General features: G+C 37.8%; 3 protein-coding genes and 1 long non-coding RNA gene across 6 annotated transcripts in view; 3 read left to right on the plus strand and 1 right to left on the minus strand.

The window, feature by feature from the left end:
- The first annotated feature begins 354 nt into the window (after window positions 1-354).
- LOC139971336 (uncharacterized) lies at window positions 355-5,098 on the plus strand. Its single transcript, XM_071977688.1, has 3 exons — window positions 355-951; window positions 3,341-3,441; window positions 4,306-5,098. The coding sequence occupies exons 1-3, from the start codon at window positions 860-862 to the stop codon at window positions 4,506-4,508; spliced, it is 396 nt and encodes a 131-aa protein (XP_071833789.1). The 5' UTR covers window positions 355-859; the 3' UTR covers window positions 4,509-5,098.
- An 11,896-nt stretch (window positions 5,099-16,994) lies between these two features.
- LOC139970681 (uncharacterized) lies at window positions 16,995-114,016 on the minus strand. 3 transcript variants are annotated; one of them, XM_071976578.1, is made up of 18 exons: window positions 113,998-114,016; window positions 93,354-94,497; window positions 92,778-92,977; window positions 91,865-91,971; window positions 90,970-91,133; window positions 89,351-89,500; window positions 88,081-88,167; window positions 86,681-86,749; window positions 85,274-85,376; window positions 84,023-84,143; window positions 81,376-81,471; window positions 80,690-80,818; window positions 54,254-54,411; window positions 53,152-53,292; window positions 33,923-34,004; window positions 26,178-26,344; window positions 24,149-24,236; window positions 16,995-21,810 (listed from the first exon to the last, which is right to left on the minus strand). In XM_071976578.1, exons 2-18 carry the CDS (start codon window positions 94,381-94,383, stop codon window positions 21,658-21,660), a joined length of 3,045 nt encoding a protein of 1,014 aa, XP_071832679.1. In that variant the 5' UTR covers window positions 94,384-94,497; window positions 113,998-114,016; the 3' UTR covers window positions 16,995-21,657. The 3 variants fall into 3 exon arrangements, with proteins under 3 accessions (XP_071832679.1, XP_071832678.1, XP_071832680.1); XM_071976577.1 differs by lacking the exon at window positions 113,998-114,016 and adding an exon at window positions 101,474-101,572; XM_071976579.1 differs by lacking the exon at window positions 113,998-114,016 and adding an exon at window positions 101,474-101,572 and having other exon boundaries at window positions 21,668-22,182.
- Window positions 95,238-96,543, plus strand: LOC139971540 (putative nuclease HARBI1). The gene is made up of 3 exons (XM_071978104.1): window positions 95,238-95,417; window positions 95,594-95,757; window positions 96,258-96,543. Exons 1-3 carry the CDS (start codon window positions 95,238-95,240, stop codon window positions 96,541-96,543), a joined length of 630 nt encoding a protein of 209 aa, XP_071834205.1.
- Window positions 114,017-139,433: 25,417 nt separating the features above from the next.
- The window catches only part of LOC139970371 (uncharacterized), a 6,875-nt gene continuing 2,129 nt past the window's right edge, over window positions 139,434-144,179 (plus strand). Inside the window, exon 1 of the long non-coding RNA XR_011794131.1 lies at window positions 139,434-139,895. This is a non-coding gene — a long non-coding RNA (uncharacterized lncRNA). The remainder of the gene's footprint in view (window positions 139,896-144,179) is intronic.

Raw genomic sequence — 144,179 nt, forward strand, 5'->3', positions numbered from 1 at the left:
GCTTTGACTGATGTTACTCATCAAATGGAATAAAACATTTTGCAACTTTTACAGACATGATGTGCGGTATAGGATAATGTTTATTCATCCTTAATTAAGAACCATTGGTTTTGGTAACGAATAGAGCTTGCCATCACTAAATCCACACGCTAATGCTGGATTATTTATGCAGGCTTCTTGATAATAAACCAGCCCTAAGATTGAACCACACTCCGAGCCGATCATGCGGAGATTGTCTTTCCTGCATCCCGGAGTGGGTTTGACTAAACCATTTACGAATGACTGAGACCACACTGATTCTTTCTTTCTTTTTTTTTGTCTCGGTGAGAATTTCTAGTTCTCTTCTACGAGATTTAAAGGCGATATCGCTCGTAGACTTTTTTTTGAGGGCGCTGGCATTATCGAGGTTTCAGCGAGGTTTAATGGGACCCCTAAAACTCACGTGACCTCGGTGGCAAATTTAGATCAGTGAATAGCACAGGCAAGCGTATGCGTAACAAGCCCGTACCCATGCACACATAATGTTATAGCACAGCATTTCAGATTATTGTACTGTTTACCGCAAAGGATTTTCGTACGCGATAGTTTGTTGTTTGTGTGCCTTTTGAGTAAAGAATACTGTACGATTTTCGTACAAATACATTCGATTAGACTAGAGTATAGTGACAATCATGGAAAAGGGATCAGGGCAAGGAGAATCGGGCGAAAGAAAACGACCTTATCCTGGAACGAGCGTATAGGTTCAAGTGGAGGAAAGCCATTGTTGCATGGACCTGACAAAAACAGCAGTGCAAAGGAACAACAGCGACGAAGAGATGCCACGAAGATCTATCTTCTACGTTCCTACGTAAACTGGCAAATGGAGAAAGAACTCTACAAACATGTCCACGATTTGACTTCTGTTAGCAACGCAGATTTCGCAGAACATTTGCTTCAGGATCACACAAAAAGGTAATGATTTGCTAAGCTAGGCTAAAACTGTATAGGGTAATACTAGTACATAGTAGTACTACAGGGTATTGTCCTAGGTAACTGTCAGTATTGCGAAGTACAGAAAACTGCAAAGTTCGGACACCCCTAAGAAATACACGATTTCACCATGATAACCTACAAGCGAAAGCCAATATCACTAAAAACTAGGAAGCTACAGTTATTTCCTCTCCAAAATGACCCGTGCGCAAGTATGTACGTACATATCTGTCAATAAAATGAAGATAGTTTTTGGGGTATTTTTTAAGGCTTAGGTGTTCGAACTTCGCAGTGTCTATGCTATTGTATTTGTAACATACATGATTTGATGAGCCTAGGCTTTGTAACTAGGCCTATCATTCATTATTTTTCCAATGGACCTAGCGTATGCTAACCTTATCATACTTATCCTAGCACAAAATAGCAGTAAGTTGTATTACTGAGTCATCATCATCACTGTTTGTGAATGCTTGTCATGAGGATACTGTATAGGCCGTTTCTTACGACTAGTCGTAACAATTATAAACTATTCTTACGACAAAGGCAAATTCAAGTGCAGTAAATAAAGCAACTGCGCATGTAGTAGAGGTAACCCTAAACATAACCCTAACCCTAACCGGAAGTTATTGTTACTCATCGTCGTAAAATTAGTACTCCTAATCATAAAAATAGCAACTGCCCATGCGTAGTCGGAAATTATTCTTACGACTAGTTGTAAGAATAGCCACTTTGTACTGTATACAGTTAAAAATTAAAATATCCTTCCTAAAGAAGACTCACAGGGACTGGGGGTCTTTAGTTTCACTCCTCATATTTATGCCATGGAAAGCTGGGCCTTCTCATCACCAAAAAGTAAACTGTTTTTGCCTCAACAAATTGATGGAAATATATTTTCTAACCACTAGGCCTAGGTGATCTGTTCATCCCCACCCCCTCCAGGTTCTAAATTGTTATCAGCTGTCCTTGTTTGAAGAATAATTCTTGTGAATGAGCATTTGAAAGAAAAGCCTCACCTATGCCCAGTCATAATTAACTGGGCATATAACATAGGAGTAAGGCCTATAGTATTAGTAATAAGTAATCAGAATTTAGTGTTCATAGTAACTGTATTCCCTAATTTTGTAATATACACCAGTGAGGAACGCCTACTGTGCTGTACAAGTACAACCACATGGACCTGCAATTTTTCCTATAAAAATAATACATCTACATAAATAATTTAGAATCACTCCTAACTGATTCACATGTTTTCACACCGCTGCGTATGCAACTAGACCTTAGGTTTTTCTAAGGTCAGCCACAGCCAGCATATATGCAATCAAGTTTTAATGGTTCATTTGGGCAACAGGGTGTTATACTGTTATCTACTGACTGTCTGTCCAATATTCCAGCAATCATGTGTACATATCTGTGTTTGGGATTTTTGAAGGAACCCAACTGCTATGCAAGAAGTTAGGTAAATTAGCCTCACAAATTGAGGGACCATATTAGTACATATAGCTATACCTATATAAACCTTTATATAGCCATGCCTGGAGGTAAGAAAGTACCAGTTTTTTTTTTGCGTGTAGGCCTGATGCTCATACTTTATGATGCTGTGCTAAGTTATCATATTTTTTATATATAGTCAGTATATACTATGCTTGTTTTTGTTCAGCTTCTTGTGAATGATCTGATGTTTAGTGTTCAAAAATTATAATATCTATTAAATTTGGTGGCCGAAACTATCTCTTGTGGAGAGTAATCTAGCGTTAAATTAATGGTAGTCTGAAATCAAGCTATTCATGTGTAAACAGGAATTTTTCACAATGGTGGGCTTATGTCATGGTGTAAGCTACAGTAGCATCTCAATTCTCACTCATGAAACCAACTGCTCACATAAACAGGAAGTTTACACAGTAGGTAAATAATGAGTGTACATCAAACTCTCATCAAAAGACTGGACATCTTTTAGCGATATGAAACCAATCAGTTCACTAAGACAGGAAGTTTACATAGTAAATTTTACATTGACATGTGAGCTCAAGTTGTTGGGCAAGCAGTTGGGCAACACAAAATTATCCTTACAATTCTTGAAAGGTACCGCGGTTTATGGATATGTTGAAGAAGAGTATGAAAGAATATCTCATCCTTATCTGGGTTTAAATCAATGTGGGTTAACAATATGTTATTATTGAAATATGCCTAAGTGTTTGTTTGTTACTTTTCTCTTTCATATTTTTTCTTGGGTAGGTATGATAAAAACATGTATGTTTGTAATGATTTGGTCATTACCAGATTCATTATGCATACAATTAAGCTTGGGGTGTACAGTAAAATTACTATTTCAGTTATATGATTTACGGACAATTTTTTTGGTTTCATTGTATAGGTTTCAAATGCATCTTTTCCGGAAAGATGCTGAAAGTCAAACAGAGGCATTCTCAGCTGCTGTCACCACAGAAAGATCAGTTGACACTCAGAAAGGAGAAGGTAAATTTATATGTTTATCCTTGCATGAATTACAGACTGGAAGAGCAGTGCTAATCTTATCTGATCTGATGTGATCAGAAAAATAATACAATTTCATTCTCATTTAATTCCAAAAGAAAAGAAAAAAATGGTAGCATATTGCTCATCCACTAAAAAGCATACATGTGTATGAAAATTTATAAAAGTAAGTGGGCCTGATATTATAAGGATCTTCTTTAGAGGCAAACTGACTAGTAACAGTAAATTCAAGAGACACAATAGAGCCTGGAACAGAGAGGACATGGTGAACACAAAGAAAGAAGTTAATGGTGTATTGAACAAAAGGAGTCAGTGAAAGCAGAGGTATTTAGATAAACTGTGGAGTACAAAGCGAGGATTAAGTAAGGAGAGAGGGCGAATAAACTATAGCAGAATACAGAGATGGAGCAGGATAAAGTTAGTCATGTCCTTCCTGTATATTGAGCCTATTCAGTTGAATGGTGCTAGGGCATTCCGTCCGCTCACTTTATCTCTGCTGTGGTGTACTATGTCTGAGATGGTTAGTCTACGAATTCAGTTACCTGTTGGGACATGTCTTTAATGGTATGATTGGGCAGCTGAAAGTGTTCCCCTACTGGAGTCTCCATTTTCATGGTATTGACTTGTGACTAGAACTGCTTCTTGAGGGTGGTCTTGGTTTCACCAACATACTTGTAACTTCAATGTCCTCTAAACTCAATGACACCATTTAAATTGAAATATCAGTTTCCAGTGCTGCATAAGTGTGATAAGTTCTAAACAAAAGGTATATTTTTAGTCACAGCCATAGAAGCTATAGCAGGATACTTGCAATCTAGTAACTCTTGTTTTATGTAATCTCTACAGATACTCCTGATCCAGTTACTTCAACACCTCTCAAGAAGCCATCTGCCAATGTTCTGTCCAATGTTACCAGTAGGATTAGATATGGAGCAGCATGGGAGAAAAACCTCAGACTATACGAATACACATTGCCACATTTACATGATCCTGAACAAAAGAGATCATACATATGGCAGGGGCAAGCACTTTTCCCAGACTTTTGTTGACAGGTTGTGCGACATTCACAAATGTTGGATTAGCAGCTAATGATACATCTGCATCACCAGATTGAGATAAATTGCTTTCGTCCATTTTGTTCGATAGTAGCTATGACTGTGAATCAGGAGCTTGGCCACCCTCTAAGTCAAGGTGGGCAAGGTTGGGGAAATTCAATCAAGGAGTAACAATCAGAGAATGGCCAGCTTTATATTATTGTATATAGGCCTACACGCACAGCGTGTATAAATATCTGTATCGGTTTATTTATACTGGTGTTCATTTCCGTTGCCAGGAGGGGATATGATTTGAACGTGGGGGAGGGTGTGGGGGGGTGGGGAGGGGGTCCCATTTGAAGTGTCCAAATGATGCTAATCTTTACATCTATCTTCTTGAATCACATGTACCCCTATCGACACGATCAATCAGTCCTGTCTCTCACCTCCTCTCATGCACTGGTGTATTTATTTCCTGGCAAGATAACAGTTAGGCATAGTAAGGGTCAGAGGTCATCACAACTTAAAGAGTTGTGCGAGTCCCTGTGGTCTCTTACATCCTGGTAGCAGTAGAGAGAAGAAGCCTAATAGATCAGAAACCATAATCATCTTCTGTTGTGTCTTATTTTCCAGCATCCTTGAAACATTATATCCTTCCCCTTTGATTTCTTGATGTCATAAAGCTGTATTTATGTGGTGCATTATTTAATTCCAGTATTTAGATTGTATATTCTTCTTGTGTATTTGACAGTATCCCAGTGATCTCCATTTTTCTGCTCTTGGTTTTTTTCTCTCTGTACTTTCATATCATATCTATCTCTACCCCTAGCCTCCATCTCCACATTTTCTTTACTTTCTTCCTCCATCCCTTCATCTGTCTTTCACGCTTTCTTTCTTGACCTCTTTCCTCCCCTCTGTTTACCCTGTATGTTTTAGTTTGCGAATCCCCCCCCCCCCCGCATCTCACCCCCAAAAAAGTTCACAAGGTTGACAAGTCTCCCCGTGCTAGTCCCAAGCTATACACCCTTGTTGTGGTGACCGTTCAATATACTTGCGGATCAAATGGAAAGCCCCACCCCCCCCCACCCCTTACTTCCCAGTGTCATGAATCGGCAAATGGAAGATTATTCGGAGTTGTTCGTGATGGTTCAATGATCTTATAGTCAGGCATAGGCCTATACGGTTCTCTTTGTCCTTCATTGCCGTCGAAGTTTGAAATGAATTAATCGTGCTAGGAACTTCCGGGCAATGTTTAATTTTCTGTGGCAAGAAAAAAAGTTTCCCCCCAGTCTCTCCTGGTTGACTATATAGAGCCCGTTCGCCTATATGGTCACACAATAGTATAGATAAGTATGATCCATGCAGACATCTAGTATATATTTTTTTTAATTCAATCCAGTTTCAGTTAAAGTTACGAGTTGTAATTCGAGTCAGTCGTGATGAGGTGCCCCATGGTGGAGCTGGGTAACCCACCCCAACCCCGTTGCCGACTTTTTGGCATTTCGTTGGGAGCCGTTCGGAACAAGAAACAGGATAGTCAATTCTGGGAGTACAGTACGCTGGAAAGCAATACACTGACGTGATTTAGAAAAAAAAAAGTTTTTTGCTTTGACGGCCGATGCTCAGCGAGACACTTTTCAATGGAAATAACTATTAGTTTATTGTTCATGTACTTATTCCCTTTTTGCCAATCCTTTCTAAAGAGGGTGGAGCCGCCCCTTATGGCAACGTATTTTCCTTTCCTTTTCCGTTCAAGTTTCGTTATTTTTTAATTCGGGTCAAAGGGGTGCAAGGACAGGGTTTACGTGCACCGGTTAGGAGGACGGGGTGCAGCTAGGGCAAGTGCTCTGTGATCGCCTAAAGGGCCCGTTGCCAGGAGTCCAAAAATAATTAAATATACATATTTATCTGTATATGGTATATGACATAAAATGCTTTGTCTTTCCCTCCTGATGTATAACTAAAATTTATATATAAAATACAATGTAAGCTGTGACTCAGTCTATGTATAATTAATACCTAAATTGGCTGAAATACCAATTGTTCACACATGACGGACTTGACTTTACGTTTGATACCCAATAGTTTGTAATCACTTCAGTCAATTTTTTTCACTCATTCGCGTTTGTCTTTTTGTGACACCAGTCAGCGTGAATCAGACATAAAGTTCATAACTATTAGTTTCTTGAGCTGTTTCTTGACTTCGACTGCTCATCATGTAGGCCTAAAAGAGTAAAAGCAGGGAACTGCTAGAGTAGCAGCTCCCTGGTCGAACTATTACGCCTGATGCAAAGCTCGACCGTAACCTATACTGTACAGCCCATTAGTTGTGAAAAGTTCTGAACGTAAAACAAAGCACTGAGTTTTGTATCACACAACACACACGAAAACGCGGCGTAATACCGCATACTACTGACCAGGGAGTTGTTCCATAACAACTCCCTGTACTGCCACAGACAAGAAACTATGCAGGAATTTCGCCAAGGCCACCGTTCAAGTAACCGAACCCGTTTATTGCTTACTAGCCGTAAATACGGGATTGCTGAGAAATTACGAGACAACAGCGACGATCCGATAGAGGGTAGTATTGATATTATTTTTGAATCGGGTGGTGTGAAGGACAGAATTTACGAGGAAATTACGAGCGATCCCACCTTTAAATGCCGATGTTAAAAGCATTTTTTATGGGTTTTACAGGTACCTGCACTAATCAAATTTTCTTATTAGGCGTCGTATAATTTAACATGAAGTCTCTGGCAGGATATCGATTAAAGAAGCAGTGTCTTTACATCTGACACTGTTCGACTATCTAATTTAGCAATATTAAAGCATACGTACTTGTTCATAGATTTCTATAATGTTTCTATAATATTGGATACACCACCGTAATTGTTACTAAATCATACGTGATTCATATAGCTTTAACAAGTTTCTTTTCGGTCGCAGTTGGTGCACTTCCGTCTAGTAATGGAATAATCGAGTATAAACCGATGTTTAACTTCAGTAACTTGATATATTTGTCACTTTATTACCCACTTTGTGACAAATGACATATTTATGGATGCGGTAAACTTTAATATACGGTGCCTTCAGACATTCGCCACTGGTGACGTTACAAGCGTCATGTTGCCTGGCCTGAATGAGGAGAATCGGCGCGTACAGGTGAATTTAACGTCGTGAAAGGCTTTGGTTTACATGATTTAAATACACACCTGAGCAACTTAAGTGGCTAATAAATACTGCAATTTGCAGAAAAGGAAATTTTAAGACTTTAAGATTCTGTACCTTACGAGTGTGTCAAAACGCAATCCAATATATCAACGAGAACCAAGGCTCCAAGGTTCAGAAATTCTCTACTAATAGTACCCTGCTTCGTGAATGCGATACTTTATAGCGTTACATGTTAGAATACTCCATATACGATTTAAGAATAAACGTATATATATATTTATATATATATATATATATATATATATATATATATATATATATATATATATATATATATATATATATATATATATATGTTGATACTAGATGAGACTAGTGGAACACTAGTAGTTGTAACTCGGAGTTTTACGCGTTATAGCGATCTTCAGACAACTCTGTTGAGTTGTCTGAAGATCGCTATATATATATATATATATATATATATATAATATATAATATATAGAATAAATATGATATGATGATATTTGCGTCAGCATCAGTGCATGGATCATTTTCTGGACGACGTGTGGTGGATCATCGAAATATCTCGTTGTTTGCGAACCACAAAAATTGACCTCAGTTTTTACGTTGTTACATTGCAGGTGGTGTCCACCTGCAATGTGGGTTATATATATAATTATAGCTACCTTAGATCGCAACACACCTCGGCTTGACCAAATCATTTAACTGTGGTGTGAACTCAGTGCATTATTTTATTTCATTTGTAAAATTGACGTCTAAGTTGGTAGACTAAATATACAGATTGTTTACAGTTATAGTCTTTTTAACTCGGTGTCCAGTTTAAGGAATGACGAAATATCCCAAAATTATTTTCTCCAGACTTCAGCGCCATATAATAGGCACCATTGGTCGAAAATACTTGTACAGAGATATGAAAGGTACTGATAATAACGGTAATGTGAACAGGACATTTAGTGTTCATACTGGACTTAATGTACGATGTATGCATTACGCTATAATACTTCCAAGACTCAGGTCGTTGTGTATCGACTAGATTATATATATATAGGAAATACTGACGATGTAGGCCTATAGAGTTTACCAATGTCGTTAATTGTGAAGCCCAAGCAAAGGCGTACCTATATTTAATGACAATCATACTTGGAACTGTCTTTGCTTACTCTAGTTAGAGTACTGTTTCGTATGACAATTAGTCCCAAATCAATAGATGCAACCAAACCGTAGCGCAGCAGGTATGTAGCTAAATTTGGCGAGTAATTCGATTCTCGGGTGAAAACTACAGGGGGAGTTGAGTGCGGTCTATATACGTATGACTAATACACCTCACTCACACCTATTGCAACATTTCTGCAACATTCAAGCAGTACTACCGTCCCTTATACTTTTATAGCAATCATAGTCATTGGTATATATATATATATCTTATACACATGTCAGTTGGTCGAACGGAAGCCACAAAATGTACAAAGGAAACACCAGTCCACTTCAAATGGATTATAAATATGGCCGGGATATTTTTAGCTATTTTAGCCTTTTTCCCATTTTCGAGGAAACTTCGCGAATAAGAAGAACATACGGCCCCATAGGGTGCAGCCCAAGTCGCACTACAATTTACACAATTCAAAACAAGGGGGAACAAGAAGGATACGAACTTGAGACGCTACAAATACACAACTTTGTTTTATCAAGATCTTAAACGTCGCGATAATTATTAGGTGCACAGGACAAAGAACCAGTATGGAAAAAGTGAAATCATGGAGTTTATAAATTGTTGACTGGTGTTTTAATATAGCCTGAATACTAATATTTTAGTTTAACGAAATGTATTCTTTAATTAAATTAAATTAGTGCCTCTTGGCGTAGCCAGGATTTTTTCAGTGGGGGGGGGGGGCGTTGGGGGGCTTGAACATTATCTGGGGGGGCTTGACCATTTTCTTGTTACTATCTAAGCGGAGCGCCACCACGAGTTGGCGCGCAGCGTACGGGAATTTTTTAGCTAAAAAGGCCTCCTAGATCGTTGGAAATGACACTTCCCAGGCCTTCTAAGCTGCTCTAAAGTTTTCTCAACATCCTTTATTTTGAGATCCCATGTTTTGATATGGTCATCAAATAGTTTAGTGAAATAAAAAAAAAATAAAAAAATCTGGTAAGTTACTTTGAAATATCATGACATATCTTTTGTGAGTTTGACACCGGCATTGACATTTTTCGACAAATCTGCAAATTGCGCCTGGAAAATAAAGAAAGATTGACTGGGCTTTCAGCCAAGTAACATACTGAAATGACCGAACTATATGTCAAACTGACATCAAAGATTGCGTCTGAAATATCATTAGGGTGATAGACTGATTGGCCGGCAGTGGCGGAGCTAGGGGTATTGGTCAGGGGGCGAGAATGGCCTGTATGGGCGCTTTCGACACGATCTAAGCGGAGCGCCACCACAGGTTGGCGCGGAGCGTACAGAAATTTTTTGAGTAAAGATATTCCCTAGATCGCCGGAAATGACCCTTTCCGGGCCTTGCTAATTTGCAGATAAACGATCGAAGAATAAATATGTGTCATCGCCAATTGTGACAAGTCGGAAGTTTATATGGGTGATGAAAGTAAATGCGCTTCATCACAATCCATGTTGTATCTTTGTGAGTGCTCATGTTTTCGAAAAAATAGATCGAAAACCCCGTACAGTTCTTAGAAAGAGTTTCGTACAACGGAATTAAGTGCCGATAAATTAAATACCGCCGTACGTTAGAGCATTTTGTCAGTAAACTACACCAACAAAATGTGACAAATGTCGATAGGTAGATGAGAGTGCAATAAAAAAGTCAATAATCGCGAATAAGTAAAAAGTGCTAAAAAGCTGAAAAGAGCGCCAGCAGTCCATTTGAGTCCGTCAGGGGGGGGGGGGGGCATCCGCTCCCCTGACTGTTTGGACGCTCCGCCACTGTTGGCCGGCAGTTCTCAGCGAGAGTGTTGTCTCCTTTCTTGCAAATTTGTTTTTTTAGCGGTTTTAAGAGCATCAGGGTACGTCCCAGAGGTGAAAACCCGATTGAAAATGTAACAGGGTATCGAGGCAATGACGCGAGCAATGATGTGAGAAACATGTGTATGATGTCAGCATTTTTTACCTTTTAACATCTTCTTTGGCATTCAAGTACATGGAAACCACCTTTCTATAAGGGTATAGTATTGCTCACTAGCTTATTTGATCAGTTAATGCGCACTGGTTACAGGATACTGATTGGCTGTTTGTATTAGTATTTATTTGTATGTTAGGGATTATGGATATTTTAAAAGAGAGTGACAAAGGCAAAGTTTGCCTGAACAGTCGAACACACATGTGATTCAGTAGTAAACATTATGTGTGTTGTAGTCTTGTAGAGCAGGAATTATATTATTCGACGGTCGTTAACATGCGTTTTCAGTACAGTGCGACTACTGTAGACTTCTCGGCCTATGCGCTATGTCACGTCAGGTTTTTCAGCAACTATAGCCTACTGCCGGTCAGCGGTCGAAGGGTCGTTCATGAGTGGTCAACATGGAGATTCGAGACCATTCAGACCAATGATATATTTTTCGCACATGTAATTTTTTTTCGACACCCAAAATCCCAGTGGGGGCGACTGGGGGGACAAGCTTTCATGGGGGGGGGGGGGGGGGGGGCTGTCGCCCCCACGCCCCCCCCCCCCCGTAGCTACGCCACTGCCTCTTGGAATTCATTGAAGCTGCAACGTTTCATGAAATAGGCCTACATGATTTCGCTGCAATACAAAGGTAGACATTTTTCGTTTCATTAATGAATTAAGTGAATGTCAATTGCTCCTCCAACAAGTAATAGCATGTTCAGGCACTGGTTAATTATCATCATGGCCGCATGTATCCAACAATAAAAAACTATATACCTCAAAACGTCATGGCATGATTCGTTTGTTAACGTTTATGAAGAGTATACCATTGCCAACATAATATCCAATTTTCGCTTGAGTTTGATTCCGCTTTGAAAACGCAATGATAAAGTACCAACGTTGTGGATCACTATTCTGTTTGCCCATACAACTAATGGGGCACCTATGAGGGGTATATTGGTATATATAGGGACATCAACTGTTTTGTTCCGGTTGACGTAAAGCCACGGGAACGTGGCGGGTGTAATAGGAAATATTGGCCCGGTCTGTAGATAGTGTTCAGAGATGGAGCCATACCTTATATTCCAGGAAAATATGTTTGACTGGACAAAATATACTAACTGAGCTTTATTCATACAATTTCCGTAACGCTACCCGAAATCATACACATTCAGAAAGAAAAGTCAGAGGGGCATGCGTACTGCTTCGACTTTCAATAACCGGTTGTATGTATTAATCAGTTATCCCTAAAAATTCAACTCATTTGTAGGGTCGCTGGGGCTGGGGAAGTGGCGTAGAAAGGATCGTTTCAGCGATATCAATGGGCCTCCAAAAGAGAGGCCAAATTCACCGAAGCCCAGCCATGGTTTGGGAGAGCAATTTCATATATTTTGGTACCTCTTTGTTTGAATTCCCAATTAAAGGAGGGGGGCGTTGCCCGGTTGCATCGCCAGTGTGACGTCACTGTTACGTCACTGTCTGCAGTTTTTAGATCAGTACCGTCTCCATTTGGTTGATTTTGACAGCCAAAGTGGGGTTCAGGGGAGAAGCACATGGAAGATAAAGCATTTCCATATATTTCTTGCTTGTTTAACTACTTTGCTCCCCCCCCCCCTCTCTCGCCTTACGGACGCTCATGCCCCAAATTCCGCAAGGTGCCCAAACGATGACTCACCCATTTAACCCTATTATTTAGAATAAAACAAAACTGCGTTTTAAACTCGGCGAGTCCTTACGCAACATCCTTGTTACCTTCAGCAGCAAGGGATTATTACCCATTTTGGGGGTGGGGTAGCGAGGGCGAATTAGAAAGCTATTTTTTCTTTGTCCAAAGATGTAACATGATTTAGTACGAGTATAAATTCCTGTCAATTTTGTGTAGATTCAATACACGTATATGTATTCAATTAAACATGCATATATTCAACTAAATATGACCACTTAAGATGACCACATAAAACGCCCTGTGATTGGTTATGAATATATACGGAACGCGTACATATTCGAATAATCGTAAATATGGAATATTCTATTTTAATCCACGTGTATGGGTTACCATATAGATGTAGAATAGGGGAAAACAGAGTCGAATTTTTACAATCGTTTTTGTCATCATCCAATATGTACAGACAAGTACCGTTCTACATGACTCCAGTCATTCAACGGTCATACAAGCCGTAATGTCTAGGAATTGATCTAAAGGTTTATGCTTGTCTTTTCCAGCAGACTCTCTCGAGCCACTCATCTTTACACAGGAAACGAGGTTGCATTCAAGTGCGTGTCAGGAAATACAATTTTGAAATTTCGAACCTCACCAAATGAAACGCTCCAGTTATTAAACTATTAAACGTGAAAAACGAGACCATATTTATTTACGTATTGGCTGAGAAAAGGCAAAGCTAGAATAAACTTTTCCAAGTATGTGATGATTACCGCGAGGGTAACGTAAACCACCCAGGTAGGACAACAAAATGTCTTTAAAGTGAAACAATGTCACTCACAGAAAGTCAGTAGTTTATCATGAGTCGTCAAATGATGAAAAATAAGGTTTTACCTTACTTGATAGCTCTATATTTTCCTTTCCGAGTAGACTAATGTTGGTGTAAGGAACCCAACACAGAGCAGACACTGACCTCGGAAAGGGGAGTGTGAGCTTGCATGTTATTACCTCAAAGATACAAGACAAAAAAAAAAAGGTGGGGGGGGGGGTCCACAATGGAGAATCACTTTGTGCAAGTCTTTTACATCTAAAGCCTCCGTTGCAAAATTTTAGTATGAAAAGCAAACTTGTACTGACACTTAGGCGCCGGTGTACGTGCCACACTTTGATATGAGAAACAGCCTAAGAAGTTATGAGCTTTCTGTAATATGAAAGCTGTCCATGCAGAGGACAAAAACAAAATCATTATCCAGGGCTCCTCGGGATCCCTCATACATGGTAGCCCTTTGTGGTGTTGTCGAATATAGCGTCGGTCAGGGTACTGGTTGTTCTCCATTTCTAGAAAACAAAGCAATTTTTCAACGGTCAGTGGCCAGTGAAGGTGACGAAGTTTCCGAAAATGGTGCATTCGTAAGTAGTCGTTAAAAAGACCAAGACAGGAAGAGTGGATAAATGTGTATCTTTTTCCGTGAATTCAAAGTATTTCATTGTGTTTATACTGGAACTTTTCCCTCTTTCCAAACCCCACCCCACCCCACCTGTCCGCTACTCCAATGAATTTATATCATTGCTGTAGGCTATCATAGACATCTTAATTAAACATATTCAAGACACTGTTACGTAGATAATGGTCTGTTCCTATTGTTATACGTTTAGTACAGCGGTGATTCTGCCATGTCACGTTGAAGGTTTGTGCGAAAATGGTATACCGGTAGTAAATTTATAGTCCATCTCCACCTCGATAGTGGCACGCAACTGAAATTTGGTGAGGTGGTGTGCCTGAGTGATTGGTACAAACAGGCCTACGGACTAACGTACTACTTTAGTTACAGTGGCAGTACTACAGGGTAGCACAATAAATACGGTGAAGGATGTATATAGTTGAAAGGAAATGTCCATGTGAGTGAACAGGAAACTGTTACAAACTCCCCTAAAATCGTAAAGCGGATGAACTTGGTGGGTGTGCGTGTCTGGGATGGCGTGCCTCTGTGATTATGACGTCGTATGTAAAAATAAAGCACATCATGTTAGCCACTGCACCAGTGCAGCTGTTGCGGCCACCCAGACTTCTCATTAACTGTGCGTTCTTTACTTTTGTTTTATTGTTGTTCATGAAGATACCAATAAATCAATGAATGAATGTGCTATTTGATATAAGCGGCTTTATATTGCTTTTAATTCCCAATTTATACTCAAAATAGATCAATGATGACCAGTTGTTGTCACTTGAAAACAGCGTGTATTAAATAATGACCACAAGGAAGGTGCCAGGGATCATGACGCAACTGAAATCATTCATACCAAATATACCTTCATCGCCTAGAATCCATTTTGACGGTTTCATTGGTCTACAAATAGCATTCCACCCGGTTAACAGAAACATAATTATTTCACCTTCTTGGATCTCGCCCAGTGGCGGCGGGAGGGTTGTTAATGTGGAGGGGCACAAACATCAATGGGTCATGTGACTATGAAGTGACGGGGCAAACCACAAACTTAACTCTAAACGTCCCGAGAAATTTAATCCTTTGTTCATCCTCACCACAAAAGCCCTGTACTTGAATGTAGTTTTCCAAACAAAACGAAAGGATACCGTAATTTTCATTAACAAAAGGTGGCACTTTATGAAAGGAGCACTTATCAGGCTTTACATAAAAGATCCGACAGGGGTACGTACCACAGCTCCAGGTCTCTTGGGTTTAGAGTAATTATTGTGATCGACAACTGGCATCACCACGCGTATGGCAAGCCATGTGGGACAAACACCGCATAATATATCCGCGTATTAATTCGAATATATACGCGTATTAATTCGAATATACATGTGTTGTACATGTGTAAAATTTCGCTTTTTGAAGCGATCTCGCGAGCCAGCCAAAACATTTATCGTTGGTATATGTACACAGCAAGAGCGGAAATGTTTTTTCGTGTATATTCTAATTAATCCGTGCATATATTGGATTTAATCTCCATATGTATTTTATTTAATACGTGTATATATTCGAATTAATACGTGTATATATTCGAATTAATACGTGGATATATTCGAATTAATACGCGGATATATTTAAGCCATATGATTGGCTCATAATATATACGCGTATATATTCGAATTAATACCCGTATAAATTCCAATTAATACGCGGATATATTATGCAGTGTTTGTCCCATATGGCTTGCCATACACGCGGGTGTCTCGGATGGGGCCTCGACGGTTTAAAGTGTGATTCTACTCGATAACTTGCATATTATATTATTACGTATGCAGATTTGTGCACGTGAAAACATAAGCTACTGTGTTGCTACTATGCATAAACACGGCTTATAAATGTTAGTCTTCAAGAACGCTAAATTTGGTAGAAGGGTATTGATTAAGAATGTTCGTTAAATGCATTTCAACCGTTGTCATACCTAGTTAACTTGTTAGGAGATATATACATATTGGAACATTTTGCTTGTAACAAAAAAAGACGAAAATATGCTATTTTCAAGGCAAACGTAAAGAGAAACTCCTTTTCTCCTTGCAATTAACCTAGTGTGAAGAACTGCTCGACTGGTACAATCACGACAAGTGAGATATCTTTAATATTAACTGGGTCAAAATTGCATAAAATAGATATTGAATAGTCGATGGTGAAAACATAACCGATGTTTACAGCAGCAGAGAAATCTATCGTAAGCATTTGAGGCATTCCGAACCAAGCAAGTTAAGGAATGTTTCTAGCTATTAGTAATTTATGACTGATGGGGGTCATTTGTATAATGTTAAGCAAACAGTGTTATTATGATCTTAATAAACGGGTCGCGGTGGTGTCGATTTAAACCACGATCGGCAATAAATCAGACAAGTTTAGTTTCAACAGACGGGTTATGTTAACTATCCGAGGTAATCCTTTCATGTGTGGCTACAACAGGTGGCGAAGAAGATTTCAATAACAAATCCAAATCATATTTAATGAGACGACAGAAATATGCCAGCTATTCCAGCACTCTTATACTGCCCCTCTATACGTCGGGTTCCTTGATGGATACTTTCATTAAGTTAAGTCTGCTTACTTCCTTTTTACATTTCAACATTTTCAAGATAAATACTACTGCTAAATCACATGGTCTAATAGTTTTAATTAATAATAATAATTGGTAAAAACATTTATTACATTTATAAAATCCATTTGAGGTGCTTCCGGTTGTGGACAATGAGACACTACTGTCGCCATGTGCAATTACAAATTAACAAATGTTCGCAGTTTATGATCGCGTAGCGCACAGTCAAGAGCAGATATTTGATGCTGATCCTCATATTTGCATATCAAGTTAAGATTTCTTTTTAATAGGTGTATAAATACACCATTGCAGTGTTCATGCTTTGTTAAGTTAACTGTCCTTTTTGGTACAGAACTCTACAATCAAGGAAAGCAGTGGAATCTGATCTGATCATAAGGTCGTCAAAGAAAGACTTGAAAACTGATGGGAAAGGACCATGAAAAACAATCTTTTAGTTTTAAAAACATGGAACTCAAGAAACAGTGAAAGAGTTTACTCTTGTTTAATATGAATATTATAACAATTATTAAATCAATTATGCAAGCAAACAACTGAGATGTTATGGATATGACTCGGCTGTTTGAGAGAGGATTTTATCAGTGTCATAAAATGTTGTTGGTAAGGTTATGGAGATAGGTATTTGGATTTTTAAGTGTTCATTCGGTCAAATTTGATTTCAGGATAGTAACACAACGAATGTTTCTGAAGAAAGTCAGAATAACAAAAATATAACCACTAAACACATCAGTTGCCAATTACAACTAGGCTGACTAAATATTTGATATTTGTACACTTTACTCCTTATCCTCAGAGACATTAGTGAGGAACAGCTGGTATTATTTACTGTGTGACCTCTCCTGCCAGCATATACACTTGAACACAAAACATATTGTTTATTTATTGCGTTAATGTCACAACAAATGTTCAAAATGTCAACAATAATCTGTTACATTTCAAAATGGGCCCAGGCCTGCAATACATACACAGCTGATGTAGTCAGGCTGTATCCTACTACATTTGGGGTGTTAATTGTCAGTTTCATGAACCAGTGATGCTTCTTAACAGTAAACTGTATCAATTTGTGTAAGAAGAGAATCAAGCCATATAAAACTTAACGAATCTGATGGAAGATAATGGATCATTTATTTAAATCTTGCTTTCAAAACTACTTACAAGGTTCACCAAGAGTAGGATCTAGAATCAATCACATACATTCAACACACAGCTTTGAGTTGTCATCAATTTATGCCTAAGTCACTTAACGTACTCACTTAACGTAGTAGAGAATCAGTTTGTAAAGTAAACAGCTTTGAAACATTTTGAGAGTAATACAGAAACGAAGTTGTTTCAGAAGAAATCTACTTTAAACCAATACAAACAATATAAACATTATATCATTAACTTTAGATTCAAATTAAACAAAAGGTAAATATAGTACACTGAAAACGATGATATGTCCAATAAGGATATTATTGGATCAAGTACTACTATCTGCCTGGCAAGCAATCAGTTTTCTATCAAGGTGTTTAATATATAAGGTACTACAACTATGTTAATCACAGTAAGCAATCAGTTTTCTATCAAGGTGTTTAATATATAAGGTACTACAACTATGTTAATCACAGTAAGCAATCAGTTTTCTATCAAGGTGTTTAATATATAAGGTACTACAACTATGTTAATGACAGCAAGCAATCAGTTTTCTATCAAGGTGTTTAATATATAAGGTACTACAACTATGTTAATCACAGTAAGCAATCAGTTTTCTATCAAGGTGTTTAATATATAAGGTACTACAACTATGTTAATCACAGTAAGCAATCAGTTTTCTATCAAGGTGTTTAATATATAAGGTACTACAACTATGTTAATCACAGTAAGCAATCAGTTTTCTATCAAGGTGTTTAATATATAAGGTACTACAACTATGTTAATCACAGTAAGCAATCAGTTTTCTATCAAGGTGTTTAATATAAGGTACTACAAATATGTTAATTACAGTAAGCAATCAGTTTTCTATCAAGGTGTTTAATATAAGGTACTACAAATATGTTAATCACAGTAATATTTGTAAAAGAGATTTTCATGACACTACATAGCCTTTATAATTCTGGATACTGTTTCTATTGTACTCAGCATGTGTCTTTCAGCTCACAGTCCCAGATGGGCCAACATGTCTTTCACATAAAGCACGAAATAAAATATTTCCATACCAAAAAGTGGAAGATTTGAATAGGTAGAATTGTGCAAAATCCAGCAAAAGCAAGAGCCCAATGAATATTAAATATGGAATATTAAAGCGTTGTATGTCATCACCCAATAGTATAGTTGATATAATGAATGCATAGTATCTACTTCACACAAATGGGCAGGTACCAAACTGTCACTCCATGTAGTCAAGTTATCGCTATATCCAACTTGAGCTGGCAGAATGTTGGCTGAAAACTATTTGGTCCGCGAGTAAGTCATCGTTTCCACAGTACACATTTGAGGATAAAACATTTCCTGACTTTTCCATGACTTTAAGGATCTAACTGTAAAATTCCAAGACCTTTCACTGTTAATGCATGTTGCTTTGAATATTAATTTTCCTTGCAAGTTAGATCAACCTATATTTCCATTAGTATGCATCAGTTAAGTAGGATGATAGGCTACATGTATTGTTATTATTAGTATTTGGCCTATCCTAGGCATACCCATGAAGCATACCCGGATGTAAAGAAACCACACACGATGCGTACATGCTGGCTTATGGTTCTTATGTTGCAGGCCCCTGAACTCTACGAAGTCAAGTTGATTTGTTTGTGTGTATGTGTGTGTGTATGAATGAGTGATATCATACTTAGTAGATGTAGTAGATGATCAGACAAACTTTTAGGCCAAAATGACATAAACTATTAGGCCCAGATGTACCAGCTATTAACCAACAACTGTATTTCAAGTTTGGATACAATTAGATTTAAGGTGATCGAGTTATTGCAATTTTGAAATTTTTGCCCCTCCCCAAAACACTGTGACCGATAAAGTTTTACGCCTAAATGGTCCCAAAACAATTGGCCCAAACAAACTGCCTCAAAATGTATTCCCCCCTCCCCCGGACTCTTGAACCCCCAAAAATATGGATCTAAATGGTCCAAAAACATTTGGCTCCACAAATTCATGGCCAGAATGTGTCCCAAAGTACATTTTAGGTGGAAATGAAATTTGGAATCGCCTGTCCCCAAAATTTACCTGGCAATTTAGGCCTACATGTACTAGCTATTAAGCAACAACTGTATACAATCCAACTTAAGGTTGCAGAGTCATTGCAATGTAAAGACTTTTAGGTTTGATCCCATAACCTCCTTAATATTCAGGTCAGTGCCAAAAACAAAAGTGCCTACCTTCTCTCTATAGTACATCTACACAGAAAGTATGACAAACATCCATCACTCTGTTCTACAGTAATCGCAGACCCAAGCAAGTGTCACAGACATACACACTCACACAAGCCTACCTTACTGCAGACGTTCCATTTCTTCCAACAAGGAACCAAATAGTAACATGGCAATTACGTTTAGCTCTACATGTCACCCTTGCAAAGCTATATGCTACCTTAAAGTAATAATCACACTAACATTAGTGCTCCAGAACACAATGGCATGTAAATCATTTTTATACAATTATTTCCTGTAAAACTGATTTGATTTTCTTCACTTTGATCACAGTGGCGAGTGAAAACATATGCACGGCCCATTTCTAATCGCCATATAGAAAAATACAATTAATTGGGTTAAATCAAATTTTGTTGGAAGATTAGCATATAAAATTGGGAGATTTTGTAAGTGCCTTAAAAACCAGGAGGCTCGCCAAGACACTTTAATTATTTCATTAGTAGCACTAATCATAGGCATATGCATGCACAAACAAACAGTATTTCAAATACAAATCAAATACCTTCAAAATCAGGCAGCAAAAGCTACAATGTTGCATTGTGTGGAAATCTTCATATTCAAAACAAAATGCTGCCATAAGACTAACACAAATGGATGAGTCACATTGAACTAATGTATATTAAGGCACAACTTTTCATTGTAATAAGCCAATGAGTCAAAACACATATTTAAAAACAAAAAACAATTGTAACATTCCAGTTTAGAAGGGATCAGTTTTGCCAAAATCTTATGACAGAGGCTGGCGTCCAGGGCACATTGCAAATTCGGAAAAATGTGAATGCTAACATTAATTCTAACCTTGAGAATTTAAAACAGCTGTTTTATTGTTTTTGTGAGCAATCATACCAACACAACGCTCCTTGTGATGATTCTTTGCAGCTCCAGCAACTGCAAATTCTGTTCTCCTATAGTATATACATTTAACATCATTGAATCATTGGTCAAAAGAAGGAAGAAGTATAGGAAGAATGCATGAAAAATAACAGTCTTAAGCTACAAACTAGAAAATTTTATCTTGGAACACTTCCTCAAAACAAATCTCTAATGCTAACCAGACAAACATTACAAACAATGAAGAAATGCTAAACATGAAATGACATTCCAATGTCAGTAAATGTTAAGAGTTCAGCAAAATATTTGTGAAGGTTGTTGAGAGAGGGAGATAAGACAGGTACAAAAATTGATCACATCACTGTCATTCTCTTCTCCCTGATGGAAACAAGCTGCATTACATCATTCTCATGCACTAACTCAATATACTGATAATGATCATAATCATCAAATATATATCCTTGCATCCTTCAAAACCAAATCCTTTCAAATGCAGCTTAACTCTTATTTTGAAATAATACAAGTGAAGTGTAGAAACCTGTTTCTCGTTTTCATGACTTCCCATCCATGTAACACCACAAAGTCTGTTACAGAACAATTTCTATTTCCAATTCAACCTAGAAATAAACTAATATGAGGTTGAAAAGTGATGTTTGCAGAAATGACTGACATTATATTGGTCTTCTCAATTGAACTAGTTATGTTTGAATGCAAAATGGTAACCTATAGAAGTAATACATATTTGCACTTCAGTCTACATAGGACAAACTTGCAGAATACAATAACCAATTATCCATTAACCTTTATCACCTCAGTTCATTGGCACTAAGTTATAGCTTAATTTGAAAGAATGTTTGAAGTAGTGAGGCTCCAGTGCTATTTCAATTTCTCAAAGAATCTCTTCTCTGGTGGATGGTAGTTGTGGCTATGGTATCCTTATCAGCCTTATCACCAACTCTAAGAGGAGGTGGCATCAGATCCCAGATACGAACATTACCGTCATCACTACAGCTTACAATCCTATCAGAAGAAGACTGTACACAACATAAAGATAGTTAATATGAATCCAACAATTAAACATGATACAAACATTACCATCATCAGCTCACAATCCTATCAGAAAAAGACTGTACACAACATAAAGATAGTTAATATGAATCAAACAATTTAACATGATACAAACATTACCATCATCAGCTCACAATCCTATCAGAAAAAGACTGTACACAACATAAAGATAGTTAATATGAATCAAACAATTAAACATGATACAAACATAACCATCATCAGCTCACAATCCTATCAGAAAAAGACTGTACACAACATAAAGATAGTTAATATGAATCCAACAATTAAACATGATACAAACATTACCATCATCAGCTCACAATCCTATCAGAAGAAGACTGTACACAACATAAAGATAGTTAATATGAATCAAACAATTTAACATGTATAAACAAAGCTTTCACAACTTTGTAGCGGCATTGAAAACAACCATAATGTGATGAGAAGCTGAACATGTTGATTTGTAAAATATTGAGATATGACAGGATGCAACAAACATATATATTGTATATATACTGTGCACGAAAAGTCTGGTGTACTAATTTATGAAGTTTGACATATATGGCCAACAACAAACCATTGTACTATGTGACAAAATAGGAATGTTCGCAACTTACAATGTTCATACCATATATACCATTGTATGATGTGACAAAATAGGAATGTTCCTAACTTACAATGTTCATACCATATAAACCATTGCATGATGTGACAGAATAGGAATGTTCCTAACTTACAATGTTCATCCTTATAAACCATTGTACTATGTGACTAAATAGGAATGTTCCTAACTTACAATGTTCATCCCATATAAACCATTGTACTATGCGACTAAATAGGAATGTTTGTAACTTACAATGTTCATCCCATATAAACCATTGTACTATGCGACTAAATAGGAATGTTTGTAACTTACAATGTTCATCCCATATAAACCATTGTACTATGTGACTAAATAGGAATGTTTGTAACTTACAATGTTCATACCATATAAACCATTGTACTATGCGACTAAATAGGAATGTTCCTAACTTACAATGTTCATCCCATATAAACCATTGTACTATGTGACTAAATAGGAATGTTTGTAACTTACAATGTTCATCCCATATAAACCATTGTATGATGTGACTAAATATGAATGTTAGTCACTTGCAATGTTCATGAGTGTAACTGTAGGACCAACTGGAGAACAAATCTTTGACCTGTCCTGACAGAATTTACATAAAAGATCAATTACCAGAAAAGGAAGAACAGGAACATGAGGAAAATCTTTAGCTTGGCCTATATATTCATTTGAGAAAAAGAATTCAGCAAGTTTATTCACATAGTATTTATTACTCAGGCCTGAAGATATGTCACATCCATCAGTTGTCTGCACTTATGCTGTTTACAATTTGGTTACCTAGGACGGACATACACACACAATACAATTTTTTCAAGTTTTCAAGTTTTTTGGCGGTTATTGACTTTAAGTGATCAGCAAGGTTCTTACATTAATATCATGTTTACCAGGTTTTTAAACTTTGACTTCTGTTGAACTTAAGTGATATTGACCTCTAAATAAAACTATAGGGTCCTCATTAAGGTGGATCTGTATTGCGAGTTTACACTGCCATCCAAATAAGATCTCTTATACAATATTATTACACTTTGACACATGTTGACATCAAATGACCTTTGCACTCCACAAAGATGATAGAATTCTTGTGTGTACTAAGATGAGGTATGATCTCTAACCTAATTTGCCTTTGGAATTATTGTGTTTACATGGTATTGGGACATTGACCTATAGCGTTGTCAGGTGACCTTTGACCTCCAGCAAACACATGATTATTGCACTAGCTTAGATGGATGTACATACCAAGTGTAGTTCATTTGAGCTTTACTTTTGATGCTAGCATGTTTAAAAGGTTTCCAGACATTGAGCTCAACGGATATCAACTGACTAATTACCTACACACAAAAAAAGGGCTTATTGTACTCTTTAAGATGGATCTTCTGACCAAACATGGAGTTCATTTAAGCTTTAATTTGAGTAACCCTTCCAAGTACATCCAACCACTATGCTTGGAGTTATTTTTTTTCAACATTTCAGATTTGAGATCAACTGACCTTCAACTTCCACAGAAACAGTACTACTTTGCACTCACTAAGGTGGATCTACCTATCCTGTATTAGGTTTATCCATGTTAATGTACAGTCATACAACCAAGCCGTAACACTATGATTAATTTATCATAGAAATAACCTATGTATAAAGGCAATAACTGTTCCAAATGAAAAGACACCCTGGTACCTTACCTGTACATCTCTGACTGCACCTTTATGACCATAAAGAGCTCTAAGACATGTCATGGTAACTAGGTCCCATTCTTGAATAGACCCATCCCTATAAGTGAAAATCAAAGTGCATACAATCAACAGATAATGACATAGCTAGTATCTTCCTTACAAGATATATGTCCCACATATGTACATATATATATTAGTGTTTGCACGGGTTATCTGGGTACCCGGGTACCCGCCCGACGTGATACTACCCGGTTCCTCATTTATTACCCGAATCCTAAGCAAAGTGTGATTTAAAAAAAAAAAAAAAAATGGCAAACCGACGGTTAGGCAGATTTCCCATTGACTTAGTGTGGTGTTAGGCTACCATGTGTTCGAAGATAACAGCAATAACGAAAGCTTTCCATAGATATCTTATAACTGCGTCACAATTTCACCTAATAAACAGATGGCTAGGCTAGACTACTCCCATTGACTTAGTGTGGTGTTAGGCAACCATGTGGTCGAACGTAACAGCAATAACGAAAGTATTCCATGGATGTCTTATATAACTGCGTCACATCTCCAGAAAATAAGCAGATGGTTAGGCTTAGCTAGATTTCTCACTGACTTAGTGTGGTGTTAGGCTACCATGTGGAAGAAATTATTATTTATTCATTCGTTTATTTCAAAGAAGGAAAGGCTGACAAGGAATTTTACGCGATGTTTATGGATTATAGATGGGATAACTAAAAAATAGTAATCGCAAGTGGCTTTTTACTAATCGTTTATTCCAAATGCGATCAAATTGCGCGAATCGCGCAATCTCGCGGCTAATGAGAACCATGGGCCTGCATAATAGATAGTAGTAGTATTAAAAACTGTTTAAGAGCTAAATTGGATATTTATATGGTTTGATCCAATAAACGTGCACGAGCTAGCATAAGCAGCGGCGGCAGTGCGATGTTAGTAGTAATGCTAATTATAATTAAATAAGTTATTTATTAACAAGTTAATGAAAGAAACAGAAGCAAATAAAAATTATTGAGGGAGGTTTAATACCTTATCTTACACCTACGTATTTGAACATGAAAACATTGTCAGTAGAGAATATAATGCATTTATTACAGCATCCAATATGTAATTTCTTGAAAATCGTGATACACGAGGGTAAACAAAATTTTTCCGGGTACCCGGATACCCGACGGGTAACGGCCCTCGGGTACCCGGTTCCCGATTTTTGGACCCGTGTAAACACTAATATATATATACATTAAGTTATACATTAAGTGAGACTTTCAACCAAAGTGATCGAAAATTGATACCAATGGTATGTACAATCGGGATTGGAATTACCATTGAGATTCAAACACCCCGTCTTGTACTATGTACTATGATCAGCATTTGCAAACTTCACTGCAATCAGCACACAAGGCTACAGGCCTATAATGTCTAGTCTTGGTACCTATAATAGCGCAGTACCAATTATGACACACTTTTATGGAAAATTTCATAATTTACCAAAGCAACCAACCATAAGCCCAACTGCACTTGTGCTAGCAGATTTCTCAACTTGTAGTTCGTTAGTTTTATATTGCAAATTAGGTTCAAATCACCACTATGCAGTAATTATCCTTTGCTCGCTTACTTATAATAGCTAAACTGTTTTTGACCAGTGTAAAGAAGGAGGCAAAATGACATTTTTTTTTACCAAAGACATGACTTCAGAAACATGATACCTGATGATATAGAATATTACTTAATTCCAAACCAATATCTTACGTCAGACTTTCATTCTCCTTTAATGCTTAATTGATCCCTTTTAAGTAGCTTTTCAAAGTTTATAAACTTCACAATGCTATTCAGTTTTAATGCTGCCATAACAACGCAGGTCATTAGCATTAGTTAATCTTCAAATAACTTGGGAAAAGCCTGAAAAGTTAAGGATTGACACAAAACATTACTTCCGGTTTAACCTTCACATGGTGAATTTTTATTTTGTGTAAAAGCAGTTTGGTAAAATTGTTCATCAAATGCAAAGTGAAGCTTTAGTTAAACTTACCCAAGACCAATCAGGAATCTAGCACCAAAGCTGGTGTCTGGGGTGAACAAAATCCTGTAAATGGGTGAAGTGGAAAGCTGAAGACCTGCAACTGCATCACATTTATCTTCACTCCAGCAGAACAGTTGCCCGGTTGTTGTGGCAGCCAGAATTAAATTACCCCTCACCTTTGGGTGAAATACAAATAGGTTGTACAATACATATAATGATAAAGTGAGGGAAAAAAATATGAATACATGTGAATTCTAAACAGAGTATATAAGCACTGGAAAGAGATCTATCTTACCACAACTAGAGTCCATCAAAATGTAACATCTGCAGATCCTTTATAGGCTGCTTCAAACTACCAATAAAGCAAATCTTGTTTTCAAATGTGAATGATGAACAATACTTGAACATTGTCTCTGAACATAGAAATGTATTAATCAAATGTTGATCTGATGTATCAGGATATGTTGCATTCCAGCGTATGTGCCCTGATATTTCCAGGAACTTTTGGAAATAGTTGGACCTATAGTTGAGAAGAAGACAACCACGATGAGATCCCCCATACCTTCTGGAGTGGGCCTGGCCCTCACCTTGAGGGTGTGGTATCCCTCAGAATCCCGTTGAATTTCATTCTCTCTATACCGCTCCACAATTCCTTCCTATTGTTCAACCTCCAGGACAAGGGCAGCCCTCCTTCAATACAACAATAAATTATACATAGGCTGTCTGCGATGTGTTATGCATACAAACAGCAAAAGTTAAACACGTGGAGCCGTGTGTAGAAATGAGCTCCTTTGTAGCCCTCATCGCAAGCAGAACGCTGATTGGTAAAGGCTGCAAATTTGCCTATACTCCAGTGTGTTAGCGACAGCGACCTCACGAGACCAACTATCGCACACTTGGCGATCGGTCTTGCGACCACCCTGTGACCACTTGCGGAAGTTGCGAAAGTTTTGAACACGTTTAAAACTTTGCGACTAAATGCGATCTTGTCTGCGGACAGCGATCACCTGCAACCACCTTGCGACCGATCCTCGCACACTTGGTGACTTCAGATGGATCGCAAGAACTTGCAAGAGCATGGCAAGCACTGCGACCGTGATCGCAAGCTCGAGGTCGCATAGTGGGCGCCATGCTTTACTCCTTTGCTTTTTATTGTAAACAATTTCAGAGACCTGTGTGAGACTTAAATGATTCTAAAATCAAAATATCATAAACATTCATGAGATGCAGATGCAGCTGAGCAGAAACTTCCTCAGCTAGGGAAGGAGAACAAGCTTAAAATGACCTTGTTAAAATGACTTTGTTACCTTAATAAAAGCTGGCAACAACCTAGGGGTGTCACTATGGAGAAGGGATGGGGATTTGGCACCACCCAGAAGCTATTTACGGTGGGCCAGAGCCGTTGTCTGGAAAATCTTGTAGTTTGTAAGAAAAACTATGCTTTTAGGGAACATTAGCTGTCAGGAACATCAGGGCAATGATCCATCTGAGCTGTGGGTACATTAATGAAGTACACGTGCCTGAGTATATGATACAGTTACAAAATAAATGTACAATTTATTTTTCATTTAAAATGAGTAAATCTTAAGCCTATACATATAATTTTTGCTATCTCATATCATCATTTTTGACAGAGTCAATATTTACAGTTCTAACTCTTATTGAACAACCTAAACCACAGCTTGACCATGTTTGATAGAGCAACTATAAAATTGGCAGTAAAAAGTCTCTTTATCTGAACTGGTTGGTACCACCATTAATATATGTATGAAAGAAATTGATATTGATTGTTTTTTCAAGCCAGTTCTACAGCAGCTTTTGGTGACACCCAGCCATATAGGTCCTGTTCAGTTGTGCACATGGTATATGCTCAAAAAATGATCATTGACTCACTCATTCTGGTTTCTTGATATCAAAAATGCTTTTTATGTAGCCATGGGATTTAGTGATGTTGAAGCTTCCAAACAATGGGGTTGAAAGCCAGCAGTGCACTTATTGTTGCAGATGCTATGGTAGCCATCTCAATGTTTGTTGTTGCAGTTTAATAAGTTTGCATTATGCTGATATTTCAACATTTTATCTGGAAATATTGCTGTTTTGTCTCAGAACTTCAACATTTTATATCAAAAATTCATAATTTATTTTGAAATGTTGTCTCTAAGTTTCCATATTTATGAAGGCTACAACCAACCCAAAGATCTTAGACACCCCCAAAAAGGAGAGGAAGTCAGGAAATGGTCCCAAAAGTGGTTAAAAGGTACCACCTGGTTGGTGGTAAAGCTTTCGATATTTTATCTCCACATTGCAATGTTTTTTGTCTCCAAATTTTGAAACTTTATCTTGTCTCAATACGTGTTTGCTGATGAATTTCGAAAAACAAACTTTTGAAGCAAATTCAATTTTTCTTATTCTAAATGCACTCTGACCAGGTGGGTTTAATGGAGAAAAGCTGTTGCAATCCAAAGAAAGAAATTTATTTTGTAACCGCCCATATCAGCATGTCTTTAACACAAATGTAACCTATATATACTTGTATTGTCCACTTTTTTTACCCAATTCCACAGAGGAAATGTCTGAAAACACCTGTTTATTCATTGCAATGGAAGGAAATGACAAAATTTTGCAAGCTGCATCAGTAAGACCGAAAGAAAGATACTATTCAAGAGAAGGGACCTGACACAAGCTAGCCACGAAAGTTAAAGTCCTAGGCCGAACAGTTGTAAACAAAACAGAGGAATTTGATTGGCGTATGATCTGTTGGGTGGGGCTTGCAAATTTTGATTGAAGTTTGTAGAATCAACAGAAAATAAAGAATATTGATATGGAAATTGCGTAGAACTGTGTCATTTTCACTGAGCTTTTGGTGCAGTAAGCTGGAAATGTTGAAGTTTAAATTTAGCTAACACGTACTGAGACTTTAAATTGTTTATGTCTTACCTCAGAGTCTTCAACATTTTTTGATATTTTCAAGGCCTTTCTGACAGTCTAGGAACTATTGGAATTGTACAATGCCATTGGTACAAGATTTCACAATGTGATTAGTTAAGTCAGTAGTCAAACCTTAGCCAGCTGGCAACAGTTGTTTCTGGAGTGTCAAAGTAGCTAATAATCAGATTGATTTCTGTCATTTTGCAATAATGTAAGAATGTTGACTTTCATGTGAAGATGTCAAAGAAGAAACATAAAATTTTCATGTTGAACTGGTGCTTTGGCCGAGTGGATAAAGGCAGTGGCTTTGAAGCAGTGAGGCTTAGAAATCGGGAGGTTCGGGTTCGATACCCGGCCGGGTCATAATAAGGTGGGTTTTTCAGCCAAGAGCAATCTACGTTTTCCCATCTGAAATGACTTTCTAAATTGAAAAGATTTCAAATTTGAGTTAAAATGTTGAATTGGAAGCCACCCGACGTGTGAGTTGTAATCGAGAAGCCTTGCGGGCTTCTCCCACATTTGTGGTCGCTTAAGTGTCGTAAAAATAACTGCTGATTAGATTAGATTAGAATATTCTGCTGGCAATACAACATTAGAATGACAGACCTTTTAATAACATGAGCTATCTAAGATATTATAACAGAAGATTCACATCAGTTTTCATCAGTTTTCCTGCAGCTGGCTGATAAGGGTAGAGATGGGAGGAGCAGATGATCATTTCAACCATGCATGTTTACCACATAATACAAAATTCATGTTTCTGTGTATAGTGTATTTTATGTTTGAACCCACAACATGCTAATCATGTGCCTGCTAACATTTGTCAAAATTGTAGAAATATCTTCTGCATAATATCCAATGTTCTCTATTCTCGTTACTATCAATCAGCAACAGTTCATAAAGCAAATTTATGGTTTGATCAACTTTTCTTTGTGTGTTTATGAAGCATGCAAGAGTTTGTCTAAATACAATATTAAGTTCAGGCTTCCAATTTATACATAGTTGTTGTAAGGTTGTAATCATAAATGCAGTATTAAGTTCAGACTTGCCATTTATAACCTTTGGGTGTAGCAGCAGCATCCCCTTTTCCCAGATGTTATTAAAGAAATTGATACCTTAATCATAGAGTACTCCAATGGGTATATCTTCATGATTACAGTGCACACAATTCTTGTCCTCCACATTTGAAAATTAGAAAGTATTGGTTATTTGAAAAGCAGCCAATATTCAAACCTGTTTCCAGTTATAAAATAATGACAACAGGTAGTGCTTGAACTACAGGTCCTTCTTTCTGAACTAGCTGTGCACCTGTCCACCCTATCACAGCAAAAGTGATTTAAGTAAAGTTTAGTACAAAAAGACAATCAACGTTACACCAATGGGTCTTAATTCTGCAAAGAGAATTCATGTTAATTGGTTAGGGAAACAAATTTCTTTACTTTTAGTAGCTGTAAAGAGTATTCAACGTTATTTGGCAAGGAGGTGTTGCAGGTGATGATGAAGGCAGGAAATTGTTTTATGTTACCCAAAAGAATATCCAAAGAAATTTTGCACCGTGAGAATCTGCTGTTAGCATTTACAGGTTCCCCCACCTATATCTGCAAGGCAACTAGTTAGTTTACATGTTGAAAGGGTAAATATGGTAAAGAAATAATATTCTGCATTGAATTCTAATCAATGCATGTATCCTAGGTTTGAAAGTCATTTCCAGTAAGTAGATGAAGCCTTTGAGAACAAAACCTTCTTTCAATGAGTAGTGTCAAAAGACCTACAGATAATTATAAACTGATAGATAGTAACAAGATTGCATTTTACCAAAACAAATATGGTTTGTCTGGCACCCTCACTGAATTGACTAAAATGCTTACAATACTCTTCATCAACAACAATCATTTTAACTAGAGCAAATGAGATGACTAGTCTGACCTGAAAGGACAATATTGACCCCCCCCCCAAGAGAGTACAATCAACTAACTCTCATGTCCATCAATTGAATCTACAGTTGTATAAATCAACTTTGATTTCCTTTTTTGATGAGGAAATGTGGAACCAATATTGTTAGATTGACCTTTCTTACTCTCTATTTCAAATACTCAAAATGGTTTTAAAGGTTGGCTATCAATTTAGTAAATTTACTGCAATACTAAATGCGGATATTATTTCAAGGTGCTTCCGCTCACAAATAATCCTCCTCTGCTACAAGTCTTGCTAGAGATGACAGAACAAAAAACAAGTTCAAAGTATAGCCTATATGTATACCTAATAACAATTTGAGAGAAGCAATCGCTATTGCAATCACATATTTAGTGCTTTCAATAGTTCAAGCAACTCTCACTGCACAAAAGTACAAAAAAGTATAAACTTCTGGAAGAAGTAGCTTTTGCTTCAGAAGGCCAAACTCTATCTGATTCCAAATATGGGCTAGTTGCTCCATGAATTCAAGTTACTTGGACATATTCAAAGACTGGGCTGAAAGTAATAGAGTTTGCATTTTTCCACCTACATTTTATGAAACAACAACAAAGAAAGTAACAATCAAACCAAATGAAATATTGAAATATCTGACTATTACTGAGGGATGTTCACAATGGCATAATTTCTCTTGCAGTGCACCATACACAAAATTAACACAATAACCAAGCCTCCAAACTGTTCACAAGAATCAATGCACCCAAAACTTCTAGAACTTGCCTACTTTTGTTAACTTGCCTTTTCATATACACTACCATTAAGTATTTACATTGTGGAAAATATTGTGGCCACTCCTTGTTCAATTTCACCATGAAGCTGGGATTGCCATTCGCTTAAGGTTGTATCACATTGAATCCAGAACTCACATCTCAATCCAACAAGCCAGGTTATTGTTCACATCACAAATGCCAGTCAAGTAAGTTAGTCAGACAGAGTTTGTGGGTATTGCATTATGACTTTGTGTCAAGAGCTGTTTAGATGAAGCAAGGGTAAAGGGGTCCAGCTTGCAAACTTGAACCTGGCCTCCTAAACCTTGGTCTATGCCACTGACCACTGCCTCTCAACTGAATGATCACCAATCCCCAAGACTCTCCTATCTCAGTTTATGTGGGCTTGAGCTGTAATATGGATTGAGGTAGGTGGTAGACAGTCCAAGGTAAGGAATAAGGAAGGGACTGATGTGGTATGATGCTATGTTATTGAGGAGTTAGGAAGGTGAGGGCCAAGATAAGGACTGACGTGGTATGATGCTATGTTATTGAGGAGTTAGGAAGGTGAAGGCCAAGATAAGGACTGATGTGGTATGATGCTATATTATTGAGGAGTTAGGAAGGTGAAGGCCAAGATAAGGACTGATGTGGTATGATGCTATATTATTGAGGAGTTAGGAAGGTGAAGGCCAAGATAAGGACTGATGTGGTATGATGCTATATTATTGAGGAGTTAGGAAGGTGAAGGCCAAGATAAGGACTGATGTGGTATGATGCTATGTTATTGAGGAGTTAGGAAGGTGAAGGCCAAGATAAGGACTGATGTGGTATGATGCTATGTTATTGAGGAGTTAGGAAGGTGAAGGCCAAGATAAGGACTGATGTGGTATGATGCTATATTATTGAGGAGTTAGGAAGGTGAAGGCCAAGATAAGGACTGATGTGGTATGATGCTATGTTATTGAGGAGTTAGGAAGGTGAAGGCCAAGATAAGGACTGATGTGGTATGATGCTATGTTATTGAGGAGTTAGGAAGGTGAAGGCCAAGATAAGGACTGGTGTGGTATGATGCTATGTTATTGAGGAGTTAGGAAGGTGAAGGCCAAGATAAGGACTGGTGTGGTATGATGCTATGTTATTGAGGAGTTAGGAAGGTGAAGGCCAAGATAAGGACTGGTGTGGTATGATGCTATGTTATTGAGGAGTTAGGAAGGTGAAGGCCAAGATAAGGACTGATGTGGTATGATGCTATGTTATTGCGGAGTTAGGAAGGTGAAGGCCAAGATAAGGACTGGTGTGGTATGATGCTATGTTATTGAGGAGTTAGGAAGGTGAAGGCCAAGATAAGGACTGATGTGGTATGATGCTATGTTATTGAGGAGTTAGGAAGGTGAAGGCCAAGATAAGGACTGATGTGGAATGATGCTATGCTATTGAGGAGTTAGGAAGGTGAAGGCCAAGATAAGGACTGATGTGGAATGATGCTATGCTATTGAGGAGTTAGGAAGGTGAAGGCCAAGATAAGGACTGATGTGGTATGATGCTATGTTATTGAGGAGTTAGGAAGGTGAAGGCCAAGATAAGGACTGATGTGGTATGATGCTATGTTATTGAGGAGTTAGGAAGGTGAAGGCCAAGATAAGGACTGATGTGGTATGATGCTATGTTATTGAGGAGTTAGGAAGGTGAAGGCCAAGATAAGGACTGATGTGGTATGATGCTATGTTATTGAGGAGTTAGGAAGGTGAAGGCCAAGATAAGGACTGATGTGGTATGATGCTATGTTATTGAGGAGTTAGGAAGGTGAAGGCCAAGATAAGGATTGAGGTGGCATGGGACAGTTTGTATGGCTTTCACAGTTGAAAGTTAGTAGCTTGATGTTGATTTGGCTGGGACTTTGGCAACTCAAATAAAAGATAGCTTTCTCACATCGATGCCCCATAAAGTCCTGTGAATTGTTTATGCAACAACTCAAGTCATTTTCATCTGATGATTCCAGACACTTTTAATACTTTTCAATTGGTGTTGACATATCAGCAGAAGCCATTAAAATTACTGATTAATTTATGAGATAAGGTAATGCTTCTGTATTCTATCAATATAAACTACATACATCATACAATGACAACTTGTTGAATGACTTACATGCACAGCAGAGATGGGATCAGTAGCATCACAGAGAGACATTACACATATCCCTGTTTCAATGTCACATATTTTAACTGTCCTGTAAAGGAAGAGATAAATGTAATTACCAGTTAAACCACAAAAAAATGAATTTTGACACAAGTACAGTAATTATGGATTCCCACCCACCCATACAATGGTTGTTCCCTCTCTACTGCTAAAATGTATACAGTACAGCTATATAGTTAGAGGCCTACAATGCTTGGCAAGAGGTACCTTAATATGGACGAATGTTCCATGACCAAATAGTTGCAACATTACCATTGTTCTATATTCACTTTGTAAATGTCTATACACACATAGTGCAAAACATACCATCTCCTTCATCAAAATGAGTGCATAACAGTTTAACAGGACTTCAATTTTCTTTGAATCCTGAGCAAAGGAAGACTTTATGCACAAAATTAATTTTAATATGTTGGAGACTGAAAATACACTACTATCTGTCAAGGTTGCTTTTCTATGTGCCTCTTGTTTTTCGTTTTTTGGAAAAATGACTCTTTAGGCACGGTCTGAGGCTCATCCTTTAAGGTGGCTTAATTAATCCTTTAGTTTAACACACAGACCATAGGGTCAGTTCATCTGAAGCACACAAGACCCAATAGGAAAACAGAAGACTTTTATGGATCCTTTAGTTAAACACATAGACTATAGGGTCAGTTCATCTGAAGCACACAAGACCCAATAGGAAAACAGAAGACTTTTATGGATCCTTTAGTTAAACACATAGACTATAGGGTCAGTTCATCTGAAGCACACAAGACCCAATAGGAAAACAGAAGACTTTTATGGATCCTTTAGTTTAACACAGACTATAGGGTCAGTTCATCTGAAGCAATACAAGACCCAATAGGAAAACAGAAGACTTTTATGGATCCTTTAGTTAAACACATAGACTGTAGGGTCAGTTCATCTGAAGCATACAAGACCCAGTAGGAAAACAGAAGACTTTTATGGATCCTTTAGTTTAACACACAGACCATAGGGTCAGTTCATCTGAAGCAATACAAGACCCAATAGGAAAACAGAAGACTTTTATGGATCCTTTAGTTAAACACATAGACTGTAGGGTCAGTTCATCTGAAGCATACAAGACCCAATAGGAAAACAGAAGACTTTTATGGATCCTTTAGTTAAACACACAGACCATAGGGTCAGTTCATCTGAAGCATACAAGACCCAATAGGAAAACAGAAGACTTTTATGGATCCTTTAGTTAAACACATAGACCATAATGTCAGTTCATCTGAAGCATACAAGACCCAATAGGAAAACAGAAGACTTTTATGGCCACATACATAACATGTTTACATTGCATTTCAAATTTGTCAACGACAAATGGCGATGAATGTCATCTAATAGGTTCTCTGTTGATCTTATGAAGTTTAAAGAACTTGTTAAGCTTGAGTTGTTAGAATTTATAATTTTTTTTCTTCTCCAGAAACAGGGATTTGAAGTCCGTCTAGCCTCCAAATTGCTACAGAACCAGAGCCAACCTTTGAAGCCAACTGCAACTCACCACCATCGCCACCACTCATCGCCTCCTCAACCCCCTAACATGCTACCTTCCTGTCACCGTCCAGTCACATGTCTCTCCGACCCGGCCCACAAAGTTCAAATTTAAAAATAACTCTTAAATTTCCGATCGCTCAATTTTGGAGTCTTTTATTTACCGGTCAGTGGCTTTCGCCCCTGGCTCGCTGAAGATCCTTTCGACGGAAACAGCTAATTACGAGACAATCTATGCAATGAATTTATAAAACAATGGATCAACATTTACATTTATGCCTGCATTTATGCCTATGTGATTGTCAATTTAGCATTAAAGGAGTATTACTGCAGATATTTATCTATCATATTGTGAATACCTTGAAAACAGAATACAATCATTGGGCCTCTGCTCTCCTCACATTTAGTTGAACCTAAACCAATCAAGGTTAATCGTTAGTTAATCGTTAGTTGATAGTTCCATTTAGAAATGGCATATCTGCCCTGCTCTAACAGATGCCATGGATTGTATGGCTCACTCTTGTTCAGGGAATAAAAAAAACATCCTCAGCTTAGCCTATATCAGCCCAATGGTCAAATGTGAAATATTATTCTGAATCAAGACAATCTTTTGAGTTACATGCCTTAAGTTTGATTGCAAAAAGCCTGCTGGGGACTGTACAGACAGGCTCAGCTGTACTTGAAAAAGGACCAAAGTAATGAGTACAGCTGAATACAATATATCGCATTTGAATGTATAGGTCTTTTATGGCACTGCTAGTGTGATTAACTTAAACAGCCTACACCTAATAACTATAAATAACAGCTTCAACATTCAATAAAAACAACCACAAGAGGTTCATATCTTTTGCACATAATTGGTTTGCATTGAAAATGAAATCTTTGCTTGAAAAACATGTAAGATTACGCTATGATTAATCAATTTCTTGTGGAAATGTTGGTTCAGGAATTTTGTAGAACACTTCATGCCCTCCAACTAGCAGCAAAGAAATTGTGATCATATTAAAACACATCTATTTTACTATGCAACAGCTTACTAGTACTGCAAACAGTAGTACAGCCAACTAGCTGTGTTGTTTGGTATACTCAGGACGGGGAAACAGAACTTTCTGAAATACTTCTGTGTTTGCAACAACCGTGCAGTTGTGATGTAGTTAAAGCACACATCCTGTTCCATTTGTGTAGCATGTGATCATAAAACAACTATAAGTTTGGGTGAAAGATGCCTTCTTTCTTCTGCAGGAATTTTTCCTAGAATTTAGCATGTTATCATAAAATAAATCATTCAAGTTCATTTCTAAATATGTCATGAAAATTACTCTCTAGTAGTTTATCCGGAGAAATTTGTTGCAAATGACATTTACCAATACATACAAATGTGGGCGTATTTTGGTGGCTTGGACGGACAGATCACACAGAGGAGGGGACTCTGTGCCAACAATACCATTGTAAGACACTTAAATCACATAAAACTAAAAAGGAAATCTTGTTTTGATGTGGGGCATCCACTTGCCAGTTTAGGTGACACTTTTGCAAAGTTGATATGGAATCTGAAATGCTTAGTTCTATGAAGGGATGATGGTAACAGTAACACTTTGAGGTTATCAAAAAACGTGTATTTCTGTCTACCTCGACCATGCTACCAATCTCTGACTGTTGGGAACTTCAAAGTTCTGAATTTCATTTACATCAGGAATAACCTCTGAACTTGCCACCTGCTTGCCTTAGTCAACTGCCAGAATTGCAAAGGTGTCACAGCTCTGAAACAACCTTCCCAAGAGGGAGGCACTGTGAAATACCCACATGCATAAACAAATTTATCTCTGTTTGGGGAATACTCCTACCTAATAAAAGTTCATTGACAATAAATGTGAAAAGAGAAATTGCATTCTAATATGCAGGGCTACATTGAGGTGACAAAATTAGTTTGAAACTGATGTATTTTGGATAATCTACAGGGAATGGAATTGGGCTGAGATGAAATGAAACAGAAAACAGTCTTCATAGTCTCAATAGGAAAGTTGTTCTAGCAAATTGTTCATGATGAAATTATTTACTTTAGACAGCATGATGAGTTTAGCAAACTTTTCCAAGAATCTGATGGCTTTCTTCAAAATTAGAATATATAATTTGAGAAGATAGATGGTTTGGTCCTATTTCTTGAAGACAAAGACCTATTAACCTGAAAAATTCTATCAACTTGCTTGTGCAGATACATTCAGTAGGACCGAATCCAATCACCCGAAGCCAAACTGCCTCAATTATAACGATGGACATAAGCAATGAACCAATTCCAAACCCAGCATTGCTAATTACCTTTAAATGGAGGTGCAAATTAATTATGGTTTACCAGAGTGAAAAATCAATCCATATAGTATTGCCTTTAACAGTGACCCAGCCCTGTTCAGATCAGATATCTGACATATCAAATCAATCAGGACTTTGTGTATCCTTCTTAATTATGTGGTCTGCTGTTGTGCCTTATATTAATGAATTAAACTGGTCTCTAACGAAGTAATCTATTTGCAGTAGCTATTGAAGTATCTGTAAATGATTTATATTCCAACTAACTGGGAGTGTAGGTTGGCTATGTTACTGATTCTTTGTTAACATTGCATAATATGGTATAACACATGGATTCATGAGTGGACAGTGTCCTAAAAGTGGATAAGTGTGTATTATTGAGTGCACATATTACTAATTGTTACCAGTTGCTTCTTGCCAATTGTTTGATTCTTATAACTTTTTTAAAATACTCTAAATATTTATAAAGTGGATGACTTAATACATATTGTGATCACAATTCACAACAATATCTTGCAAAAAGTCTGCAGCAAAATAGTTGTACTTGATAGCATAAGAAACACATAAGAATTACTTCCCTAGGAAGAAAGACATTTGTTTTCAACAGAAAGTCCACAGGCTGAGTGATTCCTTGCCATATTTTACAGTCTATGAGAACATTTAGTGGAAACTGTTTAGAGACAGTTCTTTGGCCTCCGGTAATAAGGTGGATCCAAATACCAAATATGAAGTTTATCCAAGTTTTACTTAGGAACAATGTGATATAAATACAATGGTTTCACACTTTGACATTAGCTGAGCTCAAATGACCTTTGACCTCCACAGAAAACAATGATATTATTGAACTTGCTAATGTGGATCCACATATCACATATAAAGTTCATCCAAGTTTTACTTTTGGAGTTATCATGTTTACAAAGTATTCTGAAATTGACCTCAAATGACCCTTGACCTCTGTAGAAAACAAATGGGAATCTTGTACTCAATAAAGTGCATCCACAAACCAAAGATGAATTTCACTCACCATTCAGATTTTAAGTTATGATGTCTATAAATTAAGATATTACTAATACAGATACACGCTGACACATTGCCATCACCATGCAGGGGATGTTGTAGGGGATAAAAAAAACTTCTTGCTGAATTGTAGGAGTTTCAGTTGATATTGTAAAACTATTGGTGGATGTTTCTAAACTGAGTTGTTTATTTCTGTTCATTAGTTTTGCATACCCAAACAGCTTCCTTATATGAGCAAGAGAAGGGAAGGAAAAAAGTAAATGGGTATCCATCCACACACCTGCCAGGAACCCTGATAGGTTTAAGATTGTATTGGCCAGGAGTCAGACCAATGTTCAGGGGTGATGAAATGGCAGCCTGTTGCTTCACCACATCCACAAGAAAGTCATTTCTGTGAAAAGTATTGCTCTTTCCCTACCATTCCAGGTGTCAGCAGTCCCATCTTCAAAACAACTGATGCTAAAGATGATCTACCATTGTTCCACATTGTATGATGACAAATCAATTTGATGCTACTCTCGAAACCAGCATATTTGTAAGGTGGCAAAATACATCTGCACTTAAATGCAACAAATGCCTACCTTGAAGTCACTTGAACTGTTCAACTTGTACCTCATTGTCTGCAGTTCCTCTGGTACCTTCCCTGACAAATTGTCAGTTCAATTTAGCATCACATTAAGCAGCAATAATGGTGAAATGGAAAGGAATGGTGCCTCATTTCTACTGTTTTCTTATGGAAGTGTTTTTGTTGATGGTAGTAATGAAATAATCACACCCAAAGTGCACTAGCCCATGGAAGTAGGTGAGGTGTTCACCCTATGACTGGCATATAATTTAAACCGCACATACTTTAGCTGAGGATTTAGTTTAGAACATAAATAGTAGACTTCACACAATATTTCAAGGTTTGACTATTGTTAACAGCAAGATACTTGCATGCATGTGGGCCTACATATCAACTATGAAATTCATCACAAATTTCTTTGTGAACTATGGTGTTCACAGGTTTCAAAACTTTGATCTCTATTGACCTTACATGACCTGTGATCCAACGAAGCAACCAATAGGATTTTTGAACCCATTATTAAATAAACCAACATACCAAGTATGGAGTTGATCAAAGCTTTACATTTGGAATTATATTGCTTTAGACGGTTTTCAGACTACCATTGACTGCTGTAACGACATTTCGTAATATAACACAGTAAAGGAAAACCAAAACAGCGGCATCTGTTCTTTTAGTTCATTAGCGCTCGTTCGTTTCACGTGAACGTTCGTTTTGATTTTGTGCGAATGTCCTTTTCCTTATGTTACATCTTCGTTTTTATGGTGGCGCTTGTTCTTTTTGTTCTGAGCAATCGTTCGTTTCACGTGAAGGTTCGTTTTGATTTCAAGTGAATGTCTTTTTGCTTACGTTACATCTTCGTTTTTATGGTGGCGCTTATTCTTTTTGTTCTGACAAGTGTATCAATTTGGACTCCCCAGTGTTCCTTGTTTATCCTTCTTTTGTATGTGTTTAAAAAATTACATAATTGTGTGTTTTTAATCAGTTCTATGTTACCAATGTTTTGCGACTGACTGTAACGTAGCATATGACTGTTTTCGATATGATTCCTTGGTGTATGTACACTGTTAAGTTTTCAGATTCCTTCTATTCAGTTTGTTGCAATTGATTCTTTAAAATTGATTGATTTTTTAAACATAAACCTTTACCACCACTGAAGTTCCTTTCACCTACAGTACTTAAGGAATCCAAAAGGGGGAAAAGGTGGATAAATAAATACAAATGTGAGAAATTTCAAAAACAAATTACACAAGCAGAACAGAGTTAAGAAAAAAAACACTATTTGAATGTTTCTGGTTGAGTGATTACTCAACATGATTGTTTGTGAACTGATATGTTGATAAGAAAACTACTGCTGTCTTTTGCCATCAAAATATGTTCAACTGACCCACCCACTAAAGAAACATGTTCAGCAATTGTTAACTGGGATGGCCAAACAAAATTACTTCAATTCTCATAGCAAGTCTCTCCATATATCCATCTATCCAGTTAGATTCTAACTGACCTTGACAGATAGGGGAGGAATTTGATATGAGTGCTACAGTCAGTCACAACCAATACACAGCTTGCAATATTGTAATCTCACTTAATGAATGTGAAAACTTTGAAACAGAAAGAAAATCAAGTTTGTGACACATCCTGCCACAACCGTAGTTCGAAAAGAAACTCAGTAGCTGATTAAAGAGGCACATGCTGACCATATTTACTTTTCTAATTTGACAGAAGTCAAAGCTAAAAGCACATTTACCTTCAATTTATGGAGGTAAAATGGATCTCCAGCTTTGGGGAGGCCAAGCTGTCACATACTTTCTATTATGTTCTTATTTCAGTTTAGCAATTCCAGGCCAATAACTATCTTGACAACAGTCACAGTTCAGAGGTCACACATAACAGCCTGTCTATAAATTTGTTCAAGAAAGCCCCACAGGATGATATCAGAATTAAAGGTCTAGTAATTCCTTTGTCTACTTCACAAAATTAAACAAAATTGCAGTGGAACTCTACCCAGAGGCAAAAGATATCACTGACATTTCATTAAGGTAAAAACATATTTTGACAGAATCAATGCAGTATGGTATATCTGAGTGAGTTAACAACAATGAACAGGAGTCTGTTCTTTCTGAAATGTGGATTAGATGACATGGCAAAATTGCAACAGGAGGACTTGATATGAAAAATAAAGATAGTGAAAACTGACAAACAAATTTAGAGAATAAGATGGCTGAATTCCGATTAACCCGGCCCACTGTAAACCACAATAGTTTGCTATTTCTGCAGATTATACTCTGTTCTTTGCAATTCCTTTGTACAATTATGGTCACTTGATTTAACTGTCCTATTCAATGACTCAAGTACAAATGGAATGCTGGGGGGCCACCTTTGACAGAAATGCTTACTATACCCAACGTACCAGAAAATAAGTATTTATGCCGGCAAGGAACTTCACAACAGGTTATGTAGCTATAGCTATTTGTTATCTACATTAAGATGTATGGACTTTGTTGTACCTAGAGCATGCTACTTTTCTTCACAATATACTCTACTTCTGGCCCAGCTCAAATCATGAATTGTTGTTTTCAAAATATTGCTACAAATACTCAAAACAAAATGTGACTGATTCTTTACATTGGTTCTATAACTGCAGATAAAGATCTGTGGCTAATACAATGTAGTTCAAAATAAGGTATACAGTCAACCCAATTGATGACATGTCATGAATTATATATTATAATAAAATTAGCTCATTGACTAATAACAACAACTTTCCTCTTTCACTGATCTGTACAGAATAAACAGCTTTACAATTCTACTTCAAAGCTATATTACTTTTTTTTTATATTGTTTTTGACAAAACTGAATGGAAGCTAGATTTGCAGATTAAGATAACTGCTTAAGAAAACTGATTATATTAAGAATAATTATGATTTCAGCAAAATTTACAAGATTTCTTGCTCCTTTAATGTTGCTTGGCCTTTTTTTTTTCTGATTAACAATTAAATGAATACATTCATCCTATAAATGAGTTAAAAAATCACCATTTTAAATTAGAGGCTAACAGCATGTCAGACGTAGTTCCATTGATCAACATTCTCAATCGTTATTGCTGCTAAATTAAGAACAAGTAATACTATAAAACCAACTGCAAATCTACTTACTAAGATTGTCTAGGTAAATCTGTAATGATATTGCAAGTCCCTTAAAGATATATATAGTACACATTAACACAGACAAGACAAATGTGACTTATGATTTATAGACTGTTTCTTGTACTCCATGAAAGAAAGGAGAACAAAGTGTGTACAGTTTCTTTGATATATATTTTTTCATCTGGCTCAATATCAATGAAGTCAGGTAGTCTGAGGTATTCCATCAGTGCACTGTTAATGGAAGTGCAACATATATGATCTCTCCACTGTATCAACTTCACTTAAGGTTTTGCTTTGTCCAATGCTTTGCAATTGTTTATTTGGTGTCTAGAGGAAAGGATGCAATAAATGTATTGTTGTAGTGAAGGGGGTGGGGTCAGGGGTTAGGGAGTCATTCAGCATATGGAGTATCTCCTTGCATCTACACAACTGTCTAATGTAATGCTATAGTACTCCCACACCATTTCTAAATCACACTCTGTTCTCCAGTCTTTTGTCTGTGTAGTATTTCAGGACCACAGGCCTGTTACACTTTTATGGCACATTTTGTTAGATGAATACACAAAATGTTGAAATTGGAGTGGAAAAAAAAGGCTTCAAATTGCTGAGATCATCCAGCCATATAACAGTCAATCCCTGCCAATAATTCATAGTCTACTTGTCAAACAAAATTAAACAAACACTTCTTCCCTTAACTGACAGAGGCTCATCAAACCATCCATTTGTGGTGAATTATTCAAACGTTTATCTGCCTTGGTGATATTTCATATTTATTCTTGAAACAAGCCCTTTGAAGTAGGCTACAAGCATATATTTTAAGTGCAATTTATTCACATCAAGTGGACTCAGGTCAGGTCATGACAATAAACTGTTCATATGTTTACTAGTAACCTTATCTAAAGATGATGTTTTATAAAACAAAGTTGGCTACCCAGGTGTGACTCCATAGTGTGCTCTACATTTGATAACTCTGCTCAAATCGGTGCAAGAAATTTTGAATGGGAAAGTGTACAAGGAAAAAGACTTGACCAACACACTCTGAAGTAGTATCATCAGAGTTGAAATGTCCCAATATGTCTTTTCCATGTTCCATATTCCCATGAGATATTGATATGCATATAATGATCTGTCTGACAGCTAGGGCTGGTTTATCCACCAGTCTTACAGGCTCTATCAAACACCTCCATTCTATGACAATTTTGTTTTCTAGAAAAGTCTCTTAATTTCTTCATTTATTAACTTCAGTTGATGGTGTGTTTACCTGGTACCAGAGAAAGTACTGCATTCATGAATGGTAATTGACAAAATCTGTTAGTAACACACAGCCTCACAAAACAAGTTCTAGACATACAGAGAGATACACTTAAGGATTCACATAGGCAACTACATGTGACAAACCTTGCCAGATTATGGATGTTGAGAGACTGGTAGTAGAATGTTTCAAAACAATTGTGAATGGTAAGAAGTTTAGAACTACCAAAGTCTCCTTGAATGCATTCATCAAGCACCACCCACCAGCACAGAAATGATAAGCTAGGTAATTGGGACTGAAAGGTAATCATAGACAGCTCAGGTGGATAGTAGTCTTGAGACATACCAGACCCACACCTGTGGTTTATTTTGAGGTTACCTCAAGTTAACAAACATCCAAACAAAACTACTGTGGTTTCAAGTTACAAATCTGTTGCAAACTGTAGCTTAGGGTATATGCCAATAAATTCCATAGTGCAATAAACTTCAAAGAAGAATTCCAAATGATTATTTCTGCCCCTACTTAAATGGACATTAAGATCAATCCCATGTCTACAGTCCTCATCCATCAGTGATTTTCCTAGAGGTCAAGATGTTACATCAGGTGAACTGACAAATGAGGTCTTTAAAGTGAAGGCGCACACACAGTCAACCAGAGATATGTTTCTTCAAAAAGGAAAGGAATCCATTTACACAAACACTGAACAATAGCAATTTCTCTTTTTAATGTTATTTTTAAAGGAGTATCATAACACTAAAAGACTGGGTATCATGATATGAACTAAAATTACCATGATAAACACTTACTATACATTCTCTTTAAAATGTTTGTACTTTGAGGGTGTTTAGGAGTTTCCCCCAGCTTTAGATCTATCTAATTTATAAAGTAATCATTTACCAAAATACAGCAAAACTGTATTCCCCCTCATATACTCCTGCACAATGTTAATTTTCCAAGCTTAGCTAGGTTAGTAGTTGTAACTAACTTCATATTTATTAATTACATGAACACTATTAATCTCTACGAGAGCCAACAACAGCAGGGATATTTGTGATGGTTTCATGTTTGAAGATGAAGGTACATACATTGTACTATCCTGCAAAGCAACCTGTTCTCCACAAGCTGATTTATGACTGTGATTGATTTGGTAGGGAAACAGAATTGTCAGCCAATGTTAACTTGTTGTCCACAAAATTACACTGATCAAGTTCGTCTGTTTCACTAACAATTTACAGTTAGAGTAAAGTGAGTTTTCAAAGAGTTTTATTTAATGTTAGCTGACAAGGAAGTACAAAGAATTTCCTGTCAAACCTTTTGCCTTCCTTTTATTTGAGTGGTATGAAGTTGGAAACAATTGAACAATCAAAAGGTTTCTAAGCCAACTGCAGCTGCAACCAACGAAGCCTGAGCAAGTGTCTACTTATACCGACACCCTCATGAAAAGCACGCTATGGAACATGACTATGTTTCATCAACAACTCTGTAACCTGTGTAAAAGGTTCAATTCACTGTAGGCCCATACCTACCTTGTCCACTCTCAGACCCCCCCCCTCTCAACCCCCCACCTAAATGCTTAAATAGTATATTTACCTCATAATACCAAAATCAAGCGACATGGAATTCAAACTGAACACATTTACAAATAGTAGGCTGTATCTCTTGGGAATGACTGCAAGCACCAAACTGTAATGGTGTGGAAAGTTCAACAATCTGTGGCAAATGGTCTTCACATACTTGGAAATTCAAAACAAAAAACCATCTTGGTGAGCATTAAAGTTTGGTGATTTTTTTGCACTTTGAAACTCCCTGAGAGTGACCACCAAGAAAATTTCAGGAGACATGTTATGACAGGCGACAGACCTAAGAGAATAAGTTTTCATAAACCCTGGCTTCCTTGCAGAGCTTGTTACTTTGCCAACTGTCAAAAACCTATCAATGTTGTTAATATACACTCCATGATGTCAGTTCAAGAGAAAATCAAAAATGTTTTTGCCAAGAAAAGTTCTTTCACTTGACCATATATGAACTTTCACGTAACATTATTTTTCACTCATGAAAATTGTTATTAACTGGCTACTGCCACATTGTACTACCATAACTGGTGTGAAGCACTTATTTGGAGCCGCTTAGAAGTTGGCTACAAACACACGGCTATAATAAATTGTGTGTCATAACTGTTCACTCTGATGTATACAACTTAATGTTTAAAAAGAAAACTGCACTTTTCTGTCTTCCCAGACACACAGTAGCCTCTTTAAGAAAAAAACATATCAGGATTAGCTCCACAGGAGGGCTCATAAATTGCTGCTTTTAAGCACAGCAGATCAATTAAAGGCACAAATAATATCCTTAACAACCTTCAACCTTCACAGGAGTAGTTGCAGTTCAAAGGCAACATTTTTGAAGTTTTCTGTCAGAAAACAGGCCAGGATCGAAGCTCATCAAATTTACCATAAAAGGAAAGGCAGAATGTTTATGATTGACGACTCCCACACCTAATTACTTGGCAAATACCATTTACAATTCAGTTTCATTAGGTCATAAAATCTGCTTTGAGTATAATTCATTTCACACCTGGATAAATCCTTCAGGAGGAAACATCACTGCTGGTATCTCCCCCAGCATGGTCTGTGAAAACAGGAGAACAGCTGAACTAAGATAGTGTTAGAGTCTTCTTATGATATTGCTCTAATAGGTTGCCAAGTTCATCTTAAGCTGTAGACCCTAAAATCTAGAAACAATGATTTGCCTACCTTTGCCTATTATTAATTCCTTGGGTATTCTAACATGTTACAGGAATATGAGCACATGCAAAGGTCCTAAACTGATACTTTTACTCCTGATAGCTGGCAGCATGAAAACTGCTCTTTATTTTAACTTTGGAACCAATGAAATGCATTGTTTAAAGCTCAACGAAAAATTTGCATTAAATTGTCTGAAAATTTAGCAGACTGTTTCAGCCAGGCTTAGCCATCAGTCTCAATATTTATCAACAATTTGATGCATGCAATGGAGGGTGTGGTGTTTGGGAGGGGGGGGGGGACATGTATGATTAGTTTATCTTGAGTGAATTCTTTCAGAAAAGATTTGGTCTACATTGAAAGGTGTGGGCCTAAAAGCTCATTGGAGAAATATCCCGGAAGCTCCATAAAGTTTCTACATGCTGTGCTACAAATATTCATCAATCAGAAGTTAACTCTTGGGGAACAGGTCAAAGGTTACATGTATGTTATGTGGCTCCTTGATAATATGCTTTGGTACTTTTCACAAAAAGTATGGGCCCAATCACAGCATATGTCAGAAAGCTCCCTGGAGTTACTGCTTATCTAGAGACCAGATTTCACATGAACATGCCAGTCAAGATCTGCTGCTGGAAATATTTTATTTGTGCATTAAATCAGATCTCCCATACAACAGGTGTTCTCACTTTAGTTCTTATTATATTCTGCTGTGAACTGGTAGTGTCTTATTGTGAAAGGAACCACTGTGGTTGCCCTAATTGTTTAGCTTGTCACTAACATACACAGGTGAGTAGTATCAACATATTCCTGCTCCATTAACACTGTCATCAGTGTCATCACTACTCTTATGGTTAAAATCATATCAGGAATTTGGCCCACAAATTATTACCATCACTATGGATTCAGTTAAACAAACTCTATATTTAACTTATACACATTTTCTCTTTTGTGGAGATGGCAACCATGTGGGTACAGCTGGATCTGAAGATTCCCTGGTTAGTACAAGAACCATACTGCGTATGAAGGTCAAATGTCACCATACATCAATAGAGGTCAGGAACCAAAAATCCATGTGAACACTAGCTCCTAATACAAGCATGACTTGAATATTCACTGAGTTAGACAGAAAAGCTGTAGTATTTCGGTAGAGGTCAAATTTAAACTTTGGTCTGAAAACCTTGTAAACACAACTCCACATTGAGGCTTGCTTGAACATCATAATTGGTATACACAAGAAACATTTTGCTTTTCATAGTAGTCAAAGGTCAGATGAGGTCATTACTTAACAAAATAAGGGGAAAAAAGCACACACAGAATCTCATTATTTTTGTGGAGTTATAATCTTGTGAGGTCAACAGAGGTGACATCATACAACTAATTATCTTCAATACTATATGATCCCGTTGTGCATTCAAGAAAGGTGTTTCATGCAAAGGTCAACAGAGGTCAAGATCTCAAACATCTCAACAGCTAGTATCTCAGTAACACTTTGAAAGTGAACTGTTGGTGACCTTTGTAAACAGAGATAAAGTTTGTCTAAATATGAATGTTTTATTAGCTCAGTTTTGGAAAGATGCCAATATTTTGGAGGGAAAAGAAACTCATGCTGATCATGCTGCATATTAATGCAAAAATAGATGCCGTCCTCTCATATCATGCTTCAAGGCACATGTACTGACAGTATGAATAGTTCCTTAATCTCATACTCCTCATACTGTCAGTATGAGTGCTTTGAAGCATGACATGAAAGTTAAGTATACAAAAACATTGTCCCAGCTGAGTGATTTGTGCTTAAAACTAAATTACACAGTCTAATCATCTCAATGGAATGCCAAAATAGCAATAAGATCCAATGATAAAATGCTTTAATTTATTCAGTAAACATAAATAGAATTAAACTACATGCATGTTATGTAACTCTCTGTACTTAGTATCCTCAAGTTTTAAACTAAAATCATGAGAGTTTGACCCCACAAGTAACATCTAACCCATACCCCATCTCATGATAACTTTGCACAATGACTAGTAATGAGTGCTATTTTCAAGGCTAGTGCTTCCAGCAGTAAACTTGTCTAATTATCTGCAGAACAGGATGTACTACTTCAGGTCGGCCATGCCTGTCTGTAGACCATTACATTCCAGACTAGGGTACTGAAGAGGGTATCAGAGACTTTGGGCCTTTGAAATACAGCCAAGCCTTCCCAAGGTATTTTGGGTGCATTTACCACCAAACTCCTTTGGTGTTAAAAAGAAGAGAGTTTTCCCTTTCATCCAAGGAGGTTGAACTCATGGATCTTCAACCTGTCAAGCCATTGAGAGATGAACCATCCCCAGAGGACTTGTTGGCAGGCAGCAGTTGTCAGTGTATATCTTATCCTCATACCAAAGTGACTGCTAATGGTCTACCAAATTATGAACTCCACAAAGCCACAAGCAGGGAAGTCCTTTCCAGGGCATACATGGTGACCCAATTGGTGATCTCAGAAGCAAACTGACAAATGATTGTGTCAATTCAAAGATATCTCAAAGAAGACAAATGACAACAGTTGCAGCCATAAAATTCTAAAATAGCCTTAAAATGCTTCTTCAAATTAAATTATCTATGACGGATAGAAAAGCATTCTCATTCCACAGTACTCTGTGGAGATGGTATGAATCAGTTTAATTACAGTAGAGCACACCATTTACAGCTGAGTTTGTAGGTGGTATTTAATAAATCATTTAGCTAATGACAAGAAAAGAGTTGTTTAATGAAACTGTTGCATTACAAAAGTACTCATATCTTTATACAAAAGTACTCATATACAATATACCATGCAATAAAATAGGTCAATACTCTTACCTAATCACCAGAGTCTCTTAACGACTTCCTTGACAATGATCATTTCCTAATTACTGTTAACATGTTTGTGTCATTTAATGATGAGGCTCTCTATTAAAGCAGCATTTTGCGTCCGCGACTATGATATTTCTCAAACTCACTGACTCCACTATGCCATAACGACATACATAACTAGCTATCTATTTATATTTTACTTCAAATGGTGGCATAAAAGTCGAAAAAATTGCAACTTTCAACTTTGTTGTTCTCCAAGATATTTTCCGTTGGGATCCCAATAAACCGCGCCCATAATATGAATACTTAAACACTACGAAAGTCATTGACAGATACGTAATACAACACCATGCTTGATTTGTGTACAGTCTATATGGCAGTTGTACCAGGGAGTTGCATAACAACTCCCAACGCAAAGTCTTGAATCTATTTTTAGCAACGGCTCATAACTAAACCTGCATCTCTGATTGGTTGAATTCAAACTAGTGGGTTTGGGAACTGAATGCGATTTAATTTTGTATGTGGAATACTCACCAATTAACGTTTTTGGCAGGGAAAAACTTGGCTAATATCTTAATTTGCTGTTTTGTGATTTGATGTATGTAAAAAACTCGATGGACATGTCAAAAAAAAGTAGAAAACGGCGACCAAACGCAAAATGCTCATGAATAAACATACTATTCACTGATTGGTAGAATTCAAACTAGTGGATTTGGAGATATGAAAACTTTGTCGAGGACACTTTTACTCGTTATCGATATAAATCGTTATTTACTCGCTAATTAACGCTCTTGGTAGGGTGAAACTTGGATGGTATCTTAGTTTGCTGTTTAATGATTGATACATGTAAAAAAATCGATGCACATGTTAAAAAGGTGGAAAAAAAGGGACCCAACGCAAAATGCTGCTTTAAATGAGAAGTTAGACCTATACAGGCGAATGCTAACATGTATCTTACAATTCAACTAAACTGACACATTAGTTTTACCCGTTGTAACCTAACAATTAAAAACCATGCAGGACATTTAAACTAACTCACTCAGAGGTTACCTACCATTTTGCATGAAATGTAATATTTGAACCAGTCCATACCATTTTTTCAGAACGATGAGCAGAAGTAAGTGTTTTAATTTTAATTCCAAATTCTCAAATTTATAAGATCCATATGAAATAATTTTCAACATTGAGCATCAGGTAGATACCTAATGCAGGGGCGTATCCAGGATTTTCTAACCCGGGGGGCGCGAATTACTATCTAAGCGGAGCGCCGCCATCGGTTGGCGCGTTTAAGCGGAGTGCCGCCATCGGTTGGCGCGCAGCGTACAAGAAAAATTCTGGTTTTAATACGCCCCAGATCACCGGAAATGGCACTTCTCGGGCTTGAAAATGACCAACTAGATGTACACTTTTGCCTGAGAACCAAGTATTTCCCATAGTTTTTTTTTCCATCCATAAACTTTTGAAGATTTTCTTCAGTAACAAATCAGGTTCGACCTCATCGCATGTCCTGTGGATCATTGCTTTTGTAGGTGATTCTACGTCGCGGCCCACAAAACTCGACAGCACCACTTTTCAAGGTTTTTAGCCCATTATTTGTTCAGAATTTGCAAATTCACTTCAAAACATACCCATAATGTTGCAAAAAATGTCATCTATCGACAACCAATATAGAAAACACTCCTTGAACCCCTAACAGACCGGTCAAAATTACACGAGTAGAGGGAAGTATGATGAAGAATGTTGGTAAGGAAATTTTCGAAAATTCAGACACAGTTAATTTATTGGTGTAGAAATATTAAACCCTCTTATAACGGCTATTATAAAACTTGGTTGAAGGAAATGAAATAATACCAGATATTTCCGAAACCGAACACTACACACATAGGCGTAGGAGGCGGGGGGGGGGGGGTTCCTACTGAAAGAAAAATAAATTGCAATGATGTATAGCTATTAAAAGGAAATGAAAAAATATCTCCTTCATAATTAAAATAAAGTTCTAAGCTTGGTCGACTAATTCGCCATTACTAATGTAAAAGAGAATTTGACATAATTGGACCTCCATGCTTTTTCTCCATCTACATAAGACATTTCGTTGTTTACATTAGCATCCCGCAGTATACTGCGCAATTTCCACGGGCCGTACGACACACGATGGTATGTGATGTAATAACCGATGCTTGCTTATATGATATTGACGTTAACTTGTTGAACGCGCGGAGCGCGCGAAAAAATTAGGTTATATTTATCGGGCAAGTCGTTACAGCCCCCCAAATCAAATTGGGTTCCTATGACTACACACATCGACAGTTTTGAGGCTGTTCATCCTGGAACCGCCATTTTCATGCTCACTGATATGATGTGATATCTGCTGTTTGCTTTACAAATTCGAACAGGTGCGCAGCGAATAATTTGCCAAGGGAGGGGCGAAGCCTGTAGGCAAACTATCTAAGCGTAGCGCAACCACGAGTTGGCGCAAAGCGTACAAGAAAATTTTGGCCGAAAATGCCTCCCAGATTGCTGGAAACGACACTTCCCATGTCTTGTAAGTTGCATCTAAGCATTTTCTATTTTGAAATAACTAGCGATATCATAAAAAAAATATGCTCGGGGGGGGGGCGGTTGCCCCCTTCCCGAAATGCGTCATGTTCCCCGACGACTTGGTCGAGTTCGAGACCAGCCACAGTTGATTTCATAGCACAATTGTTTAAGGCGTCCATACACACACACGCGTTATGATAGACCATATATAGTATTTATATAGATACATTAGTGAGAGAGGAAAAATGGAAACGTCAATAATGGAGTTGTCGGTGTAAGGGGTAGGGTGAGGCGCACGCCCCTTCCGAAGTCCTCGATCCGTCACTGGCTACCCGGCCATGTGTATATAATAGGGATCAGCGCTGTAATGATGTCACTGTTTCTCTTTCGCCCAGTGTCTTGGCAGTTTTCTTTTACTCCCTCCTTTTCACCGTTTTCTCTCTTTCTTCTTTTTCTTTTCCCTTCCTTCCTCTCCTCCTCCTTTTTCCCCCCCTCTTTTTTCCCTTTTTCTTCTCTTTTTTTTCTCTCCTCTTTTCCTTACCCGGGGGGCGCGCCCCCAACGCCCCCCCCTGGATACGCGCCTGTAATGAACATTGCCAAACAGGAGGAAACAATACATCTGGAGGATACCGGAGAAAACCGGAATAGTTATAGAAACATTAATAACACTCAATTTGTTTTTACCAAAGAATACCCACTTGACAACAGCACCAGTGGACAACTCTCAGTCTATGATACTCGGCGACAGTTTCTTATTGTAATGGTTAAGCTGTGTTCAATGTAATTGCTACAATTAAGAACGTCCATAACCAAACTTATGAGTACTACTCTACAAAATCATCAGCCCAACTTCAAAATAGAGTTGTTGTAGTCAAAGTCAAAGAAACTCTGCATTCTGATGGAATTTGGGGCTGGAGAAAGTTCACAATTTTACATGAAACCTTTCATTTTAGTTGTATGTATGTTTGTTATATGCTATGATTATTCTACATCATAATCACCAAACAAACAAAGCCAGGATAAGATTGACGTTAGAATGTTCAGATACACTTGACATTTTAAACAAAGGATGTTAGGAGATTTGGAACTAGAGAAGCTAGATACAGAATTAGGCTAGACATTCCTGTAAGATATTGTAAGACAGATACTGATGGTTCCACATCCAAACCTCAGTTAATACTTATGTTAGAATATCAGACATCATTAGAGCTTAACTATGTGAGTGGGAGGAGAGATGAATGAAACATAAGTTGAGTGGGTACTGATAAAAAGAACTTACCTGTCCGTAGATCCGCTTACAACAAATTGGTTATGAAATACCAGGCAGGTGACAGCACCCTGGTGATGCTTGTAAGTGCTCCTACACTTGAAATCTGTCATAGACCACACCCTAACAGATTTGTCATGTGATCCTGACACCCTGTTGACACAACCAAAACGGTATTAAAATTACAAAAAATATTACTCACATCTCACCATTTTTTTCGAACATTGGTCATAAAGAATGTAGAACAACTTTTCAGAGCTGAGATACCCATACTTCAGTTAATATACTACATTCTTTTCTTCAGTTGTGAGGTAACAAGTTAATAACATTCAAGAAAAAGGGAAGTGTTAGTTTTTAGGTACAACAAGCAGAATTGGTTTTTGGAAGTGCAGCAATGGCGACAACCATATTCCTTCCTTTGTAAAGTACTTCCTACAGTAATTAATCTAACTTGCTCTTTAGCATGATACATTGCCTAGGGTACCTTTGCAAAGCACAGCAAATTTGTTTTGAGTAACTCAACCATTTGGAGGCATGGTTTCCTCACTCACCCCCATACCCCAACCCCCACCTCCCTCATGGTAATTCCACTACTCAGTATAACACAAAGTAAAGATGTATAGTGGATGTAGGTTTAAGGAGTACACACCATCAAAGTACACTGAAAATTTATTTAAAAAATATAAAAAAGGCATATTTATCACTTCTAACCACATTCATTGAAAGCGCAGAATGCCAAGATCAAGTCTATACACTTAGCTAAAACATTAACATGTTATTCAGTGTGTTGTGTTCAGTGTGCCGCCCAGAGCCAGGTCAGGCCTGGGGAACAATTATGTCACCAGACCTCCAATTTGAAGTCTTCATTTTCCTTTTAAGTACATTATGAAAATGAAACTACATTATTGTTTATCCCATATTTCCCTGAGCCCCCTAATTTTCCTGGCATGGTAGCCCTGTAAACTTCCCCCTCATCTGACCTGCTAATATATCTGGCTAAAGTGATTTCACTGATTGGAATGGTCCTACTACATAATACAGTAACTTCATTGATAGGTACGCCCTCACATATAACCTAATTCCCTTATTGATAGCATTATAAAATGTTCCTTACAAGTAATTTTTATTGAACTGTAAGCATGACACAACACCAGAGTGACCAGATAGTAGTGCAACCTGCGTAAACTTGACTATATCCCACACTCTGATGGACATATCCCAAGATCCAGAAACAATGTACTGCTCATTGAATTGAAGACATCTGATGCCACCCTGTTGAAAACAAAATAGAAAAGCTACAAAGGCTGACTTGTGACAATATAATTCTGTTTCACCATGCAATAACACACTGAAGGAGTAAAGGTGTGAGGAAGGAGTAAGAATATTATGCAGAGGATTTAAACTGCCCATTCCACATAAAATACATTGCCTGTCAAGGCTTTCAGGAGACATAAATATGTTGATATCAAAGTTATGTTGTTTGGTATTGAAATTTGCCAGACTACCATAAAGATTAAAATAACTATGCCACTTGTTACACAACTGTTTACACAATATAGGAAGATTTTCAAATTCAAAACAAGGCAGAGTAGTCAGTCCAGTATATGTATAAAGGTTTTGCATTATTTGACCCAAGGGGCACATAAGAGCTAGTCCATCAGAATAACTGGAAGAGGGCAGTAGAAGGATGAAACATTGATCAGGACATTCACAGTTGTTTGCAAGTCAAAACATCATGTTTGCAAATCATCTGCCTAGTTGGTTTGCATTTCATGTGAATCAAAACTCACAATATGTTTTATAATAAAATCCCCACTTGCATAATAGACATACCCCCCCCACCCCTTGCATTTGAAAAATTGACAGCAACAAGTCACAAGTTTTCTTGAAAGTGTTAGTGGCTGGTTAATTTGTAGGATTGGGCGATACATAGAACATTTGCATCCATATTCTGTAGGTGTCATGACTGTGAGTAGGTTACATGTGAAAATGATGACTGAAGGAACTTAGTTCAGTTGGCTTACGCTTTTCAAATTATGTTCCATCTGCCCAGTACAATGGTTGCCGGGAAAACATTTTTGGGTTTACCAGGAATACCATAACGTTTTTTGGGGAAGTAGGAAAAATGTAACATCTCATCAGGGAGATAATCCACCCAGGCTGTCAGGTAGATTGAGTCAGTTTGTTGCAAAGGAATCAGTTTTGTTTGAGCACAGTGAGGATACAATAACAACATTTTTGTTACACTCTTGTTGAATAACCTAACAATTTCTTATTTACCACCTTTCGAGTGATCATGTTTCATATCTGCAGTAAATCTGAATACGTCCGGGCCACAGGTAGTTTAGAAATTTGCTTATTGAGCATTCTCATTCATTTTGTCACACTCCATCACAATAGTTGTGTTGTACGTAGTGTATATTCAAATAGCGTTATTTAATGTTGGGTTCTTGATTGGCAGGCAAGAGTAAATTTTCATGTAACCATAAGAATAAATTAGAGGCGTAGAAAGCATTAAAAACATGAAAGGCTGAAAGCAGGCATTGGGCCATTTCACAGAAGAATTTTTGTAGATCTATGCTACTGTGGCCATCTTGGCAGTTAAACCCAAATCTTGCAGTTTCAATCCAAATTATCATATTTTATCCATAAATTGCAACATTTCATCTCAGTTCATAAGTTTGATGTTTAATTTCCATCAAGTGATTTTTTTGTACAAAAATCTTTCGTTTCACGTAGAAATTGTAACATGTAATGTCTAAAACATTGTTCTTTTAACCTAAAAAAAGTAACTTCCACAACCAAATGTGACACATTCACATAAAATTGCAAAGCTTCATAAGTCAAAATTTCCATGTTTAAGTTATATCTACAACTATTAACGTTTTAGCTTCAAATTATTGTGTAATTCCTAAATTGTATTTTTTCCCTCAAAAGTTTTGTCATTTTATCTCATAATTTCTCACTTGTGACCTATCTTCTCACATTCCACCTCAAAACTATGACAAATTACTTTTAAATGCAATGATTTAGATTTTACAACATTTAAGCTCACAATTTTGAAGTTAAATCTAGTAATTATCATTTTTTTTAAATGTTAATTTTTATCTCCAAATTTTATGGTTTATCTCAGAATTTTGACATTTAATCTCATTTTTTCTCAAAATGTTGACCTATTACCTAAACATATCTACATTCTATCTTGAAAATGTGACATTTATCATTAAATTGTGATTTTTTCATGTCAATTTTATCATGACATTCCTCTAAGTAGTCTCGAAATTTTCAACCTACATTTAAAGTCCTTTAATGTTGATGTAACAAAATTGAAATGTTGATATATTATGAGAGTAAAAATGTATCACTTCAATGTTCAAGTGTTCATAGAGTGGTGTCATCATCTATACACTGTGACAAACAGATAGTGTTGTTGGGCAAAAGTGCCAAAACTGCCCCCCTCCCCTCCCCCCTCCCAATTCATTGCACCTTAGTGACAGGTTAACTGTTTTAGCCTTTTCAAATATACATATCCTAGTGTTACTTCAGAAAACCCATCTTATGCATCAAGCATTCATGAATTTAAGCACTAATTCTTTGTTCATTAATTGTTTTGCTTTCTTTTAGTGTCTTTCTCTCCTGCGCCTTGAGCACCCTTCCGGTTGGATATGCGGGCATTATAAATCACCATTATTATTATTATTACAGTGATCAGCAACATTTATGCCAAGAAACAGAACAAATACAACATTTATTCAGGTAAGCACTCTCACACTTTGTATGGATATGTTAAAATAAACACCAAATGTACCATACATGCTGTACTGATCTTCACATGCTTTTCAAGTTTTTAATTTTTCAGTCAGAATAAAGTGAGTTCGGTCAAACAGCTGGATGTGAAATTGAACTGACCTAAAACGTGGTCAGCTCAGCATGAGTCAAACCCTTTTGACATCAAATACAATTTCTGAAGACCATGTTGAAAATATCAACAATTGAACAAAATGTAACCTGTTTGTAAAAGTAAGAAGGATACAAAGCAGGACAAGGTGTAACAGTATTGTGCACATAGCAATTATAAATAGCATTAATTAATTATACAAATACAGATATGACTAACATGATATTCATAGTCCACGAGTGATGAGAATAAACATGATAAAGATTGGACTAAAGGCTGCTGCCTTGTTTCAGGTCCCATGTGTTCATTGTCTCTTACTAAACTGTCAACTTTTCACCTAGTCCCATCTTTCCTTTCCAAAGTAAAATGAAGATTAGACGTGCCCAGCCAGAACATCCCTTTACAGTATTCCTTTGCAAGAATCCTACTAACTTCCACACCAGGTTAAATGGCAGTGGATCACACTACACAGATGGCCATATTTTGTTTCTTCTATTAACTCCATTACTTTGTGCTACCTTCACAAATTGTTGCTAGTAGAATGGCTATGCACAACTGTGTGCCCTATGGCTATGCACAATTGTGTGCCTCACGGCTATGCACAATTCTGGTGGCACTCTTTCCTTTTGTTGCTGTTTCTCTGTAATGGCATCTATATATATATATATATATATAGATATATATATATATATATCTATATATATATATATATATATATATATATATATATATATATATATTTTTTTTTTGGAAAAGGTTACAGGGCGAATAGTGAAAGATAATAAATGTGTAACATCAACATGACTGGTTTAAGTTAATAAACTCAAATCTTTTAAGTGTGAAAATTCATGTAATCAATATGACAAAGGCATTCTGTTGACAAGTTCCATGTTATATTTCTATAATCGGAAATGAGAAACTGTAATGGAAAAGATTTGTGTTTTGACCTGATTGTTGACAAATATGATTGGACTATAAAGTTAAACACATCAAAATGGTCAATTTACCCACAATATCAACTTTTTGGGTTTCATAAATTTAGCACAAAGACACACAAAAACAACTTTCACAGCAACTCATGAATATTTTACAAGATAGAAGTTAGAATAGCAACTTGGTTTTAATGAGGGTTGATTTCCCCCAATCATAAAATAATGGCCATCAAACCAAAGATGCAAAAACAAAGAAAATAAATACAGAATTCTGGTACCAGAACTCCTTGATGTGAAGGTAAAAGGTCTTCTGATTTCACCAGTATATAGCCTGACCTAATTTTGGATTTTTCATTGTACAGATAGGACATTTCAAAACGCTGAAAAAATATTACACCATGCGAGATTTATCTCATTCACTGTGTCACAAGAAGATACCTTTACTGCAGTCACTTGAATATAATTCAACATGTATGGTTCAGGTAAATCAAATCCTGTTTCTTATTTTTAGCTAAAAGAGCCTCAGTACTTTGACAATCTGTTTACACCTTTCATCATAGCATATTTGATTCATTGCTTAAATCAGCATGTGACAATCAATTGTTGGTTTGAAAGCAAAGATCAGCATTTGTTGATTTATCATGGACCGTGACTGATTGTTTAAAAGAAAAACCCATCACACTCAAAACATGTTTGGAGTAAAACAGAAAATACTGCCTTGCATGCTCCAAAAAGTTCTCAGAGGTTGCCAGTTTCTGTATAGTTGAAAATGATACAATAAACATTCATGTACACAATGTTGACAGAAATGGCCACCTTTGGTCTTGAAACAGAAATTTGCATATATACTATGAGAATGAAACTTGAAAAATAGTGTTTTGTGTGTGGTCTCTGTGCTGTTTTCTTTGTTTCAAGCACTGTTCAGAGGAATGAATAAGATCCAAGAATATACTTTCCCCTTTGACCAACAAATTTATTCACAACACATCGGCATCTCTCCTCAATTTGCTACTTCATTATACTATTGAGAATTTTGCTAAAACAAAAGTTGTGAAAAATTAATGCAACGTTGATGTTAAAGTTCATGGGTTTGCCTACTTTAAGCATTAATTTTAAACATAGCTGGGTAGACCTATCATATATAATTAATGTACAATATCAACTACTGAGTATATCTACGTACTCAGGTGCGTATCCAGGGGGGGGCGTTGGGGGCGCGCGCCCCCCGGGTAAGGAAAAGAGGAGAGAAAAAAAAGAGAAGAAAAAAGGGAAAAGGAGGGGAAAAAAGAAAAGGAGGAGAGGAAGGAAGGGAAAAGAAAAAGAAAATAGAGAGAAAAAGGAGAAAAGGAGGGAGTAGAAGATAGCCAAGACCTTGGGAAGAGAAAGATCCCTATTATATACACAGGGTAGCCAGTGACAGATCAAGGATTACGGAGGGGGTGTGCGCCTCACCCTACCCCTTACCCCGACAACTCCATTTTTGACGTTTCCGTTTTTCCTCTCTCACTAATGTACTTGAACTCGACCGAGTCGTCGGGGAACATAACGCATTTCGGGAAGGGGGCGACCGCCCCCCCCCGAGCAAATTTTCTTTATGACATCGCTAGTAATTTCAAAATAGACAATGCTTAGATGCAACTTACAAGGCCTGGGAAGTGTCATTTCCAGCGATCTGGGGGCATTTTCGGCCAAAATTTTTCTTGTACGCTTCGCGCCAACTCATGGTGGCGCTTCGCTTAGATAGTTTGCCTACAGGCTTCGCCCTCCCTTGGCAATTACTCGCTACACGCCTGTTCGAATTTGTAAAGCAAAGAGCAGATATAACATCATATCAATGAGCATTGAAATGCATGTTCCACGATGAACAGCCTCAAAAACTGTCAATGTGTGTAGTCAAAGGCGTAGGAGCCAGATTGGATTTGGGGGCTGTAATGATTTGCCCGAAAAAAAAGCCAAAATTTTTCGCGCGCTAAGCGCGCATTCAACATGTCAATGCCAATATCATATAGGCAAGATCGGTCATTACATTGTATGGCATCGTGTACCGCACGGTCCGTGAAAGTTGCACAGTATACCGCCGGATGCTAATGTAAACAACCAAATGTCTTATGTAGATGGAGAAAAAGCATACAGATCCATTTATGTCAAAACTCTATTTTACAGTAGTAATGTCGGCCAAGCTTACAACTTTATTTCAATTACCAAGGAGATCATTTTAAGCTATTCATTGCTATTTATTTTTCTTTCAGTAGGTGCCCGAAAAAAATGGGAAAACAATTGGGGGGGGGGGGCTGCAGCCCCCGCCTCCTACGGGACCTACCCCTATGAGTGAAGTGTTCGGTTTCGATATACCTGATATCGGAAATATCTGCTATTTTTCTGTTCCTTCAACCAAGTTTTGTAAAAGCCATTATAAGAGGTTGCAATATTTCTACACCAATAAATTAACTGTGTCGGAATTTTCCAAAATTTCCTCACCAACAGTCTTCATCATACTTTCCTCTACTCGTTCAATTTTGACCTGTCTGTTAGGGGTTCAAGGAGGTTTTCTATATTGGTTGTCTATAGATTGAATTTTGTGCAACATTATGGGTATGTTTTCAAGTGATTTTATTCACGAGAAAAGTGAATTTTCAAATTCTCAACAAGTAATGGGCTTAAAACCTTCAAAAGTGGGGCTTTCGGATATTGTGGGCCGTGACGTAGAATAACCTACAAAAGCAATGATCCATAGGACATGCAATCAGGTCGAACATGATGTGTGACTGGTGACAATCTTCAAAAAGGTTATGGATGGAAAAAACTTTTGGGAAATATTTGGTTCTCAGGCAAAAGTGTACATCTGGTTGCTCATTTTCAAGCCCGAGAAGTGCCATTTCCGGTGATCTGGGGGGTATCAAAACCAGAAATTTTCTTGTACGCTCCGCGCCAACCGATGGTGGCGCTCCGCTTAGATAGTAATTCGCGCCCCCCGGGTTCGAAAATCCTGGATACGCGCCTGGTACTATAGCGTTGTTAGGAGTTGTCATCAACCATTCACTCCCTAAGGCAATAATCAAAACACCCATCTGGAAACCCACATTAACTTAAATAGTTAGTATCAATGGGACACAAACTAAAGGTTTATTTGGCCACACTGAAGTGTGTTTGCAATGATATCTATCAATCAAAATATCTTCAGTTGTCAGAAAGTCTAGTAAAATCTTTGATGTAACATTTTTGTTAATTTAGCCAATGACCAGCTCTAATGATTGTTGTTGATCTATCCTTCAAACATGAACTCTACAAATGGGTATTAAGTTTAGAACGCCATGTAAAATCACAGATCTTTTTCCATTGATGATAGTGTTGACATTAACTGTAGTATAGTGATGAACTCTGCTCTGTGTATTAACACTAGTGTTGTTTAAGTACAGAGGCTATTTGAAGCTAGATGCAGTCATGGCAACCTTTTAAATCGATAATGACAAAGATGTTACATTATAATTGAGCAAAATGTGGAACCATGTTAATCTTTAAAATTACTGTTGCAAGATTATAAATTAAGCCAGTGTTTCTTAACCTGGGGTGCACACACCCCATCCTGGAATCCTGCCTCGCACCCAACAGCTATATCTAGGTATAAACAACAGATTTTCTGAAGAGTAAGCTCCTGCATCACACACCAAATATGGGAAGTATGTATCCCCAGCTGGTAAAGGGGTAAAAGGTTTTTTTTTTAATTGCTAAGTGGTAGGAATAGTGAAAAAGGTTAAGAGATGCCACATTCAGACTTCAAGATAACTTTTTATCAAAATCTGAAGTTCTTTGAGAGAGACTCTTTGCATTAATTCTGGTGCACTGTGGATAGTATGCAATGCTAAACTCTCTTTGATTCAGAGCATTTAGCAGACAGACTTATTACACCTCAACTTTTTGAGAGGAAATAAATTTTATTGTGGATCTCTGAATTTCTCTTGGCATGTAACTTAAGGAAACTGTCTGTATGACAATTTTATACTAAAATAGAACATTTAGAAAAGCTAGAAGCATGTCTTAGAATGACCAATACATATTTTTTTTAGGTAATGTATGCACATTGAAAACTCCACAAATCTTGCTTTACCATGTTGTAAAGATTAGTAAGCTGTTAGAACAGGATCTGAAATTGTGATCAATTTAAGTTTTAATGATATATCATTGCTTTAATCAGAACCATTGCAAATAAGAGTGAACTGAATTATCATAGTTGGGACACAAGAATATTTCTAACAATTTGAACATGATACTTGTACTATTTAATAGGAAAAAAACATAAAGAAAACTACAAAGCCTATTGACGGCAAACTTCAGAACAAAAATATTAGTATTTTGACCATTAAGACTGCAGCACTTAACAGAAAAAAAATACCCTGCACACATTCTTACAATCAACTGTCCTTTTTTGATATTCAGACAGCAAGCAAACTGTGTGAATGAATTGTCACAATTGATTTTCTCTATATGCATGGTAGAATGGAAGTTATTCTATACAAGTCTTAATATGTAAATGATATGAATAAAGGAAACTTCAACTGACAAACAGAAATCAGAGGCCCATAAGAATTGATCTGAAATCTGTGTGGGGTGTAGATCAAAGTAACTTGACAAGTGACATTAACTTTTGTCAACTTTTCAAGGATGACAATTTCTTATGATTATTCATACTAACAAAAACTTGAGAGCAAAGTTTTCAATGTGTACATCCCACAGAGAACACAGTTGTTACTTACACAATTTTAATTAAGATTCCATTCTTCAAGATTTTGAAAGGACCCATGGAGTTCCCTTCAAAATTTCTCATGGCTGTCGACCACAAAGTACTCCAACCTATGTCTGCCACTATTTAATGATGGGCGATGACTTAATGAGGTGACCCATGAACTTCAAGCAAATATCACAGGTACAGACCAGCATGGTGTTAGCAGAAACCACATCTGGCTTACAGATGTTCAAGAGAATCAAGGCGCAACAAAGAAATCTACTTTGCACAAATGTCTCAGGCCATCTCTAAAACTAACTTACTTCTTTTTTTAATTACACTAGAACTAAGACACTGTATTAGAATTCAAATAATGCTCTGAAAGAAACAACTTCCAATTTATATGAAGAGCCCAAATCACATGTTTACAACTAATTATATGTAAGGAACACTACAAAGAGAGGGAGAGAGAAAAAGCAGAGAGTGATGTGCCTTAAATGAAAGTGGAAGTGACATTCTTTGTGCATCATTTCTTGCTGAAGATAATCCACTATTACCTCACTTCCTTCACAACAGTTTAATATATAACAGGTATGTCATTACAAATAAAATATTGCAAGAATTGAGAAACTTCTCATTGATTATGAAAGCATGTGTTTGAGGAATGGTATTAATTACTTATGTCAAGTTTGTTAGCCAACCCCACCCACAGATCTATAGTTACTCAAATCTTATCTGGGCAAAGACCTTACTTGTGAAAGGAAATGAATACAAACATGGGAATCTACTTACTTCCAAGATACCAGTCTTTTCATGCAACCACCCACTGGTTGGCTTCATGCCCTGGAGGAATGCAATTAGTCAATCTCAACTGTGTTAACTTTCTTAGTAACAACTGATACTGCTCAAAGTAAATGCTATTTTCACTTGCAAGCCTTCAACACAGTGTAATTGTACTCTCTTGAAAAGCATCATCGCTAAGTTATGTGACATGTTGTCAAACATTTCAGGAGTTAGCAAGTCTTACCAGCTAGCAGTCTGATATATCACAGTAGTATTCATTACCAACCAATTTCCTCATGTCTTAATTTTTTGAAGTGTGTTTTGTACATGACAGGGAGACCAACAGTATGTTAGGGCCACACAAGAGCGGAGATTAAAGAGACTATGAGACCACAGAAATTCAGCAGATTCAGAATTAGAATTTGACAAAGGTCATCTGTTCCCTAGGTACATATGTTTACCCTTTGACCTGTTGGGTCTGTGCATAAAAGTATTACATCAAATGAAATACTTTTCAATGTATGTAAGCAGCAGCTTGACACAATGTAAGCACCCATGGGATGATAATATCTAAATTGTACTTTAGAAGTTTGAAAACCTTATATTAATTTGTGGACATGAGCCCTGCAGTAGTAGATAAATTAGTTGTACATTTGAGCAGTTAATGCTCTGCTCGGAATCACTTCCTCAAGGAATTGGACACCACAGCCTCAAGAGGCATGAATTTAAGCTGGTAACACTGCCAACTCAATCAGGTCTTTATAAACAAACTTGGCATGACAATAATGGAAAGCAATGAAACTATTCTAGGAATTAGAACAGAATTTCAAACACAACACATCAAGAAAGTAAATTTGAGAGCCACATTAATGCAAATTACCAGAATGCACACAATAATCACAACAGCTATTATTTTAAAGTAGGAGGACACTGGCCAAACTTTAGGCTCTATAATAAACAACAAAATCTGGATAGTAAACTGGTTTTCAGTTTATAAACATTTCAATTCAAAAGACCTACAAAGATCAACAAGTTACTTACAAAATTTGTCAGCTGAAGACAGTTATACAGTGTAGGTCAGATATGATCCAAACCAGGTTGATCAACTGATACTTTACAAAATGAACTCTGAAGATCTTTTGGGACTGGTTTATCAGCTATATATATGTTGCAGAGGCGCAAAAGCAACTTTCTGACGTCCGTTTCTACGAACTACTGGACAACGATCCCACCTCTCAATACCACAGACACCTAATTTCTTTGGTAAATTCGTTTAACGTTAAGGTAAGAGAAGAGGTTGTAAAGCTCATACCCTCCGCCCCCACACCCGCACCCTTCTACACACTCCCCAAAATACATAAACTTAAAGGCCTTGTCAGCAATCAATATAAGAATGCTGATAAACTGTCAGACCACGAGGTGTTCGAAATCGCTCGTAAACAACATATATTCGCCCCTGGTAGGCCTATTGTGTCTGGTATTGGTACCCTTACAGAATACATTTCAGCCTACGTTGACCATTTTTTACAACCTCTTCTCCCCAACATACCCAGCTATATTCAAGATAGCACCCATTTTCTTAACAGACTTAGGGAAGTCCCGCCCCTCATTGAAGGCACCATTCTGGTAACCATGGATGTTTCTGCCCTGTACACCAATATCCCCCATAGCGAAGGTGTCCTGGCTTGCAATAAAATGATGGCGTCTAATGATGTCACCCAACATGATGAGATCTCGCAGCTCATTAAGTTTATACTGGAGCATAATAATTTTACCTTCAATGGTCGTCATTATCTGCAAACCAAAGGCACAGCCATGGGTACCCGAATGGCCCCCTCATATGCTAATATTTTTATGTACTACCTAGAACAAGAATTACTTTCTTCATCCTCTTACAAACCATGTCTCTATGTACGATATATTGATGATATTTTCATGTTATGGGATAAGGGCGAACAAGAACTTGACAACTTTTTCACGTTTGCCAATGATTTTCACGATTCCATAAAGTTTACCACCGAACGGTCCACTAAGCAAATCCCCTTCCTCGACGTACTCGTCATGATCGATGATCGCAAAATAGAGACATCGGTGTATGCCAAACCAACTGATAGGCACTCTTATCTCCACTTTAATAGTTTTCATCCCCGCCACACCAAAAATTCCATTGTCTACAGCCAGTTACTCAGATACCGGCGTATCTGCTCACATGACCAAACTTTTCTCAATAAGGCCATTGAACTGTTTGAGTTTTTCCTTCAAAGGGGATACCCATACTGTATACTTAACTTCCACCTCAAACGGGTTCTGTCTCTACAACGTTCTAGTCTCCTAACCTATCGTAAAAAATCTGTTTCAGATAGACTACCCCTCGTTGTCACCTACCACCCCTCCCTTCGCCCCCTTTTCAATAAAATCAAACAATCTTGGGGCACTCTAGGTTCGGACCCCACAATAGCTGAACTCTTCAAAGCCCCCCCAGTCATAGCATATAGACAACCCCGCAACATCCGCTCAGTGCTGGTTCGCACTAATCTCGCCCCACCCAGTAATGAACCTGACAGTGGTAACATCCCCTGTAACAAACCTAGATGCTTGGTGTGCACACACCTCGACCCCTCCCCCGCTTTCCTCCACCGGGCCTCAGGCACCACTCTGAGACCTGGTAGATTTGGTTGCGACTCAGCCAATGTCATCTACCTGCTGTATTGTTGCAAGTGCCCCCAGGTCACCTATATTGGCGAAACCAGCACAAAGTTCAGACTCCGCTTCAATAATCACAAACTAAGTATCCGCAATAATAACCCAGGTTTCCCTGTTGCCGAACATTTTAATCTCCCCAATCACAACTTATCTGACCTCAAATTTGTCATTCTATACGGCTTCTTCAAAACCGCTCACGAAAGAAGCAACCGGGAACTAAAAACCATCTTACGCCTCAATACACACAACAATGGGCTCAACAGGGATCTCTCTTTTATGAGCATACATGCTAAGTTTAATACCAATAAGGTCTAGTTTCTTCCATTTCATTAGCACAACTGAAGAAGGGCCGTGTAAACGCTCGAAATATTTTGTTACCTATTTACGTTCTAAGTAATAAAGTTGGAAATGAAAGTATCATTTTTTTCCATTTTTTTCTTGTGGATATTCTTAACTTTCCAACACACGCCATCAGACATGTCTATATATATGTATATATATATATATATATATATAGATATATATATAGATATATATATAGATAGATATATATATAGATATATATATATATATATATATATATATATATATATATATATATATATATATATATACTGTCTACACATCACTTCATTCCACTGACCATGCAGCTTTACATAATTGTCTCTCTAAAATGTATCTACTGTTTATTCTTGAAGTAGATCATTTACCAACATAAGACTACTTCTATTAATGGTAGTACAGCTAATTGCCATTGGTGTGTGCTAAGGGTTGCTAAGGCAGAGGATATGTCACCTCTCATCATCAGTCGAGGGTATGGTTCAGTTGGTGGATTTTTTGCATTCTGCTGGGGAAGAATAAGACCACAGCTGTAAGTGTACATCCCCTCCCCTTTTTGTTCAGCCTCTCATGAAAGCATTTATTGGCACAGCCTTATATTTAGGGCTATTTATATACCATATTCATTCTACTAGTAGCACACTATGAAAGGGCAAACACAAAACCATGCTAATTTATTAGGGTTACTGTTTTGCAAAACAGGTACATGTACAATATTATGCTTTAGGCCACAGGCTACTTTCCAAACTGATGAGGTGCTTTAGTATCATGTTTTTTCACTATCCCAGGGCTCAATAAAATTAGACTGGCACGAAAGCACCAGAAACTACTCTGACTGCGCCAGAAAAAGGGAAAAGTAGGGGTTTGTTTGTAGCTGAAAATATTGTCTAAATATTACTCAGAATGCACCACTTGGTATGGTATGTTCCCTATGGTAACTATAGTGCAGGTTTCAACCACATTGTTCTTCCTTATGGTATGTTCCATATTGTAACTATAGTGCAGGTTTCAACCACATTGTTCTTCCTTATGGTATGTTCCCTATGGTAACTATAGTGCATGTTTCAACCACATTGTTCTTCCTTATGGTATGTTCCATATTGTAACTATAGTGCAGGTTTCAACCACATTGTTCTTCCTTATGGTATGTTCCCTATGGTAACTATAGTGCATGTTTCAACCACATTGTTCTTCCTTATGGTATGTTCCCTATGGTAACTATAGTGCAGGTTTCAACCACATTGTTCTTCCTTATGGTATGTTCCCTATGGTAACTATAGTGCATGTTTCAACCACATTGTTCTTCCTTATGGTATGTTCCCTATGGTAACTATAGTGCATGTTTCAACCACATTGTTCTTCCTTATGGTATGTTCCCTATGGTAACTATAGTGCATGTTTCAACCACATTGTTCTTCCTTATGGTATGTTCCATATTGTAACTATAGTGCAGGTTTCAACCACATTGTTCTTCCTTATGGTATGTTCCCTATGGTAACTATAGTGCAGGTTTCAACCACATTGTTCTTCCTTATGGTATGTTCCCTATGGTAACTATAGTGCAGGTTTCAACCACATTGTTCTTCCTTATGGTATGTTCCCTATGGTAACTATAGTGCAGGTTTCAACCACATTGTTCTTCCTTATGGTATGTTCCATATTGTAACTATAGTGCATGTTTCAACCACATTGTTCTTCCTTATGGTATGTTCCCTATGGTAACTATAGTGCATGTTTCAACCACATTGTTCTTCCTTATGGTATGTTCCCTATGGTAACTATAGTGCATGTTTCAACCACATTGTTCTTCCTTATGGTATGTTCCCTATGGTAACTATAGTGCATGTTTCAACCACATTGTTCTTCCTTATGGTATGTTCCCTATGGTAACTATAGTGCAGGTTTCAACCACATTGTTCTTCCTTATGGTATGTTCCCTATGGTAACTATAGTGCATGTTTCAACCACATTGTTCTTCCTTATGGTATGTTCCCTATGGTAACTATAGTGCATGTTTCAACCACATTGTTCTTCCTTATGGTATGTTCCCTATGGTAACTATAGTGCAGGTTTCAACCACATTGTTCTTCCTTATGGTATGTTCCCTATGGTAACTATAGTGCATGTTTCAACCACATTGTTCTTCCTTATGGTATGTTCCCTATGGTAACTATAGTGCAGGTTTCAACCACATTGTTCTTCCTTATGGTATGTTCCCTATGGTAACTATAGTGCAGGTTTCAACCACATTGTTCTTCCTTATGGTATGTTCCCTATGGTAACTATAGTGCAGGTTTCAACCACATTGTTCTTCCTTATGGTATGTTCCATATTGTAACTATAGTGCATGTTTCAACCACATTGTTCTTCCTTATGGTATGTTCCCTATGGTAACTATAGTGCATGTTTCAACCACATTGTTCTTCCTTATGGTATGTTCCATATTGTAACTATAGTGCAGGTTTCAACCACATTGTTCTTCCTTATGGTATGTTCCCTATGGTAACTATAGTGCATGTTTCAACCACATTGTTCTTCCTTATGGTATGTTCCATATTGTAACTATAGTGCAGGTTTCAACCACATTGTTCTTCCTTATGGTATGTTCCCTATGGTAACTATAGTGCATGTTTCAACCACATTGTTCTTCCTTATGGTATGTTCCCTATGGTAACTATAGTGCAGGTTTCAACCACACTGTTCTTCCTTATGGTATGTTCCCTATGGTAACTATAGTGCATGTTTCAACCACATTGTTCTTCCTTATGGTATGTTCCATATTGTAACTATAGTGCAGGTTTCAACCACATTGTTCTTCCTTATGGTATGTTCCCTATGGTAACTATAGTGCATGTTTCAACCACATTGTTCTTCCTTATGGTATGTTCCCTATGGTAACTATAGTGCATGTTTCAACCACATTGTTCTTCCTTATGGTATGTTCCCTATTGTAACTATAGTGCATGTTTCAACCACATTGTTCTTCCTTATGGTATGTTCCATATTGTAACTATAGTGCAGGTTTCAACCACATTGTTCTTCCTTATGGTATGTTCCATATGGTAACTATAGTGCAGGTTTCAACCACATTGTTCTTCCTTATGGTATGTTCCCTATTGTAACTATAGTGCAGGTTTCAACTGCATTGTTCTTCCTTATGGTATGTTCCCTATGGTAACTATTTTATAGTGCAGGTTTCAACCGCATTGTTCCTTCCCTATGGTATGTTCCCTATGGTAACTATTTTATAGTGCAGGTTTCAACTGCATTGTTTCTTCCTTATGGTATGTTCCCTATGGTAACTATTTTATACAGCAGGTTTCAACTGCAATGTTCCTTCCCTATGGTATGTTCCCTATGGTAACTATTTTATAGTGCAGGTTTCAACCGCAATGTTCCTTCCCTATGGTATGTTCCCTATGGTAACTATTTTATAGTGCAGGTTTCAACCGCCATGTTCCTTCCCTATGATATGTTCCCTATGGTAACTATTTTATAGAGCAGGTTTCAACTGCAATGTTCCTTCCCTATGGTATGTTCCCTATGGTAACTATTTTATAGTGCAGGTTTCAACCGCATTGTTCCTTCCCTATGGCATGTTCCCTATGGTAACTATTTTATAGTGCAGGTTTCAACCGCATTGTTCCTTCCCTATGGTATGTTCCCTATGGTAACTATTTTATAGTGCAGGTTTCAACTGCAATGTTCCTTCCCTATGGTATGTTCCCTATGGTAACTATTTTATAGTGCAGGTTTCAACCGCATTGTTCCTTCCCTATGGTATGTTCCCTATGGTAACTATTTAATAGTGCAGGTTTCAACTGCATTGTTCCTTCGCTATGGTATGTTCCCTATGGTAACTATAGTGCAAGTTTCAACCACATTGTTCCTTCCCTAGGCTATGTTCCCTATGGTAACTGTTTTATAGTGCAGGTTTCAACTGCATTGTTCTTCTTTATGGTATGTTCCCTATGGTAACTATAGTGCATGTTTCAACTACATTGTTCTTCCTTATGGTATGTTCCCTATTGTAACTATAGTGCAGGTTTCAACCACATTGTTCTTCCTTATGGTATGTTCCCTATTGTAACTATAGTGCAGGTTTCAACCACATTGTTCTTCCTTATGGTATGTTCCCTATGGTAACTATTTTATAGTGCAGGTTTCAAACGCATTGTTCCTTCCCTATGGTATGTTCCATATGGTAACTATTTAATAGTGCAGGTTTCAACTGAATTGTTCCTTCGCTATGGTATGTTCCCTATGGTAACTATAGTGCAAGTTTCAACCACATTGTTCCTTCCCTAGGCTATGTTCCCTATGGTAACTGTTTTATAGTGCAGGTTTCAACTGCATTGTTCTTCCTTATGGTATGTTCCCTATGGTAACTATAGTGCATGTTTCAACCACATTGTTCTTCCTTATGGTATGTTCCCTATTGTAACTATAGTGCAGGTTTCAACCACATTGTTCTTCCTTATGGTATGTTCCCTATTGTAACTATAGTGCAGGTTTCAACCACATTGTTCTTCCCTATGGTATGTTCCCTATGGTAACTATTTTATAGTGCAGGTTTCAACCGCATTGTTCCTTCCCTATGGTATGTTCCCTATGGTAACTATTTTATAGTGCAGGTTTCAACTGCATTGTTTCTTCCCTATGGTATGTTCCCTATGGTAACTTTAGTGCAGGTTTCAACCACATTGTTCTTCCCTATGGTATGTTCCCTATGGTAACTATTTTATAGTGCAGGTTTCAACCACATTGTTCCTTCCCTATGGTATGTTCCCTATGGTAACTATTTTATAGTGCAGGTTTCAACTGCATTGTTCCTTCCCTATGGTATGTTCCCTATTGTAACTATAGTGCAGGTTTCAACCACATTGTTCTTCCTTATGGTATGTTCCCTCGTAACTATTTTATAGTGCAGGTTTCAACCGCATTGTTCCTTCCCTATGGTATGTTCCCTATGGTAACTATTTTATAGAGCAGGTTTCAACTGCAATGTTCCTTCCCTATGGTATGTTCCCTATGGTAAATATAATGCAAGTTTCAACCACATTGTTCCTTCCCTATGGTATGTTCCCTATGGTAACTATTTTATAGAGCAGGTTTCAACTGCATTGTTTCTTCCCTATTGTATGTTCCCTATGGTAACTATAATGCAAGTTTCAACCACATTGTTCCTTCCCTATGGTATGTTCCCTATGGTAACTATTTTATAGAGCAGGTTTCAACTGCAATGTTCCTTCCCTATGGTATGTTCCCTATGGTAAATATAATGCAAGTTTCAACCACATTGTTCCTTCCCTATGGTATGTTCCCTATGGTAACTATTTTATAGAGCAGGTTTCAACTGCATTGTTTCTTCCCTATTGTATGTTCCCTATGGTAACTTAAGTGCAGGTTTCAACCACATTGTTCCTTCCCTATGGTATGCGCCCTATCGTCACTATTTTATAGAGCAGGTTTCAACTGCACTGTTCCTTCGCTATGGTATGTTCCCTATGGTAACTATTTTATAGAGCAGGTTTCAACTGCATTGTTCCTTCACTATGGTATGTCCCCTATGGTAACTATAGTGCAAGTTTCAACCACATTGTTCCTTCCCTAGGGTATGTTCCCTATGGTATGTTCTAATTTGGTAACTATTTTATAGTGCAGGTTTCAACTGCATTGTTTCTTCCCTATGGTATGTTCCCTATGGTAACTATAATGCAAGTTTCAACCACATTGTTCCTTCCCTATGGTATGTTCTAATTTGGTAACTATTTTATAGTGCAGGTTTCAACTGCATTGTTCCTTCCCTATGGTATGTTCCCTATGGTAACTTAAGTGCAGGTTTCAACCACATTGTTCTTCCTTATGGTATGTTCCCTATGGTAACTATTTTATAGTGCAGGTGTAAACTGCAATGTTCCTTCCCTATGGTATGTTCCCTAGATGGTAACTATTTTATAGAGCAGGTTTCAACTGCATTGTTTCTTCCCTATGGTATGTTCCCTAGGGTAACTATTTTATAGTGCAGGTTTCAACTGCATTGTTCCTTCCCTATGGTAACTATAATGCAACTTTCAACCACATTGTTCCTTCCCTATGGTATGTTCCCTATGGTAACTATTTTATAGAGCAGGTTTCAACTGCACTGTTCCTTCCCTATGGTATGTTCCCTATGGTAACTATTTTATAGAGCAGGTTTCAACTGCATTGTTCCTTCCCTATTGTATGTTCCCTATGGTAACTATTTAATAGGGCAGGTTTCAACCGCATTGTTCCTTCACTATGGTATGTCCCCTATGGTAACTATAGTGCAAGTTTCAACCACATTGTTCCTTCCCTAGGGTATGTTCCCTATGGTATGTTCTAATTTGGTAACTATTTTATAGTGCAGGTTTCAACTGCATTGTTTCTTCCCTATGGTATGTTCCCTATGGTAACTATAATGCAAGTTTCAACCACATTGTTCCTTCCCTATGGTATGTTCCCTATGGTAACTATTTTATAGAGCAGGTTTCAACTGCATTGTTTCTTCCCTATGGTATGTTCCCTAGGGTAACTATTTTATAGTGCAGGTTTCAACTGCATTGTTCCTTCCCTATGGTAACTATAATGCAACTTTCAACCACATTGTTCCTTCCCTATGGTATGTTCCCTATGGTAACTATTTTATAGAGCAGGTTTCAACTGCACTGTTCCTTCCCTATGGTATGTTCCCTATGGTAACTATTTTATAGAGCAGGTTTCAACTGCATTGTTCCTTCCCTATTGTATGTTCCCTATGGTAACTATTTAATAGTGCAGGTTTCAACCGCATTGTTCCTTCACTATGGTATGTCCCCTATGGTAACTATAGTGCAAGTTTCAACCACATTGTTCCTTCCCTAGGGTATGTTCCCTATGGTATGTTCTAATTTGGTAACTATTTTATAGTGCAGGTTTCAACTGCATTGTTCCTTCCCTATGGTATGTTCCCTATGGTAACTTAAGTGCAGGTTTCAACCACATTGTTCTTCCTTATGGTATGTTCCCTATGGTAACTATTTTATAGTGCAGGTGTAAACTGCAATGTTCCTTCCCTATGGTATGTTCCCTAGATGGTAACTATTTTATAGAGCAGGTTTCAACTGCATTGTTTCTTCCCTATGGTATGTTCCCTAGGGTAACTATTTTATAGTGCAGGTTTCAACTGCATTGTTTCTTCCCTATGGTAACTATAATGCAAGTTTCAACCACATTGTTCCTTCCCTATGGTATGTTCCCTATGGTAACTGTTTTATAGAGCAGGTTTCAACTGCATTGTTCCTTCGCTATGGTATGTTCCCTATGGTAACTATAGTGCAAGTTTCAACCACATTGTTCCTTCCCTAGGCTATGTTCCCTATGGTAACTGTTTTATAGAGCCGGTTTCAACTGCATTGTTCCTTCCCTATGGTATGTTCCCTATGGTAACTTAAGTGCAGGTTTCAACCACATTGTTGCTTCCCTATGGAATGTGCCCTATCGTCACTATTTTATAGAGCAGGTTTCAACTGCATTGTTCCTTCCCTATGGTATGTTCCCTATGGTAGCTATTTTATAGTGCAGGTTTTAACTGCATTGTTCCTTCCCTATGGTATGTTCCCTATGGTAACTTAAGTGCAGGTTTCAACTGCATTGTTCCTTCCCTATGGAATGTGCCCTATCGTCACTATTTTATAGAGCAGGTTTCAACTGCATTGTTCCTTCCCTATGGTATGTTCCCTATGGTAGCTATGTTATAGTGCAGGTTTCAACTGCATTGTTCCTTCCCTATGGTATGTTCCCTATGGTAACTATAGTGCAAGTTTCAACCACATTGTTCCTTCCCTAGGCTATGTTCCCTATGGTAACTGTTTTATAGTGCAGGTTTCAACTGCAATGTTCCTTCCCTATGGTATGTTCCCTATGGTAAATATAATGCAAGTTTCAACCACATTGTTCCTTCCCTATGGTATGTTCCCTATGGTAACTATTTTATAGTGCAGGTTTCAACTGCATTGTTTCTTCCCTATGGTATGTTCCCTATGGTAACTATTTTATAGTGCAGGTTTCATCTGCATTGTTCTTCCCTATGGTATGTTCCCTATGGTAACTTAAGTGCAGGTTTCAACCACATTGTTCTTCCCTATGGTATGTTCCCTATGGTAACTATTTAATAGTGCAGGTTTCAACTGCATTGTTTCTTCCCTATGGTATGTTCCCTATGGTAACTATTTTATAGTGCAGGTTTCATCTGCATTGTTCTTCCCTATGGTATGTTCCCTATGGTAACTTAAGTGCAGGTTTCAACCACATTGTTCCTTCCCTATGGTAAGTTCCCTATGGTAACTATTTAATAGTGCAGGTTTCAACTGCATTGTTTCTTCCCTATGGTATGTTCCCTATGGTAACTATTTGATAGTGCAGGTTTCATCTGCATTGTTCTTCCCTATGGTATGTTCCCTATGGTAACTTAAGTGCAGGTTTCAACCACATTGTTCTTCCCTATGGTATGTTCCCTATGGTAACTATTTTATAGTGCAGGTTTCAACTGCATTGTTTCTTCCCTATGGTATGTTCCCTATGGTAACTATTTTATAGTGCAGGTTTCATCTGCATTGTTCTTCCCTATGGTATGTTCCCTATGGTAACTTAAGTGCAGGTTTCAACCACATTGTTCTTCCCTATGGTATGTTCCCTATGGTAACTATTTTATAGAGCAGGTTTCAACTGCATTGTTCCTTCCCTATGGTATGTTCCCTATGGTAACTATTTTATAGTGCAGGTTTCATCTGCATTGTTCTTCCCTATGGTATGTTCCCTATGGTAACTTAAGTGCAGGTTTCAACCACATTGTTCTTCCCTATGGTATGTTCCCTATGGTAACTATTTAATAGTGCAGGTTTCAACTGCATTGTTTCTTCCCTATGGTATGTTCCCTATGGTAACTCTTTTATAGTGCAGGTTTCATCTGCATTGTTCTTCCCTATGGTATGTTCCCTATGGTAACTTAAGTGCAGGTTTCAACCACATTGTTCTTCCCTATGGTATGTTCCCTATGGTAACTATTTTATAGTGCAGGTTTCAACTGCATTGTTTCTTCCCTATGGTATGTTCCCTATGGTAACTATTTTATAGTGCAGGTTTCATCTGCATTGTTCTTCCCTATGGTATGTTCCCTATGGTAACTTAAGTGCAGGTTTCAACCACATTGTTCTTCCCTATGGTATGTTCCCTATGGTAACTATTTTATAGAGCAGGTTTCAACTGCATTGTTCCTTCCCTATGGTATGTTCCCTATGGTAACTATTTTATTGTGCAGGTTTCAACTGCATTGTTCCTTCCCTATCGAATGTTCCCTATGGTAACTATTTGATAGTGCAGGTTTCATCTGCATTGTTCTTCCCTATGGTATGTTCCCTATGGTAACTTAAGTGCAGGTTTCAACCACATTGTTCTTCCCTATGGTATGTTCCCTATGGTAACTATTTTATAGTGCAGGTTTCAACTGCATTGTTTCTTCCCTATGGTATGTTCCCTATGGTAACTATTTTATAGTGCAGGTTTCATCTGCATTGTTCTTCCCTATGGTATGTTCCCTATGGTAACTTAAGTGCAGGTTTCAACCACATTGTTCTTCCCTATGGTATGTTCCCTATGGTAACTATTTTATAGAGCAGGTTTCAACTGCATTGTTCCTTCCCTATGGTATGTTCCCTATGGTAACTATTTTATAGTGCAGGTTTCATCTGCATTGTTCTTCCCTATGGTATGTTCCCTATGGTAACTTAAGTGCAGGTTTCAACCACATTGTTCTTCCCTATGGTATGTTCCCTATGGTAACTATTTAATAGTGCAGGTTTCAACTGCATTGTTTCTTCCCTATGGTATGTTCCCTATGGTAACTCTTTTATAGTGCAGGTTTCATCTGCATTGTTCTTCCCTATGGTATGTTCCCTATGGTAACTTAAGTGCAGGTTTCAACCACATTGTTCTTCCCTATGGTATGTTCCCTATGGTAACTATTTTATAGTGCAGGTTTCAACTGCATTGTTTCTTCCCTATGGTATGTTCCCTATGGTAACTATTTTATATTGCAGGTTTCATCTGCATTGTTCTTCCCTATGGTATGTTCCCTATGGTAACTTAAGTGCAGGTTTCAACCACATTGTTCTTCCCTATGGTATGTTCCCTATGGTAACTATTTTATAGAGCAGGTTTCAACTGCATTGTTCCTTCCCTATGGTATGTTCCCTATGGTAACTATTTTATTGTGCAGGTTTCAACTGCATTGTTCCTTCCCTATCGAATGTTCCCTATGGTAACTATTCTACAGTGCAGGTTTCAACGGCATTGCTCCTCCCCTTCAATAGTGACTATTGATTTCCTGAAATGGATTTGGAGAGAAAAAGAGGTTATCTGTCAGAAAATCTAACAGAGATTCTAATTGGTTGAAATTTGATGTTGGCAAATCAGGAGTTCGTTTAGATTGCTTCAAGTGAATCATTTCAAATCACTCATTGTAGCAGATTCATAACACTATAACAATGCAGTGTGTGTACGACTCCAAAGGTTTTACACTCAGCAGCTATGACTCATAGATCAAACTGATAACTTGAATGATTCAGTAAACCCCATAGCAAACAATAGGTACCTTCTAAATACTAACAAATTTTTGGAATTCTCATAGTTATAAGGTTTTCAGGCTTTCACCTATGTTCACCTTTGACCTCTACAAAAACCTGAAGGAATTTTGTACTCACTAAGGTGGAAAGACATACAAAATTCAAGCTTTTGCAGTTCCGGTATTTACAAGGTTTTCAGCCTTTCATCTCTGTTGACTGATATTAAATGACTTTTGACCTCCACAAAAACAATAAGGTTCTCGATGTCACTAAAGTGGATCCAGGATTAAGTGTGAACTTGATCCAAGCTTAACTAAGTCCTGGAGTGATCATGTTTACAAGGCCTTTTAAACTTTAATATCTGGTGACCTGAATGATCTTGGTACTGCCACAGACATACAACAAACTCTGTACTTACTAAAGTGTTATGTTAGGAATTTACATGGTTGGTAGATTTTCAGGTTTTGACCTCTGTTGACCTCAAATGAACCTTGACATCCACTCATTCAATGGGATTGTTGCATTCACATAGGAGAATCTATATTTACAATGAAGGGAGTTTTAGCTATACTTGAGCTTGATGGACTGTTTCATGCTCATTCAAGTTATCATTAAACATATCATGCTATTGTGTTTACAAACCACAGTATTACACGCATGCACACTTACTACACCATCACATAGATTCCTTACCCATTCTGCAAAGATTTTGACGACTATCTGAGCGGAGCGCCACCATCGGTTGGCGCGGAGCGTACAAGAAAATTTTTGGTTTTACAAACCCCCCAGATGGCCGGAAACGGTCCTTCCCGAGTGTTTATTCTGGTTCCCTGGCCTCATACTAACTTGAGACACCTCATTCAATATCACTTTTAAAACCAAAAACAAACAAGTTAAAATAGTACACAAGTAATGCAATACTACATAATGTATTTAAAATTTGCAAGGTATGTGTACAGAGTAGTCTTACTTTCAACTTCTGATACTTGTAGATACAAAGAGAGGCCAGAATTGTCTTCGATACGACTGTAACTAGTAAATGTTTAAGTTAGCCTAATAAGAGAAGGCGAGAGCTATCCGACGATTGCCATCTAATGCAAATTTCTTCAGCACAGCATCAACGTCAATTGCAAAGTCTCTGTGGATGTCAGTGGCGTAGCCAGGATTTTTTAAGTAAGTGCGCTGGGGGGGGGGGCTTGACCATTTCCTGGGAGGGGCGTCTTGTTACTATCTAAGCGGAGCGCCACCATCTGTTGGCGCGCAGCGTACCTCAATTTTTTTAGCTAAAAGGCCTCCTAGATCGTCGGAAATGACACTTCCCAAGCCTTGTAAGCAGGTGCGTCAATCCGATTTGAAACGTGGGGGAGTGGGGACGTAATTGATTCGAGTATTCCGGCCGCAAGTACTATCTAAGCGGAGCGCCACCATCGGTCGGCGCGCAGCGTACCAAGAAAATTTCAGATTTCAACATCTGCCAGATCGCTGGAGATGGTACTTGCCAGGCTGGATAGCAGCCATCTAGATGCGTGATTTCGGGAGAAAATTACAAATTCGTCACTCAGGAAATCTGCAATAAAAGTTCATGAGGCCTTAATTTTTGGTGGATTATTTCTGGTATTAGCGATTCCAATGGACATCAACATTAGAACCCAGTGCAAGTTGACAAATGATGTGGCGAACGGGAAACCCCAGCCCCATTTTGCCCTATGTTTCAGGATAGAAAACCCTAACTTGTTCAAACCCATGACAACTAACAATCTGTGAATAAATTTACTTCGAAATGGGCACATTATATTGCACCAAGTCGGTCAATGAATGACCCCAGGGCCTCAGATATAGCCTAGCCTATAGGAACCATGCCACAAAATGTCCCCGGACATACTATAGGAGAAAGGAAGCTATCCGCCGCCGACTGCATGTGCGACTGCGGTCGAAGGGTTGTTCATGAGTGGTCATCAAGGAGATTCGAGACCATTCAGACCAATGATATATTTTCCGCACATGTAATTTTTTTTCGACACCCAAAATCCCAGTGGGAGTGCAACCACGACTAGGGGCTACAAGCTTTCATGGGGCTGTTGCCCCCACGCCCCCCCCCCCTTGCCTACGCCACTGGTGGATTTGCATGAGTGCCAAACCGCTGAGTCTCTCTTCATTCATTGTAGAACGCATGTAGTTTTATATTCTGTGCATTGAAAGACCTTTCAGCAGTTGCCGAAGCTATTGGCATGGTTAATCATGGTTAGTCTTAACTAGATGTTAAGAAACTGGCAAGATCGGATTCTAGTCTTTTTGGTGGGTAGAGTGTTGAATGAAACGGCACGCGATAGAAATGACAGCCTAGATGACAGAAGAATAGGTCACCTAATTTAGCCATATTCTTGCTACATTCATTTCAATAGTTTTTCCTGTCTAGACTCTTAAACTCGTCCAGCAAGCTTATGGATTTGAATTATGGGTGTTTTAAAAAAAATATAACTTAGCCCAAAAAATTGTAGGTCTGGGCCTACAGTGCTACATACTGGCTAGGCCCTGTAGGCCCGGGCCTTCAGTGCTACATACTGGCTACGCCCCTGGGAGTATCAGGTTCCATGGAAACTGTCATAATTCCAATGTTACTAGCTTTCAACCTGGCAATCTCCCTTACATAAAAGAAACACTAATACGGTGCCTCATTATACAAAATTCTGCAGACACATTAATCACTGAAGTAATGAAATAGATTGATGACAAAGTGTGGATAAACTTTGGTCCTAACTTCTTCAAACCATTTTGCTGAAGCATCTGATCAACTGCATGAAAGGAACAACTGCTCAAGTTCATTCAGTTCAAATCAATGCTGATGTTAATAACAAACCTTAAATAATGTCAAAGTTGGATAGAGAGGGGAACATTGAGAACCTTTTACATATATTAGCTATGAATAGTATTACTTATTATTATTTATTATACAAAATTATACAAAAATTTACTTGAGCTTTACTTTCAAACTCCTCTACAAACAAATATTATACCTTCTTTTATCCAACAGAGAAACACCTGCCACACAGAGAAACACCTGCCACACAGAGAAACACCTGCCACAAGGGTTAGTTTAGCCAAAATGCAAGTATTAAAGAAATATTATGACAAAAAGCACATGGATATCATTGATTTCAAAATAAATTTATTCATGAACATCCAGTTTTCCTGCAAAATTCTCCCTTTGTGGAAGTCACTTGATTGTTATATTCAAAAGTGTTATATGACAACCCGACACAATGGCTTCCTCTACTTGATTTCAGGAACTGAAGCAAAGAATAATGTAAGACTACTTCATATGTTATCAATTTCAAGACTGGTTTGCCAGTCATATTTAAAAAGAATGAATTCTTGAAACAAGGATTTTAGATTGACATGTCTATTTTGAAAGTCATACCAACATTCTTGCTGAACCGAATTCTTTTTGGAAATAAACACTTGACCCATTTTCACAATATAACTAATTTATGGTTTAAAAACAATTTTATAATATGTAAAGATCTTACTATAAAATGAAGAATAGGATAGTTACCAGATGACCATATATCTTCTTAATACTCCTGCCACTGCGTATATCCCATACCCTGATGCTATGATCCATTGATCCAGTGATGATCCTTCTCCGATCAAACATCAAGGTACAAACTGCATCCATATGCCCCTATAATGCAAAGCATGGTGACAGCCAAGTTTAAGAATTACTTTAAGTTACAAAGAAAGGTAGAAAATTTCCTTTTGTGCAGTTGCATCTTTGTTAGTAAACATGTAAGACTTTGAAATGTTTACCCTGTAAAGCGCTTTCTTTGCATGGTAAAAGACAAAGGAACAACCTGGCATGGGCATAAATAATAACATATTTTGAATTCAGTTTATGTTACATAAATTAAATTGAGATGTTTGTTTAACTTGTGAAGTTGTTAGTACTGCTGCTAGGAACAGAGTTCATCAAGATGACAATGATTATTATTAACAATGAAAAACACTTATTGTCATGCATTAGATTTTATATAAATAATTGCATAGTTTTACTGGAATAAATTAAATGAAACCAAAACAATATTAGAATATTGCAGAACTGACAAGATGCTAAGCTGTATCAAAAAGAAAACTTATCTGTGAAATGTTCTAAGTACTCCAAACCCATGCTTTGGTTTGTCCCTTACCCTGCACAGGACAACAAATATGTGACTACTTACAAATAAATAGCGGAACCGTTACCTGTAATCGGCGTACCCTCTTTATTGGCTTAATACCGTCAATTCTTTTTGGTAAAGTAACTGAAGCCTCCTGCACCCTTCTCGATGAGCCTGCACTCTGGTTAAGAAAAAGATTATAGTGATGATGCAATCTCGATCCCAGACAATTGATAACAGAAGGTTTGCACCAATCTTAGATGCACCCATATATGTAAAACAGAGTAGTAGCACCTGAATTATTTCATAAGTTTAGTAAAATAACAAACAACAGCAACTGAAGTGTCCCCCACAATGCCAAAAAGATTTTATGAAAACTTTTAATGGATATTTGTGTCAACCAACTGTATAGTAAGAAATTGTCAGAGAAAACACAAGGTTGGCAAAAACTCATGAACACTGGCAATTGTAGTTAAAATGATGCAAATATTAGCACCATTTTGCATCTAATCCCTGTTACCAAAACAAAACTTTCTCAAAGATGGTTAACCGTCAAACTTTGTGATTCCTCCTGCATTATAATTAAAATTGGTAACAGAGAGTAGAGCCTATATGGTGACATGAAAAGTCATATTAATGTAAGTGTTAATTAGATGTAAATTCTCAAACTCCTTAAATGGGTGAAAGTTTGGCCTTGCCCCTCACACCACGGGGGCTGGCTATATGCCTGCTACCATAAAACAGTGAATTCAAAGAGTTGTGGAATCAGTTATATGCTTTAAATGACCAAGGAGTAAACAGTTTGAGTCTTATTCAGGTTTATTTAAGCTACAAACTTCAAATCGGTAAAATGATTGTCTCTCATAATTGCATCGTTAAACCAGAGTGAAGACCCCCCTAGTGGTTACTTGCCTCAACAGATTATGCAGAACAAGCTTTCAACTAGTTTACTTATTCTGGTATGTCTTTGTAGCATGTTACATCACAGGAATTGGTGCTAACTGGTGCAAATTGATAAACTGAATTCAGCTTACTGTCGGTATTTAATGGTCAGAAGGAAATCACCTTTCAATGGTACTTTGCAGATAATCTTTGACTACTGGTCATCATTTTCTGGTCATCTATAGATGTAGTTCCGGAAATTGTCACAACATTTTTTTACTGGTAGAAATGGGATGTCCATTCTGGTGGCAGACTTCATGTGTTAACAAATTCTGACAAAATTGACAGAGCTGCTATGATCTCGAGGGAGTGAACTGGTACTTCTCTAGAACAATTGGGTCCATTATAATGATCTTGTTGAATGTTTTGTGTTTATACACCTTCGCCTAAATATGATTTTGAAGAATTTTTGAAGAATTAGTTCCCAAGTAGCAATTCCTGTGATGTAACAAACTGAATTCAGCTTACTGTCGGTATTTAATGGTCAGAAGGAAATCACCTTTCAATGGTACTTTGCAGATAATCTTTGACTACTTGGCTAGCTGAAATTAGCTATGATATATTACAGCTCGTATGTACCGTATATGGTATGGTGAGAGGGAAATACTACTGAAAGTATGGTTTGGAATACTATTGAAAGTTGATATTTGCAAATAGATTGCAAGTCTAGATTCCATATGCATGTTATTTAGTATTTACTACACACTGTGTCCTTTCACATACAGGTGCCCTGCAACCAAGACTGATCTTATCATTACATTTAAGGATGTTGCTAAGTCAGAAGAAAGTTTGAGTCATTTTTAGGCTACTTTGAATGATCTTCTATGCATATTTTGCCCACTGCCAAGTGATAAAATTTGCCAACACTGACATTAAGTGCAGCACACATGATGAGGATGAATTTCCAAATATTTTAAAAATATTAAACACTGTGAACCCTTATAACCTTGGTGTAAAATATTCCCTTTTTGAGGTTTCATGTTCACAATGTTTTCAGGTTCTCATCTCTGTTGACTGCAAATGACATTTGACCTGCATAAAAATATGAGACAATATGTTGTCCATCAAAAGAGTAATTTTCCGTACACATATAAAAATTGAACAAATTTTGGTCTTTGAGAGATACATATAGTTTTCACATTTTGGCAACTGCTGACCTTAAATAACCTTTGACCTTCACCAAAGTGCTCATCATAGGGAAGCCATACGTCAAATATGAGATCTTGTGAAGTTTTCTATCTTGAGATATTGTGCCTACAAGGTTTTCAGGGTTTGACCTCTAATGACCTTAAATGACCTTGAGGTACACCAAATTGTGTAAAATTCTTACACTATATTAGCCAATCTTACTTTGAATATATGAGCTTCTTTGTTGTTCAGGTTCTGGTGATACAGCATTTTTGAGATTTTCACATTTTGCCATCTGCTGACCCCAAATGACCTCTGCTCAAAACAATTCTTGTACTAATTATGGAGAAGCCACATGCCAAATATGAGGGCTGCAGATGTTACCTACCTTGAGATATTGTGTTTACCAGCTAGGACATCACATACACACACGCACGTGTACACACGCCAACTAGACTGTATAAACTGCGTAGGCAGGCAAGTAACCTAAAACAAGGAACTATGTGGCTATTAATTGAATAAGGCTTTGTTTACAAGAAACAGGCTTAGATTAAAAATAAAACAAACCTTGAAATCAATGCTTAACACCACAGAATAACACTGACAAGTGCAATTAAAGTTGCCTGAAAAATATGGAAAGTCTTATCCTTGCAATCACCTACCAAGAGATCATGGGCTTGCCCAGGGTCTGGTCTAACATCAAGGGCAAAATCAGCTCTTTTGCTCATGTCCTGCCTTCTCCTTGCTCTTCTACCCAGCGCTCCCCATCCTTCTTCTTTAGAGCTGAGGAAAGAGAACATCAAAACATACATTAGCATCAGCAGAGTCAATTGTAATTGTCAAACTCACAAGCTTTGCACACTGTTCTACTTTGGACCAATTAATGATAGACTTTTAGCTACTTATTAAAGTGATACAATCATAGAATAATTAGATGTTTGCAAAACGAGTATGAAATTTGATTATTTCAGTTGCAGTAAAGGTTTGGACAAACCAAAGCATACCAGCTTACATGCTAAAACATTACTTGGAAGTTCCTGTATTTACAATAAATTGGTTGAAAGAATGAACTGCTTTATATTTCAGACAGTTGTAACTCCAAAAATGAGAGATAAATATAAATAGGAGAGGGTGGGGGTGGGGGGGGGAGAGTGGTATTGTTTTACGAAAGAATACATTTACAACTTTGCATAATGCAATTGAAAATGCTCCATTTATACTCCTACTACTATTGCAAAGTATGGTAAAGGGTGCACCATCCACTGCTGACCATTTTACAGATACATATTTTTTTATTAGGATTCTCTGTACAAAGTTAAACCAAAACGAAAATTCTTGTGATTGCAAATTTTGAGAATTTCTTTTGAGTTCCTAGTGAGAAATATTCATGAGGAGCATGAAAATTGGTCCAATTAACTGCTGAAACAACATATAATGCATAACACATAATACCATGAATACATAACAACCACTACTTTTTCAAAGGAAGTAACATCTTGTACTTCAAAGGTATAAGATTATGGTCACTACTCCAAATATGTCACATGTACTGTTCATCAAGTTGATCAGAACTGATCATATAAACGAAGATGTTATAACACTTCAATCAATGCATGACAGAGTATTACATGCATATAAAAGTCAATTCTCTTTATCACAAAACTGGTTATATTTCATTAAATCTCAACCATTGAAATATGCAATTTAGTCTTTTTAGCTTTTTAGCTAAATTAAACATGAACAAACTATGACAACTATGGTTGTTTTAACAGCATTCAGTCCATTTGAACAATTAGGATATTTTAATCAATACTTGTGATTTGATTCATTATGAAAAATTGAGGGGAGAGGGCTTGGGAAAAGGGAGAGGGGATGGAGAGGAGGTAACAGGTCTTTCTTATCTGATAATATACCCTTCATCTTGAGGAGTCCCTGCCTCATTTTCATCTTCACCTTTACCAGTGATAGCATCTATCTGACTCTGTGTGGTTGCCATGAAAGTAACTGGGAGCTCAACTAATGAATGAAAAAATGCACTTAACTCTATTAGACTATATCATTATTACTAAAATTATGTCATATTTTACTAGCTTTAAACTATGCTAAAGTCTGGCTACATGTTAATTTTTCGGGAACTTATTCAATTGCTGAATACTTAGTTGGTTAATTCTTGACAGCTTGAAAATCTATGATTAAACAAATCACCTGAACTTTCAATACTCAACCACTGAAGTCATAAGTTAAATTTTAAGATGACTCTGACATTATAATTACTTTTAAACTTTATCCATATGAGTTAAAAGCTTGATTAACTTGTGGCATGAAGGCCAAGCACTACTTCTACTAATATTTACAATGTTTCCAAGTCTCCACACATGACAGGTCAGAGCTTCTGCTAATCAGACCACATGGTTAACATAGCCCTTGTTACATTTAAGAATGTTGTTCCCTATACACATACAACGGCAAAATAGATAATGTCCCCAGCTGCCAACAGATGGCAACTAAAAGTTGGTAGGAAGTTTAGAAGAAGGATGCCAGTCAAATAAATTATACTTGTTGGGAGGAAGCGAGAAGCATTCTATGGCAATCACACAAGATAAATATAGATGAAAGACTAATTGATATTCCTAAAATTCAACTTTAGGGTAAGCATAATATGCTTTGGCACAAGTAGCACATTTATCGTTGTGAAATCTATAAACATAAAGAGATCTAATAACCCACCCATAATCTGCTTTGGCACAGATAGCACATTTATAGTTCTAAATCTATAAACATAAAGAGATCTAATAACCCACCCATAATCTGCTTTGGCACAGGTAGCTCATTTATAGTTCTAAATCTATAAACATAAAGAGATCTAATAACCCACCCATAATCTGCTTTGGCACAGGTAGCACATTTATAGTTCTAAATCTATAAACATAAAGAGATCTAATAACCCTCCCATAATCTGCTTTGGCATAGATAGCACATTTATAGTTCTAAATCTATAAACATAAAGAGATCTAATAACCCACCCATAATCTGCTTTGGCACAGGTAGCACATTTATAGTTCTAAATCTATAAACATAAAGAGATCTAATAACCCTCCCATAATCTGCTTTGGCATAGATAGCACATTTATAGTTCTAAATCTATAAACATAAAGAGATCTAATAACCCACCCATAATCTGCTTTGGCACAGGTAGCACATTTATAGTTCTAAATCTATAAACATAAAGAGATCTAATAACCCACCCATAATCTGCTTTGGCACAGATAGCACATTTATAGTTGTGAAATCTATAAACATAAAGAGATCTAATAACCCACCAACACCACTGGCTGTTCTCTCTGCTTTCTGTTCATCTTGAGGTGGAGGACTGTCTGAACTAGATGAGTCTGGGGTGAAAGCAAAGTACATAAACTAAAGCTTGGATCAAATTTTACAGAATGTCTCAGTTATTAATTTTTGGAAAAACAGCCGGCTATATTACTTGATAATGCTTCATATGAACTGTTAGTCCAAAGTCAAAATGCTTACAGTACCATTATTGGAACTTTTGCAGAGCAGATAACAACTGAACTATTCCAGGATAAGAATTTTAGAAACAAGCAGGGACAAATCTGGCAAGTATTTAATGTTCACATTCATAGACACTTTACTAAAGTAATATAGAAGCTCTAGAATACAGACAGGTTAATGAGCATTAATGACCATGCTTAATAACCTGTCTGTATTCTGTGTGTGTTTTTGTCATTTCTGTTACTGTTACTTGTCATTCAGTCTTTGAAGAAGATCCTGCTAGGATCGAACATCAGGCCAACTTACTTTTACACATTCTATTTGAACCATTCAGTGATTTCTCGACTCAACCAACAACCCACTGTAAAAGCATGGCAATCATGTTGCAGTGGAAACCCATACTTTGGAAGTGTGGCTCAATTCCCTATTAGCTGCTAATATTTTCAAAAGGAAGAAGCTGGACTAAGTGCTACTTAAAACAAATAGTATTTGAGTGTTCTTAAAAGGCTTGACAAGGTTTAAACCTCTAAATAAGGATGAGAAAAGTTCAGAGGGGAATTTATTAAGTAAAGGAACTCTTTATGTTAACATCCTGGTGAAAGTTTCATTCAATTCCCACTTTCCATTATCAAGAGAGAATTATAAGTTTGTTTTGTATCAAGAGTGAACTTTCCAAAGCAGGTGTGATGTCATAGATCGCATATTGACAAAATGTGTTTTGTTTCTCTTCCTATTTTTCACTCATTGCTTTGAGCTTGGGTTGGGTACCATTCCAACCTTCTCTGTACAGAGGTTGTATAGCTTACGTATATTAATACCCAATCAGCAAGAGCGTATTCATATTCTGAAGCATCCACAATTAAAGGTACACAGCTGAGTTAGAAATCTGATTTAATAAAATATTGTAGTCGTGCATCTTACATGATATCACACTACATAAAATACAAACTAAAAAGGAAAATATCTTGAAAATGACAAGTAGGAATTGAATGAAACATTCACCAGTATCCTTAGATTACAATCCTTTTTGTCTAAAATAAACATGCCTCTTCACAATCCTTTTAAAACTGAAACTCAAGTATCTCATAAGTTACAAGTTATAAAAAAGTATGACAAATTTTCTGACACAAACTGGAACTGTTGATTTCTCTACACTTTCAATACATCAATCATCTCAAATAAATTTCACATGTTTAATATGACTTACCTTCATCTACATCCAAACTCCTGGGTCTTATTCTTTCCAGAAACTCTTTGACTCGATGTTCACAATAATTTCTCAATTCATCTTTAACTATAAGAAAAACAAAACATGAGGTGCATATTTTATGCACTCTTGCATGAAATATTGTCAGTACAGGTGTTGGTTCAAACTATGATGAACTGAAAGATTTGCATTTCCATGCCTCATGGATGAGCAAAAAAATTGCTAATGTGGCACAAAGCCCAAACACTTGAACTTTCAATAAATTTCCATTTCCATGTATTTTCATGAATTGGATAATTCACCACCAATTACCTTGAAGACAGGCCAGAGCTTGTCATTGGTCCACTCACTTTAGACAAATCTAACTCACAATGTTCTGGTCTTTAATAATCTTTGAGAGTCAGTTAAAACATATTCATCAAATCTATCACATGAGTCTAATATGTAATGTGAACATTTTTTGAAGCCAGGGTATTTATTTATATCTGTGGACTGAAGTAACAATTACTTTTAAGATGTTAATCAATGCAATAAGTTCAAACAAGGTTGAGGGTTGCATATTCTTCTAATCCCATCAAGGTTGCTCAGAATGTAATACATCAACAGTAAGACACACATTAAATTAAGTTGCATTATTTCGTCTGTGTTGCATATATAAACACTTATTGAAAGGTCTATGGATATCAATGAACAATATTTTCCTAATCACTCTAATAGGAATATAAAATCATGAAATTAGCTGCAACTCCCATCAAAATACATCAAAGATTGACCATTTGACCAGTCTTCTCTTAATTCTATTTTTATTTTTGAATAAACATTAGATAATTATGCACTTTAATGATGTAACAGGAGTGACTGCCTAATTTTCTGTTCTGTTATCCCTTGTCACTACAACCATTGTTTCAAGGACACTGAACACAGGTTTGTGGCCTAAGGTGATTTTTTGAAATATGTTGTCTTCTTTGAAAAGAGGAAGATCACAATATTCAAAAGATATAAGTGAGCTCGCAATTAAAGGTTAACTTATAAGGGCTAAAATATGAAAATTTCTTGGGTGTAGCACTCCACCTCATATTTTGCACATATTAAATGAGTTTCCAGATTAATTAAAACTTTCATATGTGTATATATTCTGGGAAGAAAAGAGCTTTCAGAAAATGTCAACAGTTTTTGTATTAGATTATCACACACATCAAATGTACTGAATATAGGACAAATTGACTAGGTGTCCATAGTACTTTAAGCAGTAATGGTTATTACAACTAACCTTGTGGCACCTTCTGGTGGGGTACTTTCACTTCCTTAGCATTGGTGATTACTGTAAGCATCTCACAATAGGCTGCTCTCCAGTCAATAGAATTATTTTTCATGCAATCAAGTAGCATATCATCTAAGTCGAGAATTCCCTCCACCAATCCTACAAAAGAGTAAAAACCAATGGCTTAGTGGTGCTATGCCATAATAACATGATAATTGAGATATACAGATGGTAAAAAGAGGCAAAGTAGACAAATCAATGGTATTAATTTATAATATTATTGTGTTACAAATACGAATGTGAGCCACTATGGCAAACTATAGGCCAAATATTAAAAGGCAGTTTGATTGTATTTCATAACGATCCAAATATGATGTATTTCATTTCTGTGTCTCACAACCTAGTTCATAGTACTAGTAAACATTTCTGGCCGTCATTCTAATGCAATGAATAAGAGTGGTTCAGGATTACCCTTAGAGCAAAGGCATTAACCCCCTTATTTTTAACTCTCAGTGGGAGTTAACAGTGTCAAGTTTTTGTTCTTTTGCACATGTTATACATATGAAGTTTCCATGTGCGAACTGATTTAATATATAGCACTAGTTTTCAAGAAAAAGCAAAACATTTGAACATTTTCTATAGCCTGTACAGGATATTTTATAATTATTCAAACTTAATCATTATGCAATCTTTGGGTATTTGATGTTAGTTAAAATGTTACGTCCATTTATCACTGTCCAATTAAAAGGTTTGTAAATCTTCTATGTAGTTTCTCAGCTCTCTATCAGGAGTGTTTCCTTTCATACTCTGAACAACAGGAAACTAACAGGAGACAATATGTTGAAGACAATGCTGTTGCCATCCAAAGGTCACAGGTTTATCTCACAAGAAGGTAAAAAGGGCGGTTCACATTTATTACCGAAAGCAACAGTGTACTACAAAACATTTCTCTCTAAAGCAACTTTACACAAACTAGACTGCAGACACACCTTTTTAAAAAACAAATTTTGAGAATTCAGCATGTTTAGTATTTATTTCATATAAGCAATCAATCTACTTATGGCACTGCAATTAATGTTGATACTAACAGTATCCTTGTGGCCTGTAGCCAAATGTAAGTATAGCAGATGATGAAGGGCATTTTGTAGTTAGTGTAAGCTGCTTTTAGGGTACTGTTGAGGGCTAACCAATGAAGCAACAAATTGCTTCAGAGAGAATCTCTTTCGTTAGATATTCAAATCACTGACACTTCCCTGACTTAATGTAACCTATTTTGTCAGGCTAAACCCTCTCTTACTCCAGGAAGTGGATCACAGTATATGATCTATGATGTCATCACCGTAGATGATTAATCTTTACTTTCTTATTACAATCTTCATGCTGATCCATCCCTGAAATGAGACACACTTGAGATGTTTCAATAGCTGTCAAAGTTCTCTGTATTCTGCTGTAGGCACAAGCAATCTTCAGTTTTTAAAATTCCCATTTTCCTCATTCAAAATGTTATACAGGTTTTTTTTTTCAATTTACAAATGTGAAAATTCTAACAACTGTTTCAAGCAATCCACTTCAGCCACCAGATTATCTCCAACAAAAGTCTTATGTAGCATAAGATACCAGAAACAAACCTAATTCATACACTTTCTCTCTCCATAATTCATCATGTGAAGCAATATAATTCCATCTCTTGCAAACTAGTCTAGCAGACATCAAATCATCAACTGAGAGAGATGAGAGCACATAGAGTAACAGCTTGTCTGAGAGACTATTAATGTTGTTACATTCTTCTAACCTGTAATGAAAAAAGGAGATGATAGCACAAAAGAGTAACAGGATGTCTTAGAAAAAATATTTATGTTGCTACATTCTTCTAATCTGTCATGAAAATATGTCACTTCATGTAATGAAACACAATGCAACTGCATCAACTTTTCTGTACAAGTCAGTCCAAAACAGAAACATTTTTACAAGAAATGTAGACAAATTTGGTAAAACATGTAACTGACATATCAGACAACAAAAAAGCAAGCCTCTCACAAGCAAGTAAAGATCACTACATGGGGTCTTTCATGATCTATGACCTACCTGAATAAATCATGTAAAAAGATTGGCACTTGATAATCAAACTTCCCTTGGGAAAGTTTTGGTGCCATTTACAAAGGTCTGATGTTCCAATGATAAATCCAAAGTACTAATTCCTCCCAAGCAGCAGACATGAACGTTGTTCCTTTTGAAAACCAGTGACCTCATGAATACCAGTCCAGTGCTCTATCAACACAGTGGGTGTGTATGTGTTCTTAATAAACACATAAGTGGTACAGAGTATGAAGTTAATTGTGAGGTGCACTTTTGGGGATATCACATTTATAATGTTTTAGACTTTGACCTCTATCAACCTCCATGACCTTTACTATGATAACAAAATTTGTGGCAGAAGTATGGTAGGATTCAATTTTTACTTCCTACTTTTTAATTCACCATAAATACTATTATAATCAGGTTTTGTTAGTTTCCAAGTCTTACCTCTTGGTCAAACATTTTGAAAAGAACTTCAAAAGGTCCTGATCACATAGCTTCAATAATCCAACCAAAAATTCAGTCTTCTCATGGTCTTCAATTGTATTCATCCACTGTAAACAACATAAAGCCAACAGGCTTGGTGACTACAGAATGCAATATTTATAGGAGAACCTTCAAAATTGTACACAAGATTTCAAATGGTCATCATTGTTGACAGCAAGGTTCTTGCAACAATGTGGACCGACACTTAACTGTTTACCTCAAAGGACCTTTGACCTCTGTAAAAAGCCACACGTTTCTGATAATCACTATTTAAGGTTGACAAATCTAAATGTGAAGTTCATCCAAGCTTCTGCAGTTGTTTTTGGCGCAAATGACTATTGACCTCCACACAAACCCATAGGGTTCTTGTAATTCATAAGGTTGATCTACATACAACATATATAAAGATCATTTATGCATTACATTGTTTGCTATTGTTTTCAAGGTTTGGAGCTCTGCCAACCTCAAATGAACCATGAAAACCACAAAAAGTAGATTCTGGTGCAAACTATGGCCAACTATCAAGTTTTACTATCACATGCTTTCAGAGTTACGAAGTTTACAAGCAAGGCATCGTAAACACGTACACAAACATGTTTTCACAAAGTCACCATCGCATAGATTCATTTTGGCTTTGACAAGGAATAAAGAACTATTTAGCATTGGAAATTACTAATGAGGGATACAGCAGTGAGTAAACAAAACTGCATAATCACTCACATGACAGGTTCAGAGAAAAATAAAAACATGGTGATGATATGAAACTCTGTTTTGTAATTCTTCTCAGTAAAATGCATTGCAACAACATGGTTTGCAAATCACAGCTCAGATTACCTGCAGTGTGAGGGTGTATCTTTATGAGCATTACAAATACCTGCCATACAGTTGCTAGCTGGTCCTTAAAATGCTGCTTCAAAGTCACGCTATTTGCTGGGAAAAGGGTGGGCTTCATGGCTCTACTCTCTCTGCTCCACATTCTAGATGGTTTATAGATATCTTGCACTGCAACTGGAATCCCTCCAATCTGACAGAGATCCTGCACCTTGCCTGTACGTAATGCCCTGTGATATGGACCTGAAAACAAGAGATTAAATAATCATCATTCGCTATATATAAAGTTGAAGACTTCTTTGATTATGAAATGCATATGATTTCCTATTTTCTCAAATGATTTCGGCGGCGTACTCCAATTAGAGTCAATATCATTATGCCCGTTTATTCTCCCTCAGGAAATGAGTATTATGCATAATTAAGGAAAAATGTGGAAAGAACCCATTTTTGACTTGAATGTAAAACTTACTCAAATACAGTTTACTTCACCTATGATATCCCACTCACACTGTACAATTTCCCCACACTAATACAGTAGTGTAATGCAAAAAGTTCAATTGGATCAACCAAATACTGTCAAGGATTTTTTTAAGCTAACAACTTAAGACAGCAAGCATACCTAGTTTTTCCAACTTTTCTGCAGAAAAGAAATCTTGGGTAGATGCTGTCAATGAGCTGCCTCTGGTTCTGTGTTTGTGACTGCTAACTTCACTCTTGGCTGACGATGACTTTGATGTAGCACATGACACATCCATTTGATGATTAAGACACCATGTAAATGTAGCGATTCTCCTGGACGACAGCTGCTGCAACAATGCATTTGCAGGGGGCCTATCAATACTACTAACTGTAGAGAATTTTGCTATATCAGAATTATTGTCAGGAGGAAAGGTGCCACACCTTTCATGGAATGAATGCCTTTCTGAAATTTGCTTTCTTTGGACAGAGCTTTTTCCACTTTTGTTGTCGTCACTTGTTAGTTCTGAATTTGAACTGATCTCCATTAATGGAGGTAAAACTGCTCTTGGTTGAGTACCAAGCAAGATAGTGTTGTCTAGATTATTTCTTACATATGAATTTTGGGAAGATATATCTGGTAATTTATTCTCTATTGCTATAGATGAACAAGAGAATGTATGGACTGCTTCACTGTGAACGCGATGATCTACAGTTCTTAAAGATGGTGTATTAATATCTTCAAATTCTTCTCCCTTTTTGAAGCCTTCATTTGACCTGAAAGTGCATTGTGAACTGATACTTGTACTTGCCATTTTCTGAAGAACTGATTGAATTACACCTTCAATGTATGTGTGAACAAACTTGTTCATTCCAGATTCACTCAATTTATCATCTGTATCTTCTAATGATGCAGGAAGAGTATGTTTAACTTCATTGCCCAGAAATCCTGAGTTCCTTTTGAAAATAAGTCTTGTCGGATACTGACCACAAAGAGATGTTGCAAAGTCTCGATGAAAGACAGGTTCTAAGGCTGTTGCTAAATATTCCAACTGTGTCCGGCAGCAACGTTCAGTAGCACCACAAAGTAAATGTTGTCTTTGCCATGGCATCCAAGACTCAAACCAACCACAGATACTTTTATACATTTGCCTGTGATAAAGGGAGTCATTTTTAGAATAGTGTGACATCATGTTTCATGAAAGCTGCAGAATAATTATGTTATCTCAGATTCCTTCCCTCACAGGTAAGTTAGTCATTTCTCTGCAAGCTTCTTATCCCTTGAATCAAACTGACCTGTTAGACAACTGAAATAGATTAAAAAAAACACACAATTATGTTTTCATCTGAGAACAATATTTTTTTCTCCTTACATTGAAACACAAAACACGAATCAACAAGGATTCCTGTAGTTATGCCAACTACTCAAGTTTAGTTTGGAATGATTACATGCACCAGTGCATCTAGACCACATGTTACCCATTCTTGTAACAAGCCTAAGTCACTGACTTGTTCTCGAGCCACACATTCTATTGACTTCACTTGATTGAATTGATAACCCAAATGATTGATTTCACTTGAGTCAAAACCTGAAATGACTTGACTAGGACTTGAGCATCACTTCACTCAAGTCAGACAAAGATTCTAGTCAAAGCAAGTCCATAGAAAGGTATGGAGTCTTCTTTGAAGGAAACCAGGGGCCTGTTTCACAAAGCACTAACTCGCGTCTTAGTGGTCTTAAGACGCATCTTAGTGAATAGGACTTGGTGCCGGTTTCACAAAGATCACTAAGTCTTGTACAAGACTTAGTCCACTCCTCACTAAGTAGCTTAACGGGACTTAGGGACTGATCTTAGTGTTTTTCTAGTCATGTGATCGAATTGGCGCCAATTTTAAGCTGCTAAGTCTGCACAAATTACACTATACACGAACGATATCAACCACAAGAATGGCTGCACTTCAAATGATCTTAGGCAAAAGAGTTGCTGCTGGACTACGCATTTTCCGAGAATGAAATTATCCTCTTGACAACTTCAATGATGAAGACATGTACGAGCGATATCGTTTCACGAGAAGAGGGTTGATGAGGTTGATGGACTTGCTCTCTGCGGGATTGAATCATCCAACCAAGAGAAGTCTTGCAATTGATGGACACTTACAGATATGCATCGCTTTACGCTTTTATGTGACCGGAACTGTACACACTGGTCACGGGGATCATCACGGAGTGAGTAAGGCGACTGCGTGTCGGATAGTTCGGAGAGTCAGCTCTCATCTGATCAGGATGAAGGGCGACGTCATTAGGTTCCCCACCACGCCACAAGAAGTCATGGCAACACAACGGGGGTTCAGCGATGTTGCAGGATTCTCTCACATTGTGAGTACAGTGACATTCTCCTCAAGGGTTCGCAACTTGGGGAGGATGCCTACGTTTATATAAACCGAAAGCGCGTCAAGTCCATCAACGTGCAGCTCATGTGTAACAGTCGTTACAAAATTACTAATGTTGTTGCCCGATGGCCGGGCTCTGCGCACGACAGCAGAATCCTGCAACATAGCAGCATTGGGCAAGAATTGAGGCCAGCAACAAACAAGGTATCCTGATTGGAGAGTGGATACCCACTGAAGCCTTGGCTGATGAACCCCATCGCAGAACCGCAATCACCTGCTGAAATCTCATATAACAGGTATGTAGGTTATGTCATGAAGGAGGTTAATTTGGGGACCAGTTATTTCTTCCATGATAAGCGGGTGGGGTCATCATTTATGGCCGGGGAGTGGGGGGTGGTGAAGTTTTAACCATATGTATTAATAGTTAATTTATATTCTAAAGAGAACAGCTGGGGCACTTTTCATTCTCGAAAGAGGCACTTTTTACATTTTCGAAAAAGTGGGGGAGATGCCCTGTTCCCCCACCCCCCCTTACCTTGCCCCTCCAGTTCCAACAACCCTGAATATCATTTACCATTAAAAGATTTAGTGACCAAACATATAACAGTTTGAGGTCGTCTGAATCCTGTTTAGAATTTTCTACCAATAGGAGTTCTCAATTCATCTCAAATCACAGAGCTCATACAAGAACTAGGGTATTCATCGAACAGGTCAATGGACAGCTCAAAATGAAGTTCCTGTGTCTCATGGTTGGATTACATGTTGGGCCCAAGCAAGCATGCAGAACGATTGTTGCATGTGCTGTCCTCTTCAATTTGGCTAAAGATATGCAGGAACCAGAACACGAGATGAACCAGCACCTTCCAGATAATCCACAGGCAGAGATCTACCCAGGGGCAGCTCCAGCCGCTGGATTAGCAATAAGGGCACAGATTGCTCAGGAAATTCACAACAGGCTGTAAACTACCTTTTACTGTTTCTGTGTTATAGTACTGGCAATTTTGAATTCCAAAAACATGATTACAAGAAAATTTAACTGAATTTCATTTCACAAAAAGCTGTGTTTATTTGCCTTTATTCGAAATCACCTCAGTCAATATGATACATGTTAGGAAATTTTGAGAAACTAATGTAACACATACTTTAAGAAATGGCATGTGCTTGTAACGTAACCACACATACAGTTGATCAAGGTAAGAGGGGTTCAACTTCTGCAATGAGTCAACAACCTTTGCAAGGATATATAAGTACAAGTATACCAAAAGGAATACAAACACAACAATTTCCTGGTAACCCTCAGGGTTAAATAAATATATTTACCATAAAGTAAAAGATGGATCAAGAGTACGAATATGCACAAATTAATTAATCAGTAACAGTCCACTAAATCTGCAGCCTTATATACAGTATATATATTACATGACAGTACTATGACAGATCACATTTCATGCATTTGTTTGTTTAATCACAACATTCAGGTGATAATAATAATTTTTAAAAAATACAAAGAGTTGCGAAAGGAAGTTTTCTAAAAAACCTTTATGGCTTAACGAGTAGAGCACTCCCTGCTTAACTTTGAAAATATACATAAATATATATCTCCACATTCAAAACCACCTGACCCTTGCTAAAACTTTCCCACCTTTCCCCACCCATAACTCCCAGCTATAAGCCCACCCTCCACTCAAAACCTCCCATCCCTACCCTCACCCAACAAATGTTGAAACTTTTGCCTGAAAAAAAATTGGTATTATTATGTGTATCCTCAAACAATTGATTGGATTTTTTTTAAATGCTAAAATTAAAATGAAACAAAACTGTTACCAAACTGCCTATCCACTAAAGAGCCTGTGTAAGAGAATGTGTAAAAGTAAGTTGGCCTAATGCTTCGATCCTAGCAGGATCTTCTTCACAGGCTGAATGACAAGTAACAGTAACAGAAGGGACAAATACACAAACAGAATACAGACAGGTTAATGAGCAGGATAAACACAAAAGAGATAGATGTAAGAGGATCAGTAGAAAAGGGAGGAAGAGAAGAAAGAAACCAACAAGGTGAAGAGGAGAGGTAGGAGGAGATAAACTGTAGCGGGACATAAAGAGGATTAAGGGAAGAAAGTAGGAGTAAACTAGAGAAGGACAAAGACAGAAAGGTGTGAAGGGAAAAAAGTGGGAGAGAGCTACTAGAAAATAGGTGACGGGGGGGGGGGGGAAGAGGAGTAGGGAGCAGAAGAAAGGTTAGTCATGTCTTTCCTGAATGCTGAGCCCATGACGTGGAATGATTCAAAGGCATTTCATCCACAGTCTCTCTCTGGTGATTCATACAAGGTCAGGATGGCTACCTAAGGATTCAATACCCTGTAGGGACATGTCATTAATTGTATGGTTGAGAAGGTTAAAGTGCTCTGCAACCGGGGTCTCAACCTGGGTGGTGTTGACTGTGACCATAGAACCACTTCTTGAGGGTGGTTTTGGTTCACCAACATATTGGATGCTGCAAACTCTACAAGAGATCAGATAGATGACATTAGAGATTGTGCAAGTGATGTGACCCTTGTATCTTTGTATCTCAAAGTACAATGCTGAATGGGTGTAGGGTTAGAATTTAGAGGTGGAACAGCAGCATGCACAAAAAAGCCTTAGTACTTGTTTGCCAGTTTAAACTATGACCTCTCCAGCTTGCACTAAAAGCTCAGTGTAAATGACCATTCTATGCAATTTCATATCAACAGTCATTATTTTTATTGAGTTATCTGTCTAAAAATTTTGAGCTGAATAAAATTAGCCAGATCTTTTAACAAGTCCATAGATTCTTCAAACTTCAATCAAAATTTGCAAGCCCCGCCCAACAGATTATGTGCCAATTGTTTTCCTAAATTCATCAGCAAACAAGTATTAAGACTTTAATTATTTTGGAATTTGATATTAGACCTGCAGATGTGTGGAAATACTTTTTAGGTGTCTTGCATGTTATTCAGCATGTCTACTAGACAGGCAGATTTGTCTTTGCAGATTTCATGCAGGACATCTAAAATGGAGCGGAGAAAAATTGTTTGTTCTTTTTTGGCTGCCAACTTAGTTCGCTGAATAGCCAAGAGCTCCTCCTGAATCTGGCATTGCCCTCACTGCTGCAGGTCGATTATGGAAACTCATCTGTGGTCTAAGTGGCTCTACTGGAGATGGCACAGATGGAGTTGACATGTTCCGATTCATCAGAATAGATGGTCTCCTGAAAAGAATTATTAAAAAGTAATAAATAAATGAAGGATTACCTTGCTGGGTGCACAAAACCAACAATGGGAGTGGCCCTACCACTTACAAGAGCCCAGGAAAAAACACATGTACTCGGGGGAATAGAGAAAATCTCCTGTGCTGGGTCTGCCATACACTGCCATACCACAGATTACCACTTTATTTAGTACATGGGCCCAGGTAGTAAATGGCCCAGGCCAGTGACGAGCTCTGCATAACTAGTGAAGATGTGGCGATACCCACCGGGATTGTTTGCAGGTCGATACATATGAGTTTAATGTAGGCTAATGTTCAATACCTATGAGCTTGCCATATCATCCTCAGACAATATGCCGCAAACCACCTCTTTGACTAGCACCCCCAGAACTTTCTCATAGAGAGGATCTTCCAGCACCGGGGGACCACCACCTGCAATAATAATATATCAGTTAAACTTCTCAAAGTACGTTGATTTTATGAAGTTATTATTATTACTATGGCCCTCTGTCAGAAAACGCTGGCCCCTGTCATGGAAGAATCACCCATTTTGTTGAGGAGAAAACATCAATAGTTGTATCATACAGTGCTTATGGCGTCATCTGGCCGTCCTTTAATTTAGAGGCTCCCTCTTGCAAACCCCTAAAATCTACATCCCTCAACAGAAGTGATTGGACATATAGGCATTAGCTAGCAATCGACAACCCTTGCCTCCCCCCCCCCCCCCCCTCCGCCTCCCCTTTAAATGTTGCAGCATAATGCATTCAGAAACTGCAACATTGATATTGGGAATGAGGTATGTCCCGTGTACTTGAACATGTCATATAATCTGACCTGTCTTGGGGGCTTTGTAGGTTTTGGCCTTGGGAGCCAAGTCTCTCCATTCTTTTCGGACCGTAGTCCACTCCCGTACTGGTCCTCCAACTGTTTGCAGGACCGCTGCTGCCTTCTTCCAGTTTTTTGTTGAGTATGATCAACGTTAAACAATACATGTTCATATTTCATCCAATAGCACCAGCACCAAAAAATGAAACCAACACTGACATACAACATGATAACAGGAGGCCTCTCCATAAAAAAATATAAATTTCAAACTTGGGCATCCATTAGAAAGCCAAGGAAAACAGAATTTGTTCAAGATATCACTCAAGACCAGTCATCTGACAACTTTTGAAGTGATATTTGAAGTGACAACTTTTGAAGTGATATTTCATGGCTTCCAACATTTCAAATGATATTTTAATAACAAAAATTAGGATTTAATCAGGCTATTGTAAAACAAAGTCTTGTGTAGCTGTAGCTGCAAAAACAAAACAAACAAACATACAGACAATTTGAACACAAAATGATTGCTGTGGAATTCACAAACCTTTCCTTCACCTTCTCTTCTTTACTGGACCCCTTCCCTCCAGTGCCAAAGAGCAGTGCCTTGTGAGTGGAGACAAACTCCACCAAAGTCAGTGTTTTCACCTTTGAGAAATCAGGGCACCGTTTTCGCTTTCCTGAAGAGGAATATTTGTTTGTGAAAATCAGGGCAACAAGATACAATGAGTGCTGTGATTACAATGAGTGCAATGATTTGACCACTAACTGTAATACTGACATACGACATCTTAGTCCTAGTACTAGCACAGTGAGTAGCGGTGTAATGTTAGTATTATTGTTAATGTCAGGTTAGGTCTATTGAACTAGGTTAGGCCTAATTTCTTATGGGACTGGCATACACGTTCAACAACCTACACTGTACTAGCCTAACAGCGTTCCTGTAAATAGGCTTGGCATATGTGAACATTCATGGCGGCAAAAGGTAAGTAGGTCTAGGCTACTAGGCCTACATCGCAGGCACAGTAGCCACTTGGGCACTGACGCCATAGCCTACCTAAGCCTGGGCCCATAGACTAGTTTTTGGCTTTGTAAAGTTGTAGCATGTAGGCTTTATAGCAGTATAACTAAGCCTTTGTAGGCTAGTAAAGTATCAGTAGTAACTTGAAACATGTCATGATCTGCCTTACGACTGTAATGCTAGCCCATACTAGCCTAGCCCTTGAAGAGGACTGTAGTGTGGGTTCCTCACAATCAGCCTTAGCGGCGTCCTGACTCGGATTTGGAAAACATAAGCATAGTAGTAGTAATAGTACTTCGTAGGCCATTGCTAACACTTGGCCTATGCTTGTGTTACGGTTAAAGTGCTAAATATGGTTACTAGGCTACTTGGTCCCATTACGTCTGCACTGTAGCTTATTAATAACAACGAAGTAGGCTCATTTATGTCTCGATAACTGCATGAGAAGCCTCTCCGTCTTTTTGACGTCAACATATTAATATTACATAAGATTTGGCCAAATATTGTGATTATAAAAGGCATTTTACTTGGTATAATTTACCTTTCCCATTCTCGCAATTGTAAAGTTCGTTCGTGCGATGAACTGCAAACAATTTTCGCCGTCAAAGGTCACAGCCTCGTTTATGTCAACAAAAATAAAATGTACGAATCTTAAGACGCGTCTTAGTGAAGTACAGTTTTGTGAAACCGAGATCCAAACAGTACTTTACTAAGACGCATCTTAGTGTAAGTCGAGTCCGCAGAGCACTAAGTCCTGTGTGGGTAAGTCGAGTTTAGTGAAACAGGCCCCAGGGAATTCAGTGCCACAACATAATACATACTCAGCAATAGAAATACTACGGTGCTGTGGCCGCTTGGATAAAGGTGGTGGAATTTGAAGCAAAGAGGCTTTGCAGCTGGGAGATTCTGGGTTCGATTCCTGGCCGGTTTTCCCATCTGCAATGACTTTCTAAATTGAAAAGATTCTGGAACTCTTTGAATTAAAATGTTGAATTGGAAGCCACCTGACGTGTAAGTTGTAATCCATAAGCCCTTGCAGGCTTCTCCCACATATAATAACTGCTGCTTATTATTATGATTATTATGAATATACTTTCTTGGTCCCAAACAACCACAAATACTATTATAACACCACAAAGTAACATATCTAGTGGTTTTTGGATATAACACTGACATCTAGGAGATGCTTTCTCTCTAAAGAAATACTTGTACTATGTTCAGATGATTTGCATATGGCAAAGGAAAGCTGGGCCTAACTTTGTGCTCAATAGCCCAGTGAATGAATGAGGTAGACAATCAATCTGTTGTTTGGTAGTTGATCATTAACTTTAGTCATCCAGTAGCTAATGTTGCATAGATCGTATTAATAAAGACAAGACCTAGTTGAAGCTCGTTCCATTTGTTTTAAGAATATCAGCAGTATCGGTAAGATGTACAGTTTGCTGACTCTTTAGGGTGGATCAAAATAAATGTTAAATAAGTGTGAGATAACAACAAGCCAACAATATAATTTACTGCTTAATATTTTTGTTCTAGTAAAAAATATATGTTTAATGTCAATATTTATTTAAGAATTATTACAGTACTATAACCTATTATTATTATTACAATGTATTTGATAGAGCGCTCTACAAAAGATCACAGCGCTTTACAGAACCAAAAATAAACTATGTACACAATAAAAACAACAACCAATCTTAAACACAATAAAAAAATACAAACATTACTGCGCAGTAAATAAATATGTTTTCATGAGACCTTTGAAGACCGAGACGGAAACTGCACAGGAATACCCACAGGCAGCTGGTTCCAGAGAAGGGGGCTAATAATTTGAAAACATTTATCACCAGTTTTACGCTTTGAGTGTGGAATCATGAGTCTGGTAGTATCAGATGAGGAGCGGAGTCTACGTCTCAAACCATCAACATTACTTAGAGGAGCTTTATACAAAGAAAGAAAATCAATCAGATAGCTGGGAGCCTCACCATGCAGAGATTTAAAAACATATTGGACATAATGCTCTCCTTAAAGACCAACTACTGTATGGAGACTTTTCGATGAACATAAAATCCCACCTGCATGTATGTAATGCTTAACTCACTCCATAATAATAATAATAATCATAATAAATAATTTTTATATAGCGCCAAACAAACTATGAAATAATTGTAATAGCGCTTAACAAAATAATAGCAATTATAACATATATGCCTTGGTGAATTAGATACGTTTTGAGTGCTGATTTGAAACTGTTCACAGTATTGCATATTTTTATATGTTCTGGAAGTGAGTTCCACAGAGGCACAGTGCACTGGATGTGAATGTTCTCAAGCCATAAGTCTGTGTTTTTACTCTAAGAATGAGTAACATCAGTGATGAATTAGAGCGAAGTGAGCGGGGGATGATGGTCGGAGCTGTAACAAGTTGGTGAGGTACAGTAGCTTGGTCCTACATTGTGCATAAATTTGAACACCATCAGAAGTAGTTTGTAGTTGATTCATTCACGTATCCGGAGCCAGTGGAGTTCGATCATGGTAGGGGTACTGTGATCATACTTCCGAGTTCTAGTAACGAGACGTGCGGCGGTGTTTAGTACGAGTCGGTTGTAGCCTGTCCATTTTACAATTACATTGCTGTGATTAACTTTACCAATTTCGGACATTAAATACAAGAAAAATAGGAAGAAAAGTCAGCTTTTTAGGAAACCTATTTCAGACATTCTTGAAACATTCCTAAGACATCAGGTGACCATGTGACGTCATCTTTCGTATACCGCACTCACAACAATACGTTTAGTGTGTAAAGTTGTATACTTTACGATATTACTCCTTTTCCCCCGAAATGCCACAATTCTGTGTTGTTGGAGATTGCAATTATACTGTACCTAGGCCAACAAAAGCATCAGCTTTTTTAGCTTTCCGAATAGAAGAACCAACGTAAGACGCCGTAGACTTTGGATCAATTTTGACTTTGCAGCACCTGGAGTATCTCATGCCCATGAGTCCACATGCATAACCCTGCCTCTGTGTATGCTGCAAAGGTCTCATTCTGCGAAACTTATATATCTTTCCACAGCTGTGGCGGACATAGCTAATGTGAAATGACCCTATCAAGTGTCCTCGTAAACATGCCTTCGACGTTCTTACATGAAACATTATATCACGCAATTGACATTTAAAGGTGCTGAAATCGCCTAAGATCACTTTACTATGCACCACATGGAATAGGTTGGCTATCATACACAGTAGCATTGTTGAGTGCCCTCTAGTGGCCACAAGGCCTCCAATTGCGTGGTGTTTTCTTTGGCACTATGCAATGGTGACGCCTAGTTACTACTACAGGGTTGAATAATTAGTTTCAGTGATCGTCGGTTGAAGGGTATAGACAAATATTCAAGTCGATGAATCCAGTGGTATGGGCTGTTTGGTGAAGTCAAAGCTCCCTTGGGGTTGCTTTTCGTCTCCCCCGCCAGTTCGACGGAAGCCGAGAAATATTTTAGTGCATTGAGGCTTTTCAAGACGTACATGGCTACAGAGCACCATGGCTCAACAGAGGCTGAACCATGTGATGGTGTGCCATATTCACCGCCAACGTCTAGCCCAGTTGAAGCCTGAGGAGTTAGCAGAGAAGTTCTTTGGTTCCTCGGATTACAGACGCCGCATCTTCGGGTGATTCCAGAAGAAAACTAGTGCACTCCGTCATTATCATAAGAATTTCCGACTGTCGCACTCTAGTTTATCTAGACCTATTCATTTATTCCTGTGATTGTGCATGACTTAAAAATTGAAAAATTACGGTCAAAATTGACCTATAATCAGACATATTTACCACGTTTTCCTTGCCACTTTGAGATATTGTACAGTATCTCGCAATCTTTTACTCCACGAATAAAACTTAGCATGATTTTGAATACTCCCCCCAAAAAATGCCTAATAGAACGTCATAGACGTAGGAGCCCAATTTGATTTGGGGGGGGGGGGCTGTAACGACTTGCCCGAAAAATATAACCAAAAGTTATTATTGTGCACATATCATATAGGCATGCATCAGTTTTTACATCGCATGCCAATAACATACAATCATTTTCCTTTTTATTGGGGAAGTTGTTACAATATTAATGGTAATAATAATATCAGTTTAACCACTGAAAAACAAATTGCAAATTATCTTTCTTTCAGTACCTTAGGTGCCCGAAAAGTTATCAGCATATTGCCTGAATTTTCACAAAATATTTGGTTGGGGTGGCTAATAAGTTTGTGAAATGAGTGCCAGTGGGTACGAATGTATCGAAAAAAGTTCAGAACAAAAGTGCAGTCGCAATTGATGGGGTGTCTGACTGACACTGACCGTATCGTAGACGAGTAGCGCGAGGGTGGGGGGTACAAGGCAGCAGTTGGAGTTTTCGGGCTTTAAAACCCATCCAGTTGGTTTTTCAGCCACTACACCCCTAATCATCAGGCCTTAGCTACGTCCCTGGGTACACGGTGGTTACATAGTATGCTCCGACCAGAATTCACCCGGTTACCAGATGCAGATCCACCTAGCAACTGAGGTAACTTGCGTGAGGACTCCAACGAACAACAACTGATTTATTGTGATGCCTTCATCACTTTAGCCACCACTCACATGGGACCTATTCTAAGTCTGACAATACATGCGCATGTGTCAGGTCCTGAAAATATAATTAAAGTGGTTTGTCTTGCCATATTTGTTTCAAATTTCATAGAAATGTATTCTCGTAGACCTAGCAAACATTTTAAACTGACACAGTCCCATCGGAAGTGTGTCACGGGTGGCATTAAAAGTCATTGGTGATTTAACATGCTGGCGTATGACGACTTTTGGCCAAATTTGCGCTAAGCTCACTATACGAACTCGGATCTGGGCTGTGCCTAATTAGTGAGTTACTTAAATTATTAATAATGGCGTATGAGGAAATGCACCATTTTGTGGTATGACTCCAAGGACGGCAAGTCGAGAAACTCACATGCAATCGCGGCTGATAACTTCCTTTGCCTATATGTCTGGGGACATTTTGGGACGTCGTTCCTATAGGCCTATATCTGTGGCCCTGGGGTCATTCCTTGACCCACTTGGTGCAATATAATGTGCCCATTTCGAAGTAAATTTATTCACAGATTGTTAGTTGTCATGAGTTCGAACAAATGAGGGGTATGCTATCCTGAAACATAGGGCAAAATGGGGCTGGTGTTCCAGTTTGCCGCATCATTTGTCAACTGGCACTGGGTTCTAATGTGCATGATAATTGCAATCACTAAAAAAAGAATAATCCACCAAAAATTAAGGTTGCATGAACTTCATTGCAGATTTCCTGAGTGACGAATTTGTAATTTTCTCCTGAAATCTCGCAATTAGATGGCTGCTATCCAGCCTGGCAAGTGCCGTTTTCTCGGTACGCTGCGCGCCAACCAATGGTGGCGCTCCTCTTAGATAGTACTTAGGGCCGGAAGACTCAAATTGATTACGTCTCCCCTACGTTTCAAATCGGATTGACGCCCCTGGTGGGATGCCCTCTAGAATTTGAGATAATATGTCACAAAGTATTTGACTGCACATTCTGAAAAACTGGTCTGGGTTTATACTAGTGAATTTATTCAACAATTTGTGGTATGGTGACACTGCACTTATTAAGTTGGCTTATTTAGACGACACTGGTATGACGCTAGTTGTGAAACCTTTGACCTGTACTACAGACTAGTGGTTGAATATAATAGTCTACAATGGCATAAATCCACTAGGATTCCAAGTGATGTAAGAAATCACAACCCAAAATACAGTAGGTGACTCAATTTGCACAATGACGAATATCCAGCTGAATGTGTGTATAAGGCCTAAACCAATAATAATGGAGCACAATACCATATGTTTTCATAACTGAGTTATTACATGCCTGTTAAGTGAAAGGAATCTCCCTGTTCTTATGATCTTTGCACTGAGGTGGTGAAACACTCACTAGTATTGGACTTTTTATAGGCGAACCAGCAGAATTTGTCGCAGCTATTCGCTGGCTTGCTCGTTTTCTGAACATGGTATGCCACATTTTGCGGCTTTAGCTCAAAAGGTGGTTCAATACCAACACTTGCTGCTTCTTTTGCCATCCGTATTTTGTGCGGGAGATTCCTTGCGGAATCGGGATCGGCTCTGCATGGGTTATATGGGCGAATCAATTGTTTGGTCTTCTCCACACCTTGGTGTCCCTCATTCGCAATTTTTAAAGCAGCATTTTGCGTCCTCGACTATGATATATCTCAACCTCACTGACTCCACTATGCCATAACGACATACATAACTAGCTTATCTATTTATATTTTACTTCAAATGGTGGCATAAAAGTCAAAAAAAATTGCAACTTTCAACTTTGTTGTTCTCCAAGATATTTTCCGTTGGGAACCCAATAAACCTCGCCCATCATATGAATATTTAAACACTACGAACGTCATTGACAGATACGTAATATAACACCACGCTTGATTTGTGTACAGTCTATATGGCAGTTGTACCAGGGAGTTGCATAACAACTCCCAACGCAAAGTCTTGAATCTATTTTTAGCAACGGCTCATAACTAAACCTGCATCTCTGATTGGTTGAATTCAAACTAGTGGGTTTGGGAACTGAATGCGATTTAATTTTCTATGTGGAATACTCGCCAATTAACGTTTTTGGCAGGGAAAAACTTGGCTAATATCTTAATTTGCTGTTTTGTGATTTGATGTATGTAAAAAACTCGATGGACATGTCAAAAAAGTAGAAAACGGCGACCAAACGCAAAATGCTCATGAATAAACATACTATTCACTGATTGGTGGAATTCAAACTAGTGGATTTGGAGATATGAAAACTTTGTCGAGGACACTTTTACTCATTATCGATATAAATCGTTAATTACTCGCTAATTAACGCTCTTGGCAGGGTGAAACTTGGATGGTATCTTAGTTTGCTGTTTTATGATTGATACATGTAAAAAAATCGATGCACATGTTAAAAAGGTGGAAAAAAGCGACCCAACGCAAAATGCTGCTTTAAAATGTCTTGTCTCAACACTTTAGGTATGACAATACGATTGTCCCGAAGATGTGACTGTTAGTTCATCTTTGACTTTATGCAACTGGCTCAGCTCATGCTTCACATTGGTGCTTGCTTTTTCTAGTTCCTTGTGCCATGAGTTATTCATGTGAGCCCGTTTGCAGCTTTGCAGGGCCTGATCTTTGTCCACAGCCCTTTGGATCGCTTCCATTTTGACTGCCTTTGGTAACGCGTTTGTTAGAACAAAGTTCAGGTGTTCCTCAGTGTCTACAGTAGTTCTGAATCCGTAGTGGACCACGAGTGTCTGGAGAGATAGTCCGCTGGATTACTCTTACCGGGTCGGTATTCCACACATGATACGAATACTGCTGAAGTTTCAAGATTCACTTTTCGATGCGAGCAGACGGCTTTGAATATGCATGGTTGAACAACGGTACTAGTGGTTTGTGGTCTGTCACAAAGGTGAGTTTGCTTCCAAATACGTAGAGATGGAAATGGAGACATCCCCACGTTACTACTAACGCCTCCCGTTCTGTTTGCGAATATCTCTGTTCGACTGACGTTAGAGATCGACTAGCAAGCGCAAAAAGATGTGATTTCTTGTTACCCTTGTCATGCTGCACAAGCATGTCACACAAACATCAACATCTAACTCATCTAACTTACAATGATCTGTAATCGACTCTTTGATTAGTTTCAAGGCATTTGCCTGAGACTGCCCCCACACCCAGGGAACACCTTCTTTGGGTTCTGAAATGGTGGCTACAGTAACTGCAGAATAAAATGCGAACAGTACGTTGCTAGACCTAAGAAGCTACGGACTTCATCCTTTGAGGTTGGGGGTGCTGCATTTTGGAGAGCCTTGACTTTTTCAGGGCTTGGAGACACACCATCAGAGCTGAATGTGTTCCCAAAGAACTCAATTGAGGTTTTCTCAAACTGACATTTTGCTCTGTTCAATGTCAAGTTCTTTTCGCGCAATCTTTGCAAACAGTTGGTTAAGTGAAGCCTGTGTTCATCTACATCTTTCGCATCTAGACCAAATCATCATCACTTATGTTAATTACTCCTGGGAGCCCTGCTAATGCTGACTATATGAGATTCTGAAATTGCTCTGCGTCGCTATATTGACTCCGAAGTTTAGGCGTTTGAATTGAAATAACCCAACATGGGTTGAAAAGACAGTTAAGTATCTGGAGTCTTTATCAAGCTCAACTTGATGTTACCCACTGTTGAGATCAAGCTTAGAGAAGACCTTTGACCCATTTAGGTTTGTGACAATGTCATCTATGGTTGGCGTGACATGTCGTTCCTGTTGGATAGCTTTATTTGGGGCGCGCATGTCAATACAGAGGCAAATTTCACCTGGGCTTTTGGGCTTGGCTACTACCCGAATTAGGGATACCCATGGAGTACTGTACAGTAGGTTGATCAGTTACCCTCTCAATGATATCCAGTGCCTCTAGGCGTTTAATTTCCACTTTCTTTCATACATGAAATTGAATGCACCTATGCAGTTGTGTTACAGGTTGGATGTCCTGATTGACATGTAATTTGCAAGTCGCATCAGCTAATTTGCCAATTACCTTCAAAACGATCTCTATATTGCTTGATAACTTCATCCACAGTTAGCATTAGCGGGGTGTCAATGTTGTAACAAACATTGATTAGGTTAAGGGAAGTGGCACTCCGAAAGCTTAGCAATGTTTCGCGCACTGATTTTGCCACGAAGAATTCGTCTGAAATTACTGTATCCTTATATTGTATTTTGGTACAAAATTTACCCAATACTGGCAGTGGGTGTTTTGCGCCATATATGCAAAAGTTTTAGTGGACACCTGCTGCAGGTTACTTTTGTGGTGTAGGCTTTCATACACCATGTCACTCATGACATTCAATGTTGAGCCTGTATCAATAACCACGCAAATTTGATTACCACCAACATTCAAGTTAACGGTAGGGCATTTATCAATGCCTGTACCAACTTTGAATGTGTTCTCATGGTCCTCGTTCTCCTGTGGGTTATCCACATTTAGGACCACATTCACTTGCCTGGGGGTGTAGTTATTGGGGGTGCATTTATTTTTACTGCTACGACAATGTTTTGCAAAGTGGTTAAGTTTTTTACATGAATGACATGTTTGCCCCTTTGCTGGGCAGTCTTTATCAACGTGTGGGTATACACACCACCACAGTTGTGACATTTCTGGTTTGAACCTGATCTTTCTTGCCAACTCCCATGCCTTGCATTGCTAGTTTTATGAGAGTTATGCTTGTCCTTATTTTGAGTGTATCTTTTGCGTGAGATGCTACTTGCTTGTGGCAGAGACTCACTGGATAAATTGGTAATATGTCTCATTTGATCCGACGCCGCTGTAGCCGTTTTGACTAGCATAATCGCCTTGTCGAGTGTTAGGTTTTCTGTTCTCAACAGTTGCTGCTTGATGCTTGCATCGGTCAAGCCCACAATAACTCGATCAAGAATAAGAGACTCCTTTAACGTTCCAAACTCACATGTGTCCGATAAAGACTTTAACACGATCACAAATGCATCAATACTTTCCCCTTCTTGTTGAATGCGTGAATTAAATACATACCGTTCACATGTAGTATTTTTCCTACCCTTACAGTGCTGCTCGAATTTTTCGATTACTTCATCAAATTTCTTATTGTCACCCGCCGAACCGTATGTGAATGTGTTATACGTATTCACAGCATCTTGTCCAATATTCAGACACTAAAGTTGCCACACAAATTTCATCACCTTTGTCTGAAATTCCAGTCGCAAAATTTTGATAGAACTTGGTCCAGTTCTGCGAAAAATTAATATCGTTCATGTTTAATGGCTGTGGACCTGGTATACTGAACGAAGCCACGTTCAATGTATAGGGGAAACGTTACCGGTAATGCACACGAAAATGTTCCAATTTCAATGCACGCAATGTTGAAATAAACGTCCAATTTTGACATCGTCGCCAATATAAAATCGCGTCCTCGTCGCCAATATAAAATCGTGAGGGCGTGGATTGATAAGGGTAATGAATGATTCAGAACACCGAATGACATATGAGATAATGCTGTTGTATTTAAGCCAGAATCCAGAGTCCTTTAGGTCAGAGGTTATATTTACATGTGCATGCAAGTATATGATTAAACACTACAGGTTAGTTCTGTAAAAACGCTTGTGCTCACTAAGCTGCCTCGGTATGTTGTCTACTGTACCTACAGTACTTTTGCCAAGATGGTCAAGTCTTCAGACGTTGCTGTTGCCACTGAGAGATTTTATCCGCAATTTTGGATAATTGATCAAGCGTGGTATTGTCGGTGCAAGATGCAAGCACTATGTTGACATTTGCCGGCAATCTTTCCAGGAGAAGCTGCTTGACTGGGATCAAATTCTCTAATTTTCACGCGCCTAACAATTGCTGCATGTGGTGCAATAACTGCGAGGACTTTCGGTCTCCAAGCGTGACCTGTTTAATAGCTTTTCAAGTACTGTGTTCTGATAAAGCAGTGCATTTGGTTAGGGTTTCCTTCAAGAGAGTATTGTATGGGTCTTTGGCGGGCGGGGTGAAAAGTAACATCTCTCACTTCTTGCTCTATGCTGGGCATTAGCAACGAAACATATGAATACCTTGTAGACTGGGCCGTAATTTTCCTTGTGCTAAATTGGGCTTTAACCTGCACAAACGATAGCGCAAGCCATAGCAGAGGATCGTCAGGCCAATTGGGCGGAAGCTTATAAGGCTAACATTAATACTGATCGTGGGTTCCCTGTGTGGTTAGGAACACTGGGTTGGAAAATACAGAGTGGAACGGCTAAATACCAGAGAAAATGTGGGTCTTTCCTCCCTTGAATAATCCATGCTTTTGTCTGAACCTGAAGCCATTATAGTGTAAAACCATAAAGTCTTATTGACTCTTGAATCAACTCAGGGTCCCCAAATTGGTGTTATGGGTAGTAGGTATTATGGAAGTAATAATAATTAGTCATTCATTAAACTGCAACTCACCAAATCATAATTTAGATGGCCTCCTTACTATTTACAGCAGTTCTCCCAAAAAGTCCAAAAATAAAAAAGTCCAGTACGAATATATAAATGATTTAAAACAATACAAGTTATGAAAATCAATAACGAAGATTGTGAATTTCCAGTAAAGGAAAGATTAGTATGTGGCGAGTGCAAAGTTCCAAGGACATGTACATATAGCAATGATGAGAGGATGTTATATAAACCTCTATGTCTCGCGGAGCCACATGGAAAAGTGATCATGAATTCCCTTTCTCTGAAATACTAGTCATTCATGACTCAGAGGGATACACCAGAAGAACTACAAAATTGTGAGGGTGTACTATCGAAAAAGCAAAAACTATCGTGATAGTATTGCATCACTTCAAACCTCCTATTTGAGTTCAACAAGTATATATTGGTTGGACAAGACACTTTCAATTCAAATTAAACAAGAAAAATTATGTGCAACCAACAAAAACAAGGTCTTAGGCAGTGTTGGAAAACCTTGTTCAATTTCCCGCGAACACACTGCCGATTTCTCGCCGGTGTTCGCGCATCGAACGCGCATTCCATGCGAGCATAATGGCGTGGGGTCCAGGGGCCGCCTTAGGGCCCTGGTGGGGTCAAGGGGTAGAACCCCTTGTGGGGATCCTGGGGGTGAAAGCCCCTGAACATTTTTGGTATAAATTTGCGTGTCTGGCGATGCTAAATTCGCAGTTGAGGATGCAAAATATTGACAACTTTTTTAATTTAAATTGTCAAAACTGATGAAAATTTTAAAATGACAAGTACTTAGCTATATTATGTTATAAAATGAAAAGAGATTTAATCTGTCTTTCAATCTTTATAAAGTGCAACTTACAGAACTTCCGATATTATGAAAACAAACAACATTCGGCAAAGCCCTGTTTCTAGACTGCCTAACAATGAATAGCGTGCACTATGCTTACAACTGTGCAGTGTTTAACCCTACCCAACTACCACGATACATGTGCTGCGAATTTTCCCAGGTACCTTGTCAAACATCTCTGAGCTCATCCCTTGTCTAACACCTGTTTGTTAACATTTTTTGGCACGTTGCCAGGGAACTTTTTTAACAGTCTAGTGAATAACTTGTACATTGAGTATAAACTCATCGCGAATGCAAAAAAACGATGCGGGATTTCCAGCAGACAAATGTTTTCTTTGCAGGATTACTGAGTCAGTTGAAGGGAATCCTGCACCTTAGTGGGAAACACTTAACTGAAGTCAAATTCATACGAAAGAAAACGTTTACTAACCAACAACCTTCCCGCGCTGGGCCGTGGGTGTCCGTGTGATACGCTGAAGCTTGTGAAATATTGTAAGTGGGTTGGGGACACATCATTACTCGTTGGTATTGTGACTAAAATTGCGAGCACACTCTCTGAACATTTTCCTTTTGTTTGTGAAACTTTTCTTGTGAAATTTTACTTTTTGTTATTTTACAGATATACTTTTTTTGTCCTTTGTGGGGTTTTTTTATATTTTTTTCCACCTGTTTTTATTCTATTTTTTCCCCGATTTTTTGTTCGCCAGCCAGGCTGGATTTCCTGCGAGTACGCGGAATTTCCCGCAAACCTAGTTTGGACGGTTCGCAAGGTTTTCCAGCCCTGTTCTTAGGAATGCAGCTTCCAAACTTTATATGGAAGCTTCAAGCCATCTACTGATTCAAACGTTTGATGACTGAAATGTTCAAACATAAATGAACCCTAAAATGAAAAACCAAATTAAGTGACACTGTAGGGTTCCTGTACTAGCCTATTGCCATGATAATTCACTCCATTGTTAATTGACTGTATCTTAGTAACTAGTCTAAACTGACCTTTCTACCATGCTGCTGGCTTAAAGTTTAACATAATATTTTTGGGCTGGTATTACATGTCCAAAACAAAATTAAATACCCAAATGCATAAACGATAAAGCAACCAGCCTACTACTAGTACTATTTTCCAACATGTTGAGCTTGTTTCCTTTGTGAATTTAAAAGTTCTCGCTGACATTCTTACCTGATAGTTTCATACCTCTATATATATCATCTTAATAGGCGTAGCTAGATGAAAAAGTCAACTACAATTTGGGTACACTACACTCGTAACGGCCTATGTAGCCTACCCGTGCCTAGTCTAGGCCTAAGTCTGACGTTAGGACTTGGCCTACATGCATAGTAACGTACGCTGTGGCATGTTTATTAATTTACAGTCAAATGCCATTTCTCATGATATCAATCACAAATCTGAGATCAAACATTACAAATGAAGACACTTACTTATAACCCAGTTGGTATTGTGTCTTTTATCAAACCATTAAACGAGTATACATCAGGCGCGTATCCAGGATTTTCTAACCCGGGGGGGGGGGGGGGGCGAATTACTATCTAAGCGGAGCGCCACCATCGGTTGGCGCGCAGCGTACAAGAAAATTTCTGGTTTTGATACCACCCAGATCACCGGAAATGGTACTTCTCGGCCTTGAAATGACCAACCAGATGTACACTTTGCCTGAGAACGAAGTATTTCCCAATAGTTTTTTTTTCCATCCATAACCTTTTTGAATATTGTCACCAGTCACAAATCATGTTCGACCTTATCGCATGACCTGTGGATCATTGCTTCTGTAGGTGATTCTACGTTGCGGCCCACAATATCCGTCAGCCCCACTTTTCAAGGTTTCAAGCCCATTTTTTGTTCAGAATTTGAAAATTCACATTCTCACTTCAAAAAATACCCATAATGTCGCACAAAATTTCATCTATGGACAACCAATATAGAAAAACCTCCATCAACCCCTAACAGACCGGTCAAAATTGCATAGCTCCCAACTCTTGAGAAGGCAAAAGCTGGTCCATGCCACGAATCGCCGTCCTGGGGGAGGGGTATAAGGGGAGGGGGTGTCCTCCTCCTCTTTTGAATTTTTTTGGAATCCTGGTGATGCCTACGTGTAAAATGGTGGCACTTAGAAAGGCTTTTGACACCAAAAATTTTCTGAGAACTATGCATTTTTTTGTGTGTAACATCAATTAATTGAATAGTAGGTGATAATTCATTCTTTCCCGTGGCATGAAAATGTTCGCTGCTCGCCCCAATGAAAAGAAATAGAGGCTAACTTGAGGTTCAAATGATGCTGTAAAGGAGGTTTTATACTCCATTATGCTAAATGCTTAAGAAATGATGGTTGCTAAGTCAACATTTAATGCAACTTTTTTTTTTATGCATACTTGACAATTACAATGTGGGTTTTTCGGAAGCTTTCGCGGGTCAGCGGGTTTGGGTGTTAGAATGCGGGTCCAACCCGCGAATTGCGGGTCAGTTGGGAGCTCTGAAATTGCACGAGTAGAGGGAAGTGTGATGAAGAATGATGGTCAGAATTTTCGAAAATTCATACTCAGTTAATTTATTGGTGTACAAATATTAAAACCTCTTATAACGGCTATTATAAAACTCCGAAACCGGACACTACACACGTAGGCGTAAGAGGCGAGGGGTGCAGTCCCTAATTCTCCATGACTAATGTAAAATATAGTTTTGACATAATTGGACCTCCATGCTTTTTCTCCATCTGCATAAGACATTTCGTTGTTTACATTATCATCCCGACGGACCGTACGGTACACGATGGCATGTAATGTAGGCTAACAACCGCTGCTTGCTTATATGATATTGACATCAACTTGTTGAACGCGCGCGGAGCGCGCGAAAATTTTTGGTTATTTTTTCGGGCAAGTCGGACAGTTTTGAGGCTGTTCATCCTGGAACGCCATTTTCATGCTCACTGATATGATGTGATATCTGCTGTTTGCTTTACAAATTCGAACACCGGGCGCCTAGCGAGGAATTTGCCAAGGGAGAGGTGATGCCTGTAGGCAAAGTATCTAAGTGTTGCGTCACCATAAGTTGGCGCGAAGCGTACAAGAAAAGTTTGGCCGAAAATCCCTCCCAGGTCGCTGGAAATGGCACTACCCAGGACCATTTGTTGGCGCGAAGCGTAAAAGCAACTTTTGCCGGAAATGCCTCCCAGATCGCTGGAAATGACACTTCCCATGCCTTGTAAGTTGCATCTGAGCACTCTCAATTTTGAAATTACTAGCAATATCATAAAAAAAATATGCTGAAGGGGGGGGGGCGGTCGCCCCCTTCCCGAAATGCGTAATGTTCCCCGACGACACGGTCGAGTTCGAGACCAGCCACATGCATGGTTTCATAACACAATTCTACAATTGTTTAAGGCATATAAACACACACACGCGTTATGGTAGACCATATATAGTATATTGATCACGAGTGAGTGAGGGAAAATGGAAACGTCAAAAATTGAGTTGTCGGTGTAAGGGGTAGGGTGAGGCACACGCCCCTTCCGAAATCCTTGATCCGTCACTAGCTACCCTGTGTATTATAGGGATCAGCGCTGTAATAATGTCACTGTTCCTCTTTCTCTTCCCGGTGTCTTGGCGTTTTTCTTATCTCCCTCCTTTTCTCCCTTTTCTCTCTTTCTTCTTTTTCTTTTCCCTTCCTTCCTCTCCTCCTTCTCCTCTTTTTTTCCCCCTCTTTTTTCTTTTTTCTTCTCTTTTTTTCTCTCCTCCTTTTCTTACCCGGGGGGCGCGCGCCCCAACGCCCCCCCCTGGATACGCACCTGTACATGCACACAGTAGGCATACTGGCTACCTTCGAGTCATTAATCGTTGCTAGCCCTGTACTGTTCTGCTTTGTTGTAATTCGGTTTAGAAAGTTTTATTCTTTTGTAAACGTCGTCTGCTAGAGAAGGGTCTACATCGATAGAAAATCAGAACGCAATGGTACCCAAAGTCTATGTGATTGAGATGCTTTGCCCCGATTTGTAAAGTATTTGTCACCAAATGCGGATACCTGTGTCTTGTATCTTTTGGTCGCTATCGACGTTTGTTTGGGCTTGCTGCTGCTTTCCGTATCGGATCAAATAGGCCATGGGCCATGGCTCTGAAATCCTTCCAGAAAATGATTCTTGTTACATCCGGAGTGGTATTACATGAAGTATAGTCTGAGTTATAGATAACATGTGCTTAATAAAGAATCAAATTGTTCTTTTGCTCACAAGTGGCACAATAATATGTAATTCACAGATAAAATGTCAAATTTTCTAACATAAAGAAAAACGTTAGAAAAACAGCGCCCTCACTTGACCAAAAATAATTAGTCTGTCTCCAGATTGAAACAGTTTACCCCAAAAAATCCACATTTTGATGTGGAAACCTTTATCATTGTAAAGATTATGTATGGCACAACATTTCTTAAAGTTTGTATAGGCATATGGCTATTGGAATAATATTTTTGAACTGTACTTGGTGTTTCTTTGTGGTGGGGATAGGCCAGTTTGTTCATTGTTAAATTGTTGAAATACACTATTTCTAGGCAATAAACGATCCAGTAATAACAAATGAAAGCATGGGGTAGGCCAGCATGTATACATAACATGATTGAGGAGGGGGTCGAATAAATAAGCACACTATTTCGTATTAATTATAATCAAACCGGAGATTTCTTAACAAACAAAGTATGTCTAAACAGTATTTCTTGTGCACTGAATATCACTAGGCAAAACTAATAATTCCCTTGTCTTCATAGGCGTAGGAGCCTGATTTGATTGGGGGGGGGGGGGGGGCTGTAACGACTTGCCCGAAAAATATAACCAAAATTTTTCGCGCGCTAAGCGCGCGTTCAACATCTTAATGTGCTATCATATAGCCATTCATCAGTTATTACATCACATGCCGATAACCGATGAACGCATATATGACATGCACAATAAGATGTTAAACGCGCGCGGAACGCGCGAAAAATTTTTGTTGTATTTTCCCTGTTATTACCATTCCATATTGGTTATAACTATTGGGGGAGTCGTTACAATAATAACGATAATAATAATTTCAGTTAACCATTGAAAAAAAACATTGGAAATTATTATTCTTTTCGTAGGTGCCCGAAAAATTCTCAGCATATTGCCCGAATTTTCAACAAAAAAAATGGAAAACACATTGCAAGTTATTCATCTTTCAGTAGGTGCCCGAAAAATTCTCAGCATATTGCCCGAATTTTCAACAAAAAAATTGAAAAACACATTGCAAGTTATTCATCTTTCAGTAGGTGCCCGAAAAATTCTCAGCATATTGCCCGAATTTTCAACAAAAAAATTGAAAAACACATTGCAAGTTATTCATCTTTCAGTAGGTGCCCGAAACATTCTCAGCATATTGACCGAATTTTCACCCCCCCCTCCAAAAAAAACAAAACAGAAAAACACATTGCAAACATTTCTTCTTTCAGTAGGTGCCCGAAAAATTCTCAGCGTATTGCCCGAATTTTCACCAAAAAATTTGTTTGGGGGGGGGGGGGCTGCAGCCCCCAGCCCCCCGCCTCCTACGCCTATGCTTGTCTTACTCTTGTTTGGGTAGGAAAATGAACAAAATTCACAGAATTACATCTCATCTCAGTTTAATAAGTACACATGGATGCTGGAATGTCCTTGGTTTTATCCAAGCGTGTGCATTTTGTGATCTTCACATTATACCAAGTGAATGAATACATAAAAACATGAAGATGTTACATGTACGCACGCAGTGATGTGGCTTTAAATTCCGCCTAAGATAGCTAACAAATTTAATGTATAAATGTTTGAATATAACTTGAGTTGTGCAATAACAATTCAATGGCAAAAGTAAATATCACTACCCAAATAAAATTTGGACTGTTTCTTTTCATTTTGGTTCTTGTGAACAGGAATTAGACTTTGTGTTACATTTTGAGTCATACACCGCACTCATTTGATTAAAAAGTTATCTAGTACATATCATTTGTTTTCTCATCCTTTATCTTCATCTTCGTCATCCTCGTTGTTTTCAACATCTTCATTTGCCTGCTTTTCATTGTGACAATCTGTGCACTTGCAAAGTTCAGAGCAAGGCAATTTGTTCTTTAGACAGGAACATGCTGCTGTCTCACATTTAGACTTTCTACAGCTACAATGTGTCAGCTCAAGGACTTCATCTGGTGCTGGGGAAAGATCCATCCAGTCAATGATGAGATGATCACCATCCATTTGCCATCCATGGCGGACTGGGGAGGGTGTGTCTGGATTAGAAATCAAACTCCTCTTCCAAACTGCAGCCTGATAGTTTGAACTCAACATGTGCTTCTTTAAAGAATCTTGATTTGGTGGCATTGCTGACTCTGACTTGTTCTCATGCATTTTAAAATGTCTGTACCGGACCTCATTTGCGTATGATGTGCCCATCTGGTTGTACACTGAACATGTAAACTTCTCCAGAGATTGAGCTACATTTGGTGACAGAGTGAATCATTCTCCTAAGTCTGCAAATGAACTGTATATGCTGCCTGTTCCTCCATTTTCTTCCATATATTTACCTTTCCCTTGCCGTGCAAGGAACTCACACTGTCACATCCTGTGAATACATGTAAACCTATAAGTGCGCTTGTTTTCTCAGTTCCAAGTGATTCACGGATAGCTGTCAAGTTGACTATCCTCTTTACCTTCTGGCCAGTATGGAATAAGACATTACCATCTGATGTTATTTCCTTGCATAGTGTCACACCAATGACAAAAACGTCAGTGTCAAGGCTTTTTATTATAACATTAGCTGTGTCGGTTGAAGCAAACTTACTGTGAAGAAACAAGCGAGTATCAGCTTCCTCATGGTTGCAGTAGAGCTGTACAATTGGCTGGACCAGTATTTGACCACTGCACACAGAAAATGAGTGGCATTCCTCTCCATGAGCTAAGTAGATGGTCACCTCTCCTAAGATTGATTCTGATGATGCCTGACCCCGGGCGGTGAACAGAAATTTCACCAAATCCTCCTTATTTGGACCATGGCTCAAGAATTTCTTCCATTGTTGTGGAACTTTCATCTGTCTTCCATATATTTTGAGAGTTTTCAACCCCGCTAGTCCCAGCTCGCCTTTCACGTTCTGCATTTTTGATACTTACGGCTGGGTACTGATCTGTGACAAAGTGGATCTGCTTATGACTAGTTGCATCTGCTAGCTTCACCAGCTGAGAAAGAATGTCGTCAGCCAATTCGCCAAAGGTTGCTGGTAATTTGCTGACCTTAAGTTGTTGCAACATGGCCATGGCATCCACAATCCAGGTGCAGTCTTGAGGAATACTAGACAAGTATGGATCTTGTGTACATGATTCCAAGTGATGCATGAGTTTAGCCTTTGGGTGTTTGACTAAAGTTCCATCGTGTGTTGACAATGACAGAGGTAATGGCCCCAGACAGTAATGCAACATAGACTCAAGGCTAATATTTCTTGAAGTACCACAGAGTAGCAATCTTGCGAAGAGGTTTCGGTTAGATTTTAATTCAATCACTTTTCCTTTCACTTTTGTTGTCCGTTTTCTTCTCATTGATTCAAATTTTTTCAAGTTGAGTCGTTTGATTGGTGCAAAGAACCATGTTTCCTCTCGCCGGTCAGTGATGAAAGATTGTTCCGCTACTTCTCCTTTTGATTTAGCACTAGCTAGATCATCAGCCACTTCTTTAGAGGCCACAACACCTGATGTTAGATTCACTAGCTGGTTACTCTCTTGGTCAAAGGGGTCAACCATGGACTCTATTGAAGACATTACAGCCATGATGTCTCTTTTATCCCTTTCATTTTTGGTGGGATCTTAATCCTTTCGCTGTCGTGAAACTTCACCTTTGCCAGCCATCTCTTCACATTCTCTTGAAATCTCTGCCTGCATGTGATGGGATGAAATCCAGCGATGTACAGCCTTTGTTGACTGTGATGCCCGTAAGTCCTCCTTTGGTTTTGGAATCCCTGTTTGCAGTTTGTTCAATGGTCTGATAACATGGTATACCTGCAAATCCATGGCTCCTCTGTCTCTGAACACTGAAGTGCCCCCTCTGAAATTCCTCTTCTACGGATGGGTGTTTTGTACTAAGCTCCTTCATCTCTAACCAATAAACTGGTGCATACCTTGCATAGTTGACTCTATCGTAAGCCATGAACCATAGCATCATCGACCTGATAGATGACAGATGTAAATCCCAGTTACTTTCTCAGGAGCTCGGATGAAGAGAAGGAGAACTTGTACCATGTCTATGTAGCTGCTCCAAAATGCAAACATAGGATTGGTTGCAGCCTTGGAAACAAATTCTTGGTATGACTGAAGCAGACTTTGAAGCTTTTCACCTGAAAGATGGTCAGGAAAGTTAGTTGGGAAAGAATCAATTAGGCTCGCAAGTATGTTATGGACTTCAAGTGCCTCGTCTGTTGGTAATGTTGCGATGTATCTCTGGAAACGGAGTCGGTGTAGAGCCTCAAACATTAGCTTGTGGAATCTCACTGATTGGTTGTAGTGATGTCCATTCAGTACCCCGTTAATGGACCCTTGTGCAACCACTTCTGATGCAATAGCAACTTCTTCCAGCCCAGCATCCCCAAACCGTTTCCCTAGACAAGCTAAGAAGGTCATTGCCATATGAAAGGCCCCTAGTCTAACTATAATACGGCTGCTGTACGGACCACTTTTCCACCCGATTTGCTGTGCTTTGGCGTAGCTAGCCTGATCAAAGACTGTGACAATTGTCGGCAGGTGTAGGGCATTGGCTATTTCTAGCGATCTACATAAAATGGTTTCTATAGTGTCCATTTCTGCATGTGAGGCATCGATGATTGGAAAATATCCAATTATGGACTAGGCTGGTATGTTGTCAGCTATAAGCGTATTAAACCCTGTCCTGTGTTGGTTGAACTCTCTCTGGATAGCTCTTGAAAGAACGTATGATGTATCTAATGTCATAGCATTCACCTGCCCATCAGTTGTCTCACGTATGGGGATAGCTGCCCCAAATACACTGGGCCCTTTTTTGGCTCCTCCATAGTAGGATGCCAGTTCTGTTGGTGGAGGTTCAAGGGAACGGCTCTTGGTCTTCTTGTATGCAACTGGCGAGCAGCAGAAGGCATCTTCAGGAGAGTGGTCTGCTTGTTGGGTTTGGACAACAATGCCGTTGGTGTTATGGGTTGTGCTACTGTCGGAGAGCGTTTCTCCCCCAAAATCATTGTTGTCCCAAATTGGTGTCGTAAACTCCCTCTGCTTTATGAATGGTGGAAGATTGATAGGGCCCATGTCAAGCTGTTTTTGAGCAAGAGCGATGTCATGTTCTAAAACGACAGAGTGTGATGTAGCATGGCCAAAACCATTCAGTAGGCCAATTAACTTAGCAGAGCCAGTAAGATGTCGGACAGTCATGGCAAGAGCGGCGTGTTTTGGCATTGACTTCTTGCCTCCTGATGAATTACAAATGATATCTTGTGCCATGGACAAAATTCTTCCGTCATGCTGTTCAGAAACTGCAACTCGCTCACTTTCGGATGGTTCTTCTGAAGCTCCAATAAGCCATGCTAGAAAATTGTACAGTTGCACAGGAACAAGGTAACGGGCTATGGCTAATGTCATATCTTGCCCTGTTTGTGGCCATGCTGTGTCCACATGTACAATTCTAAGCTGTCTTGCTGAAAAGTACATGTCACTCAATGAAATGCCTTGACTTCTACACGAACCTTTTTGTTCATGCTGCAAATCAGATTCACTACAACCTGAAGTGTCTAACTCGTTACTTGACTTTGTATCATCTTGTAGATTAACCAGGTTTAATGCTAGATCCTGAGCTTCTACAGTTCTGGAAATTACAACTTCACTTTCATAGCGTCGCGTTGGTCGCAAAAACTGAAGTTGTGGATAGGGTGCCTTGGAGACGCTTTTTTAAGTTGTAGGATCTGTAACTTGAGGCATCAATCCCTTGAACTTCTTTATCCGTTTTGATGAACTGGGCTGTGAGTTTCGTCATCCTGATCGAACCCTGTTGTTTTAAAATCTCTTCATCAATGACATTGTGGCAAAACTGTGCATAAGACTCTGCATAGAGAATATCTGTTGTTTCTTTGGGCAACTTCCGAGTGAGAAATCTGGTTGCGTTGAGAAAACAACTCGGATGGTAACTTGCCTCGGAAGATACAAGGTCTCTGCCACGCATTTGCAGAATAAGGGATTCGTTACATGTCAGCTCAGCAGCCTTTCTGAGTTTCCCAGCATCTATTGTCTCGCAACGAGTCAGGGGCTCTCTTCGTCTCTTACAGGTCACCTTGTCCCTTATCCAGTGATCAGCGTGACAACTGATGCACGACACTGGAAGTATGTGTGGTCTGCCTGAAGAAGATGGTCCAGCTACGTTTGATCTTAGTGTTCGCTTCTTACAGACAGGTTCAACATCGTCGTTGTCATCATCAGTGGAATCATCTGTAACATTCAAACAACAGAAAGATACAAATTAAATACAACTTTAAAAAAAAGATTTAAAAATTTGCTCTGAATTCATTAACCCACACCGTTTTACAACTTGAATTGACAAACCTAGCCCAGTTTATCTAAACTTGTTATAATTAATAACTTTCTTTTACAAATGAAAAATTGGGCATGGATTTGGGGCCCTTGTCTTATTTTATGAAATCATTGAGCAATAATGAAATATCGACCTCCACCCATACAAAAAAATCAACCAAGTATTTGTACAAATGAAAAATTGGGCGTGGGTTTGGGGCCCTTGTCTCATTTTATCAAATCATTGATCGATAATGAAATATCGACGTCCACCCTTTTAAAAAATCAACTAAGTATTTGTACAATTGAAAAATTGGGCGTGGGTTTGGGGCCCTGGTCTCATTTTATCAAATCATTGAGCAATACAAAATTTCACCCTCCGCCCATATAAAAAAAATTAACATGTATTTGTAAAAATAAAAATTGGGCGTGGCTTTGGGGCCCTCATCATAGTTTATAAAAATCACGGAGCAATAATGAAATATTGATCTCCAGTCCACCCATATAAAAACATCAACTAAGCACAAATGGAAAATTGGGCGTGGGTTTGGGGCCCTCGTCTCATTTGATAAAATCATGGAGCAACTACTGAATAAAGTCTAAAAGTAAAATATCAAACTCCCCCCCCCTCCCCATGACAGGTACTTCTATTTGTTGAACACATGCCAAATTTAACTTAACACACACTAAATAGAGATTTTGATTGTAAATGTATCCCCGTTGTTTGTACATCTAACCCTAACCCAAATAAATTCACGATTACATCAGGTTGATGCATTTTGCACAACAAAATGACAGCAGGACGAGGCTACAATACAATAACAAACCGTCAAGAACGAATGTATAAACTTAAATAAAAGCACAACCACATTCAACAAAATGTCAGATTGACATTTCTAATTTCAGTTGGAAAATGGGTTCACACTCATAATATTATCAAAATGTTTGCTTACCATCTTTGGGCGGATTTTTAGCAAGCCTTTCTTCAGTCTTGTTGAGTTTATTCACATCTGTGAATCTCTGGTAGCACTCACGATGATAGCCAATGCACGACTCACCATGCTCATGATCTTGGAAGCTAAACATTTTGAGCTCTCTATACAGTATTGAAGTGACATCTCTAGCTAATGCACCATAAATACCTGGTAACACACCCCACCTTAAAACACAATACTTGAAGAGCTGTCAGAAAAGGATGAAATATTCGTTTTTGTCTGTGCCAAACATGCATACAACATTTGAGTGTGGGAGCAGCCATGTTTGTGCAGTGTGTGTAACCATGGTGTAACCAGACCACAGATCAACAGCTGTGATTGGTCAATTAAGGTTTGAGCTGGAAACACTGACCAATTAGATAAGATCTTTTAAGATCAGTGGGTAATTTCTTTTTCTTAGTTTCTCTTAAATTCTGACTGTTTGTGCCAGTAGAACCAAAAAGAACAAGTCAATCTTGAATCAGTTCATATTTATACTGACTATTTCAGAGAAATTAACTTTCACCACTGACCATGTGAACAAAAATGCATCTCAATTGTCCATGGCCCATTGCCTAAAAGGGAAATGTAGAGGGTCAAGTGTTTCGTGCATGGTAGCGTATTCAATACCGGTACCCGGTTAACAGTCTAAAGAATTAACCAGTTAACTGGTTAAATGTCAAAAATGCAATGTTGTGTTGGGCGTCTGGGGCTGGGGGAGGTGCTGTCGGGAAGAGCGCTGCAGCAATATCAATGGAGACCAAATTCACGCAATCCCAATCATGGTTTGGGTTTGGGGAGTTTTATGTATGTACATATATATATATATATATATATATATATATCTATATATTTATATATATATATATATATATCTATCTATATATATATATATATATATATATATATATATATATATATATATATATATTTATATACTACTGGTTTGGACCCATAAGGGGAAATGGAAAAAAGTGTACCATAAGGGGAAATTTAGGTAAACAAAAATAACATGGATATACATTATGTTTTAATATCAAATTTTTCATGAAATAACTTCTCATGATGTGATCAAATGTGCTGCATGTCTTTTGAGCTTAAATTAATAAGATCCCAGGATATACCTTTTTTTGACCCTTAAAAATTCCCCTAAATGTCTTTTTCCTACAAAGGAGGATTAAGGGGAAAAATTTGTATTTCTACTTACAGGATTCTTGTATTTCTCTTTACAGGATTCTTGTATTTCTCCTTAACGTTTAAAGAAGCAAAATTTCCCTTAAGGAGAAATACAGCTAATCATTCGTAGTACAGAATTATGGTTACGGTGGGGAGGATTGAGTGCTAGAGCAATTTCTCCGGGGACAAAACATACGATATGCGATAAAATTTGATGATAAATGAAAATAATCAATAATATAAACTATGATAAGCTTAATATTATTTATTATATCATCAGGAATATTAGGTGCCCATGTAAAAGCGCAAAAAATGGGCTGAAAAACTTCGAACTACTCAACGGTCGCACTTACCCCACTTCTCTCCCCCTTTCCCTCTTTCATGGGTAACTCTAGCCCAACCATCTGTTCAAAAACGTTCAAGCGTCTCGTTTACTAAATCAGGTAAAGGAAAGTTACTAGGGGCGTTGTGGGTAGGGGCGGGGTTGCGAACACTTTAATACCCTATTAGTTTTCGAGCATAACAGTATTCACCCTGGCTAATTATTAGTTTAGTTTAGTTTCCCAAGGATCAGGAAGCTATACAGTAGCTTATTTGAGACCCTATCCGTGTTAGATCATGGATGAACACCGGCATACTTCAAGCCTTCTCTTTTCGATAGTTGTTCAGAGGGTAACGGGGCAGGGGTGTGAATTCTCTACCATTCCTGCTCCCGGGACAGCCTTTTAAAGTCCCCATCAACTTTTTGCGATACATTTGTACCACTGGCCCTCACTTCACAAACGTATCAATCACTCTGGTTAAGCAAGTAAGCAACTGAGTATAGTTATCTGCTTGAAGGCTACATAGACTACTTACTACAAAAGCTATGTTAATGTAACAGTCAAAATTTGTATTTCTACTAACAGGTTTCTTGTATTTCTCCTTAACGTTGAAATAAGCAAAACTTCCCTTAAGGAGAAATACAAATATTTATTCTTAGTACAGAATTATGGTTACGTGGGGAGGATTGAGTGGTAGAGTAATTTCTCCGGGGACAAAGCATATGATATGTAATAAAATATGATGAGAAATGAAAATAATCAATAATATAAACTATGATAAGTTTAATATTATTTATTATATCATCCAGAATGTGAGGGGCCCAAACAAAGCGCAAAAAATGAGCTGAAAAACTTTGAACTACTCACACGGTCGCTCTTTCCTGGACGACTTTTTCTTAAAAGTACCTTCTTTTGGCCAAAAAATATATTCGACGACATAGTGAATTGCCAAAAAATACAGTGCTTTTTCTTAGCGCGCTTAATATTATTTTCTTTGGGGGGGGGGGGGGGTTGGCTATTCATCACTTACATGAAATTTGTTAAATTGTTCACTTCATTCCAACTGAGCATTTGGAATTAAGTGAAAAAATAAACATGTTGCAGAAAACGCTGAGTTGACGAGATACGATAAGATGTCAATTTAACATTTTGCAGAAAAATGTCCAATTGCTCAGATGGAAATGAACAATTGAAGATTTTGCAGCAAAATGTCCAATTGACGAGATATGATTAGTTGTCAATTAAACATTTTGCAGAAAGTTGTTCGATTGCTCATTCGATTGCTCAACTGAGCAATCCAACATTTTCCTGATATTTGCTAAGATTTTATCTATGTTATCTTAACAATTTACTGAAAAATGTCCAACTTATGGGGCAAAGTTTTCCTTATGTCGATGGCACTTTTAAGCCTACGTAGATTAGTATTGAGTGTTTTATTGTATTCCACAGACCATATATATCCTGAACTTATTTGAAGCTAGCGAACAGGATCATCCCACCCAATAGCAAAATTAGTACATAAATAAACCAAACGTTGTACAGATGTTCCATTAGGCATATTTTTTAGAGTATTCAAAATCTTATGAAGTTTTGTACGGTGGAGTAAAGGGATCGCGAGATTCAATTTCTCAGAGTGGCAAGGAAAACGTGGTGAATATGACTGATTAATAGTCATTTTTAACCGAAAATTTTAGGTCATTCACAATCACAAGAATATATGAATAGGCCTAGGTAAATTAGAGTGCAACAGTCGGCAGTTCCGACTGTCGCACTCAAATGTTCCAACTATCGTCAGTTTTACCAAGATTGGGGAGTGAGACACCCCCACACACCCCTCTGCGATGTCCCTGCTCATTGCGTCCCTGAGGACAGTGGTGTCAAATCACACTGCGACGTGAAATGCTTTGCATCAATAAGAACATTTGCAAAATGCTACACTAACGGATGTCTTCTACTAAGAAATAATAGGAGGGGTACCCCATTTCACCTTACTTATATCAGCTACATTCACTGTGAGCATGAAAAGAGCTTGGAGTACAATAAGCCATAGACTGACAAAAAAAAATAAAACTCAGCTGGTAAGCGGCGTCCTAGCCAATTGAAACCCTGCTTTCCAGTGTTTAAAGTATGTTCATCACTAAGTAAGGACATTTTAAAATCAGTTTGATGTAAAAGCTCTCTCCTCAGACAAATAAAGTTGCCCTACCGAAGTGATCAGAAAATGCTAGGGGATATGAGTTCAAAGATAGTTGGGAATTACCAGGGTTAGGCGTTTTCTGTGCCATTGTTTGTGTGAAAGTTCTCTGGCAGAAATTCATGCCGATGGGCTGGGATTGTCTAACAACAGTTATCACTGTCTGCTCTTCAAAGGTACACAGAGCCTTTGACTATTTTCTTTAATATGTATTTTCATACAATTTCGAGGCCTTATACTACACTTAACACAACTTAATGTACGGACAATGTATATGCCAATTGAGAGACACTGCTTTTTACATGAAAAAAAGTGTGGCTGATTATGAAATCTAAATATTAACACAGCATAATAGAAAAGGAATGGATCAGTAAATACCATTGTGCAAATCAGGATGTGCAAGTTAAATTTTTCACAAACTGGGAAGTCTGGATAAACATAGCTCCTTTATTTCGTGATGTTTTCTTCATTTCGACGAAAATGATAGTTGTTCGTCTACCATGGTTGAAATCAAAACCAGAGTCATGAAGAAAACCAGAGTAACTACATATGAATAAACAATAAAGATGTGACAGGAACAAATTGGTCTTCTCTATTGATTCCTCCAACTTTCGACTTAATAATAAGGTTATTCAATTTAGTTGCTGCATTTTGTGTACTGGTGTAAAGGTATAGACGAAAATCAATGAAACAGGAGTGTTTGAACTTTACTTCATCTGAGAAACTACTGTACTGAAAAAATACATTTAAGATAATTACATAAAAAGGAAGTTTTTGGAAACATTTTGCAAAATGCAAGTTATAAATTTGATGCATCATGCACATATAATATTACTCATATTGTAGCTGGTACCATCAAAACATCATTACTTATATTTTACTGTGAGGACCTCTTTCTGTCTGTGTTCAGTAGCTGTTACCATCAAAACATCATTACTTTTATTTAAGTGTATACACCTCTTAATTTGTGTTCAGTAGCTGATACCATCAAAACATCATAATTGATATTTTACTGTAAACACCTCTTTATTTGTGTGCAATAACTGGTACCATCAAAACATCATTACTTATATTTTACTGTATAGACCTCTTTATTTGTGTGCAGTAGCTGGTACCATCAAATCATCATTACTTATACTTTACTGTGAAGACCTCTTTCATTCTGTGTGCAGTAGCTGATACCATCAAAACATCATTACTTATATTTTACTGTATACACCCCTTTATTTGTGTGCAGTAACTGGTGCCATCAAAACATCATTACTTATATTTTACTGTATAGACCTCTATATTTGTGTGCAGTAGCTGGTACCATCAAATCATCATTACTTATACTTTACTGTGTAGACCTCTTTCTTTCTGTGTGCAGTAGCTGATACCATCAAAACATCTTTACTTATATTTTACTGTATAGACCTCTTTCTGTCTGTGTACAGTTACTGGTACCATTAAAACATCATTACTTATATTTGTCTGTGTAGACCACTTTATTTGTGTTCAGTAGCTGGTACCATCAAAACATCATTACTTATATTTTACTGTGTAGACCTCTCATTTTGTGTTCAGTAGATGATACCATCAAAAACATCATAATTGATATTTTACTGTATACACCTCTTTATTGGTGTGCAATAACTGGTACCATCAACACATTGTTACTTATTTTTTTCTGTAATAACATAATTAAATATATGTAGGCCGTTCCACTTTACTTTTAATGCCATTTCTCTTGCCTGTCTCTGGCCCTCAGTTGGGCTTTTCGAACTTCATTCATTACTTTGTTATGGAATGCTTTCCAATCGTACTTGAAATCTGGGTGACTTTCAAGGAAAGCCAGTACTTCTTTCCGACCTGAAAATGCAACAAAAATAGTAAATGCATAGTTAGATTACTGCACATTTGTTAATACTCTGATGAAAGGACACAGTTTGATGTGAAAGATTTGGTGTTAGTATATATACAACACATACTATTCAAAAGAATTGTCTGGTAGCCCTTGAAAGTTAGCATAAAAAACGACAAATAATTTTCTAAACGTGTTCTCAAAGTATGAGAATGCTAATATTACGTTTGACAGAGAAACAATTTTTAATCATTTAGGATGGATATTTCAAATATACTTTCAAAATTTGCAAACGTGACGTCATTTGAGCAAATGCAGATTGCGACATAACCCACGCTGCAGTTGCTACAGTAGTCAAAACAAAAACTGTGTTTGAATACAGATTAATTTCTTCCTTAATTTCTGGTGAAATTTCTTATAAATTAGATCTTTTTTAAAAAATCGTTAAGCCATCATATATGATTCGTGGTCTTTGTGTAACACAAGATAAGTTTGGACAGCAGACTCTTTGTTGTGAACATTGCGCTGTTCAGCTGCAATGCGAAGAACGTTGCATGTAGTCTACTGTAAATCTGAAGTTAGCAGATAAGTAAGAATTGGAAAACTTCCCTGAATTGCAGAATAATTTTACCTTGCAATTTCATTTTTGCCTTTCTCATGTACATTTTTTTAAAGTGTTGTTGGACTGCGGATGTGTCCCTTCCACTCCCCTTGTAATATTTGCGAACTTTACTAGGAGAAGAGAAAAAGAACACTTGCCTGTAAGCACACTTTATATGTAGAGAGTAAATGAGGCAATGGTATCAGTTCTTCATTACTCTGTACATTTAATGTATGCCAGTATATAAAATTGGGTAAACAAACTGGACATAAATAGCCTATTGACTGTAATGATGACTAGCAATCAATATTTTCAACAACTGCTGGCAATATCCAAACCCCCTAATGACTAACATGCACAGAACTTTGCCAGAACCAGGAGGAACAGAAAAAACAATATTTATTTATAGAACTGATATAGTATGAACTACATTTAAATTAATTGATGAATGATGTCACCTTATACTTCACACCTGTACAATATAGCTTTCAATTATCTTACTCACTACGTTAAAAGGCTTCTTTGGAAAAATCACTTTATTTCTATGGACTACCCCTGATGTAAAGGCTAAATTTATGGGAAACATATCTGCAAAGATGAACAGTTTCAACATAACAATACAATCATAGAACTGGATGATAGAGTGAGTCAGCAGTTGCTGAAAACAACGTTTTATGGAAATGTTCATGATATGACGTCATTTCAGCCGGCCATAAAAGAGTCTTGGCAACTTTCATGAACAATATTATTTTAACAATGTCATAAACATGCATACATTTCTAGCCATATATTAGAGCTATGCTAAGCAGGAATAACCAGAATGAAAACATTTCATGGTTCCTTGCTGCTGTTCATCAGTTCCATTCATAGGGAAGTTTCTAAGAAAGCCCTAATACAACAACAGCAATTCATGCACACAGACTTTTGTTACCAAAGAAATGCTAAGCCCTGCCCTCTCATAAATTTGTATCATATCAATTGCAAAATACAACATGTGTATAGGCTATCTGCCAATATCATCATACCAAGTTTGACGAAATTCCGACTAATAGTAGCCAAGTGAAATATTGCAATTTGGAGTTTTCACGTTTGACCCCGTCACCTCATTAATATTCATGAAATGAGCACCAAAATCAAAAGGATTAATCTACTCACTATGGGCACCCACCCACTAAGTATGGTAATGATCGGTCATCCCCTTGTTGAGTTATCATGCTTTCAAATCTTTCATACCGAAATATTGCTAAGCCCGACCCCTCATAAATATGCATGATATCACTTGCAACACACATCAGTGTGTAAAGACTATCTACCAATATCATCATGCCAAGTTTGACGAAATTCCGACTAATAGTAGCCAAGTTATTGCAATTTGGAGTTTTTCACATTTGACCCCGTGACCTCTTTAATATTCATGAAATGAGCACCAAAATCAAAAGGATTTATCTACTCACTATGGGCACCCGCCCACTAAGTATGGTAATGATCGGTCATCCCCTTGTTGAGTTATCATGCTTTCAAATCTTTCATACCGAAATATTGCTAAGCCCGACCCCTCATAAATATGCATGATAACACTTGCAACACACATCAGTGTGTAAAGACTATCTACCAATATCATCATGCCAAGTTTGACGAAATTCCGACTAATAGTAGCCAAGTTATTGCAATTTGGAGTTTTTCACATTTGACCCCGTGACCTCATTAATATTCATGAAATGAGCACCAAAATCAAAAGGATTTATCTACTCACTATTGGCACCCACCCACTAAGTATGGTAATGATCGGTCATCCCCTTGTTGAGTTATCATGCTTTCAAATCTTTCATACCGAAATATTGCTAAGCCCGACCCCTCATAAATATGCATGATATCACTTGCAACACACATCAGTGTGTAAAGACTATCTACCAATATCATCATACCAAGTTTGACGAAATTCCGACTAATAGTAGCCAAGTTATTGCAATTTGGAGTTTTTCACATTTGACCCCGTGACCTCATTAATATTCATGAAATGAGCACCAAAATCAATAGGGTTCATCTACTCACTATAGGCCACCCACCCACTAAGTATGGTAATGATCGGTTGTTCCCTTGTTGAGTTATTGTGCATACAAGCTAAAGCGTCACACACACACAAATGTTTGTAATACATTCCGACCGAGGACCCCATTGTATTTTCCATTGTTCAAATTCACGTACCCTAACCTTAACAATACCCCATACAATAGAATTCTTCTGAGGACGTGGTGATTCTTTAGAAATGACAACCGAGGACCTGGAATTCTTTTGTTCAAGTCCTCGGTCAGATAGAAAAACAAACGCACACGCACACACGCCAACCTGAATACATAGGTTCCTTTGCTTTTAGCAAGGAACCAACAATGCATTATGAAAGGCACTGAATCTTTGTCGTCAATAGCATCTTAGTTTGTAATTAATATGAACACACCTTTACCAACTTCCAGCACTGCTTTATCATGTACCCATACCTGGGGATTGTCATGGACATCCTTCTGGCTGTCACTTCTTTCTTCTCCATCTGCAATAAAAAATAATTTACAAATACAAATTTAACCTTCAATGAGCTTCGATGCCTCAAGAAATCAGATTCCCTGTTTAAGAAAAGGCAATGGCATGTATGCTTATTTTACCCATTCAACATTAAAATGCATAGACATCACATGAACTTTTCAACTTTTGTGCCCCTCATCAACTGACTACTGCCACAAATGCCACGCCAAGTCGGAACCAATGTAGACCCCAAAAACTTTACACTGTTAACTGGATTGAAGCTTTGACTGTCAATTGAAATACATAAAACATGTGAACATGTGTATGAAAAGCCATGTCATTAGTCTTGCTAATGAATAATATTTCAGGGTTAACTTGTTTGGAGCTATTCCGAAAAGGATTAGTCCTCTGCTGGAAAGATCTCTAGAGAATGAGGATCACTACCAGTGAAATGATAAAGAACTAACAAGGAAATTCTCAGATTTTTTTTTTGATCATTAACATAAATTATGAAAAGCAGAGGCTCAAGGATAGACTGATCATATCTAACAGTTCAGTATTGTAAAATTTTTGGAATCTCATAATGTGTGTTCTGTTGTTTGAATAGCTTCTGATCCAGCCTTACAAATTTCCAGGGAAACCATATGTATAGTTTTGTAAAAATTATATTGTGGTCAATGGTATCAAAGACTTTGAAGCAGTCTTAGAACACTGCGATAGAGAATGATTGTTAATAGTAGCATTGATGAGTTTGTTGATTACATCAATGTCAGTGTCAGGTCAGTAGAAAGACCTTGGTGAAGACCTTACTTACTATTACCGAAATGTAATGTTTGTTGAGTAAACCAATTAGCTATTACACATAAATCTTTCAAACATTTTGAAACAGATGAAAGCACTGTTATTGGTTGATAGTTAGCAATGTCATCTGTATGACCTTGCTCATAGATTACCACTTCCTTAGTTAATTTAAGCTTTTCGGACATCTTGACATTTGTATCAGAAATGCTGAAGTAGGATGAACAGTTTGTTAACTGCACATGCGTAAATACACCATTAATAATATGCACAAGATTTTGTTTCTATCAGTACAAACACTTAAATATTTTGCAATTTTCATTTGGTCACAATTAAAAAAATTATTCAGGGACAAAAATAATTATTAACTAAAATGATTTTTTTTTCATCATAGGATAAGGGATATGGAGCAGTTGGTGTTTCTTTAAAATATTGTTAAGACATCCATGATAAATAAAAGCAAGAGCACCAATGGTGCATTAACTAATACTAAGTGATGTGATATTTATTTAGAGGAGATTGCAATTGCAAGGTCAATGTAAAAAGGTGGGTGGGGGGGGGGCATAAACTTTTAGACAATGCACAACAATATACAGCCCATTAATACTGTAACCAAGTCTGCAAAAGGAGATATTTGTGGAAAAAGCTATAACAATCTTAAAGTGGTAAAATATACTTAAATACTTTCAACAGTTTTTTCTTAAATTTTTAACTTCCATTTTGATTGGAAACTTATCTTTTATTAAACATTTTCACTGCATTGTTTATGCTCCTCTCTATAAGCAATATAAATTCACATTACTAAAAAGGAAATGAAAACAGATCAGGTCAACAAAATGTAACTGAATACTGTGGTTTGTGCTGTGGACCAGCAATAATGACCCACTTACCAATTAAAGGCTCAGTTCTGATCAGTTGCAACTCAACTAACCAGTATTAAAGGCATGTAATGTGATATGATTACCAGACAGACCATGAATTGGCAAACACCATGGCCTTGATCACCCTTTCAGATACAATTACAATCACATGTAAACAGTGAGAGGAAGAATCGACTTAACTGATTCCCTCTCATGCACACGGATGTGTATTTGACACAAGCTGTGGTATATGGCTGTACTATGACTATCCACCTATCAGTTGTAAGAGGGACTCAGTGACCCCCGGAATGGTGCATTAAATGTGCATCATGTCCGAAGATTTATGTGACTAAGGCGTCCGTCAAAGTGGACATTTGGTGCACCATTACAACTACAATAAGTGTGTCAAGGTGCATCAATGTGCCTCGAAGAGTCTTTCATGGGCAGCAAATGGTCAGTCAATTAATGTAAATTTGATGTGGGTCAACAACATGCATCAATGTATCAAATTTACTATGCAAGGATGTGTTGAATGTCCAGCTTAATTTTAAATATTGAGGCACCTATCCCGTGGGTCAGAGGGTGCATCATACAATTGATAGGTCCATTATATACACCTACACCTGAAAAAGTTCTAAATGCATTAACTTATGGTGACAAATGTAAAGGTACCCCCAAATAGATATCCTGTCCAAATGAAAATTTCTGAACATGCTAAATAGGCCATTAACCTATGATAATTTTGACCAACTGTCACCATCAACCATTTTTAACCGTGAGAAGGGAAGCATATTTTGTGTGTTCACAAAAAACCGCTGAAAATGATCAACTCCTAACTGACCTGTGACCTCAACTATCTTGAATACCACTGATGCCCCCTTACTTGATAATCATTGTACAAGTTTCTTCGTTATCCACCAAGGACTAAGCAACATACACTGTATGTATTTTTTACAGGTGGATGAATAGTCACATAGGATAGAGCTTCAACATGGCTATAGCTCAAACTAGTACATATGAGCCAAAAACCAGCCAATCGAAACTCATGCCATGCATTATTCTCACATATATAACTGTGTTGTTAGAAACTCCCAGACTGCTTAAATACCTACTGTACATAATATATGTGTAGGTGTACACAAGAGTGTGTACCTCGATGTGCTCTGTTTATAAACACCGCAACTGCCTCGATAGCTGGGTTGAAGGTTTTAATTGTTTTTTATTAGCTTTATACTTTTGTTTTGTTAAACATTGATTATGATTTGCAGTTAATTTTGATTTGTGTAAAAAAAAACATGATTACAAAAAACGGTAAAGGAAGCAATGCAAGTTTTCCGTTTCAGTTGGTAGGTTCCAGTATTTCCATTCGTTTCATGGAAGCAATCATGGGAAATCAATTCCTCTAAAAATCCAATAGTTATTTAGACGGTTCCCGGACGATTCCCACCAGGACAATTCCCAATCGTCACAATTGCCCCCCAGAAAATTCCCACCTGGACAATTGCAAACCCCGACAATTGCCCCCCGGACAATTCCCACTCCGGACAATTCCCACCCATGACAAATTTTCCCGGACAATCCCCTCCTCGGAAAATTCCACTAAGATCCCCAGGAGGGCGATCATTACATTTCATAACATTTTGGATCCCCCCCCCCCGTGGAAATTCCTGTACATGCCCCTGACCATCAATCGCAAGTCAATCAAAAGTTAAAAAAGTTACATTTGGTAGGGGATGAGGTGTATATTAATTAATATCACCTCAAAAATTTGCCCGCTTCGTGAACGTTTACAGCGTCTTTATCAGTGGCCATATGCTTGCATCCACATGTGTATTTTTCGACAGAACTAGAATATTGAGCGTTTATGCTGTGTTAGTTTTTGCGCAATTTGAATGCATAATAGATGGCTAGACCAGAGAAATGTTCGGGCCTTTCGCGTACACTAGCTAGGTTGATACTGTGATAGCTTTTATCTCTCTTCGCATGTATTTAGCTAGCTACCACAGAATTTAATGCGTGCCAAATCTATTTTTCCAAAAATTTACCAAATTGACCCCCAAAATATTATCATCGTGTCAGTTTAGTACACACAATGCAAGCGAAACAAGAAAGTCTTTTGGTACTTTGTCTCCTATAAAATACAGCTGTTTTGCTATTTAAGCTTTTCAATTCAACAGGACACCTGAAACAGATGTTGTGGCTGGAAACAGTATTCCCCTGCACTTCCAACCTCCCCCCCCCCCGACAAACAAAAAGTTACTTGTAACCATAACAGGAAAACAAACAAAATAAGGTGAGATGCTATGGATCTCTGTTGAACAAACATGCCTTACAAAATGAGTGATTCAGATTTTTTTAAACTTCTGTCTCTTATTTTTAATTATTTTTTGCTTTCTTTTTTTGTTTAATTGTCTCTTGAGCCGCCATTACACTGAAGTTAGTTGCCCTTTTTGGTTTGATTTTACATTCGATATGATTCATATTTAGTTGAAGATAGGTAGAGCTTATCAAGAATGATAAAGTAAAGTTTGCTCAGTGAAAATGATTTTACCAATTTTTTTTTATTAGTCTTACAAACTATTGGAAGTCTTGAATATGTTAGAAACAATACCTAACTTTATATGAATCAAGAATTGCCTCCTATATGTCACTGATTTGTGTAATGTTTTCAGTGAAGTAAATCAGCATTATTTGTACATCACTAAGAGAATGTTTCCTTACAGAACCTGAGAAAAGGAATACGGGTATAATATGATCACTCTCATCAAGCTGAATTTCCTGTGTGAGCAGCAAAGTACCTATGTAGCTGGGCACTGTGTAAAACAAAAGTTGCCCTTTGGTTACAAGAGAAATCACAACTTTTGACTAAGCAGCCATTGTGTTATTCAAATTTAATAAAACGTGATCTTCAGTGTTTTGTAGTTGTTGGAGCAGAAAACCACCATATTTTATTTTCTCAACAAGTAAGAATCAGCCAAAATCTGTAATAGTTGTGTACACACACAATGCTACACACTCATCACTCATAGTGGCATTCTCCCTGGAGAGCTATGTGTGCTTCTGGAAGTCACAGTAACTATAAAATCACATCACAAGGCCATTAACCTTGAAACATTTATGGGCAGCATACTCCTGCAGTGTTAGAGTTGCAAACTCAACAGTTACATGCAACTACTTAGCTTTGCAGCCTATACAGAACCCAGCTATAGTTATCTACAGACATTGGCCGTGTACAAGACAAAGTACCAGTATTGAGCTGTAGTACTTGAATCTAGGATTCTTGGGACTTTTCTAATTTTTATTACTCTTAACTGTTTTTCATATCCTGTTTTATAAATATGTACTTTCATGTATTTATACTAGGTTTTCATCAATTTGAAACTTGGATGAAAGAAGACAATTAGGTAAGGAAATATGGTCATGTTAGCAGTGGTTATAATCCAAATTCCTTAAACTGTTTTATAACCACCATGGAAAAAAACTTACTGGGACATTCAGTCATTGTGTTCATTTAGATATGAGAACAATTTAGAAATAAAAGGCCTCAAGGAAGTACTTTCTGAAGCTTCTAGCAATTACAGCATGCTATAATTTTGTGCCAATACAGACTACTTTTAATGAGCTGCATGGAGGATGTGTCTTTTTTTCATTTTGTAAATCCTTTTAAGAGCGTTAGAATCTCTGGCAAGTTTTTTCATGCATAGTTGTTACAAAAAGGATTTCATTGAAGGAGAGGGGGGAGGGGGGGATAAGGTCCATTTAACGATGCATATAACAATAATCCTCTTGGCTCATACACGTAAACCTTATAATGATACATGTCCAGTGTAAGTAAATCTTAGTGGCTGGAAGACAAAGCTTGAATAATCAGGGAATATTTTTCCTTTTTCTCTGTGATTTTAAAACTGGATCTAGAATTGGTTTACTTTTGAAAATTTGAATGGAAAATGGTCTCACACACGTTGATCCAATTTCTATTAAATTAAACATAATATTTACTATTCACATTTTGTATACAGCATGTATTGTCCACAATCTTTTAACTTCTTGCATATTTGGAGTGTGAAAGAGTGGGACATTGCCAACCACTTCTCATTTCTCAAGTTATCCTGCTTTGATACATGTTATTAATTAATCACAACTCAGCAACATGACAGAAGATGACAAAATAAAGACAACCTCTCACAGAAATTGTCAACATCTACTGTACTAACATCATAATTTTCCTGACAGTGGGCATGCTGGTCACCTTGTGACAATATTTCAAACAATATTGCAACTGTTAAGAAATAATGAAGTTTTTACTATAAATATAATTACATCTAAATGCATGAACAGGAAAATTGCACCACTTAATGACATTTTAGGAGCTCTACAAGATTTCAAAACAAAATTGATATTTGAGATCTGTCCAATTATGCAAATTTTAATTTTATTCCCTATCTTCGATATGAGTGACAACGTCTCTGGGTGATTTTCTCCCAACTACTTTAGTATAAAATAATGCTTAAGTGAGTCATTTAGTATGTGAGATGTGATGTGGATGTACAGTATTGCAGCATTCTAAGGACCAGCTAGCAACTGTATGGCAGGTATTTGTAATGCTCATAAAGATACACCCTCACACTGCAAGCAAACTGCACAGTGATTTGCAAACCATGCTGTTGCAATGCAGTTTACTGAGAAGAATAACAAAACAGTTTCATATCATCACCATGTTTTACTTTTTCTCTGAACCTGTCCTGTGAGTGATAATGCAGTTATGTTTACTCACTGCTGTATCCCTCATTAGTAATTTCCAATGCTAAATAGTTCTTTATTCCTTGTCAAAGCCACGATGATTCTATGCGATGGTGACTTTGTGAAAACATGTTTGTATACGTGTTTACGATGCTTGTAAACGTCGTAACTCTGAAAGCATGTGCTAGTTAAACTTGATAGTTGGCCAAAGTTTGCACCAGAATCTACGTTTTGTGGTTTTCATGGTTCATTTGAGGTTGGCAGAGCTCCAAACCTTGAAAACAATAGCAAGCAATGTAATGCATAAATGATCTTTATATGTTGTATGTAGATCAACCTTATGAATTACAAGGACCCTATGGGTTTTGTGTGGAGGTCAATAGTCATTTGCGCCAAAAACAACTGCAGAAGCTTGGATGAACTTCACATTTAGATGTGCCAACCTTAAATAGTGATTATCAGAAACGTGTGGCTTTTTACAGAGGTCAAAGGTACTTTGAGGTAAACAGTTAAGTGTCGGTCCACATTGTTGCAAGAACCTTGCTGTCAACAATGACGACCATTTGAAATCTTGTGTACAATTTTAAAGGTTCTCCTACAAATATTGCATTCTGTAGTCACCAAGCCTGTTGGCTTTATGTTTGTTTACAGTCAGTGGATGAATACAATTGAAGACCACGAGAAGAATGAATTTTTGGTTGGATTATTGAAGCTATGTGATCAGGACCTTTTGAAGTTCTTTTCAAAATGTTTGACCAAGAGGTAAGACTTGGAAACTAACAAAACCTGATTATAATAGTACTTATGGTGAATTAAAAAGTAGGAAGTAAAAATTGAATCCTACAATACTACTGCCACAAAGTTTGTGATCAGAGTAAAGGTCATGGAGGTTGATAGAGGTCAAAGTCTAAAAACATTGTAAATGTGATATCTCCAAAAGTGCACCTCACATTAATTTGATACTCTGTACCACTTATGTGTTTATAAGGACACATACATACCCACTGTTTTGATAGAGCATTTAACTGGTATATCATGAGGTCCCTGGTTTTCAAAAGGAACAACATTCATGTCTGTTGCTTGGGAGGAATTAGTACTTTGGATTTATCATTGGAACATCCAGACCGTTGTAAATGGCACCAAAACTCTCCTAGGTTTGATTATCAAGTGCCAATCTTTTTACATGATTTATTCAAGTAGGTCATATGTCATGAACAGTGGCGGAGCTATGGGTATTGGTCAGGAGGGGCGAGAATGGGCTGTAGGGGCGCTTTCGACACTATCTAAGCGTAGCGCCACCACATGTTGGCGCGTAGCGTACAGAAATGTTTTGAGTAAAGATACTCACTACATCGCCGGAAACGACCCTTTCCGGGCCTGGCTAATTCGCAGATAAACGAGGAATAAATAGGCGCATCGCCAAATTACACCAACAAAATGTAACAAATGTCAATACGTAGATGAGAGCGCAATAAAAAAGTCAATACTCTCGAATAAGTAAAAAGTGGTTAAGAGCTGAAAAGGGCGCCAGCAGTCCTTTTTCAGTCCGTTGGAGGGGGGGGGGGTCATTCGCTCCGCCACTGGTCATGGAGACCCCATGTAGTGATCTTCACTTGCTTGTGAGAGGCTTGCTTTTTTGTTGTGTGATATGTCAGTTACTTGTTTTACCACATTTGTCTACATTTATTGTATATATGTTTCTGTTTGGACTGACTTGTACAGAAAAGTTGATGCAGTTACATTGTGTTTCATTACATGAAGTGACATATTTTCATTACAGGTTAGATAGATAGATAGATAGATATTTATTCAGCCAATCATATAAAAATACAATGGAAATTGGTTGATAACAAGAGCTCAAAACATTAAAAATTGTAAACAACAAATGAGACGTATAATATTGCACAAAGATATGAAAACGTTCCTATAAAATATTAAGATGAACAAAATATAAAATGTACCTACAAAATATAAAAGAGTACAAATATATATAAATGCCCTCAAATCCAATATAAAGTCTACAAAGTTTAAAATTGTTTAACAGTTTTGGTGCGTATTGAATATCTTCACAGCAGAAGGATAAAAACTGTCAGTAAATCTTTTAGAACCCTTAAAAGTACGCATTCTTTTGCCTGAAGGCAGGAACTTGAAATAATCAGTTGCTGGGTGGTAATCATCAATCAATATATTTTCAACACGTTTTAACGTTCGCTCCTGGTAGAGTGAGTGAAGGGACGGTAGGCCTGTGCCAATGAGGCGCTCCGCGTTATTTATGACAGATTCTAGTTTCCTAAGATCATGCTTACTTACGCGACTAAACCAGACTAAAATGTTTAAAGTTAAATTACTTTCAATAATAGCACGATAAAAGTTAATTAAAATATTCTGACTGACACCATACGATTTTAGAGCTCGCAAAAAGAATAGTCTCTGTAGTCCCTTTTTCAGTATCTCATCAGTATTTGTGTTCCATGATAAGTTGTCCATAATAAACGTGCCTAGCAACTTAAATGTATTTACTTGTTCCAGATCCATTAATAATGATAGGGTCCTTTGTATTTTTGTTTCGTCTAAAGTCCACAATTAATTCCTTAGTTTTGTTCACATTCAGAATCAGGTTGTTATCGGTGCACCATTTCGCCAAGAGATCCACTTCGTCACGGTAGCCACTCTCATCTTTGTTGATAATCAAACCAGTCACTGTATTGTCGTCTGCAAATTTGATGATTCGTGAGTTCTGATCGGCGGCTCTGCAATCGTACGTTAACAGAGAGTGCAATAGCGGTGATAAAACACAACCCTGAGGAGTACCAGTGTTTAAAACAATAGATGCTGAATGAATGTTGCCTACTCTTACAGTTTGTCTGCGACATAAAAGGAAATCTAAAATCCAATCACAAATAGACGCAGGGAAGTTGAGGTGTTCTAATAATTTAAAATGTAACCGCGAAGGAATAATAGTATTAAATGCAGAACTGTAATCGATAAAAAGTACGCGGGCGTAGGAACATTTCTTTTCCAAATTGGCAAAGGTTTCATGTAACCATACGGAAATAGCATCTTCAACTGATCTGTTTGCGCGATATGCAAATTGGGATGGATCGAAATCAGCAGGTAAAAGATTTTTAAGATAAGCTTAAATAAAGCCTTCGAACGTTTTCATTGGTACAGATGTTAGTGCAACTGGGCGGTAGTCATTTAAACATGATATGTTTCCCTTCTTTGGAACTGGAACTATTATTGCGTCTTTGAATGACCTAGGAACCTCACATGAGCATAGTGACCAATTAAAAATGTCCGTATAAACTTCAGCGAGTTGCTCGGCGCACATCTTTAGCAGCTTGGGGGTGATACCGTCAGGTCCAGCAGCTTTACGTTCATTTAGCCGCTTAAATTTATATTTTACCGAATTTGCGTCGATATTGAATGGCGCAGTAGCATGTCCGTTGTTCACTGGGATCGGCTGGTTACTATTCCCTCTGTCGAACCGTGCGTAAAACTCGTTGAGCTTATCCGGCAATGCTGCATCATCAGTGTTTACTGACCTCCTTACCCCTTTATATTGAGTAATTGACTCGATGTTGGCCCATACCTCTCTCGAGTTAGCGGTCTGAAACTTTTGCTCAATGCGATCCTTCTGGGCTCTCTTAGCGTTCTTAATGGCTTTCCGGAGGTCAGACTTAGCTCGGTGGTAAAGATCCGGATCGGTGGTTTCGGTCCAATACGCTTCATCCTTGGCCTTAATTTTGGCTTTGATCACCTTGTCACACCACGGCTTGTTATTTGGGTATTGCGTGACAGTCTTAGTTGGTATGCAGACGTCATGACAGAAGTTAATGTAAGCAGTCACAGTATCAGTGAATGAATGCAGGTCGTTATCCTCTTTAAACAGATTCCAATCCGTGTCAGCAAAACAGTCTTGCAGCTCTTCAGTTGTCTCTTGAGACCATACTTTAATAGTCCTTTTCACAGGTTTTTGTTGTTTAAACCTTTGTTTGTAAACAGGGATAAGAAGTACCGTGGAATGAGCAGAGTTTCCCATACTAGCTCGCGAGATGGATTTGTACACATTTTTCACTTTACAATAGCAGTGATCTAGGGTCTTATTTTGACGAGTAGGACAAGTCACATATTGCTTGAACTCGGGCATTGAGCTCCTAAGATTAGCTCGATTAAAATCCCCTGCAACAATAGACAAGGTATTAGGATCGGAATTCTCACAATTAGAAATAATCTCACGTAGGCTTTCCACTGCTAAATTTGTGTCTGCACGGGGATGTATGTAAACTGCTGTCAAAGTCACTGATGAAAAATCCCGTGGAAGATAGAACGGCCTACACTTAATCATAATATGTTCCATGTCCTGGGTGGTTCCTTGGGAAATTACTCTTACATCGGTACACCACTTCTTGTTGATAAGGAAACAAACTCCACCGCCCTGAGACTTCCCCGTAATCTGACGATCACGATCATGCCGATAGATCGTAAACCCCGGTGGTTGTAGTATACAATCAGGATGATCTGAAGTCAGCCATGTTACAGTTAGGCAAAACACATTACAATCGCTATAGTCACGAAAATTTGCAATTCTAGAAAATAACTCACCGGTTTTGTTGTAAAGACGCTGAACATTAGCCAGAATAAGACTGGGCACTGGGGCGTTATATTGTCTACGACGTAGTTTAACTAGTTTACCTCCTCTCCTACCCCGCTTACGCTTAGGCTTAGGCTCATTCCATTTGGCTTCGTTGAACCAATCCACAGAAAATCGACTCTCATTGAGTTGTAAACTACCGAAATCTGAATTGATCTCTTGTCGTATTCGTAGCAACTCCTCTCTAGTATATTGCACAAATGTAGACGACACAGACGATGAAAAGACATAAAACAACAAGAAAAGCACAAGAGCTCGAGTAATCGTGTCGCTATCAGTCAGCGCCATCTTACGTTTCTCAGGGATGGATCTTCTTAGGTTAGAAGAATGTAGTAACATAAATATTTACATCCTGTTACTCTTTTGTGCTATCATCTCCTTTTTTTCAGTAC

The sequence above is a fragment of the Apostichopus japonicus genome, chromosome 8 (genome assembly GCF_037975245.1).
Source record: "Apostichopus japonicus isolate 1M-3 chromosome 8, ASM3797524v1, whole genome shotgun sequence".
NCBI classification, from domain to species: domain Eukaryota; kingdom Metazoa; phylum Echinodermata; class Holothuroidea; order Aspidochirotida; family Stichopodidae; genus Apostichopus; species Apostichopus japonicus.

What these genes read in the sequence shown, in the direction of transcription:
- LOC139971336 (XM_071977688.1), top strand. Translation starts at nt 860, where the DNA reads ATGGAGAAAGAACTCTACAAACATGTCCACGATTTGACTTCTGTTAGC. An exon ending in CTTCAGGATCACACAAAAAG is followed by an intron (nt 952 to 3,340) that starts GTAATGATTTGC and finishes TTCATTGTATAG; the next exon opens with GTTTCAAATGCATCTTTTCC. An exon ending in TGACACTCAGAAAGGAGAAG is followed by an intron (nt 3,442 to 4,305) that starts GTAAATTTATAT and finishes TAATCTCTACAG; the next exon opens with ATACTCCTGATCCAGTTACT.
- LOC139970681 (XM_071976578.1), bottom strand. Translation starts at nt 94,383, where the DNA reads ATGATGTCACACTATTCTAAAAATGACTCCCTTTATCACAGGCAAATG. An exon ending in GAGTTTGGATGTAGATGAAG is followed by an intron (nt 86,750 to 88,080) that starts GTAAGTCATATT and finishes CTTTCACCCCAG; the next exon opens with ACTCATCTAGTTCAGACAGT. An exon ending in GTGCAGTCAGAGATGTACAG is followed by an intron (nt 21,811 to 24,148) that starts GTAAGGTACCAG and finishes TGTTGTGTACAG; the next exon opens with TCTTCTTCTGATAGGATTGT.
- LOC139971540 (XM_071978104.1), top strand. Translation starts at nt 95,238, where the DNA reads ATGTACGAGCGATATCGTTTCACGAGAAGAGGGTTGATGAGGTTGATG. An exon ending in GTCACGGGGATCATCACGGA is followed by an intron (nt 95,418 to 95,593) that starts GTGAGTAAGGCG and finishes ATTCTCCTCAAG; the next exon opens with GGTTCGCAACTTGGGGAGGA. An exon ending in CTGCAACATAGCAGCATTGG is followed by an intron (nt 95,758 to 96,257) that starts GCAAGAATTGAG and finishes CTCAAATCACAG; the next exon opens with AGCTCATACAAGAACTAGGG.